The sequence below is a fragment of the Melopsittacus undulatus genome, chromosome 1 (genome assembly GCF_012275295.1).
Source record: "Melopsittacus undulatus isolate bMelUnd1 chromosome 1, bMelUnd1.mat.Z, whole genome shotgun sequence".
In the NCBI taxonomy this organism is placed as follows: domain Eukaryota; kingdom Metazoa; phylum Chordata; class Aves; order Psittaciformes; family Psittaculidae; genus Melopsittacus; species Melopsittacus undulatus.
Window position 1 is genome coordinate 20,138,881 of NC_047527.1, and position 116,965 is coordinate 20,255,845.

Sequence of the window (116,965 nt, forward strand, 5' to 3'; positions counted from 1 at the left end):
TAAGAGGAGTAGAATGTGCCTCAGAGGGGGTAGAAGAGAAGAGGACAGGGGACAAAACCCCCAAGCAACTGAATGGCAGCATGGCTGAAGGCTATGAGGATAAGAAAAGATGATGTAAGAACAGAACAAGGGCCGACATCTAACAGCAAACTCTTTTCTTGGAGACTTTATTCACAAAAGCTGACAATCTCTACTGAATGCTACACTGTTCTGTTGATGACCATGGTGCCACTATATTCCTTAACACCTTCAGGTCATATTTAATTGTACTTATTGTCTCCTTTTCCTCTATTGTCTCCTATTCCTCTATCCTGGATTTAGTTTCTTCATTTCTCTTTCTGGTTTTGCTTTATGTTTTCATTTTTTTCCTCCTTCTTTCCAAATTGGCTGAGATGATTGCAAATATTTTGTGAAAAAAAGGTTTATCCTTCACTGAGTGCCTAATCAGATGAAATCACATGTTAGTACATGTTAGATATATCACAGGAGTGACATCTTCACTGCAAAGTTCATGATCTCACTGTGTTGAAGGGATGAAGCATGGAGAAAGACACAGATTCCCATTCTGCGACCCTCAGATGCTCAAAATAAAATGACAAATATGTGCAATGAATTCTGATGTGGCATCTTCATGTCATGTCAGGATTATACCCAACCACCCTTTCTCTCACCGGGAGTGCAGAGGAGCTGTGACCAAGGGTGTGATGGAAATAACTGGATAAATTGTCTACCAGCCAGAGCTCCCCTTCTCCAGGGGCACCACCACAGCAACCTCCAGCTGTGAGCACTTTCTGTACCTTGTTGCAGGCTAGATCTTCATCAGGAATAAATCAGTTTAGCTCCACTGACTGCAGGGAAATTGTATCAGTGTAAATCAATTTTGAGCGTGATAAAATCTTCTTGAAACTAATTGAAGTGGGCTTCATTAGGAAACTTTCAAGAGTCTAAATTGATTAAAATTAGGAGGTTATTATTTTAAATAAATTGCAAGAATCATGTATATGGCAATTTTTAGCTTTTCCCATCTAAGAATTAACCACAAATGAGTTACAAATTTGTCAAATATACTTATTATTTGAAGTCAGTGGAAATATTATGAATAATTTAATCCTCAAATTGTGTATCTTCAGGACTTAGTAAGAATTTGGTATTCACAGTCTCAGATATTTATTTTTGTTTTGACTGAACATACAGATCAGTGATGGATTTCTGCTCATTAGTATGAACTTTATGTTGTTGCACATAAGATTTACTATCCCATAAATAATATTAGCAAACTTATTTGTTAGTAGGATCTGACAAAATGAACAAAAAAGAGTATAAGCAAAGCTGAATATAATGTAGTTAGAAACTGGGTATTCACAGAATTTGACCTTTTGAAAGCCTCTTTGTATGAGCCCCATTTTAGTATGCTGTGAAGGAGTCAAATCTCGAATATATTTGGTGGAAAACTGTGAATTTATGTTCCTTTACACCTTTATAAATTGCCTCAAAGAGAATTGCAAGTGTATGCTGATGAGATGCTGAGAAGGCAACAGCTGGGGGAGAAGTAGAAACAAAAAGCTGGGCAGAAGGTGGACCTGTGCACATGACAAGAAAATTATAAAGTAAATTCAATCTGCAAATACGCTGTGGGCAGAGGGAGGCAACACCTGCTCTAAGAACACATTGTGAGCCAAGAGTCAAAATGGCCTTGGCTGGTTAGAGACATTAGGAGTTATCTTCTTTTTTCTACCCTCACCCCTAAGCTCTGCCCATTTCTTGCTGTGACTCTTTTTTCTTGTAGGAATTTGTAGCAGTCGTAGTATCTTTCTGGAGGTTTTTCAGAGCTGAAGCAGCTCTGGGATACTACTGCAATCAGGCCTAACCCTGAGTCTCAGACTGGTGACCAGAGCCTCCCCAGGGAGTCCATGGGCTTTGTAGCTCTCTGGGGAGCCTGTGCTACTCTGCAGATAGGAGTATTTCACTTCTTCTGGTCAATTTGCTTCTTTTAAAGGCTGTTATGCTTTCCCTTAAAATAACTTCTGCAGTAGAAGTTTCTGTTTGCTTTCATTTGATGTTGGTTTTCTCAGGCAGTGGCTGTTTGGTACAGCATTACTCTGGTATCACAAACAGTATGATGACTGTCATGAAAGAAGATACCTTTTGTCCCAATTAACTTCAGAATTTGCAAGGAGCCCACCTTCCTGAGCTTCTTGTAAAGGTACGGCAAGAGGTAGAGGGTATAAAGGGCTAGTCTTCTTGGACTGACCCTGTGTTTAGAAGCACCTCTGAGATGAGGTTGTTTGTGTAGCCCACTCTCAATACATAAAGCATTCACGAACTAGGTCAAGATTAGAACTATGAGACACTAACAAAACTGGATGATGAGCAACTCTTTTATGTTGTTGAATAAATGCAGCAAGACTCGTAAGCTGAAACTATTAGAAATTGCTTGTTATTAACCAGGGGAAAAAGAGGGTCATAGGAAAGAAATCTCTGGAAAAAAAATCTTCAGGCAGAATAGCTATCAGAGTACAGCTGCACAGCATCGGCTGGAGCTCTTCAGCTTCAGGAACTTGAACTTTGAACAATTTCTATAAGTATTACTCAATTTGAAGAGATCTGTTTGGCATATTCAGGATCTACTGTAGAAACAAAATTGGAAATGAAATGGAAAACCATTCAAATGTTTTGTTTATTGTATCACTATTCAACCTATATGATTCAATCTCTACAGCATACAGGATTGTCAGGAATGGCTTGAGACAACTTCTGGGAGACAAACAAAGTTTGCTATCAGCCAACCTGTGATGGGCAAAGCAGACGCAGCACTGAAGGCATGTTATTGAATGAGGCCTATTTCAAACCACTCTTCTAGTTTCCACCAAATCTCACTGTCATATTTTAGGGGTGTTGGGGGTCGAGCATGGGCGCTTGAACAGGCCTACAGCAAGCTGTGAGAAAGTGAAATTATGAGCCCAGGTTAAAAGAAGAAGAAGTGTCAAGATCAGCAAAACAGGAATGCAATAACAAGATGCCAGAAGCATGATGTAACGCTGAGCTGAAGTGAAGGTTTGAAACCAATCAGGAGAGGTAAAGGGGAGCGTGTATCCCTCGTGGGCAAAGCAAAGCAGCCAATCAAGTAATGCGTGATCGCGTGTAAGACAGTATATTAAGAGCAGCCTTGTAATCAATAAACGGAGCATTTTGTGAACCTACATCGTATCGGTGTTTTCTCCCCTCCACCTGGCCACAGCATAGGGGCAGGCAGAATGCTTTGCACCCCCTCTGTCCCTAAGGCTGGGAACCGAAATGGTGCACTGCAGCTGTTTTTCAAGAGAGAGATTCCTGGACAATCAAGTAGGATTTCCTATTTGAACTCATTGTGTAATCAGTGTGATCCACTTACTTTAAAGTGTAAGTACTACTCTATAGCATCAGTTGCATGATAGGTGGAGGAAACTTTCCCTTTGAACACATTGAACAAGGGACAGTTCATGCAGTAGCCCTTGGAGCAGTTCAGACAGGGCAAGATGTGAAAAATGTGCTCTGCACTGCAGCCAGGGAGAACAGATCTACCTGGAGCCTCTGGAAGAAACCACCAAGGGAGACTTGAGGTCGACTCCCTGGCTTTGGGAGTCAGGGATACAGAGGATCCAAGTCCTGCTACACGAAATATTGGCAGGACTGGGGTGCTTTGTGTAACCAGTGAGCATTCCCGGGCAGGAACTGTCTCTGCATCCACACAGCCAAATTCTTCATGGGGAGCACTGGAGCACAGGGAGCACAGCTACAGGCTGCCAGAGAAGAGATTGAGAGCAGCCCTGTGGAGAAAGTCTTCAGGGTGCTGGTTGATGAGAAAATGAACATGAGCCAGCTTCAGTGTGTGCTTGCAGCCCAGAAAGCCAACCGTATTCTGGGCTGCATCAAAAGAAGCGTGACCAGCAGGTTGAAGGTGATCCTGCCCCTCTGCTCTGCTCTTGTGAGACCTCACTTGGAGTATTGTGTGCAGTTCTGGTGTCCTCAACATAAAAGGGGCATGGAACTGTTGGAACAAGTCCAGAGGAGGGCCACGAGGATGATCAGGGGACTGGAGCACCTCCCATATGAAGACAGGCTGAGAAAGTTGGGGCTGTTCAGCGTGGAGAAGAGAAGGCTGCATGGAAACCTCATAGCAGCCTTCCAGTATCTGAAGGGTGGCTATAAGGATGCTGAGGAGGGGCTGTTCATTAGGGATTGTAGTGATAGGACAAGGGGTAATGGGTTAAAACTTAAACAGCAGAGGTTTAGATTGGATATAAGGAAGAAATTCTTTACTGTGAGGGTGGTGAGGCACTGGAATGGGTTGCCCAGGGAAGTTGTGAATGTTCAGTCCAGGCTGAACAGACCCTTGGGTGACATGGTTAGTGTGAGGTGTCCCTGCCTAAGGCAGGGGGGTTGGAGCTAGATGATCTTAAGGTCCTTTCCAACCCTAACTGTTCTATGATTCTGTAAGTTTGGGAAACTGACCTGTGACAATGAAGTTAGTAGCAGGCTGGCATGCCTTACTTGAAAAGGGTCTGAGCTGGTCAGCGGGCACGCATTCGCATGGCCTTTCCAATTCCTTTGGTTTATGTTAGAGGCTGCGTACTTCAGCAGTCAGTGCCAGCCGGCTCATGGCAGCTGTCAGCTGGAGATCAGGGGTAACCGTCCACAAGCAGATTCTAGCATCCGGCGGGCCGGGCGCCGCGAGAGGCCGCTGTGCTGCCGGCGCTGAGCGACATGAGCAGCCGCTAGCCAGCCGAGCGGGGCCCCCCTGCCCGCACCCTGCCCGGACCATGCCCACTCTGTTCGGATCCTGCACCATGTCCACCCTGAATCCTGCCCGGGCATGCCCGTCCTACCCGCACCCTGCCCACATCCTGCCCGCATCCTGCCCGCCCTATTGTAGCGGCTTTTCCAACACATCCTGGTGTCCGCTCTGCTTTTCACTCCTGTTACAAGTAAAAACACACTGCTGGCATTTACGGATTAGGAATTTGTCCAGAAATTCAAACAAGCTACGGCACATTTTCTTTTTAGTACAAGATTCAATCCCCTGTAGGGTAAAAAGGATATTGTGTGCATGTATAATCTCTGAAACAATTCTAATCACCTATGTTATTTAGGCAACCTGGTATTTCCGTTAAACCACTGTAGTCTTTACAACATAATGAATAGACAGAACCCTTCACATTGAAAAAACATGGGCTAATGGGAACAAGTTACTCCTGGGGATATTCTGACTGGACAAAAGAGGAAAAATTTTCACAATGATAACAATCAGCTATAGGAATAATCTCTCCAAAGAAGTTGTGGATTCCCAAACACTGGACACCTTTAACATTCAGTTAGAGAGGGTGCTAGCTAGCAGTGCTAGGTTTACAGTTGGACTTGATGATTTTAAAGGTCTTTGCCAACCTGAACAATTCTATGATTCTACCCCCAAAATAATTTTATTAGATTTTTTCTTCAGCTTTCTAAAGGGATGACATTTACCCAAAACAAATGTGTGTATCTTCCTTGCATCAGTTCATCGCAGTGTGCATTTAGCATGTGATTCAGAGGTGCAGCTGATGGAGTGGTTAAATGTGGGAGAGAGGGAGAATAGCAGGGCTAACATCTGAAAGGAGAGCAAGGTACCCACTGCGCCATAAGGCACAAAGCAAGTCAGAAGTATGACACTAGTCTCAGAGAATTTGAATTTTATAAAAATGAAAGATGACTAACCTGTGAATTATTGTGCAGAATGACCATCTTCCTGTAAGATCAGGTTTCTCAGCTACTTTGGGTAGGAAATGGTCTCTTACCTGCCTCTTTTTTAACAGAATACTTTGATGAGAAACTCTACCTACTCTTGCAAGTAGCAAGTATGCTCAGTGGCATCTGAACATACAGGCACACTGATTTTTAACTGAAATCTGGGTCCTGTCAAACCCTGTTTTAAACAGCCATACCCACAAAATATCATGCCTGGTATATAACAAAATCAAGAGGTCACTTCAGCCTTTCTAGAAATTTCACAAAACCTCTTTCTATCATGAACACTAATGCTTTTTACCTCCATCCTCATCTCCTCTTGGCCTGCTTTTCTTACTAAAGTATTTAAATGCCTCCCAGGAATACATTATGTGAACTGACTGAGACCTGTCACTTGTTCTTTCCATCCTTCTCTCATCCCTTCCTCATGGAAAAATGTTTATCCAACTTGTTGATTCATGTAGTTATGCAAGGTAAATAGCAGAGCATGCAGGGTTTCACCTTTCATCCAGAAAGTCTTTCATGGACAGCAAGGTAGGGATCGGAGTATGAGAAATGCATTCCAAAATACAGTCTCCTAGATTTCTTAACATCTTCAAAACCAGAATAGAGGCTAAGCCATCATAGCCGTTCAAATGTTTATCTGTTATATCAGCATATAGCAGAAATCAAAGCAGAATCTGATACTGTGTTTCTATACTGACATAAAGTAGGATGGAAAAAATGTCAGTAGAATAAAGAGAAAGGTCATATGCAGAAAGACAATTACAAAACTATTTCAGAAACAATGCTAAAAAGAGTTATTGTGCATGTTGTCCCAAAGCTCCAGGAAGTTATGCTAGGATGCCCCAGCTGAACAACTAGGGACCACTGTGCTTCCTGGCCAAGCATCTGCTCTGTGCTCTGCTTAGCAGAGTGGAAAAGGACAGCCTGCTGTCCTTAATGGCCAGATACTGACAGCAGTTTTAAAAAACACAAATGCCAGGGGAATATCTGACTAAGAGTGATTTTCAGAATAAAACTATGAGCTTAACAAAAAGAAATCACTTCATCCAGCAAGGTGGGCCTGAAGAGACAAGTTAGCTGGCTGCTTTCCCTGCTTGGTGGGTGAGCTACCTACCTCCAGAGGTAGGTAGAGCATTGGGAGAGCCTAAACATGTGGAAATGTTTATTTAGAACATGTATGGGTAGCAAAAGCTGACACACAAGCTTCTGGCTGCCATAAGCTTACTCCCCACTTTGACTCAGCCAGGAGATTTCTGCTGAAAGTGAGACTGTGCCTTAGGGGAATGTGAGGTTCAGCATTCAGCGCTAACTTCGCCTGAAACAAGTGTGCGCCTCATGTGATCCAGAAAGGGCATGTAATTGCTGGGGTAAAATTAGACTTTGGGGAACATATTCCTCTTTGTACTGCTGAAGAACTGCCTGTGTGGGTAATACAAACCAAACCCATAGGGTCAAAAATGGGAGTGCTGTAAGAGAGCACGTCACTTAATGACATAGATTGCCTACGCATTTTATACTAAACATTCATTAGATTAAAAGAAGAGAAATAACTCAAGGAACAAATCTCCTTTTTTTTTTCCTGTTATGCTGATGAACTCTTATCACTGTTGATGCTTATTTTGGAATTTGACAAGTGAAAAAAACTATATTCTTAGACCTGGAAAAATTCAAGTGAGAAGTTACAGGAAACTTTAATGGTCATAAAATGTGCAGTCTCTCAAATTTGGCTGACAAATTCACTTCAGCTGACAGCTTCCGTTGTTAGGAATGTAATGGGTTTAAAAAGAGATAGAAAGCAAATTATAGGCTCTCTGCAAATCAGACCCACCCAGCACATTTCTGCGGTAGGCAGCAGTCACTTCTGCAGGTCTCTGTCAGGCAGAGCCCAGGATAGGAGGTATGCTGCACCTGCAAGGGGCTGACATGAGACACTTGTGAGATGAATACACTGAATTGCCAGAAATACTTTGCAGTGATGTGGAGTTAAATTTGTAAACTTTTGTCTTTTGTTCACAGTGTTTAAGATTTTTTTTTTTTTACTACATCACCTGGCACATACTTTTGAAGGACTGCTGCATACCATTCCTGGGCAGCATTCTGCAGTTTTCATGGGAACATGCTTAAATTACTCTCAGTTACCTTGATTAGCTGTGACAAATTTTGTGTTACATTTATCTTCCCCTCGCCCCCACTTTTACTTGAAAAACCCCTTACTGGTAAAGCACACTTATGTGCCAGTGGGAAGACAGCAGGAAGCAATGGGAGGAGGGAGTGGTGCAGAGGGAACAAGAAGGGGTGCCCTGGCTGGTTTATTCAGCGCCTGCTCCACTCCCCCCAGGGACTCTTGGGGATAGTGGGGAGTGGTGGAAGGTGTGTTGGCATCTGCTGCACAGATGTGAGGGTGCGAGTCCCCTCCCGACCTCTTTCTCCACTCGGTAGTGGCAAAAGGTTGTGACTGGCTTTGTGGCAATCATTTGCCATCACCATCTGATTTAAAGCTGCTATTACAAGTGGCACACAGAAGTCATTCCCCATGCAGCTCTATCCAAAGTGGCACTTAACTGTGCTGAGTGAATGCTGATGAATGTTCTTTAATTAAAGCGCTATAATAAAAAATACAGAACATCTGTGCCAACGTGCTAAGTAATCCGTCTAAACAGATGTCTAATTTTAAGTTCAGTCATATTACAGAAATATTATAGAAAATTTTCAAATAGGAAATACACTTGCTGCTTTTCATATATTTAATGCAAATCTTCTCAGCCTGCTTTTGGTTTTATTTGATGTTTAGTGAGTTATTCCCCTTTGGGCTTCCAGTTAAGCAACACACTCTGTTGGTAGAAGAATTAAAAATTTTCCCCTTTTCTTTTACTGTGATTTAACATCCTTGTATTTATTGCACCTAAACTACTGCAAACATATATGCATGCAAACATGGACTTTTATGATAGTTTTAAGAAAACATGTGGGATTACTTGCGTTGCAAACAATCTTTTTGAAAAAGAGGTCTGCTTGAACAAACTGACCTTCTTAAACAGCTCTGCAGTGCACCATGAGTCTCTGCTTTTAGTAGGGAGGCTGTGGGCTCCAGCATAGCCTCACCACTGACCTTGAACACACCAAATTGTAACATAATCCTGAACTCCGCAATGGAGAGACAGGAGCCTGAGCTCTACTAGCACGTATCTTCTATAAAACACAGAGCAAGATTTCATCCTTGAAAACAATAGGTCAAAAATCAAAAACATTTCCAGGAATGATTCAGCTGATATTAACAAACCAGATTCGTATACTGGTGGTCTTTCACACTTATTTTGTATCCTTGTTTTCAGAAAGGAAGTTAATAGACCAGTATAGCTGCTGCCTCTCCTTTCCCAGCACCTACCAGTCACTAAAAAATACGATACCTTCTACTTTTTTGATACAGACTTCTCTTTACCTTTAAGGGTCTGACCCTTTCACTCCAGCCCTGGTATCACAACTCATCCTGGGGCAAAATGCCAGCTCTGGTAGACTTCTGCTGAAAGGTCAGAGATTCTGGAAATGGTTGACAGCCACTGGGGAGCACGGGTGGCCTGGACAGCGATCTGTGCTTGGTATGGTTTCGGTAAAAGGTTTCTGCAATAAAGCCCTCTGCTAAAAATAATGTAACTTCAGGTTTGTCACATTCTGCCAGTTTCCCAGAAACACAGAGGAATAACAACATGTTTTGATTGCGTTTCCCAATAGCTGAAGCTTACCCTAGCTAAAGCTTGTCAGTCACTACCCTGCAGGCAGAATAACACAAGGAATGGTATTTATCAAAAAAACACAGAGAAAAAGAAAAGGGGGAAGTTTGCTAAGCAAGGGAGTGTCAGCCTCACTTGCAAACCTAAACTATAATGAGAGGCTGGAGTGCCAAAAGACCTTTTTGTCTGCCAGTTTTTATGTGAGATGGGTAGCTTTTTCCAAAGGAAAGTGGAAATGACGCTGACAATCCTCCCAGGCCAGTGGCCACTAGAGACATAATCAGAAAAAGAAGAAGGGAGGAGGAGGCTGGAAATTAAGCTCTTTATGTTCTAGGGGAAAAGCGATCTGGGAAGGTGAAAGAGAGAAGGTTTGGGGTGCAGAAAGTCTGTGTGCAGTGGAAAATGCAGGAAATGTTCAGTTGTCGGAAAGGACAGAAATGGTGTGTAGGGATGACCACAGCAAGAGGATAGGGGAGATGCATGCAGCCCATTCAGAGAGCCTGTGTACATCAGGAGGGTGAATAAGCACAGGTGTGGGGAGAGAGAGAAATTAGGGCAACAGTGAGTGAATCCCAGGGAGAAGTGGTGATAGGGAAGGGACTGGTGGGATGTGGAAATTCAGGAGAAGCTAGAAGCTGGAAGGATTTGTGTCCTCCTTTCTAAATGGGCTGAGTGATTGCCAGGCTCTCTGAATGGGCTGAAAGGTCGTCTTCTCCTAGACTACAGCTACTGCACTGTTAGGTTATCTCAGACACATTCTCCTTCTGCCTGAAAACTTTTCCTAGGTGGATTTTAAATTTTTTTCTCATGTTTGTCCCAGATTTCCTGGCTTGCAGCGAGCTGATCAGAGTAATTCCTCAGGTATTGCTGCCTGTGTGCTGTGTGTCTCCAAATCCTGAGCAACTCCACTGCAGAGTGGTTGCCAGCACTTTCAGGAAGAAGCAGCTGAGCTGTACATTAACTTTCCTGCGTGTACAGGAAATCCAGGCTGTCCAAGGCCCGTCTGTATTCACAGTGTGTGAACAGTGGGGGTCAGTATGAAGTTACTGTGAAGGCCCCGTGCAGCCTGTGCCAGGCAGTCTTTGCACAGGGACCTTTAAAAAAGGCTGGGGTTTGCTTGTTTTAATAAGATCTTCCAATGTTTTTTTGTCAGGAGCTGTAGAATTAACTAACTCATGCCTCTGGCTGTCGATCAAGTAGACCTCCATCGCCTCCTGGGAAAGCATTACTGAGGCATGCAGCTAAAAGCAGTGTGTCCAATTTAATTCTTTTCTGCTTTGAATGCACCTAGGCCATTTTCTTATATTTCTGCCTGCACATGGGGATTGGTTATGCCTGTGCCCCAATTCCTGCTCTCCATATAGTCATGCTCCATGACCTACCCCTTAATGACAAAAAAGAAACCCCTCCAAGGAAATAACTGTTGCTCCACAAAAATACCAGCTAAGCAGTTACAATTCTCTGCATGTGGTAGCAATAAAAGGGGGAAGGCAGAGGCCAGGGAGCAGATGATCCAGCAGGATGGGAGGACAGAGGCTGGCAGGCAGCTGGGTGGGATGTCCTGGAGGTGGTCTGCTTTGCTGTCCTGGCTGGGCTGCTGAGATCAGTGTAATAGATGCCTCTGACTGATGTATGCAGTAGCAAAAATGCTGGGCAGCAAGGAGTAAGCATTCCTGCATGAATGGCTTCTAGAAGGCAAATGCCTTGATGGAGCGAAAAGAGGAGAGGAGAGGAGAGAAGAGAAGAGGAAAAGAGCTTGAAAAGCTGTCACTTGATTTTATTGTGCCATTGACCCTGTCAGGAAGTGGGGGAAGACAACCTGATGTATTGTGTTATGGCTCTACAGAGAGCAGCTTGAGCTTTCCACAGTGCTCCTTAATCGATCCAAGTGCAAATGGAAACCCAGTTCCTTGGGCTGTAGGGTTGCAAGCAGCTACACAAACAGGCAGCCATCTCACTCCTTCTGTTACCATGGCCTAATGTCGTGCATTTATGGTGCTTCTGCGCTTGAATGGATCTTAAATCTTTGTGAATGTTCATCATCTGGTCTTTAAGCTATGTCAGCCTTTGTCATCTGAAGGGCAATACCTTTATCATTGCAAATTTATGGTAATTGCATGCAGTCTTGGCAAATGCACTTCTGTTTTTTCTGTGCTCTCCACAGACATTCCTACAGCCTTCTTCAAATCTACCACAAGATTTACCTTCATTGTGACTCCCTGCTACCTGATTACAGTTTGGCTGCTAGTGAACTGATTCTATTCCTTGTTTTCTGTAAGGACCAAAGCAAGGGAAAATATAGCAAATGCTGTATTGATCCACTCAGTTACTGTTTTGCAACTTAGCATACATAATTCTCAGAACAGCAAGCTTTCTAAAGCAAGAATTTTCTTTTCATCCTTTTTTGTGTAGTTTCTAACACGATGGAGGCCAAATCCTTGATGTGTGCTGTATTACAGACCAATAAATTATCATCCTGTTTTTGGTAGTAAAGAGAACAAAGGAGACAAGTAGGAGATGAAGCTTTATTTCTAAGGGCAGTGCAGGGGAAATGACTCAGAGGAACATTCTGTGGTCCAGTGCACAAGCTTTTGCAGGTAGTATAAATGATCTCTTACAGGCCTCTTTGTCTTCATGCACAGTGCAGGACCAGCATCCAAGAAAAAGAAAGCATAGGGTTAAGTTAAGAAATAGCTAGCACAAAGAAAGGTCTCTTTTCCCAGCAAGGATACTCTTCAGAGTGCTGCAAGGATTTGTCCTTGGATCTCTATCATTTCTAACTTACATAAATGTATCCAGATAAATATTCCCATGTGAACTGGTTAAAATACGAAGACTGAAGTGTCCTAAAAGCTGAATGAGCTGTATGTTTATTAAATGGAGAAGAGGAAATATCTGGAACAAATGGATTTTTTAGAAATATTTTATGGGGGTGTGATGTAATAGAGTACCAGGGAGGAGGTAGATACCTTATTTTATTAGACAGTCTTTATCTCCTCTATTATTTGTTTCCTTTCCTACTGCTTATTTATCTTAGGATGTAAGGCAGGAATTAACTTGAACAATGCAGGGAAAAAGTGACACTCATTGAAATTAAATTTTTGTATTTGATAAATGTGTGGGCACAAACATATATGTACCAATGTGTGTTACCGCTTTGCAGTATCTTTGCTTTTTCTCTTATTGACTAAGAAGTTATAGTTTATGCTGTGAAAAAGCATATGACTAGTTACATCCAATTCTGCTGCCTTTTTTGTTTTTAAGTGGAGGCGATTCACCATGTGTTTTGGGTTTTGTAAGAATGCAGTAAGTATTTATGTAGCTCAGAGACTTTCCTGGTAGTCATGTTTCTGTAACTGACAAATCATAACATGCTCATTTTTTATTCTTACTGGGTCCTGAGGATATTTAATCAACAGTGCAGTCTGAACAAGTCTAGAAAATTAGGAATGTTAATTAATACCTATTTCTGTTGCAAAGATTGAGATGTTTGCAGTCAACAAGAGTAGAAAACAATTACATAGCTTGAATGGTTTACTATTTGATTCTGTTTCAAAAATACAAATATTTTAGTAACAATGTTACAAATAATAAGCATTTTCCAGCTGATGTGGTAAATAAATCCCATTGAGCCATTCATCACAAATAATCTTTTTCAGTCTGCAGTTGTTTTTGTTTGCAAACTATTCACAAAGATGTTTAAGTCTTAGAAATGTTTGTGTGATGACAAGTAGTATATATTGCCAGCCCCAGGCTTCTTCCCCTGCTCTGGCTATTTGTTCCTCACTGTTGGTAATATGGAGTCCTGAAAAATGGGACTGCTTCTCACCTCTGGTTAGCCAAAACTTAATAAGGTAAAGGGAATCTGAGTGTCATTAGCAATAGCTGACTAAGCAGGATGAACTCAAACATATTTTTTAAGTTAGCATGTTAGCTGCCCAGATACCTCAGTTACCAAACACTGTAATTCCACTTCCAACACTGTTCATGAGTGGCTGTGTAACCAAATTGACAATAGAGAACCAGACATTCTCACAAAGCTATTTTAGAAAGCAAATATAGCTATGAGTGAGCAAATTCAGGGAAACTGAATTTGATTATAAATATGGAAATTAAAACGCCCTAAAATCAGCTAAAATATATTTATTTTCATAAATGTAACATTTATACTGTGCTTGCTGCTACCAATGGCTTTTTTTATATAAAATACACACTCGGCTAGTTGATGCTAAACCATGTTCTAGCTTTTTATGTTACTTCATCATTCATCTTGCCTTGTCTTCATCACCCACTGATGTTTATTGGTCTCATCCATGAGTTAGTTACACACTGCCTGTTTGCATGGTACCTGCAGCTGGCCAGGTGCCTACCTTTCATCTTGCATAATGCTGCTCACACTTGCTCCAGCCATCTATGTACACCACAGAACAAATAATTACAGCAGCCATGCTCTGTTATGTGTGATTTATTTGAAAATGAAAATTGTCATAGATCTGTGAATTTCAAATGAATTCTGACTGTCTGTACCATGTAGCAATTTATAACAACTGAGTACCTGCCCTTAATACTTGAAACAAGTCTTTTGTTGGGAAGCAAATTGAGGATCCTTGGTGTGCTTGTCTTTTTTTTTTTTTTTATTGCAGTCATGCATGCAGTGATTGCAAAAATATTGCTTTATGCATTAAAAAGATGATACCAAGCACTGATCTTAGAAGGAAGAACTTGTCTATAATGGGGACATCTCAATAATGAAACACTATGGCCCGCTGTGGGCAGGGACAGAGCTGGTGCTTGGCTTGAAGAACAGACTGCTGAAGGCTGTTATGTGGCTATGCCTTTCCTGCTTATATTGCCTGTGACAGAATAAGGAAAGTCACTGCTGGAAGCAGAGATACAGTGTGAGGATTTGTCGTGGTTTAAACCAAGTCCCCCAACTCCCGGAGAGTTAGGAAGGAGAATCCAAAGAATGTAGCCCCCACGGATTGAGATAAGAACGGTTTAATTGCTAAGGCATAACACAAAACCCCTACTGCCATTCACTACTACAAATAATAATGATACAGCAAACAGCAAGTGAAAAGAATACAACACCCCACCAGCCACCGACCCATAACTCACTCCACCCTGCCCGGCCGAGCACCATGTGCTCCCTCCTCCATTTTCCTCCAGCGCTCTCCCCTCCAGCCTTCTCTTTCCCAATATGCATCCTGGGCATCACGTGCTATGGTATGGAATACCTCATTGACTAGCCTGGGTCAGGTGCCCTGTCTCTCCTTCCTCCCGGACTCCCCTCCCACCTGGCTGGAAAAAAAAAAACCTTGAACAAAAAACACCCTCAAAACATGCTCAAACCATGACAGGATTATATATGAGCAACTCAGCCCTGTGGGAGTGCCAAGTCCTCTTCAACAGAAGCAAACCCACCAAACTTTGTACCTTCACCAGCTTCCCGTGGCGGTTCTGCCCTTTCCCATGGTCAAAGCCCCAGCTCCTCCATTCTTGGAGTGGCAAAATTAGATTTTACTATTTCACGCATCTTAGGAGCCTTAAGCTGCCCCTGTATCCTGCAGCTCCATGATGCATGATTAAAAGTTCTTTTTTATCCTTCTCCAACACAGACATTTTTCTGTTGATGACCTTACAAAATTTTCTACATGGCTTCTTTGGCCTGAAAAGCAGCACTTTAGGAGTTACTAAACTCCAGTGTATCCAGAATTTATTACAGCATTACAGATTATAAAATACCATGAAAATTATTATAAGTATGGTTGAAAATGAATGGTGGTGTGATTTAAAAAAATATCATGTCTCTTTCAATGAGTAACAACAGGTAGGTAGATTACCCTTGCATTGCATAATGTAACCAGTTGAAAAGTAAACACAGAACTTGATCTGAAAATGAGAATGTTAGATCATTATAACTATTTATTTTAGTTCATTTGACATGTTTTTCAGTTCACCCTCCCCTAAAGACTGTTAGACTGCATATGCAATCACCTTTTCACTTACCTGTCAAGGCTAGTGGAGAAGAAATTTAATTAACTCCTACTTAGTTTATAACTGCATGAGCCTGACCATTCTAGATCTGGAGCCAGAGATAGACATCTTTAAAGGTCCATACTTGCTCAGAGCCACCTTGGAGATTAAGCTGCTTTCTAATTCTTTCTCAAAGATCAACTAGGCAAAGTAAATATACTCATCTTCAAGACTTTGTTCTCTGTAGGATATATACAATTCACTGTAAGTTTTTAAACTTCCAAATTCTCCTCTTAAAAAAATAAATGGCCTGGCATCAAAAGATGCCTGTAAGACAGCTAATTTAATGCTATTTTACCATGTAGTTTTGGAAAACATTTGCACTGCTGAGTATTTAATAGCTGTACAGATGCTTCAGATGGTCCTGCTGAAATGTATGCAAACAACTTTCCATAATTACTGGAGTGCTTAAACTTTTGCAGAAGGACAGTCTGCTTTCTTGCAAGAGTCAGGTAGATGATAGAAGTAGAAACTTGGTTGTGCTGTGCCTCCCTTTGATCCTTGTCAGACTTCCATGGAAAGGATTTTGGTGTTTCTCTTCAAAACGTAATGACAGTGGTCTTAGGGGCAGTAAGGCTTCACTCAGCATACACAGCTGCTGCTGGCAGGGCTATATCATCCAGCCAGGACATGGAAGGAACAGTCCAACATCTCAAAATCTCCTTGCTAGGACAAAGAATATTGAAATATCTTTGAGAGATCTGGGGTTTTGTTGTTGCTGCTTGTAACTAGGTGTCAGTTAAGCCAGCAATTACTTAGCAAATGATAGCAAGCTTTTAAGACCCATCTGGAGGAAAAACATGTAAATGGGAAAGAGAGAAGCAGATTTAGTCTTAAAATTATCACTGAGTTTACTACCATCAGTGTTGCATCTCATCTTTATGGCTTTGCAGTCTAGGAAAGAATAGTTGCTTGACTCTGGTTAGGTGTATTTTGAATGTAATTGCCTTGGTTATTCAGCTTGTCAAGCCTAAAAGAGATTTAAAATGACAAACCATGGCATAGAGCATAGTTATTTTCCATGGCAATCATAAATATTCACTGTCTATTGTAACTTTCTTTGAATTTACAATTTTGGAGTACTTACCCAAGCATATCTGAGATTTGTTAACTGTAAAGAGGCAGAATAAAAGCATACAGAAAGCTGTAAATGATGCACAAACCCTGAGGGGCATAATTACATAGCTAAAAACTTTTAGCCACACAACTTCTTCCAACTGCTTTTATGTGTTCTGTAGCTCAGTGTATCCTACATATATCTACTACAACATGGATGTAGTTCATCTCTGGAAATGACATACTCTGGCAGTCCTAAGGGAAGCTTTCACAAAAAATGTTCTTTCTCTGGGGGGACCTTGACTGACAGGGTTCTCTGGAGCAAAGCAGGAGGATGGGAACAACGGGAATTTTAGGAGACTAGCTGCAGGTCCTGTGTGGAGTTGGAAAGACCTTGGCAGAGTTGGTCTCAGTTTCATTTGGAGGGCTGAAGAAGGCAGACAGGAGCTAGGAGGACCAGATGCACAGGATACAGCTCAAATGCCATGCCGATGTCTCAGGGCTGTGTTCTTCACTTGTAGCTTAGAGAAGAGTCTGGAAACCATCCTTTAATCTGTTATTCACTGTGAAATTTCTGAGTGCCATTCACTTCAGCATGACAGAGAAAAGGCTGAGGGCTGACTTGTTTCCTAACATAGCCTCTGATGGGAAATTCATGAATGTGGGGGGGTTGGTACTGCAGATGAAGATGTGATTAGCAGCAGCTCAGGCTCAACAAAATTCAGCCTAGAAATTGAACCTAGAGCTTTACTTTGATACATCAAATCATTGTGTTGTTGTTTCAGTGCTGAGGACAAACAATCAATGAATGCTGTGAGTTGTCTACTATATTTATTTTTTTTAATAAATAGAAATAATTTTAATACATCTATGTGTGTTTAAGTGGTTGTTTATTCAAGGATCTTCTATAGTCTAGTCCATGAGAAAAAAGATTACAGCAGTGGTTCATTCTAGTCTTTTAATGTGGAAGATTTTGTTGCTACTTAACATACAAAAGCAAAATTAATACATATCAAATAAGAGTTTAATTTCCCACAGTGCCTGCACTCAGTCTGGTGGGAAGAAGGAGAGACAGGAAAAAGATACACAAATAAATACCATGTGAACTAAAAATAGGATGTGCACAAATTTTCTCAATGGTAGAGAAGGGGTTTGACAAATTCCCACAGAACTGGGAAATAACAGACATCGCCCATTCTCACGAGGTCAGTAGTCATGGGATGTTTCACCCTCACTCATCCCTCCTGAAATCCACCTAAGGAAACAAAGAATATGGGTGAAAAAACCACGAACACTAAATGTTCATTGCTGCCTTGTGATATTTGAAGTAGTTTCCAGTTCTTGAACACTCTTCTACACAGCTGATTTTTTCCTCTCTGCGTGACTAGAGGTGCACATCACAGTCAAAAAAAAAACCAGCACTGAGCCAGGATAACCTTTGTTCTGGTGGCTTCAAAACCCACTTGACACCTATGTGTTAGTTCCAGAACTGATTTGTTCCTCACTCTATGACCTTAAATGAAGTTCCATGTGCTTGTGTAGTCAGTTCATTTTCATTTTGATATGTAGTACTTCTACCCCCTACCTATGGCACAACAATTCTGTTTTGAAATCTCAAAACCTGTATGAATATTTCTGTTGGGGTTTGAATGTGTGCTACCACTGTGCCCAGTCTCTGCTCACACCAGGATGCTGTTGTATAGCAACAGTACAGAAGCACAGGGAAAAACAGTCCCTTTCCAACATATCAGATGCCTAAATAGCAAAGTGCATTCCTTTCATCTACAAATGCATAGTTATGGAAAACACACATGAAGTGAATTGGTAAATACAAGAATTGACTCTAGGTTTTCTAATTGTAAACCCAAGCCGTTAATCACACAGTAACTCAGCCAATCTCTTATCTAGTTTGGGGTTGTTATTTGCTTAACAGGAAGTCTTTCTTTTATTATATTATTTTACATATTTTAAGCAGATATTTTGTAAAGTGCTTGTTGCAGAGACCCTTATAGATCCTAGTTCCTTCAGTGTGATCTATTGGTTTAGTATCACTGCCCCCATGTGACCAGTGAAAAGATGATAAAAAAAGCTTAATAATGATAAGCATATGCAAAAGGACACTTAAAAATGTATTTTAGTTTGATATTTTTGAAATGTATATACATAATAAAAACTTTCTGAAATTGGCACTGTTGATCTAATGATACATTAACTCCAAGTTATCTTTAATATAAGAGATTAATTGATACTTCCAGTGTAGGAAGAGTGCTAATATTCTTATTAGCAATTATATAAAAAGATCACTTAGCATAGTTATAAATTATTGCTTTGTAGGATTTAAAAGCAGTTTGCAACTCTTAAGGACCGTGCTATGCAGTTAATCTTTCCTGTATGACTAGCAGATGTGCTTCTATTGAAATGCATGTAAATTTGACACATCAGGTCAGTTCTAAAAAAAGTGAAGAAAAAAGATTAGCACTAACTAAATTGAATGAATTATGTACTTACTGACAAAGAACACTGGCATTTTCTAATCCCTTCTAAGGCTTTTTCTCTGTGTGCAAGATTATGGATATTTTTCTTCAATATAATAATATGTTTTCAAGGGTCGCTAAAGGCTAACACATGAATCTGCTCACCTTTTAGGAAAATAATTATTTCTTAGAATTACAGAGCATTTTCCACACTTCCACACTGGTTCAGAAAGAGATTAGAAAGTTATACCTTACCAGAATAGCGTCATTTTTTTCTGAGAATAAAACCTATCTCTAAAGAAAACTAAAAGTTTTGTAGTGTCTTTGTAAATCACCCCAGAATGGTTCTAAATTGCCAACATTTTGGCTGGTGATTGCACCTAACTGAAACTCTTCCTATAGAAATTTGCTTTATATTTACTTCTGTATGGGTCAAACAGTGATGAACATGGGTTTTTCCAAAGCTCAGTAGTGCTGTTATCAAAGACAGAAAAACGTCTGCTGTTTATTCTAGATTTCAGCTAAACTTCTGAAGTCATCTTAGTGAAACTTTGATATCTCTAGTCTTTTCTTCATTGAGTACAAGTTTATTCATGATTAAATTCTTGGCCTGTAAAACATTTCAACAAATACCCAATAACTGTTTTCTGATTTAAGTAATGAAGCAATCTTCAGCAACACATTGTCATGCTTCAGTAAGGCTGAAGTGCTCCAATCTAATTTTTATAATTTTAACTTCTACTGATAACTCTTCCATAAGCTTACTTTAGGTATATCAGGACTAACTTTTTTAAAGGAATATTGAGTTGTTAGAATGTCCAAAGAAAAGACAATTCCAAATTTTGATGTGCCCATACTTCGGCTTAAGCCAAAATATCACCATTTTTACTGCCATTTTCATTCTTTACTGTGAGGGTGGTGAGGCACTCTTAACAGATTGTCCCAAGACATTGTAGCTGCCCCATCCCTGGAAATATTCAAGGCCAAGCTGGATGACTTTTTGAGTATCCTGGTCTAGTTGAATATGTCCCTACACATGGCAGGAGAGTTGGAACTACGTGTTCTTTAAAGTCCCTTCCAACCCAAACTTTTCTATGAGTCTATGATTTTTACATATATGATGAACAAAAAAGAACAGGTTAGAATGCAGTATTCTCATTCCAGGGAATGTTAGAGTCTTAAGATAGTGCTGTTCTTTCTAGGATGTTTTCTATTTCATTCATAAATAATAAATAAATTACCACACAGGGTTTTTTTTTCTGAAACAAAACCCCCTTAATTTATAAACTCTTAATGTGAGTAACTGACATATTTTAAAATGTTTTTTGTTTTGTACATAATCACTTTGCCCATGCTACTACAGCATCATAAAATTTAGCATATCAGTAATGTTCTTTGCTTTAAAATAAATACAGAATTATAGAATCATTTAGGTTGGAAAAAAACTTTAAGATCATTGAGTCCAACCATTCCCCCAGTACCTCCAAGTCCACCACTAAACCATGTCCCTAAGGGCCATGTCTACACGTCTTTTAAATACCTCCAGGGATTGTGACTTCCCCACTTCCCTGTGCAGCCTGTTGCAATGCTTGACAACGCTTCCCATATAGAAATTTTTCCTAATATCCAGTCTAAACCTCCCCTGGCACAAGTTGAGGCCATTTCCTCTCATCCTATTGCATGTTACATGAGAGAAGACACTAACACACACCTCATCACAACGTCCTTTCAGGTAGTTGTACACAGTGATAAGGTCTCCCCTGAGCCCCCTTTTTTTCCAGACTGAACAGCCCCAGTTGTCTCAGCTGCTCCTCAGAAGACTTGTTCTCTAGACACTTCACCAGCTTTGCTGCTCTGCTTCAAACATGCTCCATAACCAAGGAAGAAATTTCTGCCCTTCCCACAAGGTCTGCATGTCTAACATCTCACAGCAGTACTCCTCATTGACCCCATGCCTTCCTATCACACAAATAACCTGCTGACTGTCCCAGAGATAAATCATTCCGGGTGCCAAGCTGCAAAACTGTCTGCTGATCTTTTGGGTCTACTGAAAATAAAGGGTGTGCTTGAAGTTGCAATTGTGTTGGATGCATATTCTAAGTGTGTCTTCAAATAATGGTCAGAAATGTCATTCTTTATTTCATATTTACAGACAGAAAATCACTGCTGGACTGGAGGCAAGAACTTACAACTTTACACAAGATGGTCTTAATAATTTCCATCGTCACTGTTTACTGGCTTAGTTAAACATAAATGGGCACATTTGCTAATGGCCTTTTGAAGCATCACAAGTTGCCAAACTTGTGCTCTGTGGACAGAGCTATGCTGTGCTTTTTATGTGAGCCTGAGAACCTCACCAGAGAACAGCTGAGTCAAAATCAGCTTCATATGCGTTTTGACACATCTACTGAGGTGCTGGGTTTTGGTGAGGTTTCAGGGCAAACAGAAAATTTCTCTCTCATTCTGTCCCAGAGGGGCTTGCTGCCCTGTGCGGCAAAGACAGAACAAGATTTATAGTCAAACCTGTTCAGAAAACTGCCTTCCAGCAATGTGGATGCAGGGACTCTCCACCAGACAGGTTTAATCTCAGGCTCATCTTTCTGTGCATAGTAAAGGAATAACTAAAGTGGTATTTCTACTCAAAACCATGACGTTGTGATGTTAACTTTTCAAACAGCGCAATTTTTTTATTTTTTTTAGATGAAAGCTGAAAAAGGCTTTGTCTTGAATACACCTGATCTAAATCAAAATCTTTAGAAATTCACTCAAAATGTTAATCTGAAGTCAGTTCAACATTTAAGTGTAATGGATGGTTTCATGGATTTGTACAAATGTTTTGCAGCCCTCCTTCCTTCTGCATTCTGAGTTTTTTATTGCCTATATGTCTCTCTCATGATGCATTATGACATAATGTCGTGGCAATCATGTGCTGCAGGAAAGGCTGCCTGCTCCTTAGACAGGAGGGTGGGATCTAGAATGACAGTTCCCACGAGGCACTTCAGCATTACAGGCTGCTGCAGCTCCATGTGGCCTTCAGTAACTTTTCTTCAGTTGTTTTTAATGCAAGAAAATTAAATACATTCATATTTCAGCGGTTTTATGCTGAAATATTTCATTCTAGTTCAGGGACAAAAAGATCTTTTCTGTTTTTTTCCAAAACATTTCAAACAATTTCTTAGAATGCCTTAGTATTTAGTCTGTTCATGGAACAAAAGTAACATCAAAATATTTGAGTTTAGAAAACATTTGAATGAATGGTCATGGCAGTCCTGATCAGGCCCCACCGTATAGTAAACTGTCAGAAAGTGAAAAGCAGTATGCCTTGTTTACTGATGGGTCCTGCTGTATTGTGGGAAAGCATCAGAGATGGAAGGCAGCTGTATGGAGTCCTCGATGACAAGTTGCAGAAACTGCTGAAGGAGAGGGTGAATCGAGTCAGTGGGCAGAGGTGAAAGCCATTCAGCTGACCTTGGACATTGCTGAATGAGAAAAGTGGTCAGTGGTCTATACTGAATCATGGATGGCAGCAAATGCCCTGTGAGGGTAGTTGCAGCAATGGAAGCAGAGCAACTGGCAATGCAGAGGCAAACCCACCTGGGCTGCTGCACTGTGGCAAGATATCGCTGCCTGGGTGCAGAACCTGGTGGTGGAGGTAAGCCATGTAGATGCCCATGTACCCAAGAGTCAGACCACTGAGGAACACCAGAACAACCAAGTGGATAAAGCTGCTAAGATTGAAATGGCTCAGATGGTCTTAGATTGGCAACATAAATGTGAACTATTTTTGGCCCGGTAGATCCATGACACTTCTGGCCATCAGGGCAGAGATGCAACATACAGATGGGCTTGTGATCGAGGGGTGGACTTAACAATGGACACTATTGCACAGATTATTCATGAGTGCGAAACATGTGCTGCAATTAAACAAGCCAAACAGTTAAAGCCTCTTTGGTATGGAGGACGATGGCTGAAGCACAAATATGGGGAGACCCAGCAGACTGACTATATCACACTCCCACCAACCCGCCAAGGCAAGCGCCATGTGCTCACCATGGTGGAAGCAACCACAGGATGGCTGGAAATATACGCTGTGCCCCACGCCACTGCTCGGAACACTATCCTGGGCCCTGAGAAACAGATTTTGTGGCAACATGGCACCCCAGAGAGAATTGAGTCAGACAATGGGACTCATTTTTGGAACAACCTTATAGACACTTGGGCCAAAGAGCATGGCATTGAGTGGGTATATCACATCCCCTACCATGCACCAGCCTCTGGGAAAATTGAACGGTACAATGGGCTGTTAAAAACTACACTGAGAGCAATGGGTGGGGGAACTTTCAAGCACTGGGACACACACTTACCAAAGGCCACCTGGTTGGTAAACACCAGAGGATGTGCCAACAGGGCTGGCACAGCCCAGTTAGAACTTTTACATACTGTAGAGGGGGACAAGTTCCTGTGGTGTACATGAAGAATTTGCTGGGGAAGACAGTCTGGGTTATTCCTACTTCACGTAAAGGCAAACCCACTCATGGGATTGCCTTTGCTCAGGAACCAGGATATAGGGGAAAACAGCCAATTAATTTAATTGTATGCTGTTGCCTGCTATGTAATACTTTTATAGCCCATCAACTAGATGTCACCAGTGTCTGGCCCTGACTTCCCTCTGATCATCATCCCAACAAAGAATGAACTTTGATAGAACAAGATGAGTTCTGCGGTAAAGGAACAATCAGCATCAGCAGGCAACGATCCAGCACTGCACACAGCCTCTCCTGCTCTAAAAGACTGGTACAAGGGATGGAACCTGACATCATGGACCAAACGGACTCAGCAGCATTATAGGGATAGGTCCATGCACTCTCTCTGTCTGTGTATGTGGACATATATATGTAAGAGCAAAGATATATTGAAAATGTGGGATCTGAGCATGACATGAATGGTATGGAATAAGGGGTGGATACTGCCCTGGGTTTAGCAGTAGCAGTCATTTTTTCTCCTTCTTAGTAGCTGGTGCAGAACTGTGTTTTTGACTTTCAGCCTGGGAACAGCACTCATGACCAATGCTTTTAGTTACTGCCCAAATGTTTAGTCTGACCAAGGACTTTGTGAGTTTCACGCTCTTCCAGGGAGGAGGGGAAGCTGTGAGGAAGCAGAGACAGAACACCTGACCCAAGCTAGCCAAAGAGGTATTCCATACTGCAGCACATCATGCCCAGCATGTAACTGGGAGTTACCTGTAAGGGCACTCACTGCTCTCTTGGACTCAATCGGCGGGTGGTATCGTATTCTCTTCCCTTGTTATTTTCTTTATCATTATAATTGGTGGTAGCAGCAGTGGTTTTGTTATACCTTAGTTACTGGACTGTTCTTATCTCAACCCGTGGGAGTTACATCCTTTCAATTCTTCTCCCCGTCCCTCTGGGAGCTGGGGGAGGGACGAAAGGAAGTGAGGGGAGTGAGCGAGTGAGACTGTGTGGCTGACTGGGTTTAAACAACAACAATTATTATTTTATTTTGGTGACTAAAGCAGTCAATAGAAAGTAGCTGGCTAAAGTTTCTCACAAATTTTGACTGTGGTAGACTGCATGTATAGACCAGTATCCAACCAGTTCGGGATTTGGCTTGTCATGGAAGTGAAATCCTACTGCCTTTGTGCAAGCATATGCAGATGTAGGTTCTCAATCACTTTTTAGCTCATTGTCCTTGTGGAATTCAGCCTCTGAAGAAAATTACACCCTGTGAAAACAGGTAAGTGGTTAGAAGGAGATATCATACATGCCCTCAGGAAAAGAAAATGGGTGAGTTCACCCCCTTTTAGACACTAGATAACCAACAGCAGAGGGATGATACACAAATGAGCTGGCCATAGAAGTTTCAGATGAGCTTGCACATTTCTAGACGAGTAAACCAGAAGTGACTTACAAACTGTAGAAACCAGACATCATTCATTGTAATGTTTTAAAATAAAGTTTCTCTTCCCCTCTGTCTGATGTTCCCATGGTAGTCATTCATTCAAAGAGGCAAGTTCTGAACCTGAATTAAGGAGTCGACAGAGAAAAGTCTTTCAGTGAGATTTTTGTGTTTCCACAGCTCTCCAAAGCTTCCAGACACCTTGCAGCAGTCTTGTTTGGAAAGTATCAAAGAAGAAAAGTAACTAAAAATAAATGTTAAATATAGTTAATCTATTTCTCTCCACTCTGTCATATAGATATCTCAGTATACAATTGAGGGATGTGCTGGTCTCTGTTTATTATGCAGTACAATGCTTGGAACAGGGCTGCTACAGAAAGAAGAGTTGATGTTGGATAGGATGAAGTTTATGAACTCTAGTTTGTTCCTTTTTTGTTTTGATATTCTGCTATCAGGTAGGTCTTCTGCGGGAAAAGAGATGAGAGTGTTAGATGGGATTTCTGGATCAGACTGGTATTAAATAGAAACTCAAATACTGGCTTTTCGTAAAATATGGAGTGAATACCCCACGATATTTTGATTTAAAACCTGGCTTTGTTTCAGAACTGGAAGACATTTTAGTGTATTTCTAATACAAAGGTAGGGATGGGGTAGTTCCAGAAGGACCAAAATGCTTCCTTTAGAAAAAAGGTTATGCTATAAATTCTGTGCTAATTAAATTTGCATATTCTGCAAAGAGAGGTGAACTTAGTGAAGGGTGTTGTTTAGTCAAATGTCACTTTGACCTTAGTGTAAATGTTCAGCAGAAAGCTCTTGTATGAGATTTAGACCTCTTTCTAAGAGTCGTGCTTCATCTAGCTTATGAGGGGAAGATGGGGAGGAATTCAGCCTAAATTTGTGAGAGCAGTAGGGATGATTTGTATTCATCTCAGTCTGAAAGTCACTAACATTACAAGTTGGTCCCCATCTACATTGTGAACTGAACCTAATATGGATCCAAAGTAAACACTAAATTTGAAAGGAGGTCCAAGTCAAAAATTGAATGCCATACCTTATGTGTAATGTCTAAACTTTTCTTTCCATGGGTGGCAGTGTCTAAGATTTATCTCTATTATCCTGCTGACAGTGCTCATCGATTTTGCACACTCCAGCTTGATGGACCATTTAATTAACATTAATCTGTTTTGAATATACAGCCTGCATAGGTAAGATGTGTACACTGTAGTAACCAGTTTCTTGTGAAGTATTCTTTATACAATTAACTGTTGATAGCCTATACCTCATTTACGGGTAAGCTCCTTATAAATTTCCTGTAGTGTGGCAATTCTTATTTTAACTTTTGGTGGTGGTGTTTGGGTTTTTTTTTAATGCAAGGTCATTGGCAAAGTTGTAGATGTAATTTCTTACAGTAAAGGCTGACTTCTAACACCAATCTAGTAACTGGACTATACAGCTGGTTCTTGAAGAGAGGTCTTTGAATCATTTGCCATCTGGTTACTTGGAAGTTTTTGGAAAATTAATTTGGTGTCATTCCCCAGATGTCCAGCCTCTTTTGCCATTTATGTTAATTGACCCAGTTTGCCGGTCAACTCCAAAGAAGGGACAAAAATTAAAAGATTGTAGAGATCAAATTTCTCTGTCTCTCACAGAAATGATTGAAAGGTTGTCAGCATGGAGCAGGGGAGCTGGCATTCTCATAATACACATTCCAAAAAGATTTCTTCTTGTAGTAGACAAGGAATTTGTAGACAATATGGATGAGATTTTGGGTTTTTTTGTTTTACTTAAAGAAACGTTTTCATTCCCAGAGGATATGGTGTCTGTTAGAGCAGTAGAAATGTACCTTCAAGGTGAGCAAACAACATTAACCAAGCTGAAAATTATTTTAATGGGTCACAGAGGAGTACTGGTTATATTTTTTTTTTTGTCCTATAGTCAGTGTCAGGGCGAAAGAATTAAAGATTTATTCCAAGTTTTCGTGTACATCTGGAATAAAAATTTGTTATGAAGGAAGAACAGGAGTTGCCTAACTCCTCAGACTACAGAACCATACTATTGAATTTGAGCCATTCTTTAGGAAAATATGAATATAATGACTCAGAATTGGAGAATGTGAACTTACTGACTGTAAAGAATATTAATATTAGAAATATGAAGATATTTCTAGTATGTCTATTTTTTATGAAAGCTAATCTTTCAAGTCACTGGGGTAAAAAAAAATGATACCAAGTTTGCGATTTCTAGCTCTTAGCTTCTAAGACACAGTTTAAGAATTTTGCTAAGAGAAGTTCAGACATAGGAACACCAGTGTTTCTGGCATGCTGCTTACACTGCAGGCTTCTGCAGACTATATCTTTGCAGTGGTAATCATGGGAGGCATGTACACTGCCAGGACTCAATATGGGAAGGAACTGAATACCCACCACATCAAAGCTGGAACTTCAGTTAAGCAAGTGCAAGAAATAATTAGCTTTGCCTCCAGAGCTGATTTCTGCTTTCTAAAAGGATTTACCAGGCAGACCTGTGATCCACATCTTAATCACTGCTTCTTAGAAGGACTGATTATTAAATACAAATCTGTGGTTACCATATGGTAATCACTTTCAAAATTTTGGATGCTCTTCAAGGCAAAAGGTCTAATATCCGGTCTAGATCTAAAATCTCTTGGTATTTCACTGTCATTTTTTGGTTTATACAGGCAAAGGCTCCACTGAGAGATGAAGTTAAAAAGGGGAAAAAGAAAGTAGATGAACAATTGCTATGCTCCTTAATTCTGTTCTGGGAACTGGTAGCAGCCATGTCAGCAGAAGTACTCTTTTTGCTGGTGTAAGTGAAGCTGTGTGCATCTATCTTTGTCTAAGCTGGGCTGTACTGGCTGGGGATATTATTGTACCCAAGCTGCTCATTTTTTGCCTGCCTCCATCCACAGCCTTGCAGATGAAAATAACTATACCACCACTTCTTACCCATCTGGGTGTACTGAAACCAGAGCCCTGGGTAATCTGAATCCACTGGCCATGCTGACAGCAGGAGGAGAAAGGAAGAGTCACCTGATTTTCCTACCTGCAAAACAGGAATGGTGACATCTCCCAGCAAAGAGTAGGCAACAGCTGGAAATGTTATAACACACTCAACCTCCATGGCTGATGTGTAAAAATGTTGAAAGCTTATTTTAGGATGATGTGCTACTATGGTTGTTCCTATGTTATAGGAAGGTTTTTCTAGTGAAAACAAGTTTAAAATATTCCATAAACATTAACGTGAAGTATATGTTCAAAAAGCCTGCCTGTAATGAATATGCAAGAGGCTTTGCAGACACATTTAACTTTGGTTGGTTTTGCAGTCCCTATGTATTCTGAAGACAGCTTTTATATGGAATGTATATATATAACGTATTTAACATAATCCAATGCTTTTTTCTATATGAAAGAGCATAGAATATCTTCACTTCCTGTGACAAAAAAATTGCAAAAAAAAAGCCTCAGAACTAATGTATTTAAATTGACTGATATAAAATAGAGACTTTTTTTAAAAAAAAAAAGGATCTGAACATTTTCAACATTACAGACACTAATTCACACTGCGCTTAACTAATGGCAGCTGTATTCACCAAAATCGTACACTTGGTCCTGTCCTCCCACATGCTGTAACAACTAACCAACAAAAGCTCTCAGGGGTTTAAAAATAATCTTACTGAGCTGAGGGCAAAAGAGGCTTTTACAGTGATTCTGTGCTACAGGCTTTTTGCAAATCAGTTTATCAAACCCAAGATAAAGCTGAAAAGGTAGAGATAATTTTTTAATTCTAATTACGCATGTGGTAATTATTAACAAACTGATGGACAACAGTTGATTGTTCATTAGGTACTGGGTATTAGTTCTGCAGATATCTCATGCTGCTTTTAACATTCAGATATCAAAATAAAGCATTATCAATCTCTGTCATTTTCAATCAGTGAGAAATCTATTATTTTGATGGAGCACTAATTTTCTGGAGAACTGATATTTCTCACTGTCACTGATGATAATTGACTGGGACCAGTGAGAAGTTTCATTGACCACAGTTTTATTTACACAATTAAGTTTAAGTAGCCGGGTTTGAAAATAGGATGCCTAATTTAAGCACAGTTTTTGACAGTGTCATGTCTAGGACAACATACTGCTCAAAAGACAAACATTTTAAAAAATGTTAACAGTTGGTACACATGATCATAACAAAGGGAGAAGAAGAAATCATCTTTTCCAGAGGAAGCATTTACGTAGGATTATATCTATCAGCAGTACTTACTGTGTAAGGACGTGTATTGGCACATGCTGCCGTACAGCCATGATACTAAAAATTCCAAGAAACTAGCTTGCAATGCAACCAGAAAAAAAAATATGCTGATAGCTATAAAAGTAAATACAAAGCTTCACGTATTTTGCTGGATGTATTTTAGGTTTTTCAAGGGTTTCCCTCCATGTTGAAGCATGGCACAGCCTGCAGCTTCGTAGCAGCCTCTTGTCTCTGTGTGACACCTCTACAAGTGTAAAGGCATGATGCAGAACTAACTGCAGAGTTTCAACTCATTTTGAGCCTTACTGAGTCTGTAATTTTAACCACTGTAAATATGGGAGTTCAATTCCCTTCCCCACCTGTGTTGCCATTCTAGCATCAGGCCAATGAAATACTGCTGAAATCAGGAGTTGCATTTAAAAACAAGAGTAATCAGTGGTGAATGTAATACAGTTTTTAATTGCGGGCAATCACTAGAACTGAGCTGGTGAAATGGGACATGGGACTAAGCAAAGGAAGAGAGGTAAGTAAAAAGAAATTAATGTCAGAAAGTTAGAAGAAAGCATAAGAAAGGAAAAAGCATGGGGAAATTAGGGAGGAAGAAAGAGGATGAAAACAGAAGAATCATTGCTGGAATAGAAGGATGCATTGAAAGTGAACTCACAGACACTCACAGCACAGTGGGTTAAAATAGAGAAGTACAGAAGAGGAGGGAAATTAATAATGTATTGTTCCATTGCACTTCAGTTCTGAAGTGGATTTTGGACTTATTATTGCAATCCTAAAGTTTTCAAACTGTACTAGAATCAAGCCCTTACTTCACCCTTCACATCCTATAAGGTATTTCTTAGATCATAGCTTAGTTATTAGGTGCTCATAATCTCCCTACTGACTTGTAGCTTTGCTGCAGCTTGACCTTGAGCCTTGAATGTCTTCCCTCTGGTACAGACTAAATGCAACCACCTCTGCCTTCATCTGAAGCTGGCCTCCCTTTTAATCCTATCACTCTGAATTTCCTTTTCCCTTCTGGAAGCTGACAATTTCTCTGTTTACCTTATATCTTTTTGCATCATCCCATTGATTGTGTTTACAAGTCAAGCTTCCATGTACAATGCCTGTCACATTGATCTCAATACTCTCTTCTTCTATGAAGTCAAGAAAAACACATTAAAGTGTGTTTGATGGAGCAGAAGCTATGTTTTAACAGAAGAAGAAAAAGTTCCTGCCAAGTTCAGTCACCAAGTTGCAGCCTATTGTAAACTGCATCCTTTCAAGTGTGGTTTATGAATTTTATGTTCTTTGGGACAAGTTTTGCATTTTCACCTTTGGATGGAAAATATCTACCATATGGGTATAGGAAAAATATTTCAGAAAGTACAGCAAGTCTTCATGAGTAATGGCCATGATAAAAAAGGCTTGACTTGCAACCTGGCTTACTAAGTAAGCTTTTGGTTTAGGCTACTGGGGTTTCTGAATCTCTCCAAGAAAAGGAAATTGAAAAGTAGTACAAAGGTCATTTAATTTACAACTGAATGAGTTTTGAGACTGAGAAGAGACAGCTTGACTGCCCACCTTGTATGTATCTCTTGCCCACCTTTTGCCCTTCCACTGCTTTACCTCTCCCTTCAGCATAGAGGTTGCATATTGAAATATTTCATAACTTGAGGAAAAGGGAAGACTTTACTGCCTTCATCTACATGTGCTGTATAATGAGGAGAATTAGCAATAGATGGTAACACTGATATCACCTCTCTATTGCTGCAGAAAGGACCACCAGTGCAACAATTCACTGGTTTTGTAAATAGCAGATTATTGTGTCCTAGTATCTTTGGTGAGTCAAAGCAGTCAACACCAGAAACAATTTGCTCCATCAGACCTACTTTTGTTCACAAAACAAAAGGCAGGTCCTGTCCAATGTGCTCCTTGCCAAGAGAGGAAGAGCTGACCATGCTCAATGAGATATTGAATTACAGTCACAGCGGAAGACCTGCTGTAATTTCATTTGGTTTTCATTGTATTCTTAAAATTATTTTGTTGTTTGCTTTAAAGTTGTTGTTCAGCTTTAGTGATCTAGCAGTCCAAAATATTTTAAGTAGGTACTTTCAATACAATAATCAGATAAAGATGATAACATGGGAAATATGATTGACATATGATTTCAGACTTCAATACAGGAAAAAATATGGGCATTGACAAAATGTCTGTAAGTCATTAAATTATGTTTCATTGTTTTAAATATAATTCTTTATTATAATATATAATAAATATATTAAAATATATTTTATTTTCAATATAATTATTTATTATAATAATTATTACACGAAAATAGTCTTGTAAGCTGGTGCAGTTTGAGACTTTCAGAAAATCGAAAACTTCCATTTGTGCTTTAGAAAATTGTCTTTGAACATTTTAATGACTAGCAACTCATAAAATTATTTTGTATGTCTTTATGGTATTCTGACATTAATGGAGTTACCAGTTAAAAACAACCATTAAAATAAATGCGAACAACTAAATGTTTCCTTTGCATGAGGAATGTTTGAATCCCAGTGAAATTACCTATTGTATCTGAGGAAAGGTAATGTTATAAATGAAGCTGTTAAAGCCTGGTAAGATATTCAGCCTGTATTTCTTTTATGTGTAAGAGGAAGCAAATGTGTGTGTGTGTTTATATATGTTTTTTATTTGTCCGCAATCTAGAAGCCTTACTAAGTCTGTGTGCAGGCATTACTCAAATTAAACTTTCACTGGCATTTGGAGACATTAGGACCACTGTGTATACAGCCTGAAACTCAAAGAGCAAGAGTGTAGGCTATGTCTTTGTTGGTAATACTAATTGTCTAGTCGTATCTTTCATCTTTGTAGTGCATTTATTTCTGCTACTTCAGCTTTCTATGCTAGTCACATCAATTTGGACACACTGAGATGCTCCTGTGGGTCCCACAGATCTTGAAGCCTTGGAGGCCCACCTAGTACACAATTTCCCAGCTTTACCTGCATCCCAGTCTTATCTACAGCCCACAGGTATCATACATCACACCATCTAGCCTTTCACCATACTGTTGAGCAACTGCATGACCGCGCTGTTTAGTGCTCCCACAGCTGACAGCATGAGACTTGGGACTGGAAGGCCATTTGATGCATACTCCCAACTTCCTTAGACTTACCTTTTCCTCAATATCAAAGGGAAATAATGCAGGTTGTGCCACCTGGTAACCTGCTTCTACCTACCCTACACAGTCAGCAGCTCTGGAGAGCCATCCCTCAATACAACTGCAGCTGCTGATGGGACCATGTACATGACCACACACAACTCTACATCAGGGACAACCATCATTATGTATTACACGTATATGGTTTTGTTACTGACTACACAGACAGCAGAACCCAATGCATTCCATTAGACTCATAACGCATGTTTTCTACTCTGCATATTAATGCCAGCACCTGTGTCTGTTTTTTTTTTTTTGCTATTGCTACAATTTTACTGGCCAATTAACTCATGCAATAAATGGACAAATACATATAGACTGACTTATTTTGGCACCTTATATTGAAGTTATCTGACTTTAGAACAGTCCTAAAGTATTTTATAGTTCTGCAAACACAGTTCAAGAAGGAGCTGGCCAAAGTCTCAAGGATGATCACATCTACTCTTAGCAATTTCAGAACAGGGAAACCAAATTGCACAAGTGAGACCACTTGTCCTGCTATAACTTGACACAGCCCACAGCATGCAAAAAAAAAACTCAAGAAGGTGCAAGTGTCCTCTCCTTCTGCCAGGAGCTGACTCCCATACAAAACCAAAGAGCAGACACTTTCAACAAAACAAGGCAACACTGCCTAATTATCAGCAAAGAAAAACCTCTGTCTTCTACGTCACAGAGGTGTATCTGTCCCTCTTAGGAGAACAACCCTATCCACAGGGATGTGTGCTTTTTAACTGTTCTTTTTGAGGTACCTGTACACAAAAAGCAAAAATCTCATTATTCCTTCCCTCTCCTTCTTGCCCTGGAAATCTTTTCAAATATTCCCTCTGTAAATGAGGTCTGTGGTTTCAAGAAGATATGCTTAGTGTGTCCTGTTACTCTTTCAGGTCTTTAAAGGCCCAGATGCTCTTTTCCTCCTGATCCTCTGGGTTTGAGTGCTCTCCCTGACAAAGGCTGCTGCATGGGCATGGTGGCTGCATGCTACAGAAGCCATGAACATGCTGTAATGCGTCTTATCTGATTACAGATATCTGATTACAGGCACTTTAATAGGAATGGGCAAAAATCAGGCACAGAAACTTGGCGCTGATGTTTATATTTTTCATGTCCCACATCTTATCCTGCCAGTCTGAGCCTGTATTTGGACCCACAAAGAAGTCTATCAGGAGCAAACCTTCACACTTCTCTGTCTCCCAATATGCTGGAGAAGAGGAGAAGGCAGGCTCTGCATTAGAAGTCAGGCTCCTGCCACATCACTACTCATATTCTTTTGCCAAGGCTGAGCTAATCACTTTCCAGACTTTGTCGATGGAGAATTGCCTGGAGATGATCTTTGGCCCCAGGTGGCAACACTTGAGTGCCTGGCAGAGACAGCTGTCTCTTGATGGCGCCATGCTAATGGTACAACCCAGCTGTCTGTCTCAGATGCTTGACCTACATCTATGTGGACAGAGAACCCATGGCTCCTTCATATGTCATTGGAAATTAAAATGGGCATTTGAGATGAGTGCAGTGATGGTGTGCTGTGGTTACAGTATATCTGCTTTGTGGCACACTGACCCACATTAGACCAAAAACGTGGTCTAGCCTGGAATGTTATAACTACCACAGATTGTTGACCATAGCCTGCAACTAACAGGGCTTGAAATTTGCCTAATTACATGCCTGATAGGTGGGGACTAGATTTATAATCCCCTTACTGTGACAGATTTATTGCTGGGCAGATGAGAGGAAACAGAAAAGATGCATATGCAGAGGAAACTGGGAGATAGGGGAGTCTTTTGAAGAGCCTTCCTAAACCGCTCATTTCATGACAAAAGTGTTTTTCTGATCTGTGTGTACCAGGCCTGGGACAAATTCACTGCAACCAAACCATTGTGGGAAACTACTGCTTGTCTTCACTACCTTTACTGCTGTTACAGCAGACATGAGAAGGTGTGAGCTGCTCCATCCAGCAGCACGTGTTACAACATTGGACAGTGACAGTGCCTATGCCTGGTGGCACAGAGAAAGAAGGGGGCAGGATACCTCAAGGGGCAGCAGACAGACAAACTGGAATCCATGACTACAGATGCTGTGAAACGATCTGCCTACTCCAAACTCTTCCTCACAGACATATCAACTTGTAGGCAGCATGGATGACTCTGAACTAGGACTCCTGTGAAAAGTTCAGTCCAATTAGGCTCTCATTACATATTGCCACTGTCAGTCTTAAAAGAATTAGTCATGATTTGTTTTGTTTTTCAAGAATCAGATGACAGCTATCTGCAGTCAGGAACTTAGCCACAAAGCATCAGGACATCAAGAAGATCATGTAAGAAAGCATTCCAATACATGGGGTTTATGCCCTAAATATTGCAAGTTTTCTCCCTCTTTTGGATGAATTTTTTTTTAGCAGAATCTTTGCTGAAAGGAATTCCAACTGCTTTTCCATCAATGATGCACGGTGCCAGCACATATGTTCCTGTCTGAATTGTGAAATGGAGAAAATTGAATGTGAGACAGCTGTAACGAGGTTAATAGTAAATTAGCATTTTCCCATTGGAGTGTGAAGAGGGAGGTGAAAAGCATTGTTAATGCTCAGTCTCCCACAGGGAATGGGGGCTCTGGTCAGTTGATCACGCGTTGTGTTTTCCCCTCCTTCCTCAGGGGAGGACTCCTCACACTCTTCCCCTGCTTCAGAGTGGGGTCCTTCCATGGGGTGCATCCTTCAGGAACAGACTGCTCCAGTGCGTGTCCCCCGCAAGGTCACAGTTCCTGCCAGCAGACTTGCTCCATCCTGGGCTCCTCTCCCCATGGGGTCATAGGTCCTGCCAGGAAACCTGCTCCAGTGCAGGCTTCCCATGGGGACACAGCCTCCTTTGGGCATCCCCCTGCTCTGGCTGCAGCTGTGTAGTTTTTTTCCCATTTCTTAGACACATTATCTCAGTGGTGCTACCATCATCACTGATGAGAGCAGCCTTGGCCAGTCGTGGGTCCGTCTGAACTGGTTGCCTTTGGCTGTGTGGGACATGGGGGTAGCTTCTAGCAGCTTGCCACAGAAGCCACCCTTGTAGCCCCCTTGCCACCAAAGCCTTGCCACGGAAACTCAATACAAAGTCTTAAGAAAACTGCTTTATATCTTGCTACTCAACATTTTGCAATACTGCTTAACATTCAACTACAGTAAGTGAAAGCCAGCACTGGCTACTGTGCTGCACTTATTAAAGCTAACAGAACGTTACAGAAAAAGACTTGTGGTTACTAGCAGGGTGAAATGGAGTGTTTCCAGTGGGAGGGAAAAGAAAATAATTCACAGGGCAAATGGGATTACAGAGCTCTGGGAGAGGTGGTCAGGGGTTCTGGAGCTCAGATAGTCTTTTCGACAATTCTCCAAGACACAGGGGAGGACCTTCCAAAGGCAAGGAGGATTGGACAGGTCAATAAATGGTTAAAAGGGTGGTGTCATAGTCAAGGGTTTGGGTGTCTTTGACATGGGGCCCACATCTGTAGGCCAGGCCTACTGGGGGCTGGTGGAGCTGCTCTGATAAAGAAAGGGAAGAGAGGCTTTGCTGGGAGGCTTGCCAGACTTGTCAAGGATGCTTTAAACTAGTTGTGTTGGGGGAGGGGAGCACCATTCCATCCCAACACACCCAGTCAGTTGCCAGCACCTATAATAAATACTCTGAGAAATTTAGTGATATCCTAGCCGCTCCAGCCAATGAGTCGGCTTCATTTGGAGCTCGGATCAGATGCCTCTATACAAATGCCCGTAGCATGGGGAATAAACAAGAGGAATTAGAGATGTGGGCACATCTACGGGGCTATGATATAACAGGCATCACAGAAACATGGTGGGATGGCTCCTTTGACTGGAGTGTTGGAATGGAGGGTTATAGGCTTTTTAGAAAAGACAGGCCTAGTAGGAGGGGAGGGGGAGTTGCCCTTTATGTTAGGGATAGGCTGGAGAGTATGGAACTCTGTCTGGGGACAGGTGATCAGTTAACAGAAAGATTGTGGGTCAGGGTTAAGGGGAAATCGGTGATGGGAGACATTACTGTGGGGATATGTTACAGACCGCCTGATCAAGAGGAACCTGTGGATGAAGAACTCTACAGACAAATAGGAAAAGCCTCACACTCGCAGGCAATTGTTCTCATGGGGGACTTGAACCACCCTAACATCTGTTGGAGTGACGGTACGGCCCGGCACAAGCAATCCAGGAGGTTTCTCGATTGTGTGGAAGACAACTTCCTTCTGCAAGCAATAAAGCAGCCGACAAGGAGAGGTGCCCTGCTTGACCTCGTGCTCACCAACAGGGAAGGGCTCATAGCAAATGTGACTCTTCAGGGAAGTCTTGGATGCAATGATCATGAGATGGTCGAATTCAAGATCCTCAAGACAGTGAGAAGAGCGTGCAGTAAGCTCACTGCCCTGGACTTCAAGAGAGCAGACTTTGGCCTCTTCAGGAACCTGCTTAGCAAGGTTCCATGGGATATAGCCCTAGAGGGCAGGGGGGCCCAAGACTCTTGGTTAATATTCAAGGATCACCTGCTACAAGCTCAGGAGTGTTGCATCCCAACTAGAGGGAAGTGCAGCAGGAGGGTCAGGAGACCTCCTTGGGTGGATAAGGAGTTGCTGAGAAAAAATCACAGGAAAAAAAAGGCTTATAAAAGGTGGAACCAAGGACAGGTGGCCTGGGATGAATACAGGGATGTTGTCCGGGCAGTTAGGGACCAAGTTAGGAAAGCTAAGGCCCAGTTGCAGCTAAACTTGGCAAGGGATGTTAAAGATAATAGGAAGGGATTTTATAGGTATGTAGCGGCTAAAAAACAGACTAAGGACAATGTAGGCCCCCTCCGGAAACTTTCAGGAGAACTGGCTACACAGGACTTGGAGAAGGTTGAGGTTCTGAATGGCTTCTTTGCCTCGGTCTTCACTGGCAAAGGCTCTGACCGCAGCACCCGAGTCTTGGAGGGCGGATGCAGGGACTGTGAAAACTTAGACCTGGGGCGCACTGTAGGAGAGGATCTGGTTCGAGACCATCTTAAGAACCTGAATGTACACAAGTCCATGGGCCCTGATGAAATCCATCCACAGGTCCTGAAGGAGCTGGCTAATGAAGTTGCAAAGCCACTGGCCATCATATTTGAAAAATCATGGCAGTCAGGTGAAGTTCCTGACGACTGAAAAAAGGGAAATATAACCCCCATTTTCAAGAAGGGAAAAATGGATGACCCAGGGAATTACAGACCAGTCAGTCTCACCTTTGTGCCTGGCAAAATCTTGGAGCAGACTCTCCTGGAAGGCATGCTAGGGCACATGAAAAAGAGCAAGGTGCTTGGTGACAGCTAGCATGGCTTTACTAAGGGGAAATCCTGCCTGACCAATCTGATGGCCTTCTATGATGGGGCTACAGAACTGATGGACACAGGTTAGAGCAGTTGATGTCATCTACCTGGACTTGTGCAAAGTATTTGAAACTGTCCCACATGACATCCTTGTCTCTAAATTGGAGAGACAACAGTTTGGTAGGTGGAACACTCAGTGGATAAAGAACTGGCTGGATGGCCACACACAAAGAGTTGGGGTCAACGGTTCAATGTCCATGTAGAGACCAGTAACAAGTGGTGTCCCTCAGGGATCGGTGTTGGGACCAGTCTTGTTCAACATATTTTTGTCGCTGACATGGACAATGGAATTGAGTGCACCCTCAGCAAGTTTGCCGATGACACCAAGCTGTGTGGTTCTGTTGATACGCTGGAGGGAAGGAATGCCATCCAGAGGGACCTTGACACGCTTGTGAGGTGGGCTGATGCCAACCTCGTGAAGTTTAACCATGCCAAGTGCAAGGTCCTACACCTGGGTTTGAGCAATCCCAGGCACAGCTACAGGTTGGGCAAAAACGAAATTCATGGTAGTCCTGCGGAGAAGGACTTGGGGGTTTTGGTCAATGAGAAAATGAACATGAGCCAGCAGTGTGCACTCACAGCCCAGAAAGCCAACCGTATTCTGGGCTGCATCAAAAGAAGCGTGACCAGCAGGTCAAAGGAGGTGATCCTGCCCCTCTGCTCTGCTCTTGTGAGACCTCACTTGGAGTATTGTGTGCAGTTCTGGTGTCCTCAACATAAAAGGGGCATGGAACTGTTGGAACAAGTCCAGAGGAGGGCCACGAGGATGATCAGGGGACTGGAGCACCTCCCATATGAAGACAGGCTGAGAAAGTTGGGGCTGTTCAGCCTGGAGAAGAGAAGGCTGCGTGGAGACCTCATAGCAGCCTTCCAGTATCTGAAGGGGGCCTACAGGGATGCTGGTGAGGGTCTCTTTGTTAGGGACTGTAGTGACAGGTCAAGGGGTAATGGGTTCAAACTTAAACAGGGGAAGTTTAGATTGGATATAAGGAAGAAATTCTTTCCTGTGAGGGTGGTGAGGTACTGGAATGGGTTGCCCAGGGAGGTTGTGAATGCTCCATCCCTGGCAGTGTTCAAGGTCAGGTTGGATGAAGCCTTGGGTGATATGGTTTAGTGTGAGGTGTCCCTGCCCATGGCAGGGGGGTTGGAACTAGATGATCTTGAGGTCCTTTCCAATCCTAACTATTCTATGATTCTATGATTTAGTTTGCATACACTATCTATTATTTACCTAGTGCCCCAAACTTAAAATATAAGTGTTCCTAAAGAAAATTAACTTTTTCATTAATGAAAAGTACTTTCATGTCAGCAAATTTTGCTCCAATTAAATCCCTATGCATTCATGGGGATATCACAGGCAATACTGTATTCTTTTGACTCTTGCACGATAGTCTGTTTAATCTCAGAATAAAGCACAAGGAAATATGAATCTTGTTGAATAATAGCATTTCTTTAGCAGTGTATTCTGACTATAGGGCTTTATCAGAAGGGCATATACACACATATGTATGCAGCATCTTCTAAATTCCCCATGCTAATTCTGTATCGGGGTGTTACAGAAGACAAAATGTTATGATTTTGCATAATGACATTCGGAATGAAGGAACAATTTGGATGGTTTATGAGCTGGAGGAAGCAAGCTGATAATGAGTCCAGCCACTGCTTAGCTGAAATCTCTCCTGATTCTTCACCCTTTTGTGCCAAAACAGGCATTTGAATACCTCCCTTTAAAAAGTCAGAACTAGTGTATGCCTTCCACACTGACGCAGAAATAAACTTAGTAAGAGGTAAGTGTTCCTCTTATGCCTCCACCCATTTATTTGCCATCAATTTCCTGTTTGTTAGGGGTGATTTTCCCACATCATCTGTAGTTGGACCTTGCTTTGGAACCTGAACAGGCATGAAAGATCTGCTGTAGGAAGACAGGCTATCTCTAGTGTTTATGCTTTTCACATACTGCCAGTAAGAAAGGAACCTCTGAGAACGGTGGCAGTGAGCATTGCGGATAAGGCTGGAGAAAAAATAAGTTGTGTAATGTTCCAGATTAGGCTTGAAAAGATTCTTTGAGCAACCTTTCTACCAGGCTCAAATCTTTATCTTGTTGCTTTTTGACTCAAGTGCTTAGCCAGTATTCAGAGCTGCACCCAATTACTCTGCTGGTAGGGGAAATTGATTTTTACAATAAGGTCTTTCTTTAGCAAAATTCAGTTTATTTACAAAGAAGTCTATACAGCGTCTTGCTTGTATGGACATACTGAGACCAAATAGCAACAAACAGTTCACTTCCTCACATTTTCCAAGCTGTCCCTTCCACTGAGTTTCACCTGAGGACCTGAGTGCTCCTTCCACACACAACTGTAAACACAACTCTGCCCTCCCTTCCTTGATCCTTTTGTCTTGGATCAACAGATCCACTTATCTGCTGTCAGGACGCTTCCTGGTCTGTGCAGTTGAGCCATGCTCTGACCCTGTCACCCTGCCTTCTGGCCTTTAGCTGCAGGTTCAACTGCTCTTTCATTTAACAGGAACAAAGGCTGTCCTGCCCACGGATTCCATCCGGATGTTCTGTGCATGACAGTCATTGGCTTCTCCCAGCACACCAGAACAAATGGCTTCCCCATAAAATGCTGTAGCTTAAGTATTTGGAATACTGGTCTGTGTACGTTATGGCTAGGACCTGCAGAAAGAAAAGTATAATAATGCCTGTTCCAGTTTTGTGTTTGTTGGATTTCTTAATATGCATTTATGTCCACATTACACAACATATCCCCTCAAAATGAAAAGGGAGACCCTTTGCAGACATGGATTATGAAAGGAATATGAACACCAAGTTTGGGAAGAAATGTGTATGTCCAAACATCTGAGCCACAGTTTTGGTATTGACCACCACTGCTAACACCTCTGAATTCCAGGATGTGAAAAATAGCATAGAGAGCTATTTAAAATTATGCAAAAGACTTACAGATCCAGATTGGCTAAAAGCACAATTGTATCACTTCAGAGAAAATACTGTAAAGTTTAAAGCAAGTGTGAATCTTAAGTTTCCTTAGGGAAGGAAAGAGACTCCTGCTGATCAGAATATAGGAAAACTTCAACAGGAGAAATTAATTATATGTCTTACTTGGTATCAATATCGATGACCTATACTTATAAACATTTGTTCTTATTATTTTTAAGCTGGTAGCATTTAACCTATTAGTGTTTACAGAAGTAAGTTAAAGAGTTAAAATCCTAGCTGCAGTGTTGATAAATTTTTGCCTTGAAGACTATTGCCATCACGTGTATAATGAATAGAAATTTTTGCAATTAGAAAACCTAGCCAAAGAAAACCAGACTTATATTTCAGGATTAAAATATAAATATTTGGTAGTAGTCAACAGACTGAGTTATATCCTGATACTGCAGATATTTATTAATATAGTAGCTAAGATTTCACTGTAGCTGCCAGTATGAAAGTTGTTAATTTTTAAAATACAGTATATTAATGGAGTGGACAACCTCACCATCTCCTTTACACTGAAAAATTTCATGGTGTGACTTTCCCTAGACTTCCCACTTCTTTGCAGAGCTAGCAATATAATCTCTAAGTACACCATTTAAACTGAATACTTACTAGGAAGACATAGTTTCAGAGTGTTTAATTTTGATTCTTTTAAAATCTAATTGAAATTAAGAAACTGGCTTTTTGTTTGTTTATTTCCATCATTTTATATGACCCGATTGCTGAAATTTTCTGTATTTGTATTTTTTTAAGAATTATGCCAACAGATCAAATGGTAAATGGGTTATCTAACAGATGTTCTACATTTTTCAATTTACCAGTTTTGATGATGTCTTGTTTCAAACAGTATTTTTCTGATTAAGGTACTCTGTGATCCCTTTGTATTTCTGCAACAGTTAACTTGATTTTTTAATTTGTCAGTAATTACTCTTAAAGGTTTGTTTGCTGAGCTAAATAGAAGTAGGTAGTCATTCTACCTGTGGTGAAACTCAGAGGTCCTGTAGTATAACCAGTACAAGCTATTCTTCTGAATTAATGTACAGAGGAAGATTCTTACAAGTTAAGCTACCTTGGAGAGGATGAAATACAGTCCAGATGACCTGGCAGATGAACGACTGGCAGCAAAATGCTATGAAAGTGAAATGTGACTGTAAATTCCCTTCTTGCAACTGCTCATTTCTAGCACTGCTCAGACCCTGGTATAAGTACATGTACAGTCAGGCTGGTGAGGAGAGGTATGGGTGTGGGCTCAGACCTTTGTCCTGGCAGCCTCTGTGCACTGGCATCATTATAGAGCTCCTTACAATGGCCAAATCTGTGCTGTAGCCACCTGGCATATGTGCCTCATTCCAGATGTACTTCACCTTCTGCATTCACATGCACTGCACTGAATTTTTTTTTTTCGTAAGGAAGCACTGGAGTTACCTGGGAGGGGGTGTGTGTGTCTTTCACCTGCAGAGCAAAGCCCACCATCCAGCATATATTCACTTCTGCCCCAAGGAATATCTGAGTGACCATGTGTGACAGATGGTAGTCATCTCCATAATCACCTTCAAAATGCTCAGAGATTACAGCAATAAACGAAGTGTAAAAATGGATGTTGAACAAAATAACACAAAGCATTTTCTGCTCCCACAGGAGTTCATAGGTATTCTGTTGTTGATTTCAAATTCATGCAAAATTCCACCCATGCTATTTCAAGGTAATTGGAAAGTTTTCTTGAAAATTTCTATCAAATTTGGAATATTTTTTCCCATGATGAAGCCTTTCTCTGTATTTAACTAGGCAAGTTTGGATTTTGCTGTTTATCACTGTACTGTCTCACTGGAGAGGGATCTCAAATTCATGCTGCTACTGAGTATGGAATTGCTGCTCTCTCCATGACTCCTAACATCCTAAAAGATTTTATAGTTGTATCTAATAGCTATCATCTGATCTAATTCTGAACTAAAATATTAAGGCGTCATATGCCATTGCATCTGCATCCTTTGACTTGATATTATTTGTCCTTATTGGTGTAGATACATATAGATTTTCTTATTTATTACCTTAATTAAGGTTACTATAATTCAAGATATGTTTAGCAAATTGTAATTACTAGTATTTCTTTATATATAACAAAAAATTAATCAATCCATCTTTTTATTTCCAATTCCTTAGATATGATTCTGGCTCTCCCTTAGCTTGCAAAATATAATTACAAGTCATTCAGTAATTTTATTAGTGAATACCCTGAGGACTGTGGGATGCATATCTTCTAGACTGAATCATCTTTATATATTCTGTTTCTTCATGAATTCCCTTACCTGCCAGATCACCAGATATAATGGCATAATCTTCATTACTTAATTATAATTATTAGTCAAGGGGCTTCTACCCCAGACATACAGCTTCCATGCAGACTGTTGAACAGACTATCAACAGGTTTAAAAAATAAACCATTTGACACTGGGAGTCTGCTAGGCACCTAAGAACAGTAGGAGAGTAAATACCCCTTTATTATTTGGAGAATGCCATGTAATGAACAAGCACAAAGACAAGAATTAAGACTGTATGCACATCCATTGCTAAAATTTATTCACTTTTGAACACACTGAAGTTTAAAGTACTTTTTCTCTTTAAATTATGTATGTATATATATGTATATAAAAAAAAGTCGGTATGTTCTTTATGTGGGCTGGAGACAGGAGGGTAGATCTTGAAATGAAACTTGATTTGCAAGCAATTTGCTCTAGCAGGTATAAATTTCATTCAACAGATTTCCAGGTGTTTGGCATGCGCCAATACGTGGGGAGCATTTCCTAAGACATGAAAGTTAATAGCTGCAGTAAAATGAATCAGAGGCCTTATCTTGATGCAGGATATTTGCATCTCTACTCTCTGTGAATCTTCACTTCATGGATGAGTCTTCTACTTTTGCACTGTCCTTGTATTTTAAACAGAAAGTAGATGAATAGGCTTTCCGCTAATGAGTTACACTAAGAGCCTTCTGAATTTCCAGACATAAATTTAATGAATGTACTTGTCTTTTACAGAGGAAGTTCTTTGATTCTGTTTACTATACACATAGCACACTTGAAATCGGAATTCTTAAACTTGAATGCACACTGTGCATTCATGCAATGAGATATCCACCATCAAAATCTTCCCAGTTTAAATAGAAACTGTGGGCAAAGGGGCATTGCCTCATTCTTTACGTTGGAAACTGAGATTCAGAAAGGTGTCAGTTTTTCTCAAGATCAGTGACGATAACTGTTGCAGAGCCAAAAAGTTATCTTTTGATTTTGTGCCAGTTTGTGATAGCTCCCATGGAAGTCCTGTCAGCAGCACTCCAATCTCGTATTATTCTTAACCTTCCTTTTTTTTCTTTTCTGGCAAAGCCTAAATGTCACAAATTGTCACAAAGCTAAGAAGATCTTATATGCTAGGCTTTAGTATCCTATGAAGTATTGTCAGTACTGAAAGTGAGACTTTAGTCTGGGTCTGTTTAATGGGTAGTTCAAGGAGGCAGCAAATTGAGATATATGGGACACGTTCCACTTCTCCGTGCTATTGGTTGGAAGAGCAAGAAATAAGTAACTAATGAGCAGAGCTTTACAGTCCACAGAAAAGTTGCAGCAATATGTGGAGCTGTCAGTGACCTTTCCTTTGTCGAGGAAACTTTAATCCTTAGAGCAACAAGCACCACATCTGTACCAAGTCTACCCAGGAGAAGCCAGTGTATTCACTGCAAACAGCAGCTGAATTGGGGTTTGTCTTGATAAGGTTTCTTGATGCCCCAGATTGCTGGAATGAAGTTAGATAGTTCTGTCCCTATTTTCACCAGGTTTTATCTCCTCCTACAGGAGGAAATTGCCAGGCCAAGACAGGGATTTGGTCCTGAGTTTTATGTCCACATTCAGGCTAGGAAGTTGAAGTCTTCCAAGGAAGCAACCAAGTGAGTTTTATCTTCTGCTCAGTGTCTACAGCAGCTTCTCTAGAAAGCTTTGTCTGTTTAGGGGATTTAGAGATTAACAACATGGCCAGAGTGTATATTGCCTCTGGACACACAGATTAAGTGTGAGGAAATATTGGCTTCCCCTCAGTTTTTATCCTTCCAGCTCTAGATCTGTGATGAATAAGAAGGGGGAAGAAGGCACACAAAGGAGTAAAATAAGAGATTGGTGCTGCAGTGTCAGCTAGCTGGGTTTCTGTGATACAGACCTGTCATCAGGGACAGAATTGCAGACAGTGACGTACTGTTTATTACTGACACAGCCTTTGTCTTTACCCTTTTGCTCTGGACAGTCATGAATAAACAAGTAAAATTTGAACACTGTGAAAAAGAACAAAATGCCCTTCTGAATTTTAAGAGCTTCACGTGCTAGTTCAGAAGAAAATGATCCCAGCTGCCAGAATTTCTAGGAGTCCCAGATATCTCCTGCAATGCAATTATGCAGGCTCGATAGAAAACTGTTCTGCACATTTGGAGCTAAAGGACAATATAATAAATGACTGCAGTGAACTACATTGCTGTTGCATCAGATTGCATCTGAATCCACTACTAGGGGGTTTTCTGGTGCTGGAAACCTGCCCTTCAGGATCTCATTGCCCTGTTGTTTGTTTACTTACATCCTCCTTGATACTGCAATACCAGTGCAAGTCCAAGGTAGATTAGAAGCAGCTGTTTGGTAGCAAACAAACAAAAGCCTTTGTCTGTTAGCTGTTATCAGTTTTTCCAGTGGGGAAAAAAGAAACACCAGTTGTCTCTTTGCAGACAAATGAAACTTCATCAAATGGTGGAACTCTTTACAAACGGAAACTATGGGGCTTGATCCAAAAATGTTTTCAGGAAAACGTGGTATGAGTGGACCTTTGTTTACTTTGATGAACAATGCTAATGCCTGTAGTTCATGGTACAGACTGTAGCTCTAAAATCTCTGAATACTGCCATGAAAATATTTAATTAGAATCTTAGAATCATAGAATAGTTAGGGTTGGAAAGGACCTTAAGATCATGTAGTTCCAACCCCTCTGCCATGGGCAGGGACACCTCACACTAAACCATATCACCCAAGGCTTCATCCAACCTGGCATTGAGCACCTCCAGGGATGGAATATTCACAACCTCCCTGGGCAACCCATTCCAGTGCCTCACCACCCTCACAGGAAAGAATTTCTTTCTTATATCCAGTCTAAACCTCTTCTCTTTAAGTTTCAACCCATGACCCCTTGTCCTATCACTACAGTCCCTAATGAATAATCCCTCACCAGCATCCCTGTAGGCCCCCTTCGGATACTGGAAGGCTGCTATGAGGTCTCCACGCAGCCTTCTCTTCTCCAGGCTGAACAGCCCCAACTTTCTCAGCCTGTCTTCATACGGGAGGTGCTCCAGTCCCCTCATCATCCTCGTGGCCCTCCTCTGGACTTGTTCTAACAGTTCCATGTCCTTTTTATGTTGAGGACACCAGAACTGCACACAATACTCCAAGTGAGGTCTCACAAGAGCAGAGTAGAGGCGCAGGATCACCTCCTTTGACCTGCTGGTCACGATCCTTTTGGTGCAACCCAGGATATGGTTGGCTTTCTGGGCTGTGAGTGCACACTGCTGGCTCATGTTCATTTTCTCATCGACCAACACCCCCAAGTCCTTCTCCGCAGGACTACCATGAATTTCCTTTTTGCCCAACCTGTAGCTGTGCCTGGGATTGCTCTGACCCAGGTGTAGGACCTTGCACTTGTCATGGTTAAACTTCATGAGGTTGGCATCAGCCCACCTCACAAGTGTGTCAAGGTCCCTCTGGATGGCATTCCTTCCCTCCAGCGTATCAACCGAACCACACAGCTTGGTGTCATTGGCAAACTTGCTGAGGGCACACTCGATCTCACTGTCCATGTCAGCGACAAAGATATTAAACAAGACCAGTCCCAACACCAATCCCTGAGGTACACCACTCGTTACTGGTCTCCAGCTGGACATTGAACCATTGACCACAACTCTTTGAGTGCGACCATCCAGTCAGTTCTTTATCCACCAAGTGGTTCGCCTATTAAATTGATGTCTCTCCAATTTAGAGACAAGGATGTGTTGTGGGACAGTGTCAAATGCTTTGCACAAGTCCAAGTAGATGACATCACCTGCTTCACCCCTGTCCATCACTTCTGTAGCTCCATCATAGAAGGCCACCAAATTGGTCAGGCAGGATTTCCCCCTAGTGAAGCCATGCTGGCTGTCACCAAGCACCTTGTTGTTTTTCATGTGCCCTAGCATGCCTTCCAAGAGAATCTGCTCCAAGATTTTGCCAGGCACAGAGGTGAGACTGACTGGTCTGTAATTCCCTGGGTCATCCATTTTTCCCTTCTTGAAAATGGGGGTATTATTTCCCTTTTTCAGTCAGTCAGGAACTTCACCTGACTGCCATGATTTTTCAAATATGATGGCATGTGGCTTAGCAACTTCATTCAGCCAGCTCCTTCAGGACCTGTGGATGGATTTCATCAGGGACCCATGGACTTGTGTACATTCAGGTTCTTAAGATGGTCTCGAACCAGATCCTCTCCTACAGTGGGCCCCAGGTCTAAGTTTTCACAGTCCCTGCATCCGCCTTCCAATACTCTGGGTGCTGCGGTCCAGAGCCTTTGCCAGTGAAGACCTGAGGCAAAGAAGCCATTCAGAACCTCAACCTTTCTCCAAGTCCTGTGTAGCCAGTTCTCCTGAAAGTTTCCGGAGGGGGCCTACATTGTCCTTAGTCTGTTTTTTAGCCGCTACATACCTATAAAATCCCTTCCTATTATCTTTAACATCCCTTGCCAAGTTTAGCTGCAACTGGGCCTTAGCTTTCCTAACTTGGTCCCTAACTGCCCGGACAACATCCCTGTATTCATCCCAGGCCACCTGTCCTTGGTTCCACCTTTTATAAGCCTTTTTTTTCCTGTGATTTTTTCTCAGCAACTCCTTATCCACCCAAGGAGGTCTCCTGACCCTCCTGCTGCACTTCCCTCTAGTTGGGATGCAACACTCCTGAGCTTGTAGCAGGTGATCCTTGAATACTAACCAAGAGTCTTGGGCCCCCCTGCCCTCTAGGGCTATATCCCATGGAACCTTGCTAAGCAGGTTCCTGAAGAGGCCAAAGTCTGCTCTCTTGAAGTCCAGTACTACTGTGCACCTGGAGTGTGTCAAAGACTTCTACAAACCTGACAGAATGTATTGAAAACATCAATAAATAAGCAGTATAATATATAGGACTAATGCTTGAAAGATAAAAATAAAGTGCAAAACTGTCTGGCACAGTGGAGAACTAAAATAAAAGGAACTAAGTCTAGTCCCAAATGCATATTTTATTATATTTGAATGCTCCTTCAAATGATCATGCTAACTATAACCCACCAATCTCTATGGCTACAGGGGAACAGGAAATATGTAGTGGTCTCTTCTGCTGTGGATCTCCCACTCTCACTCACAGCAGATGCACTGAAAAATGCAAATGGGATTTAGACACTCAGGTTTTAATTTACTCATCTAGCTCTAATGAATAGATGTAAAATGTACTGTTGGTATGTTCCCTGAAGAATAGGTGACAGAACGTGAATATCACAATCTTAATCTTCCTTTCACATTTGTCTTTTAACTGAAGGATGGTGAAATGCTAAAAAAAAAATGTAGGACACCTTTCTACACTACAGGCTACCACTGTACCGCAAGGTCCAATTAAAATCGTAGAATCATAGAATCATAGAATAGTTAGGGTTGGAAAGGACCTTAAGATCATGTAGTTCCAACCCCCCTGCCATGGGCAGGGACACCTCACACTAAACCATGTCACCCAAGGCTTCATCCAACCTGGCCTTTAACACTGCCAAGGATAGAGCATTCACTACCTCCCTGGGCAACCCATTTCAACACCTCATCACTCTAACAGGAAAGAATTTCTTCCTTATATCAAGTCTAAACCTCTGCTCTTTAAGTTTCAACCCATGACCCCTTGTCCTATCACTACAGTCCCTAATGAATAATCCCTCACCAGCATCCCTGTAGGCCCCCTTCAAATATCAGAAGGCTGCTAGGAGGTCTCCATGCAGACTTCTCCAGGCTGAACAGCCCCAACTTTCTCAGCCTGTCTTCATATGGGAGGTGCTCCAGTCCCCTGATCATCCTCGTGGCCCTCCTCTGGACTTGTTCCAACAGTTCCATGTCCTTTTTATGTTGAGGACACCAGAACTGCACACAATACTCCAAGTGAGGTCACACAAGAGCAGAGTAGAGGGGCAGGATCACCTCCTTTGACCTGCTGGTCACGCTCCTTTTGGTGCAGCCCAGAATACGGTTGGCTTTCTGGGCTGTAAGCACACACTGAAGCTGGCTCATGTTCATTTTCTCATTGACCAACACCCCGAAGTCTTTCTCCACAGAGCTGCACTGAATTTCCTTTTTGCCCATCTTGTAGCTGAGGGAATTTTAATTTTCATTTATATTGCTGAACATTGTTCTTGAATATACATCTTGAATATGTACATCTTCAGGAATATGCATGAAGTCTTCAAATGCACATACTCTGCCTTCTGTGCAGTTTAATATAAGTTTGCTTTTACAAATGAAAGTAAGTTTGTATTAAACTTCAAGTAAAGGCAGTTTTGTCAGAGTAGACTAGAATGGTCTATGTAATACCTTTGTAAATGGAAATAATCTAAAAAAAATAATTACCTGCTTTGAGTTCTAATTTACATGTTTATTTTACACATACTTCAGAACTAAGAAGTTCATGTTCATCTTGGGGACCTCCAGATATTTGAAAATCTCTGACACTTTTAATGTAGTACCACACAGCTTTTGACTTGGCTTGAATGGGTGAGCATATGATTGTATTGCCAAGTGTTATGAGTCAAGTAATATGCAAAGTCTTATTGAGAGTCTCACAATTTTTTAATAACCATGTGATTTGGAGCAAGGGAAAGTGAGATCTAGAATGACTCCTAGGCTGTTCAGAATAGGTATTATTAAGATCAAGGTACCTAAATATGAGTGGAAGGTATACAATGCATATTAACATAAAATATATACACAAACATATACATATATGTACACATACATGTGTGTTTGTGTATGCCTACTATCATTTTGACAAAATTACTGTTTTGTTCAGAAGTTTAGGAGGAAAAGTGTAGCACTCCTTGGAACAATTTTCCTCAAGCCAGTAACTGTCAGTTACTGTGTCTGCATTTAGCAGCCTGAGACAAGCTCTCTGTTCTCTCCTCTAGCCATGGCTAACCTGTGGGTTGTATGAAGGTCTTACTACAGCTAGTTGTATGATCTGACTCACAGTTCTCATGAACCTTCACCTAGGAGATACCTTTGGATTTAAGACTGGAATTTCCCTTGCCAAATTTGGTTCAGATGGTATTAAGAGCCAAATTACGACATAAAAGGATAATGTATACTGGATGGAACAATGGAAAGAAGGAGTAACTCTGAAGTAATGTAACCCCTTTTTGAACATCTAGCTGCTGTAGGGGTTGTTCCTTTAGAAGCTAGCAGATATCCAAGAGAGTGCTAATGCCCACCTCTACATGTTTACACCCCAAGGTTTTCTCCAAATTTCAACAAATTGCAATTCACATCTATGAAATGGTACCAGGCATGGCTAAGCCAAACAAAACCTGTTAAAAATTTTAAAACAGCAACATCAAACTGCTTACTGTGTAAGAAAAACTAAGCACTCTATTTTGGTCCAGGGGAATTGTAGGCATTGTTTTTAGCATGTATCAGGGAAAGAGTCTGGCTTAAGTTCCTCAATGCACTAAAGGACTGCAAAACCCCTCTGACTGAGATCCTGCCCTCCAAATCAAAGTCCTCCCCTTGGAGGTTATAAGTGCTCAGTACAAACAAATGATCTGGCACTGTGGCTAAAAATTAGCTGGGCTCAATAAGACTAAAAAATATAGCTGGGCAAAATATTAACATGCCATATTGGTTTCATTTTCTTCCAGTCTTGTCAACATGCAGAACATGATTACCACTATACAACTAGTTCATTCTGCTTCTTTAAACATAGAGATTAATCTAGATAGATCCTTTCTAACCCTAAGTATTCTATGATACTATTCTAAGATAGTATTCTATGATGTGTATGCGCAGCCCAGATGAAGGAGTTTCTAATTTAACCTAGTTAAAAATCAAGAGTATTACCAGTGTCAGTACAAAGCTTGAAAAGATAATTGCTTCCGAAATTGTGTATAAGAAAAAATAAATTGAATTTAAAAAATTAAAAATTCCACAGAAAATTGTAGGCTTTTTAATAGTTCCTTCCACACTAGTTAATTAGCCTCTTTCTTAGGTTTTGAAAACTGCTCATGAAATGTTCTGTTAACGCTGAAGAGATTTTTTCGTTTTCTTTGCAATCATGAAGTCTTTTTTTTTTTTTTTCCCTTGGCTTTTCATTTCTTTTGACATATTATGTTTTTTTGTCTTTCTTTTCCTCTTGGTGTTCGGGTTTGTCTAGTCTAAAATTTAAAAAGTATTAACAGTTTAGTTCTTCATTCTATCAATGAATCAGCTGAACAGATGTGCTCTTTCTCTGACTGGATAATTACTAAGTATTATTTGAAAGTTTTACACAAATACCTTTGCCTATAAATTCATTGTTTTGCCTAGCCTTTAAACTCAGACTTTCCTTGTTGGTTTATTATGCTTTATATACAGTAATGTGTATACATTTGTAAAAATCATGCAGAGATTTCAGAGATAGAAGTTTCTTCCAGATTATCCAATGACTGGAGTGAAACACCAGATTTTCTTCTGAGATGTGATGTGACTATGGTCTCAGATTCTCTCCTACCTTCTGATGCTATTCAACCATGTCAGATAACTACTGATGCTTATCTAGCACACTGGAAATCCTGAAGTAAAATAATGCTAATATAGTGGTTCTTAAGCCATTTTGGGGGTCTTATTAAGGATGCAAGCAGAAGAATGAAGGTAACAACATACTTGTTGATCTCTGCCTGCCATCTAGGTCCACATCACCACAGTTAAGAGTTAAGCTGCTTTAGTTAAGAGTAAGGAAAGAACAATAGCCATTTTAACACCAGTGGTGTTAACGTACATGCTGTATGTACTCATCTAAGCATTATGTTACACAGTGTAATTGCAGGCTGAATTATATCACACTTTGTCACATGCCTTACTCCAAATTGAAGCTTCTTCTGTTTGTCCTTGCAGCAGCAGCAGTGTACTTTAATAAATGAACAAGCTTGGGCAACATTTCCAGAAATGTCTAAAACTACAAAAATAATTAATAGCAATTCATGCAGCATATGACAGAAGTGCTATTATTGTCAGGGAAACTACAGAGCCTGTGACTATAACTCACAATTTTATCTGAAAAATCAGTTGAACATAAAACATTTGTAATAATATTTAAAGCATAATATCTGATACATATAAGAGAGATGGTCCAGATTCAGAAGACTAACAGGAAAAAAACAACTACTATTACATTAGGCACATGAATTGCTTTTAACTGAGTTAACAAATTTTGCAGGCAGTTCTCAAATGTTGCTTATACACAAATCCTTTTCTCCTGCAGGAGACCCAGTTACTCTGTTTAGATTCTAGGCAAAAAGCTTACAAACTATCTACAAAGAGTTCTCCTCAGCATGGAAAAAAATAAAGCATGTAAAAAAAAAACCAAGGCCTGACTCTAAGTGGTCTGCAGTGCTTTGAAGAAACAAATTTGAATCCCAGAAGCAGACAGTGGAGCATGGTGCTTAAACTTAACATGCCCTACAAAATTAGTTTGGGTGCAAGCTACAAGGATGCAGCTATGCTGTGAATGGCTCCAGGCATCATTTGCAGTTAACCAAGCTATATTTGGACTGTTTTCCACTGCACAATGTACAGCATGTCCTACGTCTGTGAAATCCTTAGCTCAATGTGACTTTACTCAATTGGCCCCTAGACCACACAATGATACTACTAATACCAGGGAAATAAATGATCACTAAACACACTTGATATATTTGCTTAGCATGCAACAGCAATATTAATACATACACCAGCACAATGCAAGCAGATTCTGACGTATGCTATACAGTTTTAACACAATGGCCTTGATCCAGACATTTCTGGCACCATCTTCTACTGTCTTTCTTCATTTTGAAGTTACATTATATGGGGTACTCTAGATTTGAGGTAGCTTTGGTCTAATATTAAAATTAACTTAGAAAAAAAGTCTAATTTGTTAGCAACCTTTAGAAAAGCGCTGTGTGAACAATGATTTCATTAAAATAAATAAAACACTGAATAGATGGAACAAACCATTTTTGTTCCAGTCTTCATATGCTGTACTGCAAAACAAATGCAAATCTCTGAAAGAAATGTACTTCCTCAGCTGCCTACTTTTTTATGCTTAAAGTTTATAAACGATTTTGAAAAACTAGCATCACAAAATAGGAATCATTAGAATTCTGTGGATGTCCTTCTTATGATAAAGTACTTGAGTTCTTTGTCAAAAAACAGGTGAAGTAAATTCAGATGTGACAGAGGTCTCAACAAAAAATTAAACGCTGGTACTGAATATAGCAAAATTTTTCTGACCTCACCTGAATGGAGGTTACAGGACAGAAAATAATGGCCAAAAAAACCTACAGTTACTTCATTTAGCTGAGATCTAGCCAATATCATAAACTGCCCCATTCTTTTTGTGTATTAATAAGGTGCTGAGAGGTTGTGACCAGGACTTGGTGTTAGAAAGACACTGTAAGATTTTCTCCCACAATTTTACAATCAGAGCAGGAAGAGGAAAGGGAATGAACTGGGAAGAACTTTTACAATGGGTCATAAAACTGCTGTTAAATCTGTGGGCGGTATTTGTTAACAGTATAGTCTGAAGTGGCAAAAGAGAAAACTGATGAGGAAGGGGTATGAAGAGAAAAAAAAGAAGAGCAAGGACGGCAAGAAGGAAGTGTATGTGGCAGGCACTGAAGTGAAGCTGAAGTGCCTGTAAAACACAATTCTTGAAAGTAAAACTGTGAGAGGAGGAGGAGACATCATGGGCTGATATTGTCAGATAATTCTTGCTGAACTGCTTCAGTAGCTGCATGTGCCAACCTTGAGCTTCAGACATCAGAATGACTGCCTGTTAGAACAGTTTGGTTTGGTTCAAGGTGACTCATGTGTGCACATTCAGGATGTTTTATCTTCACCTGTCTTCAAATATAAAAGAAAGGCAGTGTCAGCTTCTGTTTCAGCTTTAAAATATTCACTATTGATAAACTTTCGCTAGTCAACTTCGGATAAGACTAAAGAAAAAACACCAGATAAAAGAAAAGAAATGAAGTCATTATTAGAATTTCATGTATATAAAGTTATGTCTATGATTTACTACATACTTTTCAGGCATAGTAAAAATTATATTCCCCTCAAACATCAAAGAGATTAAGACACACAGCTTGCAGCAGAAGGCAACAGGAGCCAAAAAAAAACAAAAACAAAAACACAAAAAAAACCCCCAAAGGAGTGAGTTTTTACTCAGATAGCTTTGCTAGGAAATAAGTGTTTTGAAATACTTTAAAGTTCTTAGATTGTGCAAACTTTGGAAGATGTTGTTTGATATCCTGAATGTCTTATCTCTTATCTGGACTAGTAAACTGTTCTCTTCCCTGGACTTACAAGATCCAGATCAACTCAATACACAGGCAAATGGCTCCTGCAGGGTTTTTTTCTCTAGATCATTACTCAGTATCTCACCTCTTCCTTGTCAAGCTCATTTAGTACTGAGGCAGGACTCTTTTGCATATCATCCTTGGCTTTGAGTCTTTGAGAACAATGACACTTGAAATTAAGCCAATGATTCCAGGGCTTGATGCTTTGCTGTCTGCTGTCATGAATGATCAATCTGGGTACATGTTAAAGAATAGCCACTTGTTTGCACAAGTGATCGAAAGCAGTTTTGCTAATGAAGATATTTGGGTTGTTTAGAATAGCATTTAATCTAAAAGATAATTACTGTTGTCTTATTTGTTATGTAACTAATATCTATGGAAAGAGAATTGTGTCACATCTCTCAGTAACATACAACTGGGTGGTAGAAACTGGGTTGACCTAGACAGACAAAAATAACTTTGGGAGGAGTGGAGGAAGGCTATGGATCATGTTCTGGTTTGTTGAATGTTGACCTAGCTCTACGGCAAAGAGTTTAACAAGTTCCAGCAAGGACTTGCTCCCAGCATATATAGCTGTAATTACTATAGGAGGGTTAGAAATCCCTATGTCCTCATAGGCTTTGTGCAGTGTCTGCTCATCAAAGACTTCCTGAGCCTCCTTCCAGAGCCTGTTGTTAATAATTAAAAACAAAACCAGTGATGTGATACACTGGGTAGAAAACAGGGCATCTGAAGTTTCACTGAAGAAGCTGGTGCAGCTTGCAAGTAGAAAGAAACCAAAAACCTGTGGCCCACAATGCTGTAAATGTTTTTGTTATTTGTATAATCCTATAAATGAAGGTTGTGGGATTTTCTTCTTTTAAGTGTTAATTTTGTACACTTACTCCTGGCTTTTGAGAGGTGGTCACATCCCTGAGGTTCAAACTGACAGAGGACAAATTTACTGAAGACTATTCCATTGAGTATTATTAAACTCAATGATACCATACAGGGTGTTCCTTGGCCACAACTTCTCAGGGAGTTACAGAGCATTCATGCTTGTCTTGTTTACCTTCCTTCTTTGCACCTATTATTCGTGTTACATCTTCACCCAAACGCTCACCTTTAAATAAACCTCTCCTACCTCCCATCAGAGACATTCTTCCAATACAGTTCTCTTCCTTCTCAAATAGATGGTGATTGGGAAATTGACTTAGGAATAATCAGAGTATAAGAAATGGTTTCAAGGTGCACCAGGGGAGGTTCAGATTTGATATTAGGAAAAACTTAAGATGTGTAGATGTGGTGCTTAGGGACACTGCTTAGTAGCGGGCCTGGCACTGTTAGGTTTACAGCTGGACACAATGACCTTAAAGGTCTTTTCCCACTTAAATGTTTCTATGACAAAAGAGAGGAATGAGGACAAATAGCGTAGCGCACTCCGCCTAGCAGTCACCATTCGTGGAGCAAGAACTCTGGTCTGATCCATCACATCTGTTCTCACGTGTACCTACACAGCCCTACCAAATTAAGTTAGATTTTGTTTTTCTCAGGAATGGTAATATTTTGTTTCTTCAAGCAGATCAGCTGATCTAGTACCACAGGTGCAGTAAACACCTCCCCACTCTGCAGCAGGCACTGCAAAATATGCAAAATATTAAAGTAGCACTGTTGTCTCCATTGCTTTTGACACTTGATTAAACAGCTGAGAGCAACAGTAACTGCAACACGAAAACGTTGTCATTAAACGGTGAAAGACAAGCAATCATAACTGCACACAAAGAGTCACAAGGAATCTCTCTGAAGTCCGCAATTCTGGATACTATGCATCCACAGCAGTTTGCTCCCACGGTAGTTTTGCGGTCTCACTGGTGAATCGCAGACTTAAGAGGTCAGAAACACAGCGGATCCCGCTGCTGGGGGTCTCTCTGCTCTATAGATGCGGTTTGATGCCACACGCAGTTTTTTTCAGGGCAGAGCGCCAGGGCACCCAAACACCCGTCTGCTTATTGTGCGTGTAAGCAGGAACACAAGCTGCCCTGCCGCCGGAGTGACGGGAGAGCTCCTTCCCCCGCCCGAACCTTTCCCCTCTGGTCAGCGACACGGCGGTGCTGTTCGCGGGGATCCGACGGACGCGGCCTCGGCTAAGGGGGAAGCGGCAGCAGTGGCTCCCGGGACGGGGTTGGCTGAGAGCTGCCAAGGGCTGGCCGAAACCTGCCTGCGGGGGAGGCGGAGACGGAGGGGGAGGAGGAGGAGAGAGAGGCGGTGGCAGTAGCAACAGAGCTGCTCGGGACCTCCCCTGCTGTCTGGGGGCCGCTGCTCCGCCCCGTTCGCCCGCCCGGCCCGCGGCTGCCGGGAGCGGCTCCATGCGCTTGGGCCGCCAGTGCGCAGCCGCGGCAGAGCTCAGCCGGGGAGGAGGAAGCGGCGCGGCGTGAGGGGAAGGAGGCCGAGGCCGACGGAGGTGGCGGTGGCTCATGGCTACGCGAACGGGCGGACGGATGAAGGGCGGGTGTGCCGGTCGCTAGCGCTTCCCGAGGCGGCAGCTCCGGTGGGCGAGGGGACGAGGCGCAGCCGGCCCCTCTTGAGGCGGCAGCTCCGGCGCTGGGTCGGGGCCGCGGCGGTGGCAGGTCCTGCTCCTCATCGCCTCCTTGTGGGCTGGTGTTATGGCCCCTTGGGGGAGCGCAGAAGGCTCCCCGGCTTGGAGGTCAGCGCAGCTCCTGCTCCTCGTCGTCTCCTGCTGCGGTAGGTACTGTGGGGGGGGTGACGCCACTCGTCCGCCTCCGTCTCCCGGGCCAGGAGGCGGCCGCACGCCGCGGGGGAGGGCGAACAAAGCGGCCTTTCTTCCGTCCGGCCTCCGGCGGCGCGGCTGTCCCGGCCGGCCGTGGGGTCCCTCAGCTCGCCCCGGCGCGTCCCGGGACTGCAGCTTTCCTTGCGGCTGCCCTGATAGTGTCCCCATCCTTCCCCATGCATGGCGGCCGCTCCGAACTCGGTAGCTTCACGTCTCGCTCCTGGCTTTTTGTTTAATATCTGTGGGGGTGGGCGGAAATTTCAGGGAAGTCCTTAAAACTGGGGATGGGATTTGGCCCAGCGGCCCTCGCCTTTCTTTCTCGCAGATGAGCGTTGCCGGTTACTCCGGACTTGGCGTGGGGCCGCGCAAACAAGCCAGCCCCAAATCCTCTGAGTCACGAATAATCTTAGGCTGTGGATAATGGGGATGCCTGGGAGATGTTCCACGTCCGGCCTGGTGTCTGGGGTAGGGCGCGCCTCTCAGGGGACACCGGGCTGGCTCTCTGTGATGAGTTTGTGACACATCAGCACAGGCTTTTGGAGCTCTTCCAGGGACCTTTGCTTCTGCTGAGCCTGTTCTCTGTTCAGACCCGAATGGCATTTCATTTATGATTATAAACCCACCTTTGCACTGACCTGCTAACAAAAAATGTTTGTGCAGATGTGCTAGGGAGTGTGCTTGCATTGATTTTACACTACGTAAGTATAAAGACACGATAGACCGAATGAGAGTCCTTGCATGTTTTCTCGGTGTTGTTTGTATTATGAACCTATGAGTGTAAGTTGTGTCCTTGGGCCCCCAGTGCCAGAAGCAATGTTTGGCACAGAGCTGGGCATATGCAACAGGGCTCTGGTTTAGCAGTTTCTGAAGTAGTTGCTTAAAACACATTATTGAGCATATGAAATTGGAATTTCTTCTACTGTTTTGAAAAACAAACTTGAGTCTGAAACATCAAGTTATTTCTGCTTTGTCCATGCAAAGGGCTTTGTCCAGCACATGCCTGTCCTGCAAAGATCAGTGCAAACTGAAAACTAAATATACCATGTAAATTTGTAAGAATGTTTCCTGTTTCATATTTACATGAGAAGAAGTAAGGTAAGCTTCTTCAGAAGAGAGCTACAGTTGCACCAGTATCTGTAGCTGAATAGCTATGCTGGCGTAGTTTTATTTTTGAGGGGACCTACTTGCATGAACAGTGAGGTACTGACCACTCTTTTGAATGCATACAAAGTCAAAGAAAAGAGTTCAAATATCTATAAAGACTGTTAAAAGTTTGGGTATGTTAAAAGCTAAGTTGAAAACACAACTGGAAAGGAGTTGGCTAGTGCAAGAAGTGGTAGAGAAAGTCTCAGGTCTGGATAGATTGATACTTATGTTTGCATACTTAATGTACTTGAGAAATTTTATTTCTGTGCAGAGTTTTTTAACAAACTCCATGTATTTGTTTTATTGTACTCATCATAGAATTGAAGTTAAAAGACAAAATGATAATTGTGATATACCTCATCAGCCTCACTGGTAGCTGGATTTGGATCACGATGCTATAACTTAAACAGTACTGTCAGCTTTACACTATCAAAATTAAAGCCACAGCACAATCTTTAGTTAGAGAATAAAACAATCAAGTAAAATTCTTGATGAATAACATTTTTTGTAGACTTTTAATCAAGGCTGTCCAGAGTTAAACCAAGAATGAAGGTTCCATAAGTTTCTTTTGCCTTGCTGAGAAACGTATCACCATCTGTTATCGCCACTGCTGGGAAGCAGAAGCTGCTTCTGATTCTGATCAGTGTGCTGCCTCATCCTCATGAGGGATTACTTTCTCCTAACACCTTTTGTTGCAAATGTCTGAAGTCCTGACCAGTTGCATTGCTTGAAGGAAGGGAACTCCCTCCTGCCCGGGCTAGAGCATCCAAAATGAATGCAAGCATTGGCTGTGTAGGGTAGCCCTGTCTCTAGGTGCTATTTGGTTGGTTTGTTTCTTCTGGGAGAAGGAAGTGGAGCTGTGTTCTACTAAAGCATTTTATCTCCCTGTACAACTGCTTTTAGCTCTTCTAAAATAAACCAATTTAATATGGGCATGAATTTGATCAAGGCAGCACTGACGGCAGAGCTCTGGTCTGTGATGTTGATCCTGAGCAGAGCCCTGTACATATCGTGTTATTGTGTGTTAAGGCTTTGAATACAATAGGCAGTACTCAAGATAAATGCATAGTTGGAAAAGCAGTAGTTGCTTTCCATTATGGAAAGCATCACTGGTTGCTTTCCATTATGCAGTTGCACAGCTAAAATGTCTAGAATTTTCCACTAATTAAAATACTAAATTCACCAAGGCTGATATGTGGGCATTGAGCTCTCAAGAGAATGTTTCTCTGTTTCCCTGTACTTAGTGAATTCTTCAAACCTTCCTTCTGATGATGACTATAATTATAAAAATTTGAGAAGGAGGAATACTGATGAGTGAAATATTGGAATAGCACTGACAAAGAGAATTATAGCTCAGTAGGGTGTTGGGCAATGGGCTTTTAATATGTCTGGCCTTACTGTTGACTTGGGAATTTCATATCCCAAGAAATAATTGATTGTATGTACCTATATAATCCTGGCATGGTTTTTACTGGGACAAATAGTAAGACATTTTTGTATATCTCAAAGGTCCTAATAGTTCTCTGATTTCAGAATAACCATGTGGTGCAAAGGTGGGCTTTTTTTTTGGGGGGGGGGGAGTGGTGGGGGTGGAATGCCTTTTGAGAAATTGGTCCTGTTCTTCAGAGCAATGTTTTTAGAGCCAAACTTTGATGATTGATCAACTGGAAATCAATCTTAGAATTATTGAGTCATTCAGATTGGAAATGACCCTCAAGGTCATCAAGTTCAACCATTAACCTAACATTGCCACTTCCACCACTACCCCAGGTCCCTAAATAACACATCTACAGGTCTTTTAAATATCTCCATGGATGGTGATTTTAAGTATTTTCTTGTTAAAACATGAGCTTAGAGAACTGAATTCCCAATGTTACATTCTGTTTGTTTTTTATTTCACCCTTGGCCGGATGGTGGTTCATATCTTATTGATACTGTGATAGAGCATTACTAGGAGCAGTTGGAGAGTGATTGGTGTTCCAGAGCAGAGGCTGAGTTATGAAAAGTGACTGAAGTGTCACAGTGGAAAGCTAGGACTTGCCTGCCTTTGGAATGGAATCCATAAGCATGGGTATTTGGCTTCTTCAGATTCTGGAAAGTCTTGTTTTTGTTAGTCTTAACTATACCTGTCACCCTGATATATTAATTTGAATTTCCATTCCACTTGAATGGAGGAATACAGAAAACTTTTATAATGTTCTATACAGTTGGTAGTAGTCAGTGCAGTAGCACAGTAAGTAAAATTCTTGCTTTACCAGGTGTAGGACAGCAAGACTGAAACAGTTCAGAGACAGAAATGGGGGCAGATAGAGATCAGTCTTGATCTCCATGGTGGTGAGTGAGTACTCACTTGCTTTAGTGAGTACTTGAAGCACTAATGACTGAGAAACATTTACAGAGGTCAGAAAATTATTATTCCACAAAATTGTAGATGAAACAATGTTTTGTGATGTACTCTAGGTTTCCCTGCTCTTGCAGGGGGGTTGGACTAGATGATCTTTCGCGGTCCCTTCCAACCCTTGGGATTCTGTGATTCTGTGTAACTACTGATATTACAATACTATTGATGTTATTCTGCCCCATTAAAGAAAGACATATTACACTTATCTAAGCTTTAAAACACTTAGCTTTGGGTTAGACCCATCCCAGGTTTCTGTGGTACAAATGTTGCTTGAGATTACAATGAGGCTATATATGTGGGTATGTATATAAATCCTTATTCATTTCATTTGAAGATAAGGCAAGTAAAATTGTTATGGAAGTTCAGTGATCAGGACCTGAATTTTACTTGTATGTCACTTTTCTAATGGTGGTATGAGCAAAAATAAATAATTCTTCAGGATCATTCACCTTGTTTGAAGGAATAGCCTGAATCATGTAAGCAAATAAAGTCTGTCAGCCAGTTTATTTGATTTTCTAAAGAATTTGAACTATAAAGCCAGAACAGATTGTCCTAAAGGAATGGCTTGGCTTAATAAATTGTTGTACTTTAAACTCTTGAATGTCACTCTTCAGTAATACTTTTGTGATACACTGAATAGATATATTTTGCTATGCCAGAAATCGTTTTATTGGCAAAACTGCTGCATTTAACTTATTAGAAGGGTTTGTAGTGCTTGAAGTGAAAATGCTGTAATTTTAATGCCATAGGAATTTGTATTGTCTAACAAGTTGATCATATGTCAAGTTGTGCAAGTCCAAGCACACTCCCCTGTCTGTTCAGAGCCACAGTTAGGTCTGTTGTCAAAGTGAAGTCACATGGACAACATTTAAAGCAGTGTTCATTTGAGAGGAGAAGAAAAAAAAACCCCACATCCTCAACAACCTCATAGCAAAAAGAGTTTAATCTAAGGTAGTTGACATGATTGTTATTATACACTAAATGAGAAAGTCATCTGCCAGAGGAAGAGCAGAGAGATACTTGTAGCCAGAATCAGGACATAAGCCATCTGACTTCATTCCTGTCATCAGAGCAAAGAATATAATTAGCATGGCTTTTTTGGCTGTTTCTGTCATTGCTAGGAGAGAAAGAGCTCTACTGGGTGAGTGTTGGAAGGGCCCTGCCGGTTTGTTTGACTCCTTTGCTTTAGTCACTCCTATTTTAATATCAAATAGATGTAAACTGCATGGGTGTTATTTCAGCCAAGCGCTAAATATATTGATTTGTATTTGTCCTGACTAAAACTTGCACTTATAATCAGTCTTGTGGTTCATTAACAGATCTCAAATTTTTAAACTCGATGTCTTTGATATGTTAAGGACATTCCTCCACTAATCACTTATCTTTTGCCATAGGCCTCAGTTTCCCATTCTGTAGACATGATTTTCATACTTGTTAAGTATAATCCAGTAATTTGCTTACATTTTTTTAAAAAATCCATGAGTACTGTTTGAATTGTGTGAACAGTGTGATTTTGCTTTCCTAGATGTCTCTGCATTTTCTAGTTTCAGTGTTCCATTTATATTGTCTCAGATAGTTGATGATTATGTTAAATATTGGAACAGCTGAGCTATCTAGCTGGGCATTGAGTGTGGTTTGTCAACAACCTGGAAATTTTTTGGCTTGTATGCAGTTCAGAATTGCTAGCTGTAACGTTTTGTGGTACTCGTTACTACAGAAGTGTCAGTTGGTCAACAAGATTCAGCCTACTCAGTTTACATGGTTGTAAGAAAACACGGGATTCCAATGCATTTGATGCCCTGAAAGTTCGCTGTAGATCAGAGTTCCTGTGTTTGTCCCCTCAGTAGAAATAGTGGTTTATAGCAGGCTGTATGAAACTGTACTGTAAAGAATTGTGATGTTCTGATTACATTTTTTTCTCTACACTTGATTTTTGGCTGCAGTTGTTATTTTACTAATGCTTTATTGCACAGAGATTTACAGTTGCATTGAAATATGTAGTATTGATTTTTGTATGTATGTTTTAAACTACTATATTTGGCATAATTGACAGATCAGTGCAAATTCTGTCAAAAGCACTATTGTAAATTGTGGTTCAGACTTGTTTCTCTGAACAGATGCTTTAAATTTGGATATACTATAACTTTTGCTACATCGTTAATGTGTTGATGGGTTTTTTGTGTGTGTGTTTTTTTTGTTTTGTTTTGTTTTTAGCTAGGCAGGCGTATATAGTAACTATCTGCTAGATTTATATCCCTCCTATTTCTGTTTGACAGTCTGAATTTTAGGTTATGAGGGAATTCCTGTTTCTTTTTTAATCTGTTTTGTGAGGAACGCTTTTAGAATGTTCCTGCCCCTACTAACTTGTTACTGGATTAAAAGTAAGTTAGCAAGCAAGAATTAAGAACCCCGTCCCCCCAATTAAGAAAGCTTAAGTAGTGCATGTCTTAAAGGGGAGGGGAAGAAGTCATATGAAAACACCTGGTTTAGTAGCTCAGATTGTCCTAAGATGGTCTGTCTTTTCATTTATGCTCTTGTGACTTACCAGTACTTTACTAGATACCTTTAGTTGGTAAGGGAATTCTTTGAGTGCAAGAAAGCTGAACTTGCTTGCTCTTAGTGAACTATAAACTTTCCACAAAGCAGTGAAAGTGAACTAGTCGTGTTTCTCTGTAATTGGAAAGTGCACTTGAACTATGTATTAGAATGTGAACTGCATGTTTTCACCTGTCTGATTCTGTGTCTGTCATTACTATCTTCCCCTTAACATCTAAGTTTCCTTTGCTAAGTGGAAGCCCCCAGGACTGACTGGGTAACCGACTGCAGCCAGAAAACTGTAGAGTGATCCTCTAACAAGCAGTGTAAGAACACTGGCATGTGGTGGAAATCTATAATGAAATTGCATGTGTTTAAAAGTTAGGAAGAAGTGACTCTTCTAGAGGTTGCTATAACTTGGTTTTATTATTCCAGCTTTGTGTGAACCTGTTGGGAGACATAGATAGGTCTCTGAGAGTGGAGGTTGTGAGAATAGTTCTTTCATGGAACTCCTAGTCATTTAAGGAATTGCTCCTTTACAAAGAACTTTTGAGTAACTGAAGGTAAGCAGTTTAGAACAGAAAATGGAAGTTCTGTTTATGCATGTTGTAGAGGGAAGGCGTGCACTTACGTTCATGTCCTCTGGCTTCTGGAATTTAGCTGTATATGAATTTTTGTAAGACTTTAGTATCTTTTTTTTCTACACTTTACAAAGTATATTAGAATCCTGTAAATTAGTATACCCTGGTAGGATGTTTTCCTTCTATGAAATTGTATTTTGAGTAACAGACATTAAAGCTTCAATTGTGGATATTGTAGTAACTGGGGCTGAGTCAGATAAGACACAGGTCACATGCAGTAGAAAAAATCCACATAAAGTAGAGGCTTTAACCCACCCCTCCTGTTCTATACATCATACTCCGCAGAGTCGCTTCAAAGATAGGATTATTCTAGAGTCCTGATTAATGTCCTATTTTATTCATAATATTGTTGCATTTACTCCAGCCTGCTGTTCAGCCTGGAGAGAGAACACAGGTCAGCAGGAGAGCACCTGAAGAGCAGCATGAAGGAATTCCAGCCACTCCAGCCAGTAAGTTGGCTTCATCAGGAGCCCAACTCAAATACCTATATGCAAACATGCATAGTATGGGGAATAAATAAGAGTTAGAGGCATGTGCATGCCTACAGGGCTGTGATCTTATTGTCATCACATAGACCTGGTGAGATGGATCCTATGACTGCAGTGTTGGAATGGAAGGATAGAGGTTTTTTAGGAAGATCAGGCAGGGGAGACGAGGAGGGGCTGTTACGTTCTATGTCAGTGACCAGCTGGAGTTCATGGAGCCTTATTTGGGGAGGGATGGATGAGGAATTGACTGAGATCTTAAGGGTCAGGATTAAAGGGAGGACAGGGGACATAATGCTGGGGGTCTGCTACAGGCTGTCAGACCAGGAAGACTGAGTGGATGAGGGCTTCTATAGACAGACGGGAGCAGCCTCGTGTTCACAAGCCCTTCATGGGGGACTTCAACCACCCCATTACCTGTTGGAGGGACAGCACAGCAAGGTCTGAGCAATCCAGGAGGTTCCTGCAGTGCATAGATAATGGTTTCTTCCTCCCAAGTGATGGAGGAGTCAACAAGGAAAGGTGTGCTGGATATTGTTCTTGCCAATAAGAAAGGTCTGGTGTGGAATGTCAGACTCCAGTGCAGCCTTTGCAGCATGTGGCTGTGAAGGAGTTTGAGAATCTTAGGGCTGCAAGGAGGGTACACAGCAAGCTTGCAACCCTGGACTTCAGGAGAGCAGACTTTGTCTTCTTCAGGGGTCTGTTTGGTAGAGTACCATGCAATAAAGTCCTGGAGGGCAAGAGGGGCCAAGAAAGCTGACAGAGCTGGTCTTGTTCAGCCTGGAGATGAGAGGGCTCTAGGGAGAATTTGCAGCAGCCTTCCAGAAACTGAAGTGGCATATAAGAAAGTTGGGGAGATTTTTACAAGGGCATATAGTGATAAGACAAAGGGTAAAGGCTTTAAACAGAAAGAGTGTAGATTTAGATAAGATATAGAGAAGAAGTTAATTACTGTGAGGCCAGTGGTGCACAGGAATGGGTTGTCCTGAAAAGTTGTGGATGCTCCATCCCTGGCAACGTTTAAGGCCAGGTTAGATGGGGCTTTGAACAATCTGCTCTAGTGGAAGGTGTCCCTGCCCAGGAATTTAAATCAAAATGTGTGTCATAACCATATGGAAATAATTTGTGACTGGGCCTAGGAGAGTGCATAATTCTTTTTTTTATCTACAGTTGATAAAGTATGGAGACAGAACACTTCTTCTTTCAATAACATAAACATCAGTTTAAATTTTCTGAAAGAGGTGCCTATTGATGAGGGAAGATGAATGATAAAATAATCATATTTCTTGGTGACAGTGTCATGCAGCTGGAAGTACCGACTGGGATGTATTTGTGTAGTTGTGTACCTAAAGGTACTAAAAGGACAGCCAGTTCTGTGGCAAAAGTTTAGATAGTGTTTGTGGTTAGAGGTAGTCATGAAGGCTGGAGAGCTGGGATGGCAAGGGGAGGAAAGATTAGGATGTCTTGGGAAGGTGTATTCACTGCAAAAGGTGGCAGGACTGTTCTTCGGTGTGGAAGAGCAAGCCATGCCATCTGGGAGAGCAGCTATTGTTTAAGGGGCTGTGCAAGTGCAAGGGAGGAAGTGAACCAATCCTCTTAAGGGTTGTGATGGTTGCTGAGTGAGCATCTAATCAATTTTAAATCTAACTTAATCTAACTTAAAGAGTTACTCTTAAAGACTTAGCAAGAAATAATAGAAGGGGGATGAGTGCAATGGGAGCTCAAAAATCACGAGGTCTCTCTCAGGCTAAGTGTTCTTAGGCAGGGAGATGTTACAGAAACATTAGATTCTTGCATTTTACCTGTACTGTAAAAAATAAGTGGATGAACAGCCATTTTTGAACATTTTGTAGTTTGTTGTATGGCTTTTGTCAGTGTTTTGAAACATCGCTTTTTTGTAACGCTGTTATGTGTTCCTCTTTCTGTCTGATCCTGGCATTTGGCAATTGTGCACTCTCAAAACAGCTCTACTGCTGGATGTGCCTGGGAGCTGTATGCTTCTAGAGTCCAGTTACTAGTGACCTCCCTGTTGCTGCTGATCCAGCTAACGCTGTTTCCAGTGCCTGTTGCCTTGGTGTTGTCTAGCTTGTCTCATCCAGTCCCTGATTTTGGGTTATCTGTTGTCTGTCATCTGTGCACACTGTAACAGAGCTTCAGTGCTGTCACAGTTCTCACGTAAATCACAATCTAATGTACCAAAGCTAAGTAGTAATGTTACTAATCTCTACTAAAGTCCACAATACTATCTTTTTAGTTTTCTTCATCCATTGGGAAAATCTGGGACAGTACTGCCTGTGCAGCCCTTTTGCCTTTACACAGTGGATGAACAAGGCTTGGGAGAAAAACTACACCTCTGTCCTCTTGCCTCAGTGAGGGCCACAGTCTGCTTTCTCCAGTGTCTGTTGGAACCACACAGCTTGTGTGTGGTGCCTTTGGAGTCTGTGAGGGACTTCCTTGGAATAAGAGGTCTTGTGTTTTAAATATGCAGACTAAGAGGAGCAGCAGTGCTGCAAACTATCCTATGCAGTGACATCACCCGGGGATGACTCCTTTGCAAGTCAGGTCTGCCCAGAATGAAAGTTAGGATCATGGCTGGGGAGCTGAGACTCCCCTCACCCCACCCCCGTCCACCCCCCCTCCACACACATATTCCTGAGAGAAAGTTCTAGCAGTGCTTAATAAAGACTTTTTGGAGTATTATGAACTACTGAATTGTACATCTCTCTTAAAATGTTAATTAAAAGCATGGAGGCCAGGAAAGGTGTATGTGGGACTGAGTGAGTCTATATTTGAATCTCTTTCACCAGTTTTCTGGAACTGTCTGTAGTTTGTGGCTTTACAAAGGAAGTGGATGTGAACTCTGAATATAGCCATTTGAAGCATTGGACATGAAGGAATTTGACATAAAATGCAGTAGCTTTCAGAAATGATTAATGACCAAAATAAAGCTGAATTTAAATTTTTAATCTGAGATTGGGCTTGCTGACCATACTGCACATTTGGGAGCCAGTAAAATGCTCAAAGCACTTAATTTGAAATAAGTGTGCACAGTTTATCAAGTGTGTGTTATTTAAGTAAAATGATCACATCTAACAGTTTTTTTTCAAGGGGGATGAGCTACTCTGGTGGGAAGAAGGTCTGAACTAGCTTTAAAATTGTGAGCTGTTGAACATGGGTCATAAATTATTGCTGTGAATCTAAGGATCATGCCGTTATATTCTCACTAAGCAACTCCCTCATGCCTGTACTGAAATACTGTGTATTTTAATAAATTTTTGAAGCGTTTGAAGATAATTTATATAAACATGTAAACAGAGCCTGTGTTCTGCAGTTTATTTATGGGGATCCATCGTTTTGGGTCTGCTTTTCTCCCTGTTTCTCCCTAGATCTGGAATTTTGCTATTAAACAGGAAGGACATGTACTTAAATGAGTGATATACTTCATTATATAAAGGCATATAAATAGAAATTTGAGTATGTAGGCATTATGTCTGACATTGATCTTGTACTTGTCACCATACTATGTCACATTTTTTGCTATTTTAGAATTCATTGCCTCCCTTTAAAAAGGGTGTAGGAGCAAGCGCTGAATTTTGTTAGCAGGTTGGCTTTTAATAGAGTAGAATGTCTGCCTGTGGATATAATTTTTTACCCTTTATTTAACAGCTCAATTAGTGCATTGAAGCCTAATTTAACCATTTTCCTCTTTAAGCTACATTCCTTAAAAAGGAAACCCACAGCTATTTGAGCCTTGGAACCTTTCTGTAGCAGCACAGAGTAAAGCATTCCCTGTTCTAACATGATCATTATTATTTTAAAAAAATATTATCAAGTACTATATTCTTCAGTTAAACCTATCAAGAGATAGGATTTGTGTAGGGCAGGCTAAGAAGTTCTGTCAGTAATCCACAACTTTGTTTCCTAGCCAAGACTAACTTTCTCTGTGCTTAACTATGGTTGTCTCCTGTTAGATTTGCAGGCTTGCCTTAGCCATTCCTAAGTGAAGTTAATAATTGACTTCATCCATAATTCTGTGTCAGCAGAAGTTGACAAAATCAAGGTAATCTTAGGTTTTCCAATGTGCATATGATTTAGTGTAAGTACTACTAAGTTTTGTGGATGCTATGTATGTGTGTATATATATATATATATTTGGAAGGGGGAGTGTAGAATTTTAATCATGCCTAGCCTTGACTTTGCTGTGCCTTGTTGTGATCGGTTTAAATTTTACTGCTGATATCAGTAAGATTAAAGTCAGACTGTAGCGACAGGACAAGGGGTAATGCGTTAAACAGGGGAAGTTTAGATTGGATATAAGGAAGAAATTCTTTACTGTAAGGGTGGTGAGGCATTGGAATGTATTGCCCAGGGAAGTTGTGAATGCTCCATCCCTGGAAGTGTTCAAGGCCAGGTTGGACAGAGCCTTGGGTGACATGGTTTAGTGTGAGGTGACCCTGCCTATGGCAGGGGGGTTGGAACTAGATGATTTTAAGGTTCTTTCCAACCCTAACTATTCTATGATACTATGAAAATGAATTGCTTTTAAAAATGTGTAAAAATTACCTGCAGTTTGATCATTAGAGGCCATGAAATTAACTTTAGACCTTAGAAAGTCTCAGGGGTATATTTAATAATTCAAAATTATCTTTATAAAAAGGTGCATTTGAAAGTTTTACCCACCCAGAATTATTGTACAGCACCTATCTCCTTTGTAGGTGATCCACATTAGAAACCTGTACAGTCCGTTTTGCTTTGAGAGGGCAAAAGTCAACAGGCATACCATATGTACTATCACTTTTAGCTGCAGCAAGCCTAGCAGTTACCTTCTGGGGACTGAGCTGGCTAAAATACTTACAGTGAATACACATCTCTTGAGAAATCATATTATCTTGGTGCCCCAACACTGGTAATGACAGAATCCATGTAAAAATTGTCTTGTAATGTCAGTGCTATGTTTCTTAGTACTTCCACAGATGATCCAGAAAGCAAAATCAAGTAAATAGTCAAGTGGGTAACAATCAGTGGTGAAGTATAAACAGTATAAGAATTTGCAAGTATTCTGTCTTCACAGTATCTAATTTATCACAAATAAACCTTGCTCTTCAGTTTTGCACTCTATAGCAACTTGAAAGTACTTAATTTTAGAAGGTAATACATGCATATACTATCAATAAAAGATGAGGAATGGAAAACTGGTACCATGAAATGGTCCAGATTTGTTTTATACTTCTTTCCCAGAGCTGTACCTCTTGTAATGATATCCTCTTTCTTTTTTGAATAGCCAACACACAGTGAAACCAATGTCCTCAAACTGTGGCTTATCATTAATTTTCATTAGGTAGAGTTGCCACTAAGAAATTGTAAGGGATGTAATCTGCTTTCATCAATGCACAAGTGTAATAATGCTTTTAATGCAAATTGAAAAGAAGCTGAATCCAAAAGAATACAACTGCTTGTCAAGTTTGGTAAATGGTATTAACATAAAAACTAGTATCTTTTTTTCACATAGCTATTTTTCAAAGTATTCTTCATCACTTTCTTCAAAAAGTCATTTTGTTTCATTTCATACACAGGTTGAATCTCAGTATCCAAACAAATAGCTGCTGTTTGAATTTTGTTCCCCAGTTGGCTATTACTTTGTATGTGGCATCTCTTTGTAAAAGAATACTTGCACATCAAGCAGTGACTTGCTGGTCCTGAGCTTTCTTATTAAAAATAGGCTTGTACCAAAAGAATACTATAAAGCTAACTCACACCTAAGCTTAGTACACTTTACTGCTGTGGCATATTTAAAAAAAATCTTCAACTAATTTTCTTCTTTCTAAATAGTCATTGTGTAGTTGCCTGAAAAAAAGCTGTTTATCATCTGAGGTTGAAGTATTAAGTTAGACTAATAACGTCTCACACTGATACTGTTCCTGTCAAGTGTTGTTGTTTGCAGGGGGGAAACTGAAGCACAGAAAATAAATAGCTGTCCTATGGTTGTGAATGAATAGTTTGTTACTGTACATTTTCTGGTCCTGTGTTGGTTTCGTGTGAGTGTGAAGTGGTGGATATTGGTTTGTCTTAAGGCAGAGTCAGTGTGGGAAAAGGCAGGTTTATTAGAGGGATGAGGAAACAAGAATGTGGTTTAGTGATCTGAACTGCTTTTCAGAGAAGCCTCAGTTCTCAGTGTAGGCAGACTAGTCTGTCCCTGAGAGGAAAGATGAAAAGATGAAGAGTGGTCTTAGAGTATTTAAATGCAAATCCTTTTGGGAATTACACACTTTCTGAATTTTCATTGTGGAACTGGAAATATGCTACTTTGAGAGGATTGTGTCTGTCCTACTTCACTTAAAATTCCAACTCCTACCCTTGTCTGTTTGTGCAAATATGTCTGCCAACTAGTTTCTCTCATCTGCAAATGCCAGTCCTCTTCTGCTCATAAGAAACACAGTCCATTGTATATTTCAGCTATTGTTTCTTAAGTGAATGGATACTAATGATTTAAAAGGTTTAGTGATGATCATCGAACACTTAGAGAGCTCCTTAAAGCTGTCTTTTATTTGAAGCCGACAGGTAAAATATTTTTTCACCATGGATTATTGTATTCTGTGTGGAAGCTCTTACATTTAGGAACAAGAAATTTTGCAGTGAAGCCTTTATGTTGGAACACAAATAGAAATGCATTTTTTATTTCTAAGTTTCTTATTAACTGGATTTTTGGGACTGTTACTCATCTGCCAAATATGGTAGAAACAGTACAAAGTATTTGGAAGTTGTGGGGAAGGTACAGATGTGTACAACTGCTGTTATGCTATGTAGTCCATGGGAAACTAGGCTCAAGTTCATATTCAGATTGCCAGATAACAGCGAATATGTGCAAACTAAACAACTGAAGCATCTTTTGGAGTGTCGGATTGTGAACTGGATGGACAAAGGGGTGAGCAATAATGATGTAACTTGACCTTCAGTCATCTGGTGTTTACTTAAATGATTCTTGGCAAGGATTTCTCTCAGAGGAAGAGTTGAAACATGTCTTGGTATGGTGTCCTTTATATTTAATAAGATTTTTCTAGGAAGCTACAATGCAGAAAGAAGTTGTTGGAACTTTTTTCAAGAAGAAAGTTAATGACTCATGTAAATGCGTAGCAAGAATGTTTTTTGGTCAAGGAATATATGAGATGAAGAGCTGTAAGAGCTTGTGTCAAGGCAGAAGTGGAGATAAGGTATACTAGGTGTAGGGATAGAATACTGGAAGGTAATGATGAATACCAGGGTAAATGGTGATAAGATTTTGGAAATACCTGTTAGATCACGTTCTCTTCTCTGATGTGTTCATTCCTCTTATTATATTTAAGCCTTTCTTCCTATTTGTGCTTTTGTCATAGGAACTCTGTCATAGTGAGAGCATGTGTGTTTGTATGCATTCACTTGTGCTAAGACCTGGAGGGGCTGGGAGCATGTGCACATGTGAATCCCCTTTCCTAGTTCTGCTGGTGAGATTGGTATGTGGGTAAGCCCGAGAACCAAGGGTATTGCAGATCAGCAGCCTCGCAACGGGGTTGAAGCTGGGAGCAGTGATACAGTACCAGGCATGACCATGTTTTAGTGAAAGGAGGCAGCATATTTCTTTGTCAGTCACCTCCATAGGGCTTTTTCATTAAGATGGTAATACTAGGTGAAAGCGAATGGGCCAATTCAAATTTCAACTATCTAACTTCTTAAAATTTGTTTGCTCTTTTGAATTACTCTGAATTGTCATGTTTTAGCTGTAAATTCATAATACAATGAAACATCAAATTTGGGGTTAGTTGACCCTGAGATAAACAGATAAAGCATGTATTATGAATTTTTATAGACATTACCAATTTTTTGCAATGTAAAACATGATGATTCTGCTGTACTGGGATACATGCATGTGGTTGACAGGGTCTGGACAGGAATGTTTCCTGCTCAACACTTTTCAGGCCACACCTGGAATACTGTGTTCAGTTTTAGTCTCCACTTCACAAAAAAGATGCGGACAGGCCGGAGAGGATCCAGAGAAGGGCCACAGAGATGATCAGAGGACTGGGAACCCTGCTGTATGAGGAAAGGTTGAGAGAGCTGGATTTGTTCAGCCTAGAGAAAAGAAGGCTCAGGGGAGGCCTTATCACAGTGTTCCAGTATTTCAAAGGTGGCTACAAAGAAGACAGAGACTCCCTTTTTGTGAGGAGTCACATGGAAAAGATGAGGAGTAATGGGCACAAGTTACTCTTGGTGAAATTCTGACTACACAAAAGGAGATTTTTCCTCAGAATGTTCGACCATTGGAATAATCTCTCTGCCCAGGGAAGTGGTGCATTCTCCAACACTAGATGCTTTTAAGATTCGGCTGGACAGGGTATTGAGATATCTACTCTAGGTTATACTTTGCCTAGAAAGTTTGGAGCAGATGATACTTGAGATCCCTTCCAACCTGGTATTCTGTGATCTGTGCCTGTTTGAGAAGGAAAGCAGGATATAGTTCAAATTCCATATTACAAAAAGAGTGAGACAAATCTGAGGGATGCAGGACTTTTGTGGCATGCTTAGAGCTACCCTAATGTAATAAAACCTGGGACTTTGACCCATACAATGTGAGACTTTTTCTTACTGACTTTATTGAGAGTAGGCACAGAAAGTGCATTTAGGGTCATACAGGCAGCCTTTACTGTATATTATGGCATCTACCAGTTATTGTCATCTTCTAATTTCTGTAACAAATACTTCCCTTGCAAAAAGCCAAAATCAGAATCCATATAGTAAATTAGCTGTGTGTCTACTTTAATACATTTTAAGTTTTCCAGTGGTAATTTGTGTGTCAGGGATGTAGTTTGATAGCATGGTAGTGATATGCTGAAGTGTTTTGAAACGAACTTTGTCTGCTCTCTTTGACTCATGTTATGTACGCTATGGCTGTCTTGAAAGTGTGCTGTACTCTGCTAAACTGCCTAAACTAGCTGTCAAGTCAAATGCTTATTCAACTCTACAGAAAGGGTTTCTTCATTCCATTTTGCTAATATCCAACACTCCTGTTTCTAGTTCCTGATAGTAGAAGATTGTGTTTATCTTTTCTAACCACTGGGAACCCTCATGGCAAGAGGCTGCAGTACCTTGCAGTACAGTGCAATATGTCAGATGTTCACTACTTTTCATCACGTATAAAGTTGGCAGTGTTAACTGTCTTTATATGGCACGTACTGTTTTCTCATAGACTCTTCCGCCTCTGTAGCTACTTCTTGCACAATTAATGTAATTCAGACTTTCCCAAATGCTTCCCAAAGTTTCCACATTTGGAAAGGGATGAGCCTTCATTTTTAGTGTTCAGACTTTTGAACTTTGCTCTGAGTGACTGGGGGAGAGGGGGAAGGTGAGGCAGAGGGTAGCTGCAAGTCAAAGTTCTGTTTCACTTGAGTTTACCATCCTGTTAATCTTCAGTGGTTTTTTAGTTCTGATAGTTTTACCACTTAAATAAGTTATGTTTAGCCATTCTTTCCTTTGTTCTTCCTACCACCTTGGTAGATCTGTGCATGGGAAATATAAAGCCATAGTGTTTGCTTTCTTCAAACCCTCTTGACTCTGCTGTGGTTCCTGTAAAGCACTGCCATTTGATTATATTTTGGTACCTGGTGGGCTGGGATTTCCAGTTGTATTATGTATTGTGCTTTCTTCTTGTTCTTTCCTGTTGTCCATGATAAAAATGTAACATACACAGTTTTCACAAAGCAGTAAGATCTGTGGAGCAAGAGCTGTTTTTCTTGTTTGTACGGTTCCTGACATAATAAAGCTATAATCATGATAAAAGCTTATTTGTGGTGTTATGGAAAAAATGCAGCAGTATGCTACTGTGTTCGATAGCATAAGCCAAATAAAGAAGACTTAATTTTTTTAATGTAGTTTTCAGACACTCTGTAGAGTTTGAAATAAAAGGTGTTAAACTTTTCCAGGTGTCCTCATGCTAATGTGTGAGACACAGCACCAGTAGCATTCTTGCAGGACAGGAATCAAAGGATTAATAGCAGATAATGTGGAGGAGAGACAGAGAAAAGAAGAAAATACCTGTTCTCCAAAGAGAGGGAAAGAAGTACCAGTTTGGGTCTTCGAGATTTACAACTGTTTGTCTATTGCATTTTAATTCTGTAGATATACACATGACTACTTCTGGACTTCTTAAAATATCCATGGGGCTTCCTGAAATTTTAAAATCAACATCTCGAATCACTGCAGTAGCTGTAATGGTGTGTTCATGAAGTGCACACAGTGAAGTGCATAAAACACTGGAGAGAAAATACATTTCAGTAGGTTATAAATTTTACTGCCTATTTCCTTTATCATTTGCTTGCTTTGATGAAGCTAATTTGTTTGAAGAATGTAAAAGTAGGAAGGCTGCCACACACAGAATTTACATGGGTGGGGAGTGTACCCATGCAAGTATGTGTGCACATGTTTTTACCAGGAGTATGCTTTGGCTATTTTAAGATCTGATTCTTAATTAAAGACATTATTAATATCAGTAAAATCAATTTCATTTCTTGCAAGCAGTCTGTCTTCTATTAATGTCTGTCTTTTTTTTAATAGAAGCAATTCACAGTGCATTTTTAGGAATGCAGCTATATTACAACTGGCAAGTTAAAGCAAGTTCATCTCTTACTCTTCCTAAGTCCTGAGGATATTTAACAAACAGCATAGTTTAGGCAAGTCTAGAAAATTAGTGTAGCTAATTGATAGCCTTTGCTATCATAGTGATTGAAATTGTGAAGCTGTTAAATAAGTAGAGAAAGAGCTATGTGGATTGAACATCTTTTTAATAGTGAGAATGAAAGTGTCTACATGTTATGGTTCACTCAGTGACATCTCCACTTCTGTCTGCTGTAACTAGAGCAGATCAAATTATTCATAATAAATAATGAAATTAATTTTGCATGAGATTAACAAAAAGCATTGTTTTACAGATGTCAAGGGCACAGGCAAGGAGAGCATTGCCTTAGGAGCTCTCCCCTCCTTGGCTAGGGCCTGTTACTGTGCTGTTGCAGTCCATATGAATGATGGTGTGCTGAGTTACTTCTACACTTTTAATTAGGTCAGTGAAGCATTAATAAGGGACAAAGACTGTGTCCTGTGTTACTGGAAGATAGCTGGGCAGACTGTAGGACATTTGTCTAAGTTCAGTTTCAGTTTGAATAGGTGCTAGGGGTCTAAAAACTGTGGTTGACAGACTGCATAAACAAGTCTGCACAAGTATTTGCAAGGTCTGTGGTTTCTGTGAACTTTTTTTGTAACTTAAAAAAACCAAGCTTTCTTGGGAACTCTGCAGTGCTTCTTAATTCTATTAGAAACCAGAACACATTAAAGAGTATAAAAGGTTGTCAAAAATCAAATTTTTATTTCTAGTAATAAGTATCAAGAAAGGAAGAAAACAGTTTTATCTTTCAAATGAGGATATCTTTCCTAGATGAAATAAACATGCTGTGCTTTTATGATTTTTATATTGGATATATGTGTGCAAAATGTGCATGTAAATATACTGCTGCTTCACCACCCCTTCCAGTAAACTGCTTGCATGCAGTTCAGTTGTCATTAGAGTGAATGCAGCTGGGATGCTTTGCAGTTAGCGCTAATTTATTGTTATGTTTATGAAGGCAGAGTTGAAGCTCGGCAGGTATGAACTCTTGACTCCAGTATTCCTTGGCTTGCTCAGGCCAATGTTTCAGAAAGAAAACAGCAAATCTAGAGGTGATGTTTAGATTTTTCAATCCCCTGCTTTTGTTCTGGTCAGATTATGACTTCCCTCTTTGATTACTGCCTGAATTGTAACATCTTCACCCCTCTGTTGAATAGATTTAAATACAAGTTTTTAATATCATTTTATGAATCCAACAAGCTTTCTGGGTTTTGAAACTGTTATTTTCTGGATGTTTGTTAGTTGGTGATTTTTTTTTTTTTCCTTTTTTTCTTTTTTTTTTTTCTTGCGGGTTTTTTGTGTGTGTGTTTTTTTTTTTTGTTTTTTTTCTTTCTAACATGACCAGTGGTTTTGTCTTCTGTTTTGACTTGTTGATCACATGAACTGTAGGCTTCATGATAAAGAAGCAGCAGTTTAGCAGTGTTTTCCTTCTTTTCAGAAATCCTCGTGACTCTCCTCCACACCCCAATATCAAGTACTCCTACACTATTTGTCTTTTCTGGAAAAATATCTGTTGTAAGTCTGAGTCATGCTGTCATCTGGAACTAGAAGCTTGGATGTTTTGAGGGTTCCTGGTAGGGATTCATGGGGTAATAGCAAGTAACATTTTAATTTCTGCAAGCTTATAATAGATTAATGATGGCTGCAATTATTAGTTTAGGAATAATGGTTTTGTTTCTTCTGTTAGCATTTTTTTCAAGATGGAATGGAATGAAGCCATTTGAAAAAAACATAACTAGAATATATGACCTGATGCCCTGCTTTCACCATCTAACTTACAATAGAGGCATGAAATCTGTGTGACTGTGGATGGGGTGGTTTTGTTTGTTTGTGGGGGTGTTGTATTTTTTTTTGTTGTTGTTGGTTGGCTGGTTGGGGTTTACATACATAACAGCTGTATGTAGATTGTTGCATACTGCCGTTTGTTCCATTAATTTTAAGGAATTAAGAAGGGAAATCAGTCTAAACCTACATGGAGCAAAACCGAAACCAGGATGTTTACTACAACAGCAATTTAAAGAAACTGTAGTAGGTAAAAGTACAAAGCATGTGAAGAGTATGAATCAAATCTGCAATGCTCTTCCCCCTCCTGTATAAGCACCATGCAGCCCACACATTGAAATTTTCCACTAGTCTGTACTTCTCAAATGTGAAATACTTTTAGTATCTGAAATGGAATTTTGAAAGAAAAGAGTTACTGCAGTTGCACATGTACAAAGGCTTGAACAGTCCTTTGTTAAAATTATTATTTTAAACATAGCTGTTTAATATAGCTAGCAACTGTTTTTCTCTAAGTGCATAAGTAATATAGGAGGGGAATGTTTTGAAATAGGAGGCAAATTGTTTGGTTTGCATTCATGATAGGGTCTAGTAAAGAATAGGCACCTAAGTCTTATAAAGGAAATAGTTGATTTAATTATGGGTAGGTGGTATAATCTCTCTTATTCTCCTTTTTCTCCCGAAGTTTACTTCCTTTAAGTCTGATGTTCTTACCGTCTTTTCTTTCTTTAAGTTACTTGAGAGGTAGCTGTAATTTAGAAGACTGTACTAGCTCTTTGAACTGCTTAATTGGTGTTAATAACCTGTTTGTTTTCTTTTCTATCCTGTCCAATCCAAAATGCTGTGCTAGAGTATCACCCAAGAATATGTACAATTTGCAGGCAATGGTCAGTCAAGTAACTTCCTTTATACCTGCCTGTGCAGAAGTATAGGGTTTGACATGAATAGAACTCTTATGTGCTAAAATCAGGAATCTTGTTGAAGCTGAGCCAGTGTCTTTGCTAGATTTCTAATTTCCACTGCTTGCTGCCAAGTATATTAGAGCTGTCTATAAATAGTTTGTGGAATTTTTGAGTGAGAATAAAAAAAAACCCTCAAGTTCTTTTCTTTCCCCACTGTTTCAAACTACAACTGAGAAGCTTTAACTTTTTTTTGGTTTTGTGGGTTGTTTGTTTGTTTTGGTTTGTTTGTGGTTTGGTTTGGGAGGCAGTTTGGTTTTTGTTTCGTTTTTTTTTCTCGCCTGAAACTTTCACACACAAGTTGTTCTTTCAGGATAGTTATAAATTTAAAATTTTGTATTTTAATAACAATAGACTCAAGTAAAATTTTTCTTGTGGTATTTACAGGTGTGTTCAAATGTTTGTGGTTTGTGAGTTGTTTTTTTGTTTCCTACCTTCAGCATGCTAAGTCCAGGTTTCTACAGTACTACTCTAGCTTACTTTTGCAACCTAGGATAAAGGAACCTCAGATTATCTTGCTATTTAGCTGTGCAAAGTTCTCCTGAAAGTGTTTCATATTCTTCTGAGTCTTTCCTCCTGGTACACCCTGAGAAAAAGTTTGTGCTGCATTAAACACAGCCCGGTACAGAACTGCCGGTAGCTTTGTATGTTTAATTGGCAACTAGGGAGAGCTGTCCTTCCCTGTAGAAGTGAGCAAAAAGAGTGGAAACTGACTGAGAAGCCACTCCTATACAGCAGGGGTGTGAGAGCTCACACTGTGGATTAAAGCATCTTCCAAATGTTGTCTTGATTCCCAGTGGTGCTGGGAGTTCTGTTTCAAGACTGCAGCATCATCTGGCTGGCAGTGTCTATGTCAAATTTGCATTATACTAACATCCCATTATTACAAAATATGGAATTTTGTAAATTTTCTTTTGTGCATTATGACAGCATTCACAATTGGTGTAATATTAGTGAATAATGTATTCAGTGCTTAATAAATCCAGAAAGAGAACGTATATTGCTTGCACTAAATGACTGCAGAGGCCCTGGAGCTTATGCCTGAAGTTGAAGTAGAGTCCCCTTGGCAGCACCAGAGCTGTGGGGAGCAGAGAGCACACTTGAGATGTTGGGTAGTTGAGGGTGTCTGTTGACACATCTCACAGCCTGCAGGAGCAGATTTGTGGAGCAGAGCAAGTTATGCTGATAATGCAGTGTTTGTGCTATATACAGTTCTGAAGGGTCTTACTTTGACTAACTCTAGTGTGGCCCAGAGGGCTGAGTACCCATTACCAGTAGGAGTCTATCACCTAAAAGGAATCCAGTTTGATAGTTCCAAGGCCACAGTATAATGTGAAGCAAAGCACAAATTAGAGCGGAACAGGAGATGCAGATGCATGCTCCTCATCTGAAATAAAATAATGCAGATTTGTGCTAAATCTACCAGATTGGTGTACAGACCCTCAGATAAGACCATAAAATTATCAGGAATGAAGGGTATGTTTTGGTAGAAAAGCTAATAGATGGGTTATGACCTAATAATTGTATGTTCTTCAAATTCAAAACATTCACTTATGTAGTGAACTTTTATTTTTAGAGTACCTGTTTTAATAGTCAATTACTGAAGAATGAGCACAGACTTCTTTTTGGTGGAGGGAATAGTGTTACAATGCTAAAGAATTTAAATTAGTAGAATTTACATTAGTAGCAGAATATTTTTTTGTGAGATTTTTAAGTCAGTGTTATCAAGACCATAGGAATAAAAGTATGCACTTTTGCTCACTCGAGTACTGAATAACTTTGGATTTAGGTTCTTGTCATGGGTTAAGCAGCTGCGTGCTGACTCCCCCCCCGTTCTGCCCCCAGCTCCTGAAGGAATGGGGAGGAGAATCAAAATAATGTAACTCCCATGGGCTGAGATAAGGACAATCCAGAAACTAAGGTATAACACAAACCACTACTGCTGCCATCAATAATAATAATGATAAGGGAAATAACAAGGGAAGAAAATACAATCGCTGACCACCCACCGACCCATACCTGCCCTACCCGAGCAGTGATCTAGCCCTTCCAGGTAACTGCCCCCGGTTTACATAGTGGGCAGGATGTGTATGGAATGCCCCTTTGGCTAGTTTGGGTCAGGTGTCCTGTTTCTGCTTCCTCACAGCTTCCCCTCCTCCCTGGCAGAGCATGAGACTGAAAAAGTCCTTGATCAGAGTAAACATTACTGAGCAACAGCTAAAAAGATCGCTATTATCAGCACTGTTCCCAGACTGAAAGTCAAAAACACAGCACTGCACCAGCTACTAAGAAGGAGAAAAATGACTGCTACTGCTACACCCAGGACAGTTGATTATGAAACTTCGTGGCTGTGTTTTATTCACCAGGAGATGAATGAAGACCTCTTTTTCAAAAGTATCCTGCAGTTACCTGTAATTTGAAGTCCCTCTGTGAGGAGGAAAGGACAGTATGAGAACAAGGGGGGTGATATGAAAGCATGGTATTGGGCAACAGGTTTTAAACATACAGTGCAGACTTGAGAGCACCATACCTAGTGTTTTATATCCAAGAAATAATTTTGTAAGCATAAAATGATAGATATCAGTGGTTGTAAAAAGTAAAAAAAAATCTAAAACCTACATAAAACAATTCTGTTGCAGAATTGATTCTTTGATTCTTGTCTTAATTTTCTAAATAGAGCTATGTCACAGTTGGTCTAAAATAAAAATGCTACTATAGTAGCACTGAGTATTGTAAACAAATTTTGTGCTTTATCTGTTTTTACAGTGAAATTTTATGTGCTTACTTCCTTCATTTATATCATAACCACATTTAAAGAAGCCACTATTTAATAGTTTCATCTTTTAGTAAATTTTTATTTTCCTTAATTAAAGAAATTAACTATACCATTGTAGTGTTTAAGTATACAACACTGTCTCAATGTTAATGCTTGCTTTCACTGTTCGAAATTTTAGATATATTTACTGTATCTTCTCTGTAGCAGATGTTCTTGTGTTACAGGGATTTGGAATAAATCTTGGTCACTGTTGCTCAGCTTGCCTTTAGTAGAGAATTCAGACTGATATCCGCACAGCAGTAAGGCTTGCTCTCAATGTTTGTCTATTGCATGTGTAAATTTATATTAAAAGAAAGTTATTTAAACCCTTCCTTACATTAAGGATAATTTACATCTTGCTGCACAGTTTAGTGCTGTTTTACAATTGACCTGAAATTCCTATGACTCCATTATTTAACCCTAAGGAAATACGGAAAAGAACTGCACCTAAGTAGTTAACACCAAACTGTAGATTTAAAAATTAATACAAAATTTGTCAATAAGTCCTGCAAAGATTCTTCATCTAAACTGGAGATTATTGATTGGTTAATGCCTAAAAGTCAGTACTGTCACTCATGATGCTTTTTAAATGGCCTTTTGTCCTGAATTATATGAATTTATGCAAAAGTGTGTGGTGTTCTTTGTCAAGGAAACAAGCAACAGCTGGGTGTAGGATAGAAACTTCTGGTCGAAAATGCAAGGCATTATATTAAAAACCAAAGCAACAGTAAAAATATGAAAATGATATGACTGTGTATCCTGAATTTTATCTTGACTAGTTAATCCAAACACATACTGGTGCACAAGTGAGTTAATTTGATTGCATGCATGTCTCTAATCAGAAGGATGCAGTGATTGCAAACTAAGCCATCAGAAGGCAGGAAATGATGAAGTGATGACACCTGTAAAGGCTGTGACTGGTTTCTGTAGGAATCTGGGAATGACACTGCTGCTTCACTTTGTTTGTAAACATAGGAAAGTAACACATGTTGCTTGGCTTCAGTGGACTGTGTACTCTGAGCTCTGCCGCACCTTAATTTGAAGTATTCCTTGTAGCAATAATACTGTCTATTTCATGAACTGTTCAGGGAGGGTAAGTTTCAAATGCTTAGGCTGCTTGCTCATTTTGTTTTGTTGGGTTGTTTTTGTTTTTCCTCTTTCTGTTTGCTACACTTTCAGTTCCTTGTCTCTTGAAACTGCATGTGTAGCTCTGTGCCTCCATTCTGAGGAAGAAAAAGTCTGAATTTCTGTAGTGCAGTTTACCAGTGGTAGGAGAGCATCTTTGTGCATGTAGAAGAAAATGCAGGAGAAACCCCAAGCCTAGTCCCTTTTGTTACCCCCGTTTTCATTTGGGATTATAGAAAGTGGATTTTTTTTTCTCAGTTGCATAATCTCAATTTGCTGTTTACTGCTCCTTCTGCAGTACAGGAATGTTTGACAGCAGTATGGCCATATATACCTATGGATTTGTAGCTCTTTGCTGTTGCTACAGCATGAAATCCCCATGGCCAATGCGTTTAATTCTAAATGCACAGTAGTTTAACAAATGTAGGTGCAAAGTGTTCAGGAGATGAGGATGTGGTAAACAATGTTCCAAAAGACTGAGGAGGACCCTAACTATTTTTTTGGCTCATTAGCTGCATGTGACCTACATGTACAAAATTCAATATAGTATTTTGAACACTGAACAAATGTTTTTTGATCATAGGATGGTTTGAGTTGGAAGGGACCTTTAAAGATCATCTAGTTCATCTGGAAGGGGATGGTAGTACTTGTTTTTCTTTTGGTTTTCCCCATGCCCTGCTCTGAGCTGTAACATCCTAACTGTAGGTTAACCATAGGCACTTTTCTCCCACGGGCTTGGCAGATGAGTGTGACTGTGGTTCAGCCTGGCAGGGTGTCTTTAGGTGGAGCTTGTTTGTGCTGAGCTGTGCTTAGATATTTGCAGGAAGTGGCAGGGGTGGGATGGCCACTGACCAGGACTGACACAAAATATGCCATCAAAAGAGGTCATTTCCAAGAAGGGTGTTAGAATATAACAGGAATCATGGATGTTTATTTCCAACTCCAATATCTAAATTAAAAAGAACATTGCTGGTTTTGGACTAGGGCATAATAGGACTGGTGTGAATTGGGGTTTTTTAGTGGGGTGATATGTAGTAAGGCAGCACCAGTTTATTCATGGAATTTTAAAGTGAAATGCTTATTTTGTTAGCATCATCCACACTTGGTCAGTTAAAAGCAAAATTTAGTGAAGATTAATGTAACGTAACTTCAGCTGAGAAGAGGCAGTGCAAGCAAGTTGAGTTTACTCTGTGTAAGGTGCAAGGTGAACAGGAACTTTGCGAGTAGGATGAAAAAAGGAAGTTTGATCATGAAGTATGTTGTCTAAAGTAAAGCAAGTTAAACATGTACTGTGATAAAGGGTGTTCGGAAGCACATTAAATACAGGAAGTATTGTTGATCTCTTGTCCATGATAATTGTGGTTCAAGAGAAATATCCCGTCCAGTCTGCTTGTGTAGCATTCATTGTGCACCACAGTACCTTTCAACTCAAGGTAGTTTAGAAAAGGCTTTCTCTTCATAGCCATTCAGTTACAGCAGTTCCTCAGTTTATAGAATTCCAAGGCTTTTGCTAATGGCAAAGGCTTAATCTTGATATTGAAGAATTTAGTTTCAGTGGAGATATGAGCACGTTTTTTTTCCTGTGGAGAGTGACTGTTTGGTCTAACAGCAAAAAATAAAGGTAATTTAAATGTGGGGTTTATCACTTAGGCTTTTTCATTTATCATTTCAACAGTCAAGTTCATTTTGTAAAACACAATCTGGATGTAATGGATTCCTAAGATACATGGTGTTCTTCCAAAATGAAGTTACAAAATTTGATTTTAAAATCATGGTAGTCAGTGTCACATGTACCAGTTTTTTGAGTGCATTTAACAACATTAATTGGTTCGCTGTGTGTTCATATTACTAGTTTTGCTCAAATTGAAACTAAAGCAGGGGTTTAATTTGAGTCTTCATGCTATTTAAAGTATATCAGTATTTAAATAAACAACTTCTTTATCTGAAACCTCCAACTTAATGTACTTAGAATGCAAAAGCTTGTCTTTAATCTGAATGTTGTAAGGACATTAATTATTGGGGTGGAGGTGTTGGTGTCTGGCTATGTTTTTTTAAAACAGTGAATCTGAGTAAAAATTAAAGGAGAAGCTCATTCCAGGACTATAGGCCTAGTTTTGTGTTCTGAAGTGATATGCAGGTAATCCTTTGAGTCTGATACTGACCTCGCTTTGAGAACAAGCTCTTCTGTGTAGGCTATGGGAAATGAGATGTAGGGGGGTAACATCCTAGAATGTTGCACTGTGGTTAGCCTCCATTAGTCTGAGCATCACTGCTACTGTTTGGGCTACAAATATATAGAACTTGGCAGCTATTTTTTCCAAACATACAGTGTTTTTGAAGTGTGAAAGCATTGGGTTTTTTTTCCATACTTTCCTCTTACAGTTTTCCTCTGCAGTTTTTTTGGAATGTTGCTGCTGCAAGATTTTTCTTGTAGCTAGCCCCACTCCCCTGGCCTGTGTTTATTTTCCGATCTGTGATGAAACTCAGAAGATGTTAGCAAGCCAAATACCTTCCAAGGCTATGTTTTTTTTTATCTTTCACATAGTTTTGTTTTCATCTCCTGACTTCATATGGGAGTATAGGGCTCATGGCTCTTGGACCAGGATGTTTGGAAGTGACATTGTAAGGTTGTAGGTTTTCCAGGGTGGGGTAGGTGGTATTTAATGCATTTCTATATAGACCAATAGGGGACAAATGTCCCAGCTGCTGGGAAACCTTAAGGTAAATCTAGTGTCACCTTGCTTCTGTGGTCAGTCAGCTGTGAGACACAAATGAAAAGGAATTAGTTTGTTTGTGCCTGCCCCTAAGACAAGACAGCATCCTAACCTGCAGGACTTGAGTTGGGATAGGTAAAAACTGACAAAGGGGTCTCCCGTCTTTCTGCTGTGAAAATAAAATGGAATTTTATGGACGAGTGTCAGAATCAGTGACCAGCTTCGACCATAATCATTCTTTGAACTTTTGAGAGATTTTTAAAATTATCAAAAACAGAAAGATACCTCAGAACTTGCGAATTGTTCCATACTGTAAATACACTATATAAAGAGTCCAACTCATTTTGTAGCCATTTGGCTGATTTATTTTTTCAGTTGCAGTCAAGGAATATTTGGAGATACTACCAGCAGCGGTGGTAACAAACTCACATGCACTTAATTAGAAAACCATTAAAAGTACTTTTCAGGCTTTTTGTACTATAGGTTACTTATAATGTATAGGTTACCAGTAGTTTAATGTATCTTGTATCCTATTTATGCATTTATTTTTCTTTTTAAACATAGTAAATGCTTGAGGTTTTATCTTGAGTTTTGTTCATTTGAATTTTTTAACTCAGGTGCAGTTCCTGACCATATCTTAAGCTTCAGGACTAAAGCTGACATATATTTCTCTTTAATACTTCACACTTCAAATAAGTGGTCCGTTTGTCATAAGTATTCATAAGAGGGTATGAAGGAGATGGGCATAGTCCTGGCTACTCAAATGAATTTTTTTTTGTTTTTTTTAAGAAGTTACCACCAAAAAAAAAAAAGTGATGGAATGTGTTAGTTTTTAAAAAACAAACCTGGTTTCTTTCAGTCAGAATGGATTTGTGCAGGAGGTTCTCAGTGTGTGTTTTCTAACACTGTGCTATCACACAGAGCAGTACTTAACCAGCTCCTGTAACTAATGTGAGCAAACTTTGCATCAAGTTTTGTTTGGTGGCGCATGTTTTAGTTTAAAACTTCAGGTTCAAATAGGAGAATAGTAAATTCTTTAAAACATCAAGAAATATGAAGGCTTACTGGTGACCTAAGATTTTTTTTAATATACACTTGCTTTGCTGCATTAAATAGACTAACAGGAATTTCAAAGATAATTATTTTCCCATACCTTACTGGAAATTTCTGATGTGTTATCCGATATATTGATATTCTGGTGGGCTCAGTTTATATGGAACCATGTGACATAGTTGTTGAGATCATATAAGTATCATTGCCTAAAAATTTCGTAAAGGTGTTCGCATTTAGTAATGCTTAAATGGCATCTGAATATACCTGTTTTAGTGACAGTTCCCAATAAAAAAGGAACAAGTAATCTGAGAGGTTTCTGAGGTTCGTCCTTCATGTATTGGGAAGGAAGTAATTTTAAAAACCCACCTAATTTTGATACTAAAATACTTGGATCTGAATCAAGGGTTCATTTCCTTGCCCATGGCAAGGGGGTTGGAACTAGATGATCTTAAGGTCCTTTCCAACCCTGTTCTATGATTCATTACACATTAACGCTTCTAACTAATCACTGAAGTCAGGTTGACAATAAATGCGACATCACTTTATGTAAAGAGATTGTTATTGTTCTTAATTGTAAATATGCATAAAGCATGTTTAGATGGAAAATACTAGTATTACATTTTTGGATAACGAGTTTAGTTTTCTTAATTTAACACATTAAAGTCAATGTGTACAGAATTTGGATTCAAGACCCTATTTTAGTATGCTTCTCATTGTTACTGCTTCATAGTATTTTCATGTTTTGTTACTGTATTTTTATCAGAACTGATTATATTAAAATTCTGTGGGTTTTGTTTTCCTGGCTTTTATGTATAGGCAGCTTGTCTGTAATTCAGATTCTGGGGACATTAGTTGAGTGCCCAGCTTATTGATGTCTTCAGTGTAATTACTTAGGGGGCTTTCATATTTCTAAATGTTTGTGAATGCTTTTCTTTTTTCTGTGCTGTTCATTTTCAGAGCTCAGTAACAACTACATATACAGTTGTATGTGCTGATAACCCTTTTTTGAAAATAAAAAACAACCAGTGAAAAATCCCTACTGTAATTTTGAAAGATAAAATAGCAGTAAGCTATTTTTAGCTTAGAAGATGAGGTCTGGAAATGTGTTACTGTTTTCCTTATGTTGATGGAAATAATAGGAAACAAGACAATCCAAAATGTGCTTCTGTGGAATTGGTTACAAGCAAAATCTCTTTACAGCAAAGATGGTGTTTATTTTTTAAATGTAGAACTGTTACTGAAGACATGAAATCTGAGCAGCAAACACTCCTTAGCATGCCAGTCTATATGCAAAGCGAAGAAATTAGTTGGAGAATAGCTTTTTAAAACTTTTAAAAGAGGTTTTACTTTTTAAAATAGTTTAACTGGAAGATAGTTTCTCACTAATAGATTATTCGAAAGTTTTTGTTTTAAAGTACTTCTTTCTTTTGAATGTTGAAAATAGTTACAGGGTGGATTTTTTTTCTTTCAAATTGAGACATATATGTAAATCTATGCAGTGAAATTAGTACATAAAAGGCAACACACGTTACTTTTAAGAGTCCAAGAGCTTATTTTTTCAAACAAAACCACTTTGCTGTCCTTCTGCATATTCTGATCGTCAGGTTTCTAACTGTATTGTCTCTTTAGGAAGTAAAATACCTTACATCTTCATGCATTTCGTGTTAACCCTGGTAACAATGTGAGAAACATTTTACTTGTAACTACTGCAAGGGACCAGCATTGAGATGCTTACTTAGGTTATATGTTCTAGGTCAACTCTGACCATGGTCTTTAACCTTGGTATAAATGGACTATTGAGTTTTCTTCAAGTATTTAATGTTCTTGTTACCCAGATATATCACATATATATTGTAGTGCTGGCCAAACAACTGTTTCCACCAGATGTATGAAAATTTTCATAACATGGCAAATCATCAGTATTACAAAACTTTGAGGGATGAGTTGTGGTTTTAAATTTTGCTTAGTGATGTATTTAACGTTTTAGATTCACTGCTTATGTTCAAAGGAATTTATTTGTGAAAGTACCCTTTCCTCCTGAAATGCCTGGAAGATTTTATTAAAAATTTGCTTTAAATGTTAAAAGATGTTGAATAAAGGAGTCTGAGAGCTGTTCAGTGTTACAAATGTGCACCAATACAACTTTATCTGTCACATCATGTACCAGGGCTACCCCCTGTCAGCAAATGTATTCACTTTAGCTGACTTTTACTTTGGTGGAGTGCAACGTAGTAGGACAAGTAGTAGGATATTTGAAGGAATAACTTTTTTGTCTCTAACTCTTGACCACATGGGTTTCACTGTTCACCTTTGCAAGTATATTTCTGTTTAATGAATGTTAATAGGGATTTACTCTTAAAAGTAGCTAGTTTCTGTCTATACCTGAAGCATCTTTACCGAGAAGGGGTTTAGGCTGCAATTGGTTATGAAATAGATTTCTTTCTGTGGATGTTTCTATTTGCATAGCATTTACTTACAAATCATGGTAGGAGGAGGTGGGGGAGATGGACTGAAATAAACCTTTCTTGAAAAGAAAACATATTTAAGTAGATACAAAATCATGCAAAGTCCACCATCTAAAATGCCTGAAGTTTCTCAAAACTCTTTGTTACTATCAGTTTTTTGTTCCTTAACTTTATAGAACACTTAATTGTTCTGGTACACTTATGATACTTGGGTTCTTTTTCATTGTATAGTAACTTCTAGTTTTTCTCTTAAGTTTTGTCATAAAATGAGTGTGGGACCTTAACTGTTTAATATTAATTAAAATAACTTCAGTTTTGTTCTTTTTGTTCTATAAAAGAGTATCTGAAGAATTTTTACAAATTTTATCTTGGAAATTAGCTTATTCATTATGTTTAATTTTAGGAAATGGTGCTCTTGCAGAACATTCTGAAAATGTGCATATTTCAGGAGTGTCAACGGGTAAGTCATTTTTTGTAATGTTTAAATTTCATGCATGACTTAAATAGTAAATATTGAAAGCCACCTGGTATCTTATGAAGAGATATTTGGCTATAAAAATTATTACTGCCTTTTGCAGCATGTAATAAGGAATGAAGCAACTGGAACATGGAAAAATTGTCATAAGATAAAATTGATACCTGCATGCTCATGAACAGATTATGCCTTTCTAAGTGGACTGCTTAATTATTTTCCATACAAACATTGAACTAAGAGAAAAGTTGGTTTAAGTTGAATTGATATTTTCTTTCCATAGTAAAGTTTTCATGAAATGAAATTTATTGAAATGTAATTTTGGACATTGCTACTATCAAATAATATAAATCCAGGAGTTATGTTTCGCCTGATTAGATTGAAGCAGTAACTGAAATTACTGTACAGCTGACTGCACAGTTTCTTTAATACAAGGAAAAAAAGAGTTTCAGAACTCATGAAACTGAGAAACTGATGAGATGCTGAGGGTGTAAAAGCACCACACGTTGCTCATAGATTGCTGCATTCCCTTCGAGTAAATCAGTCTTGGGCCTCTTCTGAGCAGGAGCCATGGCTGGGGCTATTCTGTGTTACTGATGTGACTGTAAGTCTGTTAAGGCATTAGGTGATACCAGTCTATAGCCTTTGTTCTTCAGGTGTTAAGCAGTGTCAGCTAAGCTGCTGGTTGTGTTTTCTGATACAGATACTCAGAATGTGTGCAACTGGGAAGATAAGTACTCTTCTTCGGTGGGTAGAAGAATACAAGCCTGATTCTTTTCATAGGGAAGCTTCCACTAATCCCTGGAAATCACACAGATTTTCACAATTTTCTCCTAAAATAAGAGTCAAAATGTGAACTCATCCTTTTTGGCAACAGCTTGCACATGTTGCTGTAGTTACCCTGTAGTATTGCTTCAAATACTACATTGCTACTTGTGCACATGGTTAAATTTTTGGATGAATGTGTAGACAGTGGGTGGTCTCTGTTACTGGACACTACTTTCCTTTTCCTGAAAGGATTTGCCACACAGACTGTCAGAAGTCTGATTATAGAAGATCTTTGCTACCCATTCTTGTGCTGCATCATGGAGAAGGTTGTTCCTGTACAACAGCAGTAATGCACCAAGTATATAATAGTATTTTCATGGCACACTGTAAGCAATAAATGATAGCACAGGTACTTGCTGCTGTTGGAACAATTGTTGCTGGAATTGCATTGTACAAGATAGCCTAAAATCTAGCTATGCAGCTTTCAGGATAAGTTTTAACAACTATTTACCTCATTGTTCAACAGTCATGTCACAGGTTGCAATATAGGCAGAAAAGCATCTGTTGGGTAAGAAGCGAATGGAATTTTTGACTCTGCTTTCAGTACTTTGGCCAGCATGCTTGAACAGGCAGTGCCAAGAAGAGAACATAATGTCCTTTCTACACAGGATAACAGCAGCTGGTAGACAGACCTTTTAACTACTGACAAGAAAGATCCAGTGAGGACTTCCATTTAAAAATAAATAAATAAATAAATAAATAAAGCTATCTAGAAAAGTGGTTCGGTGGTCCTTTGTTGTATTGTAACATTCCAGCTGGGGAAAAATAAATGTCTTGCTCTTAAAAGTTTCTGTCTTAATAAAAAGTTAAAATTCTTAACTAGAGAATTTTGAGATAATGGGTATGGGGGTGGTCTTTTAATGAAAATCTGAAGAAAGTGTGTAGACAGATCTGGTGGCATTTTTCTTACAGTCTTTGTATGTACTTCTTAAATGTTAGATTTATGGCTCAAGTATAAAAGATGAGAATGGATTTAGATAACTTTTGAGTTCTTTCAAAACCATCTGGGTTTCCCAAACATTTTTTATTGAACTTGCAGATTATGTGGTTCATCAAGCATACCTGGACAGCTTTATATTTATCAGAACAATTTTAAGCAGAGTTATAAAATAGAACCAAAAATATCTGGCCTTTAATCTTTCTAAATCCAACTTTGATGGTAGATTTCCTATCATGCTGCCACTGTAAGGCTACATGACCTACCTTACTAAATTATGTTTTAATAGCACAGACCTCCTTGGTCTTTGGTATTTATGCTTCTGCTGTATATCTGCCAAGTTATAGGTACACCTCTAATATATGAGCATGCTTTTACTACCAACAACAATAATGGAATGTTGTCTCTTGTGTATAAGCTATCACTAGAGAACAAGCAGGAAATATTTTCAGGTCTGTCTTTGGGGTATGTTGCACCATAATTGTCACAACTGCAAAACCAGTCTCCCCTTTTTTTTGCACTCCTTTTCTCCCTGCACCCCTTCTTAAAGAACTTCTGCATTGGTGAAAACACTTGTCCCTAACAAAAATACTGTGATTCCTTTTCACTGGGTGTGTCTCTGCATTGCAGAGCAAAGGGTATTTTAAATGAAAGCTTTTCAGCTTGACCTGGAGGCAAAGATTCCTATGCCTTCTTCTCCTGTAGTTCTCCAAATAAGACTTTCAGTGGCTCCTGAGAGTTACAAATGCAATAATTATCCTCCCTATTCATGGTTTAGACTTTATCGCAACATTATTCTCTTTTTACTCTAAGCTGTTTTAAACACCTTCAGATCATTTATCCAGCTGCATTCATGTCCTTACCATGTCCAATATAATGCACACCTTATCATCTTGTGGTTCACATTGAAAGCTAATTCTTTTATCTTTTCAACTAATCTCCTGGCATTACTGTGAAGATAAATCCCTAATCTCCTTCTCCCTGCTTTTCTGAAGTGACTTTTTTCCTTGACATGTTGTTCACTGTTACTACAGGTACTTTCCTTCTCTAGATATTGTTATACAGAATTTTTGCATAGGTTTCTTAATGATTTTCTTAATTATTTTCTTGTTGTAACTTGCAAGTTGAATTCAGTAGTATGAAGTTTTCACTGGCTCTCTTCTGTTTACCAGCCAACATCCTGTAGGTAGTTTATAGTCGTGTTACATAATGTGGGGTGATGAACAAATTTCAGGAAGAAGGGAATGAGGAAAACTATTGTATGTGGTTTTAAAAAGAAAATCAAGACACAGCTTATCCTCTCAGGAATAATTTTTTTTTTTTTACCATTATTTTGCACTTTAGCCTGTGAAGCATCTCTGGTCCTAATTGGAGTATTGCAGTCTATGGGGCAGAGTTACAGGCACATAACAAACAATTGCAAATATAGTGTTAATAAAATAGAGGCTCACAAAGGAAAGAATTTAAAAGAGGGAAGAAATGGGTGAGCAGAATTGCACAAAGAATGTAGGAGAATTGAATAAAGGCAAAGACAACGCCCACATAGAAAGGCTTATGCAGGAGGGATTTGTTCCCACCCAAAAATCTTACGGCCATCAGCGTGAGATTTAAAAACATCTTTGATATGTGCATCACTGTGTCTTTGCTTCTCTGTAATGCAGCCTTCCCAATTTGTTTTGTGCTTCTGATTGCAAACTCATCTTTTTATTTTTTTTTTTCTCTGGCTCCTCTATTTTTCATTATGCTATTTTCTCATGTATTTGTAGTAGCTTAGTATTTCTAATAAATTATTCCAAACCTACTCAGTTTTCTTGTAATTTTAAGTTCCTATAGACATAACTGACCTGTATGTAAATGCCTGCAGGGCCACTAGCAATGGAAATTAAAGTGCAAATTCTCTACAACTTAGCATAAAGATGTTTGCCTCTGTTAATACATATTTGTGTTACAAAATGTAAACATTTTTTCTACATTCTCTATGCTTACAAACTTGTGAAGAAAATGTATGTTACGATATATTCTCAAAAGCTTTAGAAGAAACATCCTAGTTAATCAGGTAGGGAATTGATCTTAAAAGGCTTGCTGTTGTCTCTGTAAAGTAGTGCTCTTAAGACTGTTCTACTTCAAAAGGTTATCCTTCATTATAAAAATCTTGCTGAGAAATTATTCTCTATGAAAATGATAGCACTTCTGAAGTGCAGCATCTGCACAGTTGATCTTGACCTTTATACACTTTCTAAGCAAGTGAGAGATCTCTGTTGTCTCCTGAGTTATAAATAAGGGATTTCAGTGCATGAATGTATGCTAAGTATTCAAGTACATTATCTAGCTAACTTGAACGAAGGTTCCTTTGTAATTCCTTCCTCAAGTCTCTTCCCTTTTATTTTTTGAACCCCCACTTTTTCATATGCACACTTTCATTTCAGTTTTGGTTGGTTGGTTGTTTTTTTCCTCTCTACAGTTATTGTTCACTCTGTGTTTAATGCCTGATATCATTCTTGCTTCCTCATGCCCTTGTTAGCATCTCCCTTCCCATATTGGATGGTGCTGGAAATGGTCATACTTTGCCCTGGGCTCTTGAGAGTTAGTTTTTGTGGAAACAGAGAAATAGCCATCTTAATTAAAGTATCATAGAAAATATAGTGATATCACTGGTATTGCAAAGTAAAAAAATCTGAATTTGAATAAAACTGTAAGTTTTCATGGTGCTCTGAAAGTACTGCCTTGGTTATACAGGTTTTCTATGTGGAATTTCTTCCATTCAGACTCATGTAATGAGTAAAAGTTACTGCTTGTAGTACTGCAGGGGTTGGATCCAGTAGATTGTAGTTGTCAGGGTGCACCGAAAACTGTGCCAGCATAGGATGTTGCAAAGCTAATTACATAATAATTTGAAGTTGCTATAGTGATGTTTGGAGGTTTCTATTCAGCAGATGCATGCTGTACATTTATAGCATACTTAAGTTTTTGGAGGTGAACTTAGTAAAATGGAGTGAACATATGTTGAATGGGTTATTTTTATCTTCTGGTGTAAGGTTTTTGTCAGGTAGCTTTTAAGACTTCCTTATTCTCTGTAACAAGGTCTCATATGTCAGTTTGTAAATATCTAAAACCAGGTGAATATCATAGTAGTGTAGTTTCACCCGAAGGCAGCTTATTTTAACCTGAGCACTATTTCAGTAATAACAAAGTAGTGCATGGAATTGCTTGACAAATATCTACAACCTTGGTACAAAATGCTACATGCATTCTTCTAGGTTTTTTGCAAGATTTTGTTTGAACCTGTTGAAACTGATATTTTACTTTCAACATTTAATTGTGAATAATCAGGTTTTCTTCTCAGTACTTCCATTTGCTTGTACTTTACATACTGTAAAGTATAGCCAGATCATTCATACAGAGCAGTCTTCCAAAATATAGTGTTAGAGCACCACCTATAGGGTTTGCTTAAAATTAAAACAATAAAGTTTCCAAAGAATAATTGATTGAATATTCAAATAAATAATATAATTTTGTTTTGTTCCTAGGTGCTAGGACAGGTCTTATATAGCTAAAGTATGTTAATACTTAACTGTGCAGCCATGAATGAAGCTTTGATAAGAAGCATGAAAAACTATATAAAGCAATGTGTTCTTTCAACTGTACCTGAAAACAGTAAATCTGCTGTTTTATTTTTGTTTCTAGATTTCTGTATTTACGGTAATACAAAAAATTCAGACATATTCAAGCATTTCAATATTACAGTAGTTTTAAACCTATTATTAGAAATGTATTTGTTATGTCATACAGAAATCTTTTAAGTAGCAATGATAATTCAGGAGCATAACTTTTTATTGTTTAAGAGCTAGATAATTTCAAGTCCTCATAGTCTTGAAAAAGATACCTGAAAAGCTTGATTGTGGATAAAAATAAAAAGTAACCTGTTTACAAAATATATTATTGCAAATTTTGCACTATTATAAATGCAGTTCCTTCTTGTATTTGGTCACAGCATCGTTTCTGATTTTATTTGAATCAAATACATATAAAGAACTCTCAAAGCTTTTGTTCATCACACAATAACGAAAATATTTCTTCATTTGTAATAGTTCTTGTGTTTAAAACTGTAGTGTGTAACTGATTATGCTACTGTAAACTTTGAGAGTTCACAATAGCAGTGAGGAAGCTGTAAAATAAAAGCAGAGAGTGCAGTTATTTTTAATGTGAGTTCTGACCTTTGAAACTTCATCATAATTCCAAGCTCTGTAGTGAGAGTATTCTGGTCTTCCTATTTATGTGAATGTTGAGAATATGTGGTATGACAGGTGTTGGATATAAGGCTGTTAGGGGAGGGGAATAGTTTTGTGGTTTTGGCTGACAAGTACATTACTTGAAATAAAATCAGCAGAGCTGAGAACACTCCACTAAAAGGAACAAGCAGCTGAGTTAAAGCCAATGCAGAAGGCTACATCTGTAATAAAGTAAGAATACAAATGGCTGAGTTACTTCAGTTGCATAGAATTAGCCCTATAAATATAAGCTTTCTAGTCCATCATCAGAAATTTAGTTACCCAAGTCCCTCTTAAGAATAATCTCTTGTGAACCTAACTTTTAATATGTGTACATGAAAGTGTGCTGCAGTTAGTGCTCTTTGCATTCCAAACATTTGGAATTGTGTGTATGGAGATCATTTCCATGCTAAGGGCTGAAAGGGGGTATTTAAAAGATGGCCAAGCACTGAGTCTTCCTAAGACAGAAAATTTCAGCTAGTTGATTATTTTATAGAATTTCCTTTTCACCTTCTAATGCATTTGTTCAGCATAAGGTATAAATGCATGACTAAATTGAACTGAATCTTTGTGAAAGCTTAAAAAAACCAGGAAATAGAAAATCTTTTCATTTTTATAATAAAGTTAAAGGCTGTATCGAATAATCTTTTTTCATCTGTACTATTAATTGACATTAGTATAATGCACTGGCAACACTGGAAGACATCTTTTGAAGTGCGTTCCATTATGAATTCCTTTAGACATTGTTTTAATTGCTGTGTCATTTAACTCAGTGTGCTGTTTCCCCTGATTAGTGCTGGTTAGCTTTTTTTCTGGCCTACTAGCTTTTTAAAAACAAGATTAATAAAATTGCTTTATATATATATATATGTATATTTTATTTTTTAGCTTGTGGAGATATTCCAGAACAAATTAGATCACCAAGTGGGACAATCACAAGTCCAGGATGGCCGTCTGAGTATCCTGCCCGAATCAACTGTAGCTGGTACATCCATGCAAACCCGGGGGAGATCATTACTATAAGGTAATGGTGCTCCTGTATTAACCACATGGGTTAAAGATGTACTGACTAGACATTTTTAACTGCTAATTTTGTATGTACCGGCTTTCTTTTCCTTCCTGTAAATGTAGGATTTCTGGTATGTATGTTTTCTGCCTTTCCTTTTAACTGATTTGCTCTCACATAGCCATGTAACATTTGTTTTCAACTGGAGAACTGGCAGCTTGAAAGACTGTCTATGTGTTCATTTATTTTTAACATCTGTGAAATCTTAAGAATCCTGTTTTAAAAATGTCCAGGGAAATACTGTAACTTTTCTGCTTTGAAGTCTCATGATGTGATTAAAAATGACAGGGTACAAATAGTAAATAAGTAGATATGATTGCAGTTTTGGAAATGCTGAATTTTGAGGCAGGGAGCACCTTTGTTTTACATATCTTGTAACTTTTTTAAAGAAGTAGTGTAAAAAAAGTTGCGTGTAGGTTCAAATTCTCATCAGTTCGTTCCCTATTACAGCCACAAGGGAAATCAAGGCTTGTTTTAGCATCAAGATACAAATTAGTACCGCTTCAAAGGCTGATCATGAAACTGCATTAGCTGCAGATTTACTTCAGTTTCCAGTACAGACTTGCTGACCTAAGAAGCAGCTCTTCGTTATGAAGTATTTGCTTTGACATCAGTTAGATATTTAAAGTACAGCTTTTTAATTTAAACAGTTTCTGCTAAATATTAAACTGGCATAAACTCAGTGTAAAGTAGGTAGGACTGAATGCTTTCTCAACATTTTCATACTGTTTAATAAAACTTTGAGGGTTTTTTCCTTCAAACTGTTTTCTTCCACTCAGACATTTCATATTTTGTTTCTGGTTTACTGCTCTGTTATCTGTACAGACCTGGTTTGCCCAGACTCTCTCCCCTTCACACTTCATTACCATGACAGCATGTCTTGATATAGCCGTAGCCATACCATGACACTCCATGACATATCCGTTGGGTAAGCAAGTAGTGCTACTGGAAGAAAATCTTATCTGAAATCATAGTTCTGAACAATTTAGCTGTATTTATGATGTCAAGTCATATTGGCTAAACGTAGCATTGACTTAAACCACTTAGTAGTATATGAAAGTCATATTCAATGAGACTTAAAAACAATTTCATGAATGGATTTTTTTTGTTCATTTTTAGATGATGGCTTAATTTTTTTGTAGCAAAACTGAACTTCAAGTACTGCAGGCAATAGTCTGGTTGATAGAATGGATTTTTGCTGTCCTTATAATGTAAAAATATCATCACCACAAGGTTAAATGGATAGAATAAAAAAGAATTTGGAGCTAATTTCCATTTTTATGTGTAGTAATTCATCACCTTAGTTATGTATTATGCAGTTGAGTAGCAATTTTGACCTTTTTTGTTTGTTCCTTTCTGTCAGCTTTCAAGACTTTGATGTTCAGGGATCACGACGATGCAGCTCAGATTGGTTAACAATTGGAAGCTACAAGAATATCGAAGGCTATAGAGCGTGCGGCTCCTCCATTCCTTCACCATACATCTCCTCACAGGATCATGTTTGGATCAGGTTTCATTCAGATGATAGCATCTCCCGAAAAGGCTTCAGATTGGCCTACTTTGCTGGTATGTTTCAGCTGATACCTGGTACAGTTTTATGATTTCATTTATTTGTGTCCTGTTTCAAGAACTACTTCCTTGTAGCAGAGTCCAGTATATGTATTTTTTGTAGTCAGTTCAAGGCTCAGTGAAATCAGGGAAAAGTTCACTATTAATAGTAGGCCACTGGAAGTTTCTTTAATATAGTTTAAGATTCAAAATGTTTTCATCAGAAAAAAATTAGTTTAGGATAGTTGGGTATACTTCTGAGTACCATAAATATGGCAAGAGAGGGAAAAAATGGCAGGAAATTTTTTACATTTAGTATAGAAACTGCATAATTTTTTCTCATCTCTAGAATGTGCACTTTTAGAATAAACTAAAACATTAAACCCCCCCCCAGCATTATTAATATGATAGGTTACTCTGGCCAACTACAGACATGGTTCTGTATGTGAAAATTTTTCTTGGGTAATTCAAGTATGCAGTATAAGCTAGTTATTGGTAATAGTAGTTTGGGACTGTTTTCTAGGTAATTATTTCTCTAGTAGCTGTTGCCAAGAGAGAGGAGGAAGCTAGTCATGGGTAAAGACTAGTTCCAAACCTTTTCTGGCCTTATGAGGTGTTACAATTTTATGTAATACCATGATCATGTTGTTCTACCCTAAATACTGGATCAGATTCTTCTTTGTTTTCATAGTGGTTTCACGTTCTATTACTCCCTCTGGGTGTGTGCCTGTATCTACCTTCTGGCCTGCTCCAAATCTCTGCATACCAACTTTTGACTCCTCTTTTCCATAGAACAGTTCATACTCTTCCACCCATCAGAACTATTCCACCAAGATTCAGTAAAACTAGCCCTGATTTCCTCTAGCCTAAGCCGTATTTGTGCCTGTTGAGTATTCTGCACTCTTTCTATGTGGTGGCTTCCTCCACACTCTCAGCCTTTCACAAACCTGAAGTTTCCAGGGCTTGTCCTTCCTGCTCTATCACCTGTTTCCAAGCCTATAAAAAGGTTCCCTCTACTGGCTCCTTGCAGCTTAGCAGGTCTTGAGAGAAGTAATGCATGCTTTACTTTACCTTTGTTGATGGCTCAGCTTTCAGGACAGTGTTCTTCTACCTGGGTTTTTTTTTACTGTCTTGCCAAAAAAGATGACAGGACAGGAGGGAAAACCACTGACTCCTCTACTACATTTCCCCTGTTTATCTCCCTTTCCTTGCAAACACAGAGGGAAGGCAGTGTTCCTGCCTGAGGGGCTTTGGGAAGGAAGAACATTTTGAATACAGATGTGGAATGGGTAGGGGAGGCAAGCCACAGGCTCAGTAGAGTTTTTTCTGAAAATCCTTTCTTTGCTTTTCCTTCGATCTTGAAGCAGTTTCATTAGGTCACTCCTTCTGGAAGAAGCTGTAAAGTTTCCAACATTAAGCCATTTTTTTCAGTTACTTGATTTCTTCTTTTTAATGTTATATAGTGGTACTCAGTGCTTAAGACTTAAATCCTGTGGTTTTAAATGCCTTGTTTTAAGAAAATAAAAACAGGTTTGTTTTTTGGAGAGGGCATGTTCATTTTTTAAAAAACAAACCTTAACAAAACTTTGGTTTGAGCTTGGTCCCTGTGCTTAACATGATACTTAGGAAGTATTTCATGACTGAGGTGGAAATGTAGTGTTTCAGTGATCAGAGTAGTCTTCTAATGTTGTAAACTGACGTGCGTGTAGCAAAAGAGTTGAAAAATCTGCTTTAACAATGATCCTGTCAGCCTGTGTCAAAGGAGACTCCTGAAATACTAACATTTTTGCTACACATTCAACTGTGCCATTATGTTTTTTTTTAATTTCTGCTCATTAGCATCATGCAGTAGTGCTTGCTTGAATGCCTCAATGGACTATTTAATTCATTGTTGCTAAGGCTATTCTCAAAGGTGGCGTGTGGCCTTAGAGAAGGGGGGAAAGTAGTCATATTTACATGGATGCAAGTTAGGCCAACTTGTGCTGGAATGATAAAAATAATTAACTTATATGTGCAAAAGGGACCATCATGGAGCCCTGTGTTTAAAATCTGATATGGAAGATAGACCATGTGAATTCTTTAAATTCTTGTTTAATATCTTCAAACAAACAAAACAGTAAGAACAAAAAAAGCATTACAGTTTAGGAACGTTGGTTGACTGGAAGGTAAATTTTGTATCACTTGCCTTTCTTCCGTGTGTCTTACTCCCATCACTTTTAAATTATCAGCTTATTTAATTGTGAATATTGGAATGGGTTGGAGTTCACTGATAGTGATGTGGAATAGAAAACAATAAAAGTACAAAGGTCTGTGTTCACTGTAAAAGTGTAGAAGGATCGTGTTAATCCTTTGGCTACAACTGCTCTTGGGTTCTGCTAATTATCTTGTACTATCCTGAAGTCTTTTATAGTACAGCTTTCAAATACAGTCTTATTTGTGTACAGGATCAAGTAAGCAGCTATTTTCTGAGATTATTAAAAGCCTGCAGAAGGAGTGTAGCTTATGTTGAAAGTACAGGGTTTTTTGTTACTACAATACTGCCATTGATATTTACAGCTCCGCATTGTAACTTTCTGCTCAACTTTTTCCAGGTTCTGCAGGGTAAAAAGCATTGAACTAGAGTATCATCAGTGCTTGAGCAAGTTCGGTGACTCTTCTCATGCACATTCTACTGTACTGCCCTCTGCCTATGGAGCATAGTCATACAATTTAGGCAGGACAAGTCATAAGAGTTCAGTTTTAAAAGTTTCAAATTCAAGTTCTAAGTATTTTCCATACTAATATTATGAATGATATGTATGTGTGTATAATATAAATAATACAAATACAGATACTTATGTAACAGAACAGGAAGATAATATCGTTTATACTAAAGTGATACTTTAATCACTTAAATCATTTTGCTCTCCTTTCACTCTTGTCAGCAAATTTGTTGACTTAAAAGCTCTTCAGCAGTGCTTCTAACTGCTGTCGCTCCTGTTGGTTTTTTCATGCATTCATTTTTAAAAACCTTAGCATTTGTGATGCTTTTTAAATGCTGATGTTGCAACTTTAAAAAAACATTTCAAGTTAGAGTATTTCTTTTTAATGCTTTATAAGATAACTAAAATAGCAAAAAGGAGAACTGAGGTTCAATATCACTTGACCTATCACAGTAGATTAGCTGCAGCAAGGGAAATTCTTTATCATTTCATGTGGTTAAGCACTGGAACTTTGAAAATACTTGATTGGACAAGGCTCTGAAGAACTGCAGTTATCCTTGCTTTGAGCAGATGTTTTGATTAGGTGACCTCCAGAGATCCATCCCAATCTGGATTGTTCTCTCATAAAACAAGATAGAACCTGCTTCTCCTGTAGGGCCATCTGCATTGCAGAATTTTTTGAATGTTTTTTTGAGGATTGACCTTGGTAGCTTGGTTTGTAGCAAATTTTACAGTCTCTAGCTTACAGTCCTCTACCATGTTTTTTAGGAATTGCAGTGATTTTAAATGATACAACAGTATTTGACTTAGCTACCTTGGTGCAGGGCTCAAATACCTTGCTTCCCAGCTGTGCTTCTGTGTTTAATGTAGCTTTAACTTTAATAAATGAAGGCCTGAAAAAAATATTCTCATCTTACAAGTGTGGTAGTAGCTAGTTGACCACATTTTCTTAAATAAAGGTGTTTCTTGATTATTTATTTTCTTTCAGAATAAATAAAATTACCAAAAATATCCCACACTTCCATGTTTTCTGGACCACTACTTAGATCATTGTCTTTTAAAGTGTAGTTTTGTATTCAGGTAAGCGTGTGTTTCTGCATTTGCTGCACTCTCTTCTTACTTATTGGAGCAGAGACAGGAGCAAACAGTGGGAAGAGGTGAGGACAGAGATTTCGTTTTGGTTGGTGGTAATGGTTAATGTTCAACTGTTAGCTTATCTCTTGCTGTAGATTTTTCCATACAAAATAGGAACCTATGAAAACAGGAGACAGGTCTGACTGCTTTTACAAAAAAGAATTCAAGGAGGTAACTGGTACTGCAGGACAAAATGTTTCTGTATTTCAGATGAAAGGGAGGAAACAGTATTTTGTGACTTAGTTCTAGCATGTTAGAAGTCAGATTTTTCAATCACCATATAGGAGCATTGTTTTCTTAGGTTGAAGTTATTTGACTGAAAGACACTAAGGATGAGGCTCATGCTGATGTGCTGTCAGACCTTCAACTTGAAAAAAATGTTTTATCTTGGAACTTACTGGAAGTTGTAATTTACAGAGACATTAAATTGTTGGTTTGCCATTCTGAACTACCTGATGCAGCAAATACGTGACAAATGATAAAGTGCTAAATATAAAAGAGATTTTTATCTTTTGTTTTTTGTTTTTCTTTCAGGGAAATCTGATGAACCAAACTGTGACTGCGACCAGTTTCATTGTGCTAATGGGAAGTGTATTCCAGAAAGCTGGAAATGCAATAACATGGATGAATGTGGAGATAACTCGGATGAAGAAATCTGTGCCAAAGCTAATCCTCCAACCGCTTCTTCCTTTCAGCCTTGTGCTCACAACCAGTTTCAGTGTCTTTCTCGCTTCACCAAGCTTTACACTTGCCTTCCAGAGTCTTTAAAATGTGATGGTAACATTGATTGTCTTGACCTAGGAGATGAAATAGACTGTGATGTGCCAACATGCGGGCAGTGGTTAAAATACTTTTATGGTACTTTCAGTTCTCCCAACTATCCTGACTTCTATCCACCTGGAAGCAACTGCACCTGGCTGATAGACACTGGTGACCATCGCAAAGTCATACTGCGATTCACTGATTTTAAACTTGATGGTACAGGTTATGGAGACTATGTCAAAATATATGATGGACTAGAGGAGAATCCACGGAGGCTGTTGCGTGTGCTAACAGCATTTGACTCTCATGCTCCCCTCACAGTTGTTTCATCCTCAGGACAGATACGAGTGCATTTCTGTGCTGACAAAGTAAATGCTGCCAGAGGATTCAATGCCACCTATCAAGTAGATGGCTTCTGTTTGCCCTGGGAAATCCCATGTGGTGGCAATTGGGGTTGCTACACAGAGCAGCAACGCTGCGATGGCTACTGGCACTGTCCAAATGGAAGGGATGAAACCAACTGCACTATGTGCCAAAGAGATGAGTTTCCCTGCTCTCGGAATGGTGTGTGCTACCCTCGCTCAGATCGCTGCAACTACCAGAATCATTGCCCTAATGGTTCAGATGAAAAAAACTGTTTCTTCTGTCAGCCAGGAAATTTTCATTGCAAAAATAACCGCTGCGTGTTTGAGAGCTGGGTTTGTGATTCTCAAGATGACTGTGGTGATGGCAGTGATGAAGAGAATTGCCCAGTCATTGTGCCCACTAGAGTAATAACTGCAGCTGTCATTGGAAGTCTTATTTGTGGATTGCTTCTTGTCATTGCACTGGGATGTACTTGTAAATTGTACTCACTCAGGATGTTTGAGCGAAGGTAAGTAAGAGATGGCCTTGAGAACTAAAAAAGTATTTTCATCTTTTATTGTTACACTTGAAACATTTTTATCCTATAAAGTTATTGCATGTGGTTTCTAAAGGCATTGTTCCTTCTTTGACAGTAAAAATAGATTAATCATAGAATATATCAAGTTGGAAGGGACCCAGGACTACCTAAAACTAAACCATATGGCTAAGAGTTTCATCCAGATACTCCCTTGAACTCTGATAGGCTTGGTGCTCTGACGACTTCCCTGGAGAGCCTGTTCCAGTGACTGACCCACACTCTCACTGAAGAACAGGGATAGAAGTATTCTGATCACTTAACTATTGGGAGTTAAGCTTTCAGATTTTTTTTGACCAAAAAGAAAGTGTGGGAAAGCTGCATTTCTGCAACTAAATATCTCAATTGTGTATTTAACAGCATGTTTCTTTCATTGTAGACTATGCATACCAGGATTACATGTTCTTCAGTTTCTATAAAATAAACATCTCTTATTCTGCCATTTATATTTAGCCCATGGGTTGTGTTTTTAAGAATTCATTATTGGGTTGGTTTTGTTCTTGTCTCAGCTGGACAGACCCATAGGAATGGCTACAAGGACTTACTGTATATTCTTTGTCAATTAAATTTCAGTTAAACTAATTAATCTGCTCAAATTTACTATTTCAGATTATAATGGTCTGATGTAATTTTAAATATATATACACACACACATCCTAATCTTATATTATGAAATCTCTTTTGTCTTTGAAAGATCATTTGAAACTCATTTGTCAAGGGTTGAGGCTGAACTGTTAAGAAGAGAAGCTCCTCCATCCTATGGACAGTTAATTGCCCAGGGTTTAATTCCACCAGTTGAAGATTTTCCAGTTTGTTCACCAAATCAGGTAAGATTCCAAAATAGCAGGCAGACCATTTAATTTTGAAGAGATCAAAATAAAGGTATTTTAACATTTAGCTGCATTTTCTATAGCATTTCCTTTTCTTCCTTTCAGGCCAATAATATTATGCTAAGGATTAGCCATTGGAAAAATGATACAGTACACAGTTTTCTTAGCAGACATTTCTTGTTGTTAATGAATGCCAGTAATGCACACAGTAGAATTCCTCTTGCATGAAAAGGGATACATTAAATCCAGTTGTATGGTTCTGTATTTATGATGTTGTAGAAGTTTGCAAGATAGAGCTTCAGAATTTTGGAAAGAATAATTCAGATTTCTAATACAAAATGGTAGTTCATATCCACTGTGCATATACAGTTAGGTACTGTCATGCCTACTGTGCATAGAAAAGATGATGGCAAAGGGAATGCTGTAATTTATAAAATTAACAGGAGTAACAAAGTAAGAGCTAGTAAATAGCAGTTAATAGTGTCTAGCCATCCTGATTCTCAGATGGATCATTAGCACAATTCTTACTTGGTTGATGAATGAATTTCTATCAAAACAACTTCTTCGTTGAAAAAAAAATCAGTTATAATGCTGTTTGGAGAAACAAGACAAGTCCTCAGTCTAGGAGTCCTGCTGTGGTGCTGTATTAGATTTGGTGTTAACTTGCATTTATGTGTTGCAGTTAATGCAGCAAGGTTTACTGTTAGTTAATACTGCTAAGCATGTAAGAATAATAATTACAAGACCATAAGAAGGGGAACAGGTTTGTTGTTTTGTTGGTGGGGGTTTGGTTGGCTTTTTTTTTTCCTGATTTTGCACAGAACTGATTTTATTTCACTTACTGTTTCACACGTACATGTTCACAAGTGGCAGTTGTGATCTGTCACAAAAGAATTTTGCAGATGAAAAGGGGAAAATAAATTACAATTCACTTGAGAGACTTTGAAAATATATCAGAAAGAAAATACTGTGAAGATTTTTTTATTATTATTTTTTAGCTAAATTACCACTAAACTTTATTAATAAATGTAATTCCTCTAGCAGAGCTAAGTTGGAACAAACTGTTTCCTGCACATCCCTACCATGTATGCAGTAATTCAAATTTGGTGAATGTGTAGACATTTAGAAACCATTAACATTTTCAAACAAACATTGCTTGCGCAGACCAGGGTTTCATCATGAAACACCACAAAAGTGGCCTAAAGATCTTGGGTTTTGCTGCAGTGAAATCTCCTGATAGAGAAGACGGTTCTGGAAAACCCAGACATGTAGTAATACATCCATGAATGTTTTCTGAATCATGGGCATCTGTTAGATCTTCCACCCTGGTATTTGAGAATTGAGACACTTAGCTGAGGCACAAGTAAGGGATCCCCAATTCAAAGGTTTAGTATGTTTGTGTTACTTTACAATTTTAAAGTTTCAAGCAAAGTTTTAAGAAGAAAAAAATCAGGCATACATTGTTCTGTAGCTTAAGGACTAGCAAATACATACTAAATTGGGAAATGTATGGTTTAGAACACATAAAATAATTTTAATTAAACAGAAGCATTAAAGCATTTTGAACCAAATTAACTGATTATGCCAGAATGGGAAAAAAAATCAAATTATAAGCCCCTGCTAGAGAGGATATTTAATTTAGTCTCTTTTCTAGGCAGCCCCATGGTAGTGGATAAGGAAAGGTCACCTCTGGTAAATCTTTCTGGAAGATTTCATTTTTAAACTCCTAAACTTTTTGAGGCATGTTTCTGTGTGCTGTAAAATCCAGTGACTACTTTATTTTCTTGGTAAGACTGTGTGAAACAGATCTTGCGTACCTGTTGCGGTATGTACCTGTGGATGTACTTTTCTGTAAGCAGTGTTCCATACTGTCCTGGGTTCAGCAGTAGCAGTCATATTTCTCCTTCTTAGTAGCTGGTGCAGTGCTGTGTTTTTGTCTTTCAGCCTGGGAACAGCACTGAAAGTCAAAAACACTTAGTCTTTGGCTAGCAAAGAGGTATTCCATACCACAGCATGTCATGCCCAGCATGTAAACTGGGGGCAGTTACCTGGAAGGGCTAGGTCACTGTTTGGGTCAGGCTGGGTATCGGTTAGCGGGTGGTGAGCAGTTGTATTCTCTTCCCTTGTTATTTCCCTTATCATTACTATTATTATTGGTGGTAGCAGTAGTGGTTTGTGTTATACCTTAGTCACTGGACTGTTCTTATCTCAGCCCATGGGAGTTACATTCTTTCGATTCTCCTCCACATCTCTCCGGGAGCATGGGGGGAAGGGGAGGAAGTGAGTGAGCAGCTGTGTGGTTCTGGGTTGCCAGCTGGGCTTAAACCACAACATATCCAGGTTACAGTGCCTTGGTTTCAGAAACTTTGCCTTTATTCAGAGGCCCTTGATTTTGGCAGAAAAATATCTTTTATCTTGATTGCTCTTTGATTCTCCTTTTTCTGCCATATGTTTTTTTTTGCTTAATTTCCCTGTTCATATTTTTTTTTCCTCAAGAGAATCTAGACTTTTTTCATTCCTGCTTTTTTTTTAATATAGCAAATTGCTATGTACTTCAGATCCTTAATACTAAATATGTGACATCTTTTTAATATGTAAGTTTCTACATTTAACTTTGTGGTTTTGCACTGTAGTTATCATACTTTTAATAGAACAATGACAACACACTGTCAACACTTGATTGTTGTTTGTCTTTTCATATAGGCTTCAGTTCTGGAAAACCTGAGACTGGCAGTACGATCTCAGCTTGGATTTACCTCAATCAGACTTCCTATTGCTGGCAGATCAAGTAACATTTGGAATCGAATTTTTAATTTTGCAAGGTCACGTCATTCTGGATCGCTGGCATTGGTCTCCGCAGATGGAGATGATGTTGCCAGCCAAAGTACTAGTAGAGAAGCTGAAAGAAACAATACTCACAGAAGTCTGTTTTCAGTGGAATCTGATGATACAGATACAGAAAATGAAAGAAGAGACACAGCAGGAGCAGTTGGTGGTGTTGCTGCCACTTTGCCTCAGAAAGTCCCTCCTGCAACAGCAATAGAAGCAACAGTCGGAGCATGTGGGAGTTCCTCTGCTCAGAGTGGCAGTAGCGGTAACACTGATGGTGGAAGAGAAGCGACAAGTGTTGAGCCCCCAAGCACAAGTCCCGCACGTCACCAGCTCACGAGCGCACTAAGTCGTATGACTCAAGGCTTACGCTGGGTACGCTTTACTTTAGGGAGATCAAGCTCAGTGAATCAGAACCAAAGTCCTTTGAGACAGCTTGATAATGGGGTAAGCGGAAGAGAAGAGGATGATGATGTTGAAATGTTAATTCCAGTCTCTGATGTAGCATCAGACTTTGACATGAATGACTGTTCAAGACCTCTGCTTGATCTTGGCTCAGATCAAGGACCAGGGCTTAGACAGCCTTACAGTGCAACACATCACAGTGTAAGGTCATGCAGTCGAGATGGCCCCTGTGAGAGCTGTGGCATCGTACACACTGCCCAGATACCTGACACTTGCTTAGAAGCAACAGTGAAAAATGAAACTAGTGATGATGAGGCATTATTACTCTGCTAGGTACGGATTGTTTAGGAAAGATTGTGTACAAGTTGGAGCAATATCTGTCATTGTTTTGTACTTCACAGTTAAAACTAGTTTTTAGTTTTAAAAAATCCAGGACAACATTATGTTAAAGCTGTTTTAGCTTGTGTGGTTGATTAAACTTTTTTTATACTGGATGCTGTTACAGAACTATTAGAATGAACACTTTAATGGCTCTGAATACACAATGTGTGTATCCAGTATAATCTGATTACTCTTTAAACTAAAGTTATCCCAGTTAGTTTCAAATTTAGTTTATCCTGGTACTGTAGTTCAAACCAGAAACACAGCTGCTCAAGACTTATTTGGCCTGTTTAACCCCATATTAACAGGTGAATTTGTACAGAATTATTTTCCTTTAGGAATTGACTCTGTTGTATTGTTGCCAACATACTTGTAACTTAATATACTAAATACCGGTAAGGATTGTTAATGTAAAATACTTATTTTTCTTTTGAGTTTATACAACACTTCATTTAAATATTCTTGAATTTCATCATAATGTGAACTTATTTAAAGGGAGGAGAAACTTTCTTCAGCAGCATTCTTTTTCTTCAAGAAGTACAAAATGCAATGATTTGTGAAATTTAGCTATAATAGATAAACTGATGGCAAAAGCTTTTATAGCACTGACTTTCCTAAACTGCAATCTAATATGGTACAGCCAAATAGTATGTAAAATCCCCAGTCATTAGTCTTTTCAATTTGAAGTAAAAAAGGGCCGAAGATATTACGTGTTAGTTCTTTAAATATCTGCTATGTACAAATACACTACAGAACAAGTTCCAACTGGTAATAGATCTTTCTCTAATACTGTAGAGTATAAAGCTTGTTTGGACTCAAGGGATTTGCACTAAAATAATATTAAGGTCTCTAATGAGCTTAGTGCACAAGCACTATCACTTTAAGTACTATTATTGTCTAATATTGCAATGGCTATATATTTCCATGGCTCTTTTCTTGGGGTGTTGAATTTTTGTTGCAATTGAATTTGCTTTACTAATTCCCTATTTATTCGTTGTATTTAAAAACTGGTTTACTTGGTTACAGACTGGTTGTTTCAAAAGAAAAAAAAAAGGAAAAATCCCATTAGTGTATTTTTTTTATGCTATTACATGTTGGAGCAAAACAGATCAGTGGGAAAAAAAGCTCCTAACTTCCAATTTTGTGATAAGCAGGTTAATATGTGGCTACTAGTGTGACAACAAGAATCTAGACCTTTTTAAAAACAAAAATGTCAACTACTGTTTTATTTATTCTTTGCCAGTCTGTTTTTAGTAGGCTTAAAGATCCAGTATGAAATGTATTTGTGTGTGATTGTATGCTATTTATTAAATTTTAAATACTTTGTTGAATGTCATTTTAAAGCATGTTTAAAGTCTTGTGCATTTCTGTCGTGTTATGCTGTCGAGCAGAACTGACTAAAATGTTTTAATATGTATCAAAATTAAATTGCATTTTTTGTTATGTTTTTGAGGTACTTTTAAAGATAAATCCAAGGTCTGTCTGGCTTTTTATTTTTGTTTTATTTTTTTCCTTTTAAAATCCTCATCTCTGAAGTACAAATCACATGCAGAAGAAACAAACAATTGAATGGATTCCAAGGCGTGTATATCTTCTTCCTCTTCTCTTCATTCACAGACACTGGGATGAAAAAAATAAACAATTTTACCACCCAGTTGATTTTATTCATGAGAGTTAGCAGGTAAATTCTGAGATCAGGACACATTATGTAGATTTGTGCTTTTGAGGAACCTTATGTGCAATACAGTTGTAAAAGATTCTATTACAATAACCCATGTGGTTTTCAAGTTTCAGAACAGATCACATCGCACTGGTACCAGATCAGGTACAGATTGGCCCATAAGTACATATACTCGAGTAAAAGTCATCAATGGCCATTTTTATTCACATTGAATAATATCTAAATCTGTGGGTAACCTTTAGTCGATTTCAGTGGCTTTGCTTATAGAGCAGGCAACTTTGCAATATGAACGTGGTAACACACCCTGAAATATATGTGAAACAGTATGTCCTGGTATAAAATACTGGGTTTTTAAACCTTCCTAACTAATTGTCATTAGAAAGTGGTTATGGAAATGTTTGTCCCTGAGGCAGATACTTCACAGAATACTTATGGTGTTAAACACACACGTAATGACCTAAATGTCTTCCGTTAGGTGCCCCAAATAGCATGCACCTATGGACTCCATCCTGCAGATGTAAAAAGAACACAACATTTAATTTGTTTTATGGAGAAATGCTACACATTTAACTGAGAAGTTGGATTTGATTGAGAATTTGGAAAACTGTAAATAAAATTCATATTTGTATGAGGCTAATTTGTTGCAGTGATTTTTTTTTTCTCAGTGATTTTAAATAAGTGCTCAATTTTTCTTTTGATTAATGTACTGGTGACTGGGGGGATGGGAAGGGGTTGGTTTGTTTTTACTGAGAGTTCCATTGAAGCATATTACTTAATTTCTTTTTATTCTGGAGAGCTTGAATTAGCACCTTGTTTAAATCATTCTTGATTTAGCTTTGCTGCAATGCTGGGGCATTTTGAACAAACGTCAGAATGACTCACTGGAATTATCTTCTATAATAAATAACTTTTATCAGAAGGCTTTGAAGAATGTAGGTTATTGTGAGGCAACTTTTTTCCTCATGTAAAGCTTTTTCTAAGTATAGAAAGAGTTTGTCATTATTCCTTTTCACATATCACACTTGTCATTTGATTTGCATTGAAACTCGGGGGGCTGACTGAGCTTCAGATGCTACAAAGGCTTGTTTTGTTTCCAAAGTAAAGTCCGTTTTCTGGACAAGTTCAGCAAGTATTGCTGGTTAATCATCTTTCAAAACAAGTTTCTGGAGAGGATGCTGGAATTACAGTATCTTGTGTTCCATTCCCTATCTAAATGCCAAAGCAAAAACTTGTGGCAAAGCTTGGATTCAGTCTAGGGAAGTCACAGATCAAGTTCTGGACACAAATACCTTTTCAGTGACTCTTTACATTAAATACTCGCCGTAGATCAGACTTAATCACAGCTTTTCCTGTTAGGATGAAGTTTTGCTTCCTTTCTGAAAAGTCAATGTTTACTGGCCTGTTTCAGTCTCCTGCAGCTGTTGTCAAATTGACAAACTGACTGCAGCAACCGTCAAATTATCAACACCTTTAATCTTCCTGTAGCTGTGATGAGGCTTTCTGTGGGGTGTGTTCTGTTGGTTTGGGAGGTTTTTTGGTTGTATCTCTCATTCCTTACCTGTGGGTTTCTGAAAATAACCAGTTGGTAACTGCACACCCCCAGGACATGAGCTACAATTCAGTTGCCAAAAATATGGTAAGTACTGAAATGACGGGAGAAGTCTGTCTTGTCCTTTTGCCAAGTCACTGGAAGTATGGAGAAATAAGCAGATTGATAGCTAAAATTCTTTCTCTCCTCTTTTACAATTTGACTACTGTAGTTAGCTTTCCTTCATCAAAGTAAAGACCATCATTACTGGATTTCATACATAGAAATTTTATAGCAAAACATTGTTTTCAAGTCAATATATTTGTCCACTTGAGGCTTCCATTCACACCCACTACCACACTATAAATTTATTTGGCAAATAGAATGTAGTATTCACTACACTGAAGTATTATCTAATCATTCAGATAGACAAGACTTCCTCTGTCACTGGTAAATTAGAGAAGTAACTGTAGGCAGTCAGACTTCGAGAAAGGGCATTTGGGGAAAGCCAGCAATAACAAAATGTCTAAATTGGAAAGCCATGGTTTTGACAGATGGATCACTTGCTGGATAAGGAACTAGCTGGATGTTAGCACTCAAAAGGTTGTGGTCAACAGCTTGATGTCCAAATGGAGATCAGTGACGAGTCATGCTCCTCAGGAGTTGTTACTGGGACCGGCGCTGTTCCAACATCATTCTCTGCAACATGGACAGTGGGATTGAACACCTTCCAGTTACCTAAAGAAAGGCTACAAGAAATCTAGAGAGGGACGTTTTACAAGGGCATGTAGTGACAGGACCAAGGGGTAATGGCTTTAAATTGAAAGATGAATGTAGATTAGATTTTAGGGAAAACTTCACTATGACAGTGGTGAGGCACCGGAACAAGTTGTGCAGAGAAGTGGATGCCCCATCCCTGGAACTGTTCAAGGCCAGGTTGGATGGGACTTTGAACAACCTTGTCTATTAGAAGGTGTTCCTGCCTGTGGCAGGAAGTTGGAACTAGATGATAGATAAGGTTCCTTCCAACTGAAACCTATGATTAGTTTCTCAATTTGAAAGATTATTCTACATTGCAGGTACCAGGAGGAAATAAAAAAAAAAAGTCACTATATTTTGAATTTGAATGAAATACAATTTCACTGCTTCTCCAGGTGCAGAAAGCTGAAGCAAGAACAATTGGTAAAAAAATACTGTTTTAAACTTGTCTTTCCTATAGTCACTTAAGAAGGACCTTTGACAGATACAATTAGAGGAAGTGGTTCTGATGCACCAGATGAGAAACAAAGGCAGGAGCAATGAACAGGGTAGTGAAGAAGGTCATAAAACAGACATCTAATTTCTGCAGTGGCATGGCAAGGAACCGAAGGGTTCAGTTCTGCTTTTTCTTGCCCAGTATGTTGAGCAGCAGTTACAATTCCAACTTCTTCCTTTAAACAGAGATGTTGAGTTTCAGGATTGGCCAAAATATTAGAATAATATTTTGCAGTATTTTTCTAGGCAATTTGTTAGTAAACATAACAGTCTCCAAAGCCGGCTGATCTCTGCTTTTGTGGTTATGTTTCCTGGAGTTTGGAAAAATCACACCTGTGAACTGAGTTTCTTTGGCTGAGGTTATTCTCCAGGAAGCAGCTGACAGATCTGATGAGTCTTTTCATCCCAGAACTTCCAGAAACCCTAGAACTTTGATGCCTTTGTGGTCTCACAGATTTTCAGAAGGTGGCCATTTTATTAGACCCTTATTAAGCAACTCTGGGAAATGAATAGTTGAAAGAGCATAGTATTCGGGTTTCTCAGACACTCCTCTGCTGTGTTCCTGGTCTTTATTCTTCCTTGGTTGTGCTGTCTGTGAACCATCATTTGTGTTGAACAAGTTCAAGGAGCAAAAGGCACTTAGCCTTATGACTATGAAAGAGAACAGTTGCTACCTTTGTTGCTTTAAAAAGTAGGATGGTCTTCAGCACATGCAACAGCTTTGGCTGCCTTTTTTGGTGTCATAAGTGTGGGGCCCAAGGCTGGGTGCTAACGGGCTGCAGCATCATTTCCAACATGTTTAGGGAGACTGGAATTGGTAGCTTGGATGTGGCCCAGTACTTCAGATTATGGAGAGCATATTTACAATTGTAGAGATTACGTGGAACTACAGGATTCAACGCCCTTCACAATCTTTTTTTAGCCTAGTTTTATTATAGGAAATCTAATAGGGTGTTATTGCTGGTTTTGGAAAGAATTCACAACTGAAGAAGCTTTTACGTATTAGCTTTTAAAACATCACCACTTGTGTCTGTAAATCCATCTCATGGAAGTGATCAGCACCAGATTGTTCAGAAAAATACTTGTGAAGTTCTGACAGGGTGCACCTGACTGTTCTCACAGTTAGGGGGACTTTCCAGGTGTAATTACATGTGGACCATCTGATTCTATTGGATATTAAATTCCAACTGAAGAAAAGAGGGGTGATTAGGTGTTATGGGCCTAATGTGTACTCAAAATCCTCCTAAATTTCCAAATATGAGAAAATATAACCATTCCCTTCTGCAAATCCTGAGTTCAGCTCAAACTAACAAATCTTTAGACAGATTCTTCGACACCAAGGGCTTTTCCAGCATTACTGAGAGTCAGTGGTATCCTTTCCGTTGATTTTACTGTGTTGAAAATCTAGTTCATGATGCAGTCTTTCTTCCTTGGAGAAAAGTTGTCAGAAATGGAAAATATGATTAACAGTGCATATTTATTAGCTGAGCTGTCTCCCCCCTGCTCATCATGAGTCTCTGGTTTCCTTCACAAAACATATTTCTTATTTGCCCAAAAGCCTATTTGTTCGCATCTACTGCATTTTGAGATGAAAAATTTTTTGCATCTCCTACATTTTGCCTGGCAAAATCTTGGGGCAGATTCTCCTGGAAGGCAGGCTAAAGCACATGAAAAACAACAAGGTGCTTGGTGACAGCCAGCATGGCTTCACTAGGGGGAAATCCTGCCTGAGCAATTTGGTGGACTTCTATGATGGGGCTACAGAACTGATGGACAGGGGTACAGCAGTTGATGTCATCTACCTGGACTTGTGCAAAGTATTCGAAACTGTCCCACATGACATCCTTGTCTCTAAATTGGAGAGACATCAGTTTGAGAGGTGGACCACTTGGTGGATAAAGAACTGGCTGGATGGCCACACATAAAGAGTTATGGTCAACGGTTCAATGTCTGGCAGGAGACCAGTAACGAGTGGTGTCCCTCAGGGATCAGTGTTGGGACAGGTCTTGTTCAACATCTTTGTCGGTGACATGGACAGTGGGATTGAGTGTGCTCTCAGCAAGTTTGCCAATGACACCAAGCTGTGTGGTTCTGTTGATATGCTGGAGGGAAGGAATGCCATCCAGAGGGAGCTTGACATGCTTGTGAGGTGGGCTGATGCCAACCTCATGAAGTTTAACCATGCCAAGTGCAAGGTCCTACACCTGGATTGGAGCAATCCCAGGCACAGATACAGGTTGGGCAGAGAAGAGATTCAGAGCAGCCCAAGGAGAAGGACTTGGAGGTGTTGGTCGATGAGAAAATGAACATGAGCCAGCTTCAGTGTGTGCTTGCAGCCCAGAAAGCCAACCGTATCCTGGGCTGCATCAAGAGGAGCGTGACCAGCAGGTCGAAGGAGGTGATCCTGCCCCTCTACTCTGCTCTTGTGAGACCTCACTTGGAGTATTGTGTGCAGTTCTGGTGTCCTCAACATAAAAAGGGGCATGAAACTGTTGAAACAAGTCCAGAGGAGGCCACGAGGATGATCAGGGGACTGGAGCACCTCCTGTATGAAGATGATAGGGTGGGGAAGGGCTCTTCATTAGGGACTGTAGTGACAGAACAAGGGGTAACAGGTTAAAACAGGGGAAGTTTAGGTTGGATATAAGGAGGAAGTTCTTTAGTGTGAGGGTGGTGAGGTGCAGGAATGGGCTGCCCAGGGAAGTTGTGAATGCTCCATCCCTGGCAGTGTTCAAGGCCAGGCTGGACAGAGCCTTGGGTGATATGGTTTAGTGTGAGGTGTCCCTGCCCATGGGAGGGGGGTTGGAACTAGATGATCTTAAGGTCCTTTCCAACCCTAACTATTCTACAATTCTATGATTCTATACATCTCTGCCTCACCAACTTTTATTTGAGGCTTAATGCATTAAAAATCTTTGGGTTATTATTTTTTTAATAACCCTTCCTATTTCTGAAGGGCTTTTCAGGAATAGGAAATGGTAGGAAGAATGTGAAAATAGAAGCAAAGGGAGAATAAGAGCAAGATGGGATAATTGCAGCAGAAGATAGAAATTAGTAAGATTTTATCCTGAGAGGCAGCAGCTAAAGGTTTCAGGGGGAGGTGGATGTGTCTCAGGGGATATTAAACTGATTGTGTCTTCATTATAATGACTTTTAGAAGACGTCCTCAAGGTCTTTTGAATGTTCCAAACTTCAGTCTTCCATTTCATGCAAACGTATTCTTTAACTTTGTTGGATTATTTTCTTTTGGTAAATAATAGATGTGGATTGGATTTTCTTCAGAGTTCTTAAGATTAAATCAGTTATATTAATAATTAAGCTACTGAGAAACCTCTGATTGTACTTGTGTGATAGCTACACTAAACAAGACACTCCAACATTTACATTTCCAGAATTATTTTCTTTGCTGCAGACCACAAAAGCATTAGCATAAGATTCAACTTCAGTATTGCGATTGACAGCTTTCTGCAGTACCTCTCAAATCACTGAACTACTGGGAGCTAAGCACAATCGCTTGCCCATCCCAACCCCAGCAGGATGGGGGAGAGAATTAGGTGAAAGTGTAAAAGTCCGAAACCTCACAGATTTGGGGAAAAGACAGATTAATAGACAAGTAAAAGCTGCACACAGAAGCAAAGCAAAACAAGGAATTAGTTCACCACTTCCATGGTTCAGCCATCCTCATGAATGCAGGGTTCCATCACGCCCAATGGTTACTTGGGAAGACACACACCATCACTCCAAACATCCCCCCTTCCTTCTTATTCCCCTACATTTACATGCTGAGGACGACACCATATGGTGTGGAAATATCCCTTGGGTCATTTGGGGTCAGCTCTCCCACCTATGTCCCTTCCCAACTTCTTGTGCATCCCCAGCGTGCTCACTGGTGGGGTGGGGCAAGAAGCAGAAAAGGCCTTGACTCTGTAAGCACTGCCCAGCAGTGACCAAAACATCCCGTGTTATCAATACTGTTTTCAGCACAAATCCAAAACAAGCCCCACATCAGCTACTGTGTAGAAATTTAAGTCTCTCCCAGCCCAAACCAGTACAACAGTACTGATTACAGAGCAAAGGTTTGTTTTAAACTGTGCAAAGGAAAGGACAAAAAGAGTAAAATGTTTTGTGGATGAATGAAGGTTACAAAGCCAATTTGGAACCAAAAGCCTCATTGAAGCAGCAACACATATTCAGTGGTGACTAAAAATACGGTATCAGTTGTCTTCTCACAGTATTATAAGGATTATTTCTGTCCCACAGGTAGTATTTCAGGCCATTACTTCCAGGGACAGCTGAGCTGTGAAATATCAAATATTTACCAAAAGTACATAATGCAGCTGATGTGAGATTATCTTGTTCATCCAAACAGACTAAATAAAAGGCCTGCTTAGACGGAATGTCATTATCTATCAATAGCCTATTTAATGTGTTCAAAACCACTTGTGGGGTAAATTCAGTTTTCCTAAGCACAGCATTGTAAGACCTGACACTTAATTACCTTACTAGTTTGGGGGCCTGCAGCTCTGACCTGGACATGAAGTTACAGGTAGGAAGGTTAACACTTAAGAGTAGGAAGTAAGACTTAAGAGTAAGGAAGGTTAACACTTAAGAGTACAATCCACAAAGTCTAAATTAGACAGGAGGAAATCAAAAGAGGGGAAATGGAGCTCAAGCCCAATGGCATCTGGAAACAGAGGTAAACAGGATTTTGATCAGTGTCAGCTCACAAAACAAGGGAACTGAGTACACTGGTGTATACCATAGTCTGCTGTGCTGTGGCAGGCCTGCCCCCAAATCTCCCTCTGCCCAATTTGGGAGAAGGATTTAAGCAGGAATGGCTTACTGCCGCCCCTAGCACAAGAGCATGCTTGGAAGCAGTTATCTATCTCATTCCATAGAAATAACTAAATATTCATTGACCAGGGATAAATAGTAAGAAAGTCACTGGTTTAAGTTGGCAGTTTTGGCAACAGGCTGGGGGATTTAGGGTGAATTCTCTTTGCCAATAAATACCGAATAATTTGTGGATGCTGTTCCTATCTGGGAAGGCATATGAACCTGTCTGCTGCACCCCACATGACTACATGTGACCAAAGGAACCTCTGTCTTTACCACCCCCTCTCCTCACTTAACTCACTTAACTTCCTTCCTGCATCTTTAATCCCCAGCTCTTCATCTGAATAATCATATTGCTGGAACTCAGCTGTTCCTGGCTCATTGATACCACTGCAATTAGCAAGCCAGAGTTCCTGCCTGAATTCCCATCACAGTATGTTGGTCCCTTTCTTTCTACTGGCTTTAAATGTGGCAGACATGGTAGGTGGAGGTTGTCCTTTTCTGTC

The 116,965-nt window shown here is 39.5% G+C and overlaps 1 protein-coding gene across 1 annotated transcript; it reads left to right on the top strand.

The window, feature by feature from the left end:
• The first annotated feature begins 56,852 nt into the window (after positions 1-56,852).
• LRP12 (LDL receptor related protein 12) lies at positions 56,853-109,478 on the top strand. Its single transcript, XM_005150915.3, has 7 exons — positions 56,853-57,210; positions 88,462-88,518; positions 95,452-95,587; positions 96,993-97,195; positions 101,548-102,649; positions 103,410-103,542; positions 106,249-109,478. The coding sequence occupies exons 1-7, from the start codon at positions 57,132-57,134 to the stop codon at positions 107,110-107,112; spliced, it is 2,574 nt and encodes an 857-aa protein (XP_005150972.1). The 5' UTR covers positions 56,853-57,131; the 3' UTR covers positions 107,113-109,478.
• The last annotated feature ends 7,487 nt before the right edge of the window (positions 109,479-116,965 follow it).

What these genes read in the sequence shown, in the direction of transcription:
- LRP12 (XM_005150915.3), top strand. Translation starts at nt 57,132, where the DNA reads ATGGCCCCTTGGGGGAGCGCAGAAGGCTCCCCGGCTTGGAGGTCAGCG. An exon ending in CAGATTGGCCTACTTTGCTG is followed by an intron (nt 97,196 to 101,547) that starts GTATGTTTCAGC and finishes TTTTTCTTTCAG; the next exon opens with GGAAATCTGATGAACCAAAC. An exon ending in CAGTTTGTTCACCAAATCAG is followed by an intron (nt 103,543 to 106,248) that starts GTAAGATTCCAA and finishes CTTTTCATATAG; the next exon opens with GCTTCAGTTCTGGAAAACCT.